The sequence below is a fragment of the Rousettus aegyptiacus genome, unplaced genomic scaffold, assembly GCF_014176215.1.
Source record: "Rousettus aegyptiacus isolate mRouAeg1 unplaced genomic scaffold, mRouAeg1.p scaffold_m13_p_12, whole genome shotgun sequence".
NCBI lineage: Eukaryota > Metazoa > Chordata > Mammalia > Chiroptera > Pteropodidae > Rousettus > Rousettus aegyptiacus.
In genome coordinates, this window is record NW_023416287.1 from 8,075,505 (window position 1) to 8,197,400 (window position 121,896).

General features: G+C 43.4%; 1 protein-coding gene and 2 non-coding genes across 5 annotated transcripts; 1 reads left to right on the top strand and 2 right to left on the bottom strand.

Annotated features, from left to right (window-relative positions):
• Positions 1 to 38,408: 38,408 nt before the first annotated feature.
• Positions 38,409 to 38,527, bottom strand: LOC118610252. Its single transcript, XR_004953854.1, has one exon. It is a non-coding gene; the product is annotated as a 5S ribosomal RNA (ribosomal RNA).
• Positions 38,528 to 40,751: 2,224 nt separating this feature from the next.
• B4GALT5 (beta-1,4-galactosyltransferase 5) lies at positions 40,752 to 108,355 on the top strand. Of its 3 annotated transcripts, none has more exons than XM_016143729.2 (9): positions 40,752 to 40,893; positions 89,455 to 89,589; positions 97,841 to 97,954; positions 99,280 to 99,404; positions 100,273 to 100,389; positions 101,061 to 101,248; positions 101,941 to 102,063; positions 104,175 to 104,276; positions 105,146 to 108,355. In XM_016143729.2, the coding sequence occupies exons 1-9, from the start codon at positions 40,779 to 40,781 to the stop codon at positions 105,291 to 105,293; spliced, it is 1,167 nt and encodes a 388-aa protein (XP_015999215.1). In that variant the 5' UTR covers positions 40,752 to 40,778; the 3' UTR covers positions 105,294 to 108,355. The 3 variants fall into 3 exon arrangements, with proteins under 3 accessions (XP_015999215.1, XP_015999216.1, XP_015999217.1); XM_016143730.2 differs by lacking the exon at positions 40,752 to 40,893 and adding an exon at positions 59,219 to 60,321 and having other exon boundaries at positions 105,146 to 105,293; XM_016143731.2 differs by lacking the exon at positions 40,752 to 40,893 and adding an exon at positions 61,584 to 72,519 and having other exon boundaries at positions 105,146 to 105,293.
• Positions 61,483 to 61,601, bottom strand: LOC118610258. Its single transcript, XR_004953855.1, has one exon. It is a non-coding gene; the product is annotated as a 5S ribosomal RNA (ribosomal RNA).
• Positions 108,356 to 121,896: the final 13,541 nt, after the last annotated feature.

The following is a 121,896-nucleotide window of genomic DNA, read 5'->3' on the forward strand; positions in this document are numbered from 1 at the left end:
TTCTCATATTAACCCTTTGTGGTAGTGTCTATTATGATTCCCATTGTGTAGATGTGGAAACTGAGGTACAGAGTGTCTGAGAAACTTGCTCCTAGTCTGTTGAACCTAACTTATAGGATTGTTGCAAATATATACTAGGTAATACCTGTTAGAGCTTAGAAAAAGGCCTGGCACTGGATAAGTGCTCAGTAAATATTAGCAGTTGTTATCATGTCACTGCCCTACTCAGAGGTCTTCGGTGGCTCACTGTCGCCCTTGGGAGACAGTTTGAACTTCTCAACATGAGCTGCAAGGTCATAGTCTGTTCCTTTCCCACCCCTCTATCTCATTCCCATTTCCCCTTATTCTCTGTTTCCAGTCAATGGACCTTCTCTCAAGTCTTCTAAACTCTCACCTTCCCTGCCACTGGGCCTTTGCACGTGACATGTTCCTTTGCCTGAAATGCTGCTTCCTCCTGCTCTTCTTTTACCTGGTTAGCCTCTAAACACCTTCACAAATCATGTACCATAACATCTCTTACAGGAGGCCCTATTAGAATGAGTTAAGTCCTCCTGATCTATATGTTCTTCTGACTTTCAAAAACTTCCATTAAGTAATGCTATCCCTTCTGAAATTTCTCCTCCTCCTCTCCTCCTCCTTTTCTTCCTTGTCTTCCTCCTCCTCCTTCTCCTCCTCTCCTCTTTTTTCAATAGAGTATAGGAAAAAGTAATCAAACTTACTATGTGCAAACACATGGGAGCTCCATAAAAATATGGGACCTCTGGAATTATTTCGCTAGTATTGGATTTCCCCTCTCAACTGTGAGTTCTTGGAAAGCAGGGAACTTTTCTGACTTCATCATTGCTGTGGGCCTATGTCACGCATTGGAGACCCGCTTACCTTGTCCCAATCCCCTCTTTGTGGTTTCCAGTACTGTAAAGGCTAGAAAGAGAGAGAAAAACAGACAGACAAACAAACAAACAAATATTTCCCAGATTTTCTCACAGCAGGAGTGACTCCTGTGGCTCAGGTGGCCCTGGTAAACCCTGGAGGCAAGAACGAGCTATGGGATGCCAAGTGGTGGCATGTTCTGGCAAGCACATGGTGGAGGTGTGTGGTTCTAGCAGACAGTCCTTAGCTTCTCATGTCCTGAGCAGTAGTGGCGGCAGCAGTGAGGATATTTCTGTTGAAACGGTTTAACAGTGAAGGTGGGCTATTTCTCCCGTCTTTGATGCTCCTCCTGCCCGGTTTGTGATTGTTTAGCAATCTGGAGTACTACCTAAGGCCTGAGCTAGCTCTGGTTGATTCTATTACCTGCAATTTAGAACGCCTTGCCCAAGCACTAAATAAATATTTGCGGAATGAGTGAATGGGTAAATAAATGGTGACCTCTTAGGAACCGTCCTGTTCCCACAGCTTTGATGCCCAAGAAGCAACATCACAAACCCTGGACGGGTGCTGATCTTTCAAATGTCAAGGATAAGAAGATGACTGGAACATCTTATCACTAGAAGGACAGAACACGGAGGCCTTGCAGATGAAAGAGGCCAAGGAAGGAGGTGGAGCTGTCTCCCGGGGCAGGCAGGGGAGCTGGCTGCAGCCTTGGAATGAATGGGTTCAGGGAAAGATTGATGTGTGAGAACAGGGGAGTGGGCGGGGTGGATCACTGAGGCGTGCCAGGGCCAGCCAGGAGGTTTCTCTTACTGGGACTGTTTCTGCTCTGTGCACCAGTAGGTCTGTACATGCACTGCTTGTCAGCCGAAAAAGAGGTTGGGAAAATAATTATGAGGCAAACATTTTCCGAGAGTGCTTGTCAGGAAGCACTGTTGGGAGAAGTTAAAAGCAAGACAGGGAAGGGAAAGAAGCCAATGTAAGGCGAGTTACTGAGCAGGTTATCACTTCGGGCAAGTGAGGCTCAGCCCTACCATGGAACTGTAGGATAGGACACAGAGTAAAACGCACCTGGAATTGTCCATCCAAGGGGCAAGGGAGCAGGGGTATTTAACCACCAGCTCCTGTCAGTAGTCGGTTAAGGGCTGTTCCTCAGGGAGGATGCACCCCCCCCCACACACACACACACCCCCAACAGCATTCTCTAGAGACAGCAGAGCAACAAGGTGGAAGGAGCCTGGGACCCCTCCCTGTGGAGCCATGCCATCCTGGCTCCTCCATCCCTAGAGAGGCGTTATTGTCCTCATGGTCCAGATTGGCTTCCCAACACCATGTCTGTTACTTCAGGCAGCAGGAAGGGAATAGCGAAGGGAAGAGCATTGCCCATTCCTTGCGGAGGGCAGGACCCAGATGTGGAGAGGGGTGAATGTGCTAAAGAAGAGCTTTCCACTTAGTCATGTGGCTCCATATGTGGCTCTAGCTCACAGCAAAGAAGCCTGAGATGTGTGGCAAGCCATGGGTCCAGGTAAAAATCAGGTGTTCTCTTACTAGGAGAGAGGAGGCAGGAACAGATATTAGGGGGATCATTTGTAATCTTTGCCCAAAACATCTGACTCAAAGCAGCTCTTCAAAAGAGAACTGCTATTGTTGTTGCCACTTCTTCGGAAAACACTGTAGACATGCGTATAACTGCTGGGTATTGATACCATCGTGTGTTGGACTTTGGAATCAATGCAGAAGTAGGGTTTAAATCTTTATGTTCATGCCTTCCTAGGTCGTGTGACTTTCTATAAATTGCTTAACTTCTCTGAGTCATCCGTCAGGCAGAGATAAAGGTATATTAGTCATTTATGGCCTGGGAAAATCAAATAAGACAATGAACATAAAGCTCAGGAACAATGTCCAGCCCAAAGACATGCTCAATAAATAATCATTTTATTGATAAGAAATGTGTGTGGTGGGTAAGAACATAAGCCCACAGATCAGACAGACCTGGGTTCAAATATAGAATCTTCTACTTCCTAGCTGGGCAATATAGCCTCTCTGTGCCTCAGTCTCCTCACCTGTGAAATTTGAGCAATAACAGCTCCAATCCACTAAGTGGCTTTGAGACTCCAAGGAATGGCTGGTACACTGAAACCAACCAAGCAAAGTGACTTTGAGCTTGTGGTGGCAGAGGCTGGAAGGGCGCTTTGTGCAAATTTACCAAGCTACCACTTATGTGAGCACTTTTCTGTACATATGTTATACTTCAATAGAAAGTTTCCTCCAAAACTCATCTGTGGTCTATGGGAAGCCAGCAGTGGCGGACGGGCCGAGGGACACAAACGGGGCATCCTTCTTTGCCAAACACTGCAGCTTCTGTTTCAGCTTGGGGTACAGGGGTCAGCTTCCCCTCCAAATGCTGGACTTGGCAGCCACAAAATTTGCCTTCCCCCTGTGGTGTGACCTGATTGCCACATCTGGATCCAGTCTGTTGCCCACAGAGTTTCCCTTCCCCCTATGATGCAGCCCGATTACCACATCTGGGTTCAGTCTGGTGCCAGCCAGCCCGACTGCCGTGTTATCAGCTCCTGGACTATGAAAGAGACTAGTGTAGACAGGGAAATGTCAATAAGTGACCGTGAACAGCAGCCTCACAGCACTGATCTCACAAGTGAGGTTCGTACTGTTCATTCTTTATTTCATTACTTCAAAAACTTTTTCGCACCCACTGTATATGTAGCTCTAGGTGAGGTTCTCGGTTGGTACAAAGATGCTTCATTCATTCATTCATTCATTCACTCACTCACTCGCTCATGCAATAAATATTAATTGAGCACCTACCAGGCACTGTACTAGGTACTAGAGATGCTTCTGTATAGAAAACAGACATGGTTTTCTATACGTGGTTTTCTCTGCTTTCCTGAAGCTGTTCTATTAGAGAAAGGAGATGGACAATCAATAAACCAGTAAATATACAGCATGTCAGATGGTAGTGAGTGCTATGGAGAAAACTTCAGCAGAGATGGGGATTTGGTGTATCAGACACATCTGGAGTTTGCACTCTCTTACGGTGTTCAGGGAATGCCTCTCTGGAAAGGTGACATCTAAGCAAAGACTTGAAGACGAGGAGGTGGACCATGCGAGGACGTGAGGAAAGAGCATTCCAGCCAGCGGAGAGCGGGGAGCTGAGGTCAGGAAGTTGTAGGGAACGGGAGCCCGCAGATGCCTGTGGCCAGGGTGAGCTTGGCTCTCACTCCTAGCAAGACGGAAGCCATCGGAGGGGTTCAGGCGGGGAAGGGATGCGATCTGGTTCTGTCTTAACTTTGGCTGCTGGTTTTGAGAACAAGTTATTGAGAAAAAAGATGGAAGCAAGGAGACTAGCGAGGAGGCTGTAATAATCCAGATGAGAGATGACGGATAGTGTCAGCAAAGTGTCTCTTCTGTATGAACTTTGAAGGTGGCACCAAAAAGATTGACGATGGATTGGATGGGGGCGGGGGGTGAGAGACAGAGAGGAATCCGGGATGGTACTCAGATTTTGAGCCCGAGCCAAGGGGAAGGTGAAGGAGACATTAACTCAGATGGCAAGGACTGCAATGGGGCAGGTTGGATGAGGTCGGGAGTTGGATTTTGGGCATGTTCTTTTGGAGTCAGCTGTTAGATATCTAGTGGAGATGTGGAAGAGGCAAATAGATATCTGATCTCGAAGTTCAGGCCAGAGGTCTAGGCTGGAGACATACATCCATGGATGTCAGTGTTTAGATGGTATTTCAACCCAGGAGACTGAATGGGAGAAGATGTCTGAGAAATGAGCCGCGAGCCGCATCCAACACAGTCAAGGTCAGAGAGATGAGGAAAAACCTGCAAAGGAGACTGAGCAGGAGCGACCATCATTAAAATAATATTGATCTACCACCATTAAAATAATTGCTACCCTTGGAAAATATTGCACCAAGGAAGAATGCACTCCAAGATACATTTTTTTTTCAAGATAAATTTTTATTAAGGAAACAAACTAAACAAATCCAAGGTGCAGAAATGTATACATTTAAGTGAATAAAATATATATATTTTAAAACCATCATAGATTGGTTCTTGCAAAAATCATCAATAAATACTAACTCTAAGGGCTCAAAGAAATTTATGAGGAACAAAATATTTTGTTGGTCTTCAATCTGTCCCCCCAACAGATTGCTTATTACTTTCAAGGGGAACTATGCCTTCACCAGATCAAAATCAACATCACTAAGGCAGGGCAGGTGGGCATCTTTTCTCTCCAAATATCACACCCTGAGAAATATACAACATTGCTTAAGTCATATTTCAGCCAGGGATGCATAAGCTAATCAAATGGGGCAAATGGTATTTTCCTTCCTAAAATGGTCACAGCAATATGTATCCCATTGTAACTGCTTTTCTTCTGAAGTGGCCTTGACGTGCCTCGCCCAGAGGTGGAGTTCTTTGCTCTTGACACTGGGCAGAACATTGTAACTTTCTCAAGGAATAGAATGCAGTGGGAGTATCGGTGCATGACCTCCGAGGCTAGGTTGTAAAAGGTAATATGGCTTCCTCTATCCTCTCTCTCTCTCTCTTTGCTTGGATGCTTGCCCTTCCATCCCAGCTACCATATTGTAAGGATATATAAAGAGGCCTCGATGTGAGCATTTTTACAAACAGCCCCAGCTAAGTTCCAGCCAGCAGCCAGCATCAACTGCCAAATATATATATGCATGAATGAGCCTTTGGATAACTCCAGCCCCAGCCTTTGAATTTCATAGCTAAAACTCCGGATATAAGCAGATATGTCTTCTCCACTATGCCCTTTCTGGGGTAACTTGTTACACAGCAATGTTAGACAGACAAATCCCAAATGAAGAGTACGCTGTGAAATAACCGACCCGTGTTTTACTTAAATATTGATGTCATAAAAGACAAAAGCTGAGTAATCATTCCAGATTAAAGAAAACTAGAGAGGCATAATAACTAAATGAAAAATATGGCCTTTAACTGCATCCTGTGCTAGAGGGAAAACGTATTATAAAGGACAGTATAGCAGCAGTTAACAAACTTAGAACATGTATCCAGGTAAATTTCTTGTATTTGATAACTGTGGTGTAGTTACACAAAATAATATTCTGTTCTTAGGAAATATATGCTGAACTATTAAGGGGCAAATGGGGCATGATGTATGCAATCTACTTTCAAATGAGTCAGAAAAATAAATAGTAATAATAATGAGTAAATATATTCACATGAAAAAGGAGAGAATGATCAAATGAACATGGCAAAATATTAAAACTTCGTGAATCTGCGTAAAGGGTATACTGAAATTCTCTGAATTATTCTTGAAACAGTTCTGTAAATTTGAAACTATTTTGCGATCTGTAATCAGAGTTATACCTGGGGAGGGAAAGTGGGTGAGGAAAGAAACTGGGAGGGAAAGAGACTAATCTTTCACCCTTTTGTACTTTTTGGAAGTATGACCTAGTCAAATAAATAAACGAATAGTGAAAGACAACAAAGGTAAATTTATTAGACATACATTTTAGGCACGGTGTGAAGCCACTTATGTGTTTCAGATGATTCTTCTTTATTTCTATCAACTATGCCCACAGCATGGAGGAGGAAACTGGGGCTTCGAGAAGCGAGGTGATTCACCCAAGGCCGAGCCCAGAACCGGGAATTAACTCAGGTTAGTCTCATTGTACAGCCTTCAAAATCAGTTGGGCAGGCTCTTTCCCTTTAAGGAGAGATTTCTCAAAGACTTTTTCATTATTGAAAGGAAGAGGGAAAAAGCATTGAGCTCTTAGCTATGTAGGTGTGGGTCGTCCATTGTGAAGATTAATCTGGGGTGTAGCTAGCTGACCAAATAGTCACCCTACTCAAGCAACCCCAGGGCTGTCTTTACCCCTTTCCTCCTAGTCACCTCCACAATGTCTTTTGACCAGCGATTGATATTTTTATTACCTGTTTTATTTCTGTCCCCAAAGTGACATGGGTAACTGGCAATGGCTCTATAGGACATGTGTGATAACATAAGGAATGTATATTGTGTGCTAGGCGCCCCTCTATATGCTTTACCAGAGGAATTTCATTTAAGCTTTAGTGTAACCCTGTGAATGACATAATATTATCTTCATTTTACAGGTGAAGACAGTGAGGCATAGAAAGGTTAAGTACCTTGCCAAGGTCACAGAGCTGGCACGTGGAGGAAGCAAGAGTCACACCTGGGTAGTGGTCCATGGTCTCCCAATACTATGTGTATTGTGCATCTGTGACTCGAATCTGCCCAGAGTCCCAATTTTCCTTTGGAGTCCACCTACCCCCACTTTAGATCATTTGGTTTGGGGGCAGAGCTGACCATACTTCCTTCCTGGCCTTAGAGTTACCCAGTCTTGGCCCATCAGAGCCATAAATTGTCCTGGCCACCATGATTAATTCAAAGGTGATTCAGCCAGGTCAATGAGAACCCTCCCTTAAACCTTTAGTAAAACCATGCGGAAGAAAGCACTCCTTAGGGTGGCCAGGATGGTAAGAGCTGCCAAGGCCATCTTTGTCACCTGCTTGAGAAGGAAGGCAATTCTGAGCTGAGAGCTCCTGGATCCAACCACACCTGAAATGCCTGCAGACTTTTCCACTGAGTAAGCTAATATATTCGTTTCCTTCCTCCCCACCCACTTTTTTTTTTTTCCTTTGGCTCAGGCTAGTTAAGAACATACTAGAAGCAGATGTTCAAGCATTGATTGTGGTTTAGATCATGGCCACAGCCCATCTCCTTACTTTTTTTTAAAAAAAAACACTTTTTTCTTTAACAGCTCTATTGAGGTATAATTCACCTACGATATAATTCACCCATTTAAAGTGTTCAATTCATGGTTTTTTATATATTCAGAGTCATGTGGCCATCTCTACAATTAATATTAGCACATTTTCATCGCCCTTAAAAGAAGCCTCGTACACATTATTAGCCACTATTTATTCCCAGTCCTCCCAATCCCCCCTTCTCACAGCACTGGGCACCCCTAGTCTACTTCCTGTCTCTGAAAACTGCCTATTCTGGACACTTCACTTCATAGAAATATGATCATATAACATGAGCTCCTTTGGGTCTTCCTTTCACTTAGCACATTTTCAGGGTTTCTCCATGTTGTAGCTTGTATCACTACTTCATTCCTTTTTATTGCTGAGTAAGATTCCATTGTGTGGTCGGACCACATTTTATTTATCCATTCATCAGTTTTTTAACATTTGGGTTGTCTCTGTGTTTGCTTGTAATTAATAATGCTGCTATAAACCCATCGTGTACATTTTTGTGTGGACACGTGTTTTCCATTTGGGGGTATACACCTGGAAATGGAATTGCTAGGTACCACTGTATTTAACCTTTTGAGAAACAGCCTAACTGTTTTCCAAAGTGGCTGCACAAGTTTACATTCCCACCAGCAGTTTATGAGCCTCCTCCCAACCTTACTTTTTTGTGTATGACTCTGGCAAGTTGTTTCAATTCCCTGGCCTTAATTTCCCCATATCTGCAATGGGATGTACTGTTGTGAGTATTAAGAAGAGATCATGCATGTAATATTTGGGGGAAATCTCTTGAGTTCTTGGCTTCAGTTCTCATCTGTGAAATTGGGATAGCAAAAGCATTTCCCTCATAGGATTCTTCTGAGGATGAAAGAAGGCTCTGCTCCTAGAGACAGGATGCATTCAGTAAGAGGCGGCTATAGATCTACTTAAAATGTGATTCCCCCCTTTCCCATCGAACAAAGCTTGCCTGGACATCTGTGTGCTGTGCATCTGGCTGTATCACAAGTATTAACGCTTGCTTGATTTTCATATTGGAATTCCTTTGCTTTATGAAACTCTGGGAGATTTGTGGTCATATCTGTGATGATCAGCTGACATTTGGGAACCCACAGTGTGGATTGGTAGTGTGACATGATCTGCTGATGAATGACAACATATGCTGAGATAGAGAAACTGTGCCAAGCTTAAAGCAGGAGGGTGTGAGAACCCCATGACTGAGTCACAGTCCTCAGGGAGTGGGATGGGGGTGGGGAAGTAGGGAGAGGACTAGGGGTGGGGCTGGATAAAAGCACAATTGCCTTTCTCTCTGACCTCATCACTTCCTCTCCTTCCTTACAGTACCCATCAGCCGGAGTAAATGAGTAAATCGCTTGCATTTTCTGGAACAAGCAATGCTTTCCAGGCCTGAGTTCATGCTGTTTCCCTCTGCCAGAAGCACCCTTTCGGCACCTTCTCTCCTGGTCAGCTGGCACAGTCCAGTTGGTCCTTGAGTTTTCACCTTAGAGTGCACTTTCTTCAGGAAGCTTTCTGCAATGGGGATCTTTTATCTTGCCTGGGCGACATTAATTTCCTCTGGATAAGAAAACAGCATCACGATTTTCCTTTGGGGAAGCACTCCCTCCCCTAGTAATCTCCACAGGGTTCAAGGTGGGCTCCTGGCCTCCATGGGTGAGCCTGGCCAATCGATGTATTCCATCCTCCTGGCCATTGTGGTTGGTTTCTGGATAGACGTGTCATTCCAGAGAGGCCAATGAGACTCATCCCTGGGACTTTCATTGGACTCGTTGAGAGAGATGATTTCCCTTTCCACGGGACTGACAGTTACACAAACAAAACAAGCTTGGAGTTGCCGCTGGCCACCTTAGCCAACATGTGCAAAGAGCCTGTCTGAAAGTAAATCTAAAACAGAGCAAAGCAGAGCTGCAGGATGAAGAAAGAGAGAGATGAAGGAAAAAAGACACACGGAGAGATTTTTTGACACTATTTGAGCCCCTGGATTCGGTCATGCCTGAAGGCAGTTTTACATTATGCTGTCTCATAAACCAATAATCTCCCTACCCCTCTTTATTTATTTGACTAGTTTGGTGAATATTCTGTCACTTATTAACTAAATACACCTGACTAATAGTCACCGACCCCATACACACTCTGAACTGGGGTGGGTACCCTTTTGGGGCTCTCACACAGCTCCTTTTCCTCTCTTATCATTGCAATTATTAGATTGTATGACAATGATCTCTTTGCGTGTATCTCCTGTTAAACTCAAAAATCAGTAGTACCTTGTTTACTGCTGTATCTCTAGCACCTAGCCATGCCTGGCACATAATAGTACCTCAATAAATTCAATTTTAATTGCTCTTAAGAATTACAAATGAATTCATGATAGCACATATGTGAATGCACACAAAATAATTATATAATGTTTTTATAGGTCCATACAGAAAAGGCCCCCCCAAAAAATTTAGAAAGATATCACCCATGCTTCAGGGTGTAAGTTACCTCACATCATGGTGATTACAAGAAGAATGTGCTTATATATCAGTCACTATTTAAAAATTAGTTTAAAAGAAAGCTTAACAAAAGCAGCTCGTGCTCTCTGTCACAATCAATGTTAACCATTCAAAAGCATATAGTTAAAAGTGCAAGTTCTCTTGTCCTTCCCAATAAATATTTGTTGAATGAATAAATAAAAGTATTAAGTACAAATAGTTGAACGAATGATTGAATAAGAAAACAGTTTCGTCCAGAGAGGCCTCAATTCAAGGTGACCCCTCTCCCTCCCCCACATTGAGCCAGCTGGCTTCTCTGAAAGCCTGGGCCTGGGCCAAGGTTTTATTTCTTTCTGGATGGGTCCCTATCTAGGAGTCTTTCCCTGGAGTCTTAGAGAATGACTCACAGGGTTTGCTTGGCCAGCGAGTCCCCCAGTGACCAGAGTGTCGCCTCTTATTCTTCAAGCAGGTAGGTTCTCTATACACTCCCCAGGGGCTGAGTTGGTGAGGGGTGGGTGGAGGCTTCCTGTCTATGGCCAGTGGCTGATTGCTCTTTTCCAAGAAACAGCCTCCAGCAGACACACAGTCTCCACAGAGAGTCTCCAGGCCTAGATGGGGTGCTCAAGGTCCATTCCTGCCAATTAACTTGCTGTGGGACCTCTCCCGTCTATAAAATGGGGGAGGAATGCAGCAGACGCTGGTGGTTGCCTATCTAATAGCCGCCCTGCCCTTTCTTGCTTGCTTACAGAACCTCAACTGTTGGAAGGGGAGGGGAAGGTGTGCAATGAATGGCTATGCGTTCAAGGGAAAGGCTAGTCCTCTCCCCAACCCCAATGTTTCTGTGTCCAAGTGAGTACACACACACATACATCTGTATCTATTGTACACACACACCTTAGATAGCCTAAGTGAATCACAGGAACTCCGACTGTCAGCAATGTGTTTAGTTATGTAATAACACTCTCACTTTCCATGTGGTTTGGGAAAATCATTTAATCTCTTTGTGCCTCAGTTTATTCTTTAAAATGGGAATGATTCTTACATTCCAGTATTTGCTATGAGGCCTTAAAAATAACCCAAATACAGAGCCCGACATATAGCAGGAGTTAGAATACAATTCGTAGACTAATACTGTTGACTTAATTCTCAGTTTGAGGACATTTTTATTCTTTTCCTAGGCACTCAATGAGTGACAATTTCTTTATTAACTTGATTTGCAAATCCAACTAATCCCATTTGGAAGATGTATGAATTATTACATATAAGGAGAAAAGATATAAGAACAGAGAATGTGGGCTGTGAAATATTGAGAGTTTCTGGGGTCTAGAAAGTAAGTCATCCTGTGGGAAATACAGAACTGCTAGCCTCTGCCTTAAAGGTTCAAACGCAGTGAGTCTGAGATGAGGCTGGGGCCTCTGTTAACAAGGGCCCAGCGAATTTTATCAGATGGAGAATTTGGGAATAGCTGGTTTGAGAGATTAATTCTAATCCCTGATTTTGCCCTTTACCATCTGGGCAAGTCCTCCTACTTCCATAAACCCTGCTTATCTCATTTGCGAAATGATATTACCAACCTCAGTGTTTTGCAGTACGGATTAACGATGATTCCCAATTGGGGGTGATTTTGTCCCCCAGAGGACATGTGGCAATGTCTAGAGACATTTTTGAGTGTTATAACTAAGGGGTGATGGAGAAAGGAGGGTGCTACTGGAATCTAATGTATAGAGGCCAGGGATGCTGTCAAACACCTTACAGTATACAGGATGGCCCCATGACAGAGAATCATCTGGCCCCAGATGGCACTAGTGCCGAGATTGAAAAACTCAGGTTAAAGTGTTAATATGTCATGTGTTCTAAGGAGGGTGGAGGTCAAAGAAACTTTTCTATTTTTTTAGCACAAACAAAGTTGCCCACAACAGAAAGGCCTTCCCCAGTCCAGGAAAATAGAGCTAAATGCGGGGTCGAGGGTATGTGTGGAAAAGGTTGGAGAGCCAGAGAGAGCTCCACTGTTCTGTGTGAGGTAGTGGGGAGAGTGGCAGTGGTACCAGAATCTCTGTGTGTGACTCAGTGGGAGAAGCCAACTGGCTGGCCCTTGCAATCCCATTGGTCAGACCATACTCACATGGTCACCCCTAGTGTCAAGGGAGGCTGGGAAATGTAGTCTTTATTCTAGGTGCCTGTGAAACTTGGGGTTTCTGTTACTCATGAGGAAGAAAGTGAATTGGGGAGCAGTGGGGTCACTAGCAGTGCCTGCCACAGTCAGCTCCCTTTCATGGAGTTCCTGCTGTATACCAGATGCTTTATACCCTTTGTCCATTTAATCCTCACAACACCCATGGCAGATGAGAGTTATGATCCCCATTTTACAGATGCGGTAATCAAAGCTTGAAGGGAGCAAGGGATTAGCACAAAGTTACAAAGCTAGGAATATCCGCTCAAGATTCCAACTCAGGTCTCTCTATGCTACTCTGCCAATGCTTGGTCGATGGACTCGGAGATTGAGTGGGCCAACCATTTGGCTCCTTAGATGAGCATCTGTTTGTTTGTTTGGTCTGCCTAACATCAGTGCCTTCTTCCGATTACAGCGACCAGTTTTCCTTTGGAGAACGTAGCAGGTGCTACCAGTGTCCAGACTGTTGTCCTAACCCTCAATACACGCTGACCTAACCTTTATCTCTTTGTCTGAGGACTTTCTTAGGTTACCAGGGACTGACCAGTTTGCTCTTGAATGCTGTAAGTTCTAGGCAATTAATAATTCTAGGAGATGTTCTCAGATAACAACCGACAGGAGCTGGTAGATAAATCCCTCAGTGTCCCCAACCTTAAGATGGGGTAACTCTAAGGTGCGCATTCTACACTGGCTCCCAGAATTCCCCGATGGGATTAAGTTCCAATTGCCCGCAGCTATAACTCGCTCAATTACAGATCCTCTATTAACTGCCTTCCCTCCCCTGTCTCATTCCCTCAGTCCACTAATGGTGCTGCCTGAGATCACCTCCCAAATAATCTACTTGCACCTCAAGTTCTTATCTCAGGGGTCTGCTTCCAGGGGAATCCAAGCTAAGGACTAAAACTATCTTCCCCATTATTGAGTCTCTTTCTATATGGTTAAAATGGGACCGACTCCTTCCTCCCAACTCCAGGGATGGGTACATGACTCAGGTCTGACCAATCACACCACAATACTTCTTTAGCTACAGTGATTGGTTCAGGGACTGCCATGGGACCCCGAGCCAGGCCAATGAGAGCTTCTTCCTGGATTTCTGCTGGAACAATTGAGAAAGAGCATCTTTTTCTGCTGTGGTTCGTAAGCTGTTAGGATATCGGCTTGGGGGCCCACATTCACTGAGAATGAAGCCACCTGAGAGGACAGCAGTGCTATGAAAAAGAGAAATCAGATCCTGATGGCTTTGTGCGCATCTCTGGTTCGAGGCAGTGTATAAACATTTTTAAATGTCATTTGTTAGGCTGGGACATGCCGAGCTCACCTGTTCCCCATAGACAGAACAATGCCCTATTTCCTCCCTACCCAACTCTGGAAGACAGCAGGGTTTACAATCTCTGGGTTTGGCTGGGAAACAGAGTCTTGCTTGAGCGTTCTAAGTGGCTTTAGCAACACTGTAGATCAAGGAGTCACCAAAGTTTAACGTGGAGGAATAACCCGATTGAGAAATAGACTGCTTTCATTTCCTCAACTCCAGAGTCATTAAGAAAAAATGAAAGGTATTTCCCCTACTCTTTACCAAGCAGGTAGCCAGGATTTTGTGGTGGAAAGGTCTGGGTTTCTCTTACCTGCAGGCGGAATTAACAGGCACTCCTCTCCCAAGCTTAGATGCTCAGATTGGGGACTGGGAGACTACCTACATGGAGGCACATGGCCGAACCAGTTCCTGGAGGAGCCTAGGCGACTGGCTCAGTCACAGTCTTTGGGGACCAGACCTGGGAATTCGCCTTTCAAACACAGTTTCTCCAAAGGTTGAGAAGCGAGACTCTTTTATTGGCAGATGACAGAAATCCCATTTGAAATTGGCTTATGCAAAAAAAAAAAAAAAAAAAAAAAAAAGGCAATTGCAGACTTAAGAAACATCCAAACCTATGGAGAATTTTAATGAGTTTGTTTGAGCCAAACTGACAACAATTGCCGAGAAGCAAAATCTCAACGGATGAAGGAAATGCTCCGGAGAATGGCAGTTTTGCAGTTTATTTTACACATTAGAATCAAGAGAGATGTAGGGAGGGTTCCTTGGTGGTAGATTAAGGGAGCGGGAGAAAACAAAGCAGAGAAATCTCTGGGACTGGATGAAAAGTAAAACGAAGGGACACATACTTCTTTTACATTGGTGAGTACCGGAGAATTAATAATTAACATTTGTAACACAGAGATGGTGTGCCGGGGGCAGAACAACCAGGAGGGGTTCCGTGGTTTCTAGGCTCATGCCCTGGTGCCCTGGGTTGTGCCCTGAGGGGTCTGGAAAAGGAGGAAGATGCTGACATTCCAAAAGTATGTTATCTTAGATGCAAAAAGACGATAAGCAGGCTTACCGAAGGTAAAGGTTGACCTTTGTCTAGAAAGGTACAGGCCCAGAATGTGAGTACCCACCATGACCTGCTTCGAGTTAGAAATTTTTATGTTAGACCATCCCACGTGGTTACTTTCGGTCTCTGAGTTTGTAGGGACCGTCATGCCGGCTTTCCCTGAGCTCGTCAGGTTTAGTATGTGGCCTTTTTTCTTTTTTCTTTTTTTGTCCTCACAATTTATTGGCTTAAGTAACTGGATGGGGAAAAAACTGACTTAAAATAACTGAAGGGTTCTGGCTTTAGGCCCAGCAAGATCCATAAACTCAAATGAGATTGCCAGTCTCTTGCCATCTCTTGGCTTTGCTCTTCAATGAGTTGGCTTCATTCTCAATCTCTACTTGACAAGATGGCAACCAACAGCTCCACGCCTATGTCCTGCCAGGTATAGTAGACCCCTTATCCATGGAGGATGTATTTCAAGACCCCTAGTGCATGCCTGAAACCTCAAATAGTACCAAACCCTATACATACTACGTTTTTCCCTATACATACATAGCATTTCATTTAGAGGAAGCACTTTACAGATGGCACAAAATTTTATCATGATACTCAGAACAGTACACAGTTTAAAACTTACGAATTGTTTATTTCTAGAATTTTCCATTTAATGTTTTCAGACCACGGTGGACCGCAGGGAATTGAAACCAAAGAAAGCAAAACTTCAGATCAGGGGGAACTACGGTACAAGTCTGTTGGGAGTTTCAGCATCTCTTCTGACTGAACTAACTTAGGTCATGGCCCATCTCTGAACCAATTACTGTCACTCGAGGAAGTCAGTCCTCTGATTGTCCAGGTCTGGCCCCATGCCTGTTGGGGTAGAGAAAGTTTCACCTGCACTAAAGGAAGTGGAAGTGAGGGAGGGGAAGTTCCCTGAATAAATACCAGGTACTGTGACCAAATATGGGGGAATGAATGATGGACAGGCAAAGAAAATTGGTGTCCGGCACAGAGATCCTGGTCCAGGCTATAAATCTTCTGGGGCTCTGTGTTCCTTGGCACTCTTGTGAGTCCAAGTTGTTCTTTGGATCATAAAAGGAGAGACAGGGCACCCATTCAGGAGACCACCAAAGCCACGAAGCAGACTCATGGTGACTGCTTCATTCCCCTTCCTTCTTGCCAACAAAACTCAATTTTTTTTTTGGTGTGGGAGAGGGGTCGGGAGCAACATGCCAACCCCAGGGAATGAATGCTGGTTGGTGTAAGCCAGCCATGGCAATCCTGTCTCCCTTTGTCTTCGTCTTGAGGTAAGACTGGGACCCAGTCCTGGCCAACCAGACAGCAGGGGCCGTCTGCTGAGGGCTTCTGGGAAGGATTCTCCTCATTCGGAGAGAAAGACGTTTTCTCCTCTAACCCCTTTTCTTTCACACACACACCTTCTTCCATCCTTTGGATGTTGTTTTGCTAGGATGTGACGTTTAGACCTGCAGCAGTGATTTTAAGATCATGAGGGAAAGGCCAAGGGAATTCTTGAGAAGCTGACATTTGGCCCTAATACTGAAATGCTGAAATAGTCAATCCGGGAAAAACCTACCTATTGGTTTATAGTTACTTGAAGTAATATGTATCCTAGTCATTTAAGGCCCTCTAACTGAGTTCTCAGTTACCCGCAGCCCGAAGTACCCTAATGGATCCACTCTAGACTGTAAAAGTTTAAGGCAGGGAGGGCAGAGCAAAAAAGGCTTCTACTTCCCAGAGGTTATTCTGGTTCTAAAGCCGGTCAGGCCTCCTCTATTTTGCTCTCTGAATGTTCTGTTATGAAGCTCTTGAACATTAATAATTCATCAGGACCCTACCAGTGTAGACTGTTTTATAAACTTCCTTGTAAGTTTGAAAGTTGCCCGAAGCTCTATGCAAGCATTTACAACTCAGAAGGTAAGAGAGGGCTGGTCTAGGAGTCTGGCCTCTAACATTTTTATTTTTGTTTTTAAATTTTTTATTTGTTAATATTAAAACTTCAGAAAAGCTGCACAAATAAAAATAGGACAAGAGGAGATGTAACATATACCCTTTACCAGATGCACCTATTGTTAGTTCTTGACTTTATGTTATCACTCTCTCTCTCTGTATGTGTGTTTCCATAATTTTTTAAACTATTTGAGCATAAATTTCATATATCATGGCCCCTTACCATTAAATACTTCAGTTGTGTATTTGCTAAGAATGAGGATATTACTTTATATAACCCCCGTACAGTTATCAACCTCAGTATTTTTAGTGTTGATGAAATTCTTTAATCTATCATTTCTACTGTTTGCATTCCAATTTTGTTAATTGACCCAATAATGATCTGAAGTTTTTTTTCTTCTCCAGCACAGGATCCAGTTTAGGGTCAGACATTACATTTAATTGTCACATTTCTTTAGTCTCCTTTAATCTAGAATATTTCACAGCCTTTCCCCTTGTCCTTCATGACATTGACATTTTTGAATAATACCCTCCCCCAGCCCTTGTTTTTTCTTTTTTTAAACAATGTTTCTCAGTTTGGATTTGTCTGTTTTTTCTTTATGATCGGATTCAGAGTAGGCATTCTCAACCTGGCCTCTAATCTCGATTCTAATAGAACCTGGCCATATAATCCTGAGCAAGTTATACTTCCTCTTTGAGCCTCAGTTTCCCTATCTGTAACAAAAAAAGTGTTGAATTAAATTATTAAGATTTTCATATGACACCAACCTTCTAAATTCTTTCCTTTTTTTCTTCTAAAAGAAAAAAAATAAATAAAAGGAAATAATAATAGAAGTAAATAGCATTTGACAATTTGGGATCTACTTATTCATTCAACAGATATTTACTGTTCACCCATAGTAGCCAGGATACTTTCAACTGGAAGATACAGAAACCCAACTCATCCTGACTTGAGCTACCGAAAGAAAAAGTCCAGAGACAGGTTTAGCTTCAAGACAAGCTGGAAGCAGATGCTCAAATGATATCACATGGAATCCATCCCTCTCCTTTTCTTCACCCTTTCTTCTCTGTTGGCTTTTTCCTCAGACAAGCCCATCCTACTTTGTGGCAAGATGATAGGCAGCAGCTCCAGGCTTCCAAATAAGCAGCTCGACAGCACTATGGAAAGATTGCTTCTCCTTTCCAATTGTTCCAGCAAAAATCTGGGGCAGGTTCTTATTGGCTAGGACTGGGCCACATACCCATGCTTGAACCAATCACTGTGGACATGGGGGTGGAATTCTATCTCTACTGCCAAAGCTAGACATGGTGTCTGCCCTTAGACTGTGTTTCAGTCAAGGGGGCGGCGTCACTATGAGTGACTATCCTCTAGGGTAAGGGATTTATAATAGGAGGTAGACCCCTCCACAATTATGGAAAGGCTTGGAAGAGGACTTGGAGAATCAAAGAAGAATCACCAGTCAAATTGAGAAACCAAGCATGTTTAGCTGCAGAAGCAGAACTGCAAAAGAGGGTTCTATAGGAAGCAGTTGCTCCTGGGAGTCTACAAAGCATCTAGTCAGAAGCCCAAGGCCAAATTTGGTCAGCACTTGGCCAGCGGTTAAAAAGCAAGAGCTAGAAGTGGAACGGGGGAGAGCAAGGACAAGTTCACCAGTTGTGAAAACCAGATAATCGTAATCTAGTTTGATAAGTGGTTTAATAGAGGCGAGCTTGAGGTGCAATGGGAGTCCTAAGGGTTTACCGAATCCTATCCAGAAGTCAAGAAGTTTCTTGGAAGACAGACATTTGAGCTGAGACCTGAAGAATGAAGAGAAAGCCAGATGAAATGGGGAGAGAGGGGAGGAATTAGCATATGCAAAGTCTAGAGGTGAGATAGGATTCTGGAGAACTAAGAGTCTTCAGCCTGCCTCAGGTCTAAGTAAGTAAGGAGGGTCAGGGTTGATCCCATGAGGCCAGATTGCAGGTCTTTATAACTAGGAATTTGAATTCTGTCCTAAGAGCAATGGGGAGCCATGGAAGGATATGAAGCAAGGGAGAGGTTAAGTGTCATATTTAGGTTGTTGGCAGTGTGGGGAGGGGAGGATTTCCTAAATGTCTCCCTTCTGGGAAAAGTCCAAATATTGCAACCGGAGCAACAAAAAGCCTGAAAGTTGGCAGCTCCAAAGTCATTGTAGTCGGTTTGACGGCATTCTCAAGGACCCAGGGTCTTCTCACCTTTCTGCTCTGCATCTCCAGCAGTTCGCTTTGGGCCTCAGATTCATCCCTTGCGACAGCTGCTGCAGTGCCCCGCATCACATGATCACAGGACCTTGATCAAAGCAGGAAGGAAGGGGGAAAAGGCAAAAGGCTTTCACTTCATGAAGCCCTGTCTTATTAATAAAGTGAACCTGCTGATTTCCCCCCTTTCATTGGCTAAGAGCTGGATCACGTGCCCATCCTGGGCCAACTATTGCTGAAGGGGAATGGAATTACTGTTCCTACTTAAATGGATCATGATTTAACTGCTGGGGCTGGAGAGCAACCCATCCTCCAAAGATCAAGGGATTTCTACCCCTTAGCTGAGCGTCAAGGTTCTTTGGGCCAGGAAGATGTGGAGATGGGGTGAGACTGGCTGTGGGGTAGCGAAGGGCAGTGTGTTCATTCAGGTCCTCTGGAAGCAGAAGATAAAATGGAGTTAGGAGTGTAGAGGTGTCAGGGGGTAGAAGGAGTGTTATGCTTGCTAAAAATATGGAAGAAAGTCAAATTGATCAAGGGAGCCTCGGGCTGGAGTGCAGATCTGACACAGTCTTGATCGACTTAATGGGGAGCTCGAGAGCAAAGACTGTTGGTGAGAGGAGCCCCATGTTGGGCAGAAATAGCCGCCCCAGATCCCACTGGACTCCGGGATAGGCTGGGGACTACTCAGGAAGGCCCGGCCTTGGCTTGAAAGTTGAGATGGATCCTAAAGATGCTGTAACTGAAGGCCTGTCTCTAACTTCACTTTTCACAAGAGAATGGCTGTGCCCCCCAGGCCTGCCTAGTGCCTAGCCTGGCTGTGTCCAGGGAAGTCAACATTCTATTGAAGAAGAAACAGAGGCTCAGAGTCATTATGTGCTTTGCCCAGAGCCAGCTAGCTTGGAGTTGGAAGAGGGATGTGAACTGATTCCAGTGCTTCTACTTGGGAGGAAATTTTTTCAAAAATAATTTCTTTTATTGCGGGACTTTCCAGAGCCTTTAATCAGCTAATATGCTCTGTAAATCTCCCAGAGGGGGTTATAATGTGCAGTAACCCCCTCCCCAGACTTACAAACTGCAGATGTCAAAGTCTTTTTTTCATAGATCTCCCAATGCTAACCCTGAGGACGAGGGTGGGGCGGGGTTGGGGGGTACGTTGGAGGAGTTGAGGAACCCTGGGCAGACCTGGAGTACGAAGAGGCCAAACTAAGTGCACACAGGCAGACAGGGCACTCTTTGGCGACTCCCACCCTGTCATCGATTGACTTTGTATGACCTTGAAAGAAAAAGTCCCACCTCCTGACTTGTAAAATGAATGTTAAAACCGCGTTTGAGGTCCCTTGGCTCGCCAGCAGCAGCATTTTCTCTACTGACTTTGAAGAAGAGCAGGCGGCTAACACATTTGAAGCAGACAGTCTGAAGAACTTCAAGGGCGTGCAGCTGGTGCCAGGTTCCCGGAAATCCTGTGAAACGTCAGGCTGGGCTGAGGTGGCAGGAAGGCAGGCAGGAAAAATTCTGGATGTCCCTCAAGTTTCCCGACGCTGAGTCCCAGGTCACTTTCCAAGCCCTTAGTAACAAAACTTGTCAACAGTGTTTCTTTATTGCTGTCCCAAAAACCTCTCAGACTATGTCAGCAAGGGCTGGGTTTGTCAGATGAAATTTATTTATTTCATGCACCTAAAAGAAATGTAAAACTCAATTGTTCCACTGACTTTTGAAGTTCTGCTTTCTAGTTTTTGAAATGGTGAAAGCCGATCCAAGGTAAACAAAATTCAAGCAAAATAGAAATACCCAGAAAAGTCGAGTCTCCCCCTCATCCCTTTTCCACTGACTTCTTTCTCCCTCCCCAGAGGCATTCTCCTCCCTCACCAGATTTGCATATCTCCTTCCAGGTGAATTTAAACATAGTATATAAGCATCTGCTGTTGTATGTAGTGAGATGTTTTTGGCTGCAAGTAAAAAACAATACCCAACCTACAAATATATGATTTACTTATAAGATGTCTGCACGTAGAAGGATTTCAAAGTTGGTTCATTTAAGGGAATGATAATATCATCAAGGATCCAGACTCCTTCCCTCTTTCTGCTCTGGCCTCCGTGGTGGCCTGACATCTGGCCCCTGTGGTGGCCTGACATCTGGCCCTGCAATCTGGTGTCTCAATACTTGGATGAGTCAGGATGCGAGGCAGGAGGAGTGTCCCGGAAGCCACTGCCGCGCCAGGCCAGCAGGCAGCACCTTCATTGTGCATCGAAGCAACGTGACTGCCATGATTCTATTCATTGAAATTAAACTGGATGGATTCCCCAAGGCGGCTTCTCCTTAGCTGTCCCCCCTCCCCCCAAAAATGCCCCTGGCTCCCCAATGCCATCTGATGCCAGGGAAGGGAGTTTGGGGGAGTTGATGGTCTTGGTGGTGAGTTAAAATACTATATCACATGATTCTGTGGACACAGCGAAAGGGCTGGGCAACTGAGCGGTCCAAACTCTTGCATCATTCTCTTTGCAATAGTGTTACTTCTAGATTTAAAGAAAGCAGGACAGGAGTGGGTGATGAAATGAATGTAAAAAGTGAGTTTAAAAGAGAAATTGCTTGTGATTCTGCCGAGCTTTTGGACTCTGGCAACCGAGTGTTCAATAAGGGAGAGATAAGTTCTCGGTGGTGAAAATTCAGAAGTTTGATTTTAACTATGTTAAGTTTGAGATATCTATCTGACATCAATAAATAAGTTGGACACATGAGACAGGCATTTATGACCTCTGGACCTCTCGATAAGTAAATCATACATTTGCAGGTTGGGTTTTGTTTTTGTTTTTGGTATTTGTAGCCAAAGTATCCCAACAGATACAATAAATGAATACAATATATCTATTTATTTTATAATTATCAACCAACTATCTATCTATCTATCTATCTATCTACCTACCTACCTACCTACCTACCTATCATCTATCTAATCTATGGTGCACGTATTCCAGGGGTGGGATGCTGAGAGCAGAGTTACGGGGGATGGGAAAGAACTTGAGAGACTTTTTCTGTATATTTTTATTCTGCTTGAACAAGGAAATCAGGCTCGAATGTAACTTGCCTAAGGTCACACAGCAAGTGGGTGACAGAGCCGCCATTTGAAATAAGGTTGTCCCGGCCTCAGACTCGAAGATCTTTCTATTCTAACAGACTTGCTCATAATGGAGCTGGAAAGGGAAATGAGTTCTTCCAGAGTAAGCGCGGGTCTTTTTACCTGCCTCTCCCTGGGCTGGCTCCTCCTCGTCTCAGTGTGGCTTCTCCTGTGGCTGAGCACTGATAACTGCCTGAAGGGATTCCTGTCTGTGGCTGGGAGAGGCTGTGTGCATTCTTCTTCCCTCTATTAGGGAAACCACCAAGCCTACAGCTGCAGCTGCAAATGAAAGTAGTCCTGGAATGCCCCCCCCCATACATCTGCCCCCGATGGTTGAATTTTCCTTCTTTTCTTAAGAATTAGAGCTGCCCGAGATTCCGGTCAGAGTAGCCTGGGTTCTAACCCCAGTTCTACCACCACTGGTGGAGCTGTGTGTCCCTGGGCAAGTTACTCACCTTCTCTGTGACTTGGTTTCCTCATCTGCAAAATGATGTTTAAAACAGTAGCTGTCTCACAGGGTTGTCATAAAGGCTCGGTGAGTCAACAGATGTAAATTTCTGGGTTCTCTACCTGGCTCTTCATTAATCTACTTGCTTCGCTATTAGTCTACCTGCATTGCTCCTGCTTCGCACACTCCCTCCCTTTATAGGGCCTTGGCACATGCCGTTCCCTCTGCCTGGAATACTTTCCCTTTCCCTTTTGGAATACCTAATGGCTGTTTATCCTTCGGATTCTTCAACATGTAACTGTAATCTGCACGAGGGCAGGACCGTTTTTGTTCACTGTGATCTCAACGCCCAGCACACACGTGTGTGGTATACAATTGGTGTTCATTAAACATTTGCTCAGAGAGTGAGTGAATGGATAAATGAGGTAAATGATCATTCAACAAATGTTCTATAAATGAGGATAATAAGTACCTATCTCATTGTATCATTGTGAGGGTTTAAAAACATTATGCATTTAAAATATCTAAGTGATGCCTGGTAGTAGCACTGAGTAAGAGTTACTATTAGCATTATTTTATATTATTATCATGATTAGTTTTTTCCTGTAGGTGCTCTTTTGACTTTCAGGAGAGAAGGTCCCACTGTGAATGGATGCTCCTCCTGGTCCTGGCTGAGGGCCAGCTGGCCAGCTGGGTTCCCTTGTCCATCCAAGCAGCCTCAGACCTTCCCGAGGGGCAAGGATTGGCCCTGTCCTCAGAAAACAAATTCTTGGCTTCCAGCACAGCTTCTGCGACTTGGCTTCGGTCTCTTTGTAGATAAGCGTTGGGGATACTTATGTGGTGTCTGCCTGGTCTATAGTGACTCCTCTCTTTGAAATAGGTATGGGTGCCCCAGTTAGTCATACTTACGACTACATGACCCTGCCCTCCAGCCAGAGTTGACTGGATAAAGATGAGAACCTGATTAAACGAGCCAATCAGATCCTCTCTGCTGAGAATTTGGGATTCAGACCTGATAATGTTTGTGGGCTACTGCTTAAAGGAATGGGTTGTGCACTCAGGTGCTACGAGGCGGTCATGTTTCGTCAGGGTTTGGGGAAGTGGGTGGGGGAGAGGAGAGGAGAGGAGAGAAGGGAAGCAGAGACGAAGGAATCCGTGAGCAGAATGAAAAAGGGACACAGAATATGGATTCCACAATTCCAGGTGCGAGTTCCAGAACTGTCTGAAGCCACTGCACTCCCTGCCCTCATGTTCGATATAACAGTGTTTCTCACATAAAGACAGCTGAGTGCAATAGTAGATACTTGTTGTCTTTGCTTTTCAGGTTTTGATTTCCCCTTTCTTTCAGAAACAGCAGCTGGATTTTCTAGAGGAACTGCTTCTCCCCTGATTCCATCTCTACCTGGTTCTATGCTGGCCCAATCACAGCATTTTATCCCCTGAGGGTGATTGGTTCAGCAATGGACACATGACCCAGTTAGAACCAATGGGACTCCATTCTGGGACATTTTGTTGACAGCAGTGAGAAGAATTTCTTGGCGCTGTAGTTGCTTTGAAGGCTGGAGCCCCTGGTGCCATTTCATCCCCAGGAGAGGCTAACTGTTGAGATGGAGGGAATGTACCTTGGGCATCATTTTAGCCCTTGTATGCAGCTAGGCTTGAAGCTGAGATTTGAAACTGGTCTTTTCAATTAAGTGAGGCGATTGACTTCTTTTTGTGCTTACACGGATTTTCCTTGGGTTTCTGTCACTTACCCTCCTCACTAATACTCCTTGTAGGGGCATCCTCCTGTTCACGTGAGCTAGTCTGAACGGGTTCTGTCACTTGTGACCTAAACATCTTGGACTAGGATTGAGGGTTGAGCCTCTGTTCTGATGACCATGTTCAGTTCCCGATGATCTGTAGGTTCCAGGTTTTGGGCTTTATTTCCTTTTCCTGACTTTCTCTATTGAGAGCATGCCTGGGAAAAAGAGAAGTGGGACCCCCCACTCATTGAGTGATTGTGATTTTTCATCATCGCTGCTGTCCTATGAGGAAGGTATTATAATCAGTCAGAAGAGAGAGAGGATCCATGAAGGCAGGGGGGTACAGACGAGGAAACTGAGGCCCAAACTGGTGAAGTGGCTTGCCCCAAATTATCCACCTAGTAAATGGCTGAGCTGGGATTTGAAGTCTGATCTATATAACTTCAAAGCCTCGCCTTGAAACTCCACTTGCACTGCTTAGCAACAAGAGCACACCCATGTACAACCACTTGCCCAAACGATATGCATCAAAAGTCCTCAAGTTTATGCTCTTTGACCTGTGAATTCCAGGTCTAGGTGTTTATCTTAAGTAACCGGAGATGTGCTTTGCAACATGGAGAGCGAAAAACTGGAGACAATGTAAATGCTCCTGAATGGGGATTAGATAAAGTGTGATATGATAAATTGTGCTAGGAAAAGCTCTATGTATCTTACAGGGTAAGGGTGAAGGTCATAGGCTCTGGACTCAGACTATGTTGAGTTTTTTTTTTTCCCTAATATTTTTTAGTGTGTTGAGTTTTAATCCTGTCTCTGACATTTACTAACGATATGATCTTACTCAACTTACTCGGCTGCTATGAGCTTCCTCACTTTCCTCTTCTGTAAAATGAGTATAATACTAGTCCCCACCATAACGGGTTTTGGAGAAGACTGAATGAGTTAAAACATGCGGTTCTTAGAAATATCGCATGAGCGATGGTAAATGTGGGCTCCAGAACCCCACAATGGGTGAGGGTCCTGGCCCTGCTGTTGACCTAACCTCAATCTGCCTGTTCTTTCCTCATCTATAAAATGGGCTTAAGAAAAGGATTATTGTGATCAATTAACATTTACATACAAATAAAGTGCTTAGGATGCAGCCCGGCATGTAGCAAGGACTTAATAAATGTTAGCTATTATTTTTTTACCTGCTCAAGTCTTGTAGAGTCACCCGTTTCTACCTTTTACAAATTTGAGAATCCCCTTCAATATAATAATTGCTGATGTTTCAGAGCTCATATAGGTACCAGGTAGATTTGTTTTTGTTGTTGTTGTTGTTTTTAGGTGGGAGACTCATATTTTATTTCTCCAGTGACATATTTATAGTCAAATATAATTTAAAGGCCTACTTGTATAGCAGAGTCAGGTCCTTTGTGTGCACACTATCTTTTTTTTTTTTTTTTTGGATAGCCCTTGAGCTAAGACTGCTTTTTATTTTGTAGATGGTTTTTTAAAAATTGAAGAATAACGTTTTGTGACACTTGAAAATTACATGAAATTCAGATTTCAGTGTACAAAAATATAGTTTTTACGGGCACACAGCCACATCCATTTATTTTCTTATTGCCTATGGCTGCTTTGGCCTACGACAGCAAAGTTAAGTCAAATGTGACAGAGACCATACCGCCCGCGAAGCCTAGGATGTTTAACTAGGTGGCTCTTTACCTAAAAGGTTTGTGGACTCCTATCTTATTTGATTCTTATAACGTTTCTATCCTCTTTTGCTAATTCCACTTTTATCTAATATCCCATTTTTATTTTCTTTCTGCTAGTGAAAAGACGAAGAGGTTATGTCGTGCTCAGGGTCTCACGGGAAAGGCTTGTGTGGAAAGCCAGTATCTTGTCTTCTGAGTTCAGGGCCTGACCTCTGAGCTAAAGCCCTCCTCGCTGGCTGTCTCTGTGCCCGCGAATCCCCCAGCCTGTGGCCCGTCCGCCCTATCGCAGCAGAGGCCGGTCCCGCGTGAGAGACTGCAGTGTCTCCTCAGATGGCCTCACAGGGCGCTTGGCCAGACCCTTTTCTCCTCTGGAGTCCAGCCTACCTCACACAGGCCACTCTGTGAGGCTGTGGGCAGGAGGCCTCTTTCGCCAGCAGTGTTTGGTTACCCCAGTGACATTTCATTGTTCCTAAGAGACATTCCATTGTTCCTGAGAGAGGAGGCCCATTTTCGGCAAGTCCTAGACCTGGATTCCAGGAAGCCCTGCCTGACTCTGTTTCTATTTGTTTCTAATCAGTGGATCCGCCTGTATCACTTTCCACTGGGTTCCATCAGTCCTCCTGCCACTCCAGGCTCCCTCCCTAGCTGTCGTCTCCACGGCACTCGGAGTCCCCGCCAGCCAGGGAGCAGGACACAGGGGCAAGACAGAAGACACGTCGGCAGGAGTTTCCTGCTGCCCCCCAGACCCAAATGGCAGCTTGGCCCAGCCCCAAATTTCCAGAGAAATATCCTAGACCAAGACACCCAGGGTCTCGGGCCTGAAAAGAGATCCCAAGGGTGGCAATTCAGCCTTGTCATCGAAGACCCATGTCTGTGTGTACACTGGCACAATATCTCGACCCTCTGCAGGGTAGTTGGACAGGAGCTGGGAAAACTGAAAATGGACACGCAACTCTGGAGGCAAACTGCCTGAGTTCAAATCCTGGCTCTGCTACTTACTGGCTGCGTGACTTTGGGCAAATTACTGAATCTTTCTGTGCCTCAGTTTCTGCATCTGCACTATACAGATAATAACAAAACCTCCCTTATGAGGCTCTAATCAGAATTAAATAATTTAATACATGTCGATGGCTTAGTATAATGTCCGGCACGTAATAAAGGCTCAATAGGTGACAGTGATTATAATTATAATAATTAACTATTATTATTGATATTCACCAGAGAGAAAGGGTCATATAAGTGCCTAAGGGGACATGAACAGTAATATTCATTGGAGCACGATTTTTAATCGTAGCAGTGGCGGGTTGAAAAACATCTAAATATCTCTCAATAGAGAATGGCTAAACAAATTTGGTGTACACACACTACGGAATTCTGCACAATAGTTATAGAGAACAAAGCGAATCTATCTGGCCTGATATAAAAAAAAAAAATTTTTTTCCAAAACATAGTTTTCAGTGAAAAAAAAAAAAAGCAAAAAGCAGAAATATACAGAGAGCATGAAAATTTATGTAAAACACAAAAATGTAAAACAGTCTATGTGTAAGGTACATATGTAAATGCACAGGGAAAAAGTCTAGAACAGCACCATCTGATACAGTTTTTCCTAGCCACATTTAAATGTAAATTAATTCAAATGAAATCAAATTTAAAATTCAGCTCCTCAGTGGCATCAGCCACACTTCAAGTGTCCTAGCGGCTAGTGGATTGAACAATGCAGACATAGAATCCTCTGTCACCGCGGAACTTTCTATTGGATGGTGCCGGCCCAAATGAGTAAAGAAGCTATTACCTTGGTATAGAGGGGGCAAGAATTGCAGGAAATCATTTATTCTTTTCACAGGTATTGGTTGAATGCTTACTCTGTCCCAGGCACTGCCCTCACATTGGGACCACAACTGACATAAATCCCTGCCCTCCTGGACCTCTCTTCCCCAGGGGGTGGTGTGTCAAGTGCAAATGGTGCACAAGGTGACCATTAAAAACAGTTTTTACACTTACTCGAATTTTTTTTTTTTTTTTAATGAGGAGAACACTTTACTTGTGTAATTAAAAATTTAGAGAAGGAAACAAAAGTACTTCGGCCCTGGAGAGAGGAAACCTGGATTCCTGCCCTGGCCTGTCCCTAACTCGTGTGCCCTGGGCTTTAATCTTTCTGGTCCCCCATTTCTTTATCTCCACGTGCATTAGACAAGGGCTCTGAGGCCTTGATCGAATGCTTCCATGAGTCTTTCCACCTGTCCAGGAAGCCCAGGGATCATTGGAGCCCTTTGGAGGTGTTAACATGTAAAGAATTTGAAGAAACCTGTGATGAAAATCACATCGAGAGGGGAGGGGGGAGGGGAGGTGGGGAACCCTCCCACAGTCAGCAGGGGCTTGCATTCCCCCAAACTTTGCCTGAGGGCTCCCTGTGCACCCAGGTTAACCCAACAAAGAATTTCTGAGGAATTCCTGTTACAGTAGTACAGTCAGACACTTTGTAACAATAGCTAACCCTTTACATGGATTAACTCTTTTAATCCTTATGACAGTTCTCTGGAGTTCAGTACAATTCATCAATCCCATTTTACAGATAAAAAAACCCCTGAGGATCCAACAAATGGAATAACACCAGATTATTAGGTTGGAGGGGCTAGACTTTTCAATCCAGAGGCCAGCCTGCCGAGTCCTTCTGGAAAAGGCCAAAGGTCTTACCACCATACTTCAGTGCCTGCTGTTAAGGGTCAACTAGAACATAAACGGAAGATATAAAGGCGTTCGCTTGTTTAAAGCCATCCATGCATGTGTTTTGGGGTGCATAGACCAAGTGGGGATTAATTCTGATAGAGGGTGTTGAATCTCCTTGCTTCTGCCTTAGCCAGCCAGGAGCCAAAAGAATCCTTGGTCAAGCCCCAAACCTCCCATGGCCCCAGAGCATTCATTGTAAAAGCCTTACTATGATCCATGAGGCCTTCTGTGATGGCCACCACTCACTTTACCTCTGATCTCCTTCCTCCGGCTCCCTCTCACTCCCATCAGCTGCAGTCCTCCCAGCTGCTCCACCTCACTACCAGTACCTCCCCGTGGGGCTTAAATTAGCTGTAACCTCTGCGATTGCAGCTTCCTGGTGGAGGTGAGGTCAGAGCTGAGTCTGGCGGGGTGTATAGGTGTGTGTTAGCCTCAGAGAGTGGGAAAGGGAGGGGAGTGTTTCAGGGAAAAGGGTTTCAGGGAAAAGGTGAGGTGCGGAGTGAGGGGGGGGGGTGGGCGAGGAGGGAATGGCTAGGTCAGGGACATGAAGAAAAGCATTGAGGTGTTCCTGAGGAAAGATATGGCGTGGGAAATGGTGAGGAGGAGTAAGGCAGGTGGGCAGAGACCAGCTCATACAGGACCTGGCACGTGTGTAAGGGTGTTTGGATGTTCTCTTGAGGGCAGTAGGGAGCTATGAAAGAGTTCTGAGCAAAGGAAGGGACACGTTTGGACTTGCTTTTCCCCGGCCCACTCGAGCTCTCAGGGGGGCACTTTGCTGGTCATGGCTTGCCATCTCGTTTGGCTAGAGGTGACCATCAGTCTAATGCAGCCAATAATTTTTTTAAAAATCACTTCTCCTTTCCTCCTGAAGTGTGTGAGTGTTTAGAGAAAGTTTAGGTTTACAAAAAACAGAGAGGGAGGTATACACATTTCCCTCCTATTTCTCGGCCCCACACACGCAGTTTCCCTCCTTATCAACATCACTCACCAAAATGGAACATTTTACCAAGGATGACTCTATACTGATACATCTTTATCACCTGGAGTCTATAGTTCACCTTAGAGTTGTATGCTCACTCTTGGTGTTGTACATTCTGTGGGTCTGGACAAAAGCATAACGACATACGCCCCTCATTATGATATATTACTGAGTGTTTCACGAAAACTCCTCTGAGCTCTGCCTGGTCATCTTTCCTTCTACCCTCACCCCTGCCAACCACCGACCATTACATTGGCTCCACGGTTTTGCCTTTTCAAGAATGTTGTATAAATCGTACAGTATGCAGCCGTTTCAGACTGGCTTCTTCCCCTCGATAATATGTTTGGCTCTCATGACTGATGCTGCTATGAATTCCTGTGTATGGTCTTTTGTGTAGGCACATATTTTCAATTCTCTTGCGCATCTACCTAGGAACGAAACTTTTGGGTCATATAGTACCTCTATATTTAACTGTTTGAGGAACTGCCAGACTGTTTTCTAGAGGTACTGCATCATTTGATAATCCTGCCAGCAGTGAATGAGGGTTCCAGTTTTTGGATCTTTTAATGTCTTTGTTTCTCTGAGTCACACAACTCCGTGAGCATATACATGTAAAGAAAGGTGAGGACAGTATAACAAGATGGATTTGGAGAGGAAGGTGATACCTGATCATGCTGGGCTTTAGTCCTCAGTAAGGTATTGTGTTTTATTGTGATTTCAGGGCGTGGTTCTCGAAGGCTTTTATGGCAGAAAGAAGCATGAAATGATTAGCATGTGTGTGCGTGTTTGTGTGCGTTTTCATTGTTTTTACATTTAATCCCTAAATGAATAATAATTCATATGGGTCCCTCCCCATGTAACAAGTAACTACTGTTTTATTTTCGTATGTGTTCATTTAGAGTTTCTTTTTGCATACATAAGCAAATACAAACACACATTCTTGTTCTCTGTTTTTATACAAGGTAGATACTAACTACCACACTTGCTTTTTCACATAGCAATGTGTCTTGGAGACTTTTCCATGTCAGTATATAGAGAGCCTCACCATTCTTTTTCACTGCTGCATAGTATTCTGCTATTCGATGGATCATAATTTATTTCCCTAGTCTCTTCTTAATAAACAAGGGGCTCGTTTAAGTTTTTTTCTTTACTATTATGACCCATGCTTTCAATAAATAATTTCGTACAATGTCTTCTCACACATATGCAGAATTGTATGTAGGACAAATTCCTAAAAATGGATCAAAAGGTATATGTATTTATCATTTTGATAGATTTTGCCAAATTACCTCCAGTGAGATTGGGGAAATTGATACCCCTCCAAGAATCATCAAGGGGCCTATTGCCTCAAACTCTTATCACCCAGTATGTTAGCAAGCTTCCAGAACTTTGTCAATGTGATAGATGGATGAAACATGTTGGTTCCAGTAGTTTTCGTTTGTATTTCTTAGGATGAGAAAGGCCGAGCAGCTTTTTCTATGTTTAACAGCCATTCGAATTTCCATATTTATGAACTATTTACACCCTTTGTTCATTTTTCTATTGAGTGGTTGTCCATTTTTCTTGTCTGTCTCTGAGAGCTCTTTTGACATGACAGAGAAGAGCTCTTGGTGGTATGAGTTACAAGAATTTTCCCCTGGTTCGTCATTTACGTTTTGACTTTGCATATGGTAGTTTTCTCTCACACACTCCCTCTCTCCTTTTCTTTTTACCATAACGTGTTTTTTTTTTTTTTTTTTTTACGTAGTTAAATTTAGCTGTCTTTTCTTTTATGGTTTCTGGACTTTGATTCATAATTAGAAAGTCCTCTTACAGATTTTCTTATAGCTTCATTGTATGTGTCATGATACAGCCAAATGTTATCCAACTGTGCGTCTCATTCTGTACCCGTTTTCTCACATTATTGTTGATATAAAAAAAGCTATAATTCATTCATTTTAATTGCTGCATAGTATGCCGTCATGTGACTGATGAAACCACACCGTATTAGCTTTTCCCCCTAATAATGAAATTTAGGTCGTTTGTAATTTTTCAATCTTACATTCAATGCTGCACTGAATGCCCTTGTGAATAATTCCTTATGTTTGCTTGCCAGAATTTCTTTGGAGAACATATCTAGAAGTAGAATTTCTGTCGATTTCTGGATGTAAAACAGTATCTGATTCTGGTCTTAATTTGTGTTTCCCTGATCAATCCTGAGACTGGTCGTATTTTCACATGTGTTTTGGGTTTTCTCTTCTCACAAAAATGCCTTTTCAAATCCTTTAGTCCTTTTTCATAGGGGTGATTGTCATTTTTTTTTTTTTATTATTGATCTGTATGAATTCGTTATAAATTCTGGATATAATTCTTTTGTTATATTGGTTATGAATATCTTTTCCTGACCGGTCACTTGTTTTTCCTTTAGTAGGGTCTTTTGTCAAACAGGAATATTTAGTTTTGATGAAGTTCAATATGTTAATCTTTTCTTTTGTAGTTTGTGCTTCTTGTGCCTGGTCAGGGAAATCGCTTTCTCTCCAAGGTCATAAAGATATTCTTCTATATGTTCCTTTAATCATTTTTGATGGTGCCAAAGGAGACGCATATGCTTTAATGTTTATCGAAATGGGGTATAGGTTTAGAAAATTGAGAAGCATGGCTATAACCTCTGCCTTCCTGTGGCCTCTAGCTCAGGGCAATATTACATTTACTGTCATGTGGGTTGATTGATTATGGCTGGGCTCTGGGATGTTAAGACCCTAGACTCAGATTTTCTCTCACTGCCTTTGATCAAGACTCCTCATTCCTGCTCGTGGCTCTGAGGCTTAGCTGTGGCCACAGCATCTCTCTCTGGCCCCCATTACTCTCCTCAAAGTTACACTGCTGGCTCAAAGCCCTCCCCTGGGACTCAGGGGATGCAGAGAGGGAGAGAGGGGGAGAAGCAGAAACAGCTGTTTTTGCTTCCTGAGACCATGACAATATCTGATTCCTCTAGACATCTGCCACAACATAATGTGCTTGGCTAATTGGCTTTCCCTGTAGCCAACATGGGCAGCCTTCCCTCCAATCTGTGGGTGACATTTGGAGCCCTGTCCATCTTTTGGCAGTTGAGATATTTTCTCACCCAGCAGTGAATGTTCAGGAGCTGAGCTGGACAGGACAGCAGGTGGCTTGGCTGAATTCTCTGATCTCCCAACGGGAACTTTCCAGCAACTTCCCCACTTAGGGCCATTTTAGGATCTTCCTGGGCCTCTGGCATTGCAACTTTTTAAGGCCCCATCTACATCCTATTATGCATAACAAAATCCACCACCCTCCATAGCCTAATAGATACAATTAGATATAATCATGTGATTTCAGAGGCAGTTGACTAGTTGACCTAATATTATATTTGTAGACATTTTAATTAAAAATTGATTAATTTCAGGTTTTTACTGCATTTGTTTTATATTTTAGAGTCAGTATTATTTATTCAGGTCTCAAACATCTTTATGTGCACTTAAAATATTTGGAGAGTCCATTGGTAAAACTGCTGCTCAGTCCCCAACTTTTCTTCATAAGACCAGGTTTGCCAAGACCCATATAGCCCGCATAACCTCCAAGCACTTGTCGAGCACCGTTCTAGATATTAAATCATGATGTGCTTCCAAATCTTTCTCTCGTATGTACGATTGAGCGACATTTGCAGAGATTCTTTGTCCTTTTGGCAGAATTAAGGAGTATTTGCTGGACCCCTTTATCTGTGTAAAACTGTGTACTGAATCCTCTCCTACATATTAACTCATGAGATATTTGTGGAATATCATCTTGTGTGTAAGGTGTTGATCTGTTTGCACTGCTCCCTGCTCTGTGTAAATCAGGGAACATTTACAGAACACCCTATCTGTGGCATCATTAACTGCATGCACAGTTTCCTGTGTCTTGTACCATAGAATCTTGATAGAGCACTCTGTTTTAGATGGAATCAGGGGAATGAACACCTTCCTTCGAGCAGAATCATTAGTTTTTTTGCAGAATCCTCTCCAGGATTACCAACAATTTGCACAGCACATTGGAAAATCAAGGAAGAGCTACACAGTGCTTTTCTATCTATAAAATCATGTGATATTTGTAAAGCCTCCTCCTAGCTATAAAATCATAAAATGTTTACAGGGCATGCCCTGCATATAAAATTTCAGGGTGTTTGAGCAACTTTTCTTTCCTGTCTACAAAACTATGAACTGTTTTTGAGGAATACCCTCATGTATACAGAATCATGGAATGCTTGCAGAGGCCCTTCTCATGGCTTGAATCTTGTACTGTTTGCCAACACTTGTATATAAAATCATTAAATTTTTGCAAAGCTTCTTTGCTTATCATTATGGAACGTCTGCAGAGCTTCCTCATCTGTACAGATTCAGGAATGTTAGCTGAACCTTCTTTTGTGCAGAATCATGGAATGTTGACTGAGCCCCCTTTGGTATAGACTCATGGAATGTTGGCTGTATAGACTTATGGGATGTCGGCCATATAGACTCATGTAATGTTGGCTGAAGCCTCTCAGGTATAGAATCATGGTCGTTACTAATCACATTCCTCACTACGTAACTTGAAATGTTTACTGTGCATGCCTACTTACATGTTGGAGAGAAGAGATGCAAAGGGTCGTGATCAGGTCTTAAAGATCAAATGAAGATTAAGCTTTGTTCTGTAGGCTGCAGGGAACCACCAAAATCGTAGAAGAGTAACAGGATGAACATTATATTCTAGTAAGCTTAATATAATAAAGTAAGTAAATAGAATAAAGTGAAGAGCGGTGAATTATAAAAATATTTTTTCCAAACAAAGCAAAATTTAAGGTACTGATTGATTTTACTAAGCTCAGTAATCTCTAGTAAATACTTTAATGAAATAAAGACTCAATCTTTCATGTAGGGTTAGCAAACTACAACCCATGGGCCAAGTCTAGCTCTTTCATACTAGTTTCTCTCATCTCACTCTCTCTTCAGAGGCTGAGGGCCAGGGCCCTGGAAAAGCCTGATTGCAGCACCTGTGGGAGAGGCGAGAAGACCTGGGAACCCTCATTCACTGCTTGCAGGGAGCATAAATTGACACGCTCACTTTGGAGAAAAATTTAAAAATAGTTAAGCAGGAGATGTGCATACCCTACCACTCATCAAATCCGTTCGTTCTTACGTATATGTGGTATATGTGGTTGGGAGAAACTCTTTCCATGATGCATAAGATACACACAGAAGGGCGCTGTTACAATGTAACAGCTATCACTGTGTAACCAACTTGGAGGTGTAAACAGTAACTATTTTATTATGCTTATGGATTCAGAAAGGGCGCAGTGGGGACAGCTTTTCAGGAGCTTCGGCTGGGAAGACTCAAAGGTCGAGGGTGACCTGACAGCTAGGGGCTGGAGTATCTAAAGATTCGTTGTCTCATGCATCTGGTGATCGATGCTGAACGTTGGCTGGGTCCTCCATTGCGGCCCCTGACCCGAGCACGTGGGCTTCCTCATGAGTCGGAAGCTGCATCAGCTCAGACGTTGTATAGTGCCCTTTCCACTTCTTTTTTATTGGCTGTGAGTGATTCACAGTCCCACCCAGATTTAAAGGGATGTTCTGGAATTAAAGAAAGTTTCAGAAGAGCATGAAAATGGGAATTATTGTTGAAGTCATCTTAAGAAAATAAATCCTTCCACAGATATTCATTGCAGCTCTGTTTGTCCTGGGCTATCATCACTTATACAAACCCCTTGGGGCTAGATGTGTTTTGAAATTTAGAAAGTCTCAGAATTTTGAAAGGTGATATGCTGCATACACTAAATATTTATATATCACTCCTTGAGAGGGATGAGTCATACTATAAGCAAAAATCTAAGTATTTCCTTAGTGTAGTATATGCATAGTCACACTAAGTACAATACAGATTATACATATCTTACTACCTACTGAGATCTGGTTTTGCCACTAAAAAAGTTCAGATCAGATCAGGTCAGGTCTTGTTTTCAAATAAATTTAGACTTTGAATTGTGGCTAAGGACCCGTGGTTCAAGAATAGTAAAATATTGACTGCAACCTAAATAGACATCATCAGGAAAAAGGACTTTAAAAAGTGTGGCCTAATTATATGATGAAATACTGTACAGCAATGAAAATGAATAAACTCAAGCTACATATTTCATTATGAATGTGTGTCTTACAAAAATAATGTCAAGAAAAAGCAAGTTGCAGAAGAGTATATTCATGATCAGTCAGGATAAACAAGGTTCTGCTGTAGTAACAAATAGCCCCTGTATAACAGAGTTTTACTTCTTGCTCATGCTACACGGTCATCACTGGCCAGATGGGGTTGGAGGAATTTCCTCCTCACTCTGGAACCCAGCAGGTGGGGCAGCTGCTCTGTGGAAATTAATGGTAATTGTGGTAGAGGGAAAAGAGTGGTGATTAATGTACTGGCTTTTAAAGCTGCTGGCAGAAAGTGATACCTGTCCCTCCTGCTTCGAGCCTCAGTTTCTTCTGAAATGAGGCTGATTAACCAACCACTGCCTGGCACCAGGGTGAACCTCACAGTCATTGCTCAGTCGGCTGGCATTCCTGGCACTGGAAGCTCTCAATGCCAAGGCCTATGGGACCTGGAGAGCAGTTATGCAGATGCCAACGATCTTTATCTATTCACTGCCTCTGGGAGTTTAGACTGAAATTGTCATTGCTTTTGATGTTATCACTCTGCTGGTGATTAGTATTTATGGATTGTGCAATGGCTTCCTCAGGGCGGGTGCCTGAGGAAGCCATTCTCCAGTGGTTTGAGAGGGTGGAGAGGGCATAGTGTCACTTGTGACTTTTTACTTTGAGGTGTGGATTCTTTATGTGCCTGACTTGGGCAAGCCTGTAGTTGGGTGTTAACAAACATACAAGGCCCAACTTCCGCACCCTTGGCATTTCTCTAGTGACTGTCCTTTCTTTAGACTACTCCCCTCTTCTAAAACCTTTAAGGGCTCCCTAGTCACCAGATCTTTCTGGCTCTAGAGCCCCTGCTGAACTGCAGGGTCACACCCCTCCAGTTTCACTCCTCTCCTTTTCCTTTTCCTTGGAGGGACCTGCTGCTTTAGCCTGGCTGCCCCCTCTCACTGCCCTTACAGGCATGTCTCACCTCGCCCTCAAAGACCGTCTAGAATCTCACTGCCTGCCACATTGTATCAGTTACTCACTTTCCGGTCAATCCTGTCACTGGGCTGTGAAAACCTCCACTTAGTCACCTCCGAAACCACCATGCCTCTCAGATGCTCATTGCACGCCTGCTATTCTTCTGGCATTCCTTCAACAAATATTGAGCACCTGCTGGGTACCAGGCACTGTGCTACTTGCAAAGATACAGCAGAGAAGGAAACAAAATCCCTGACCTCATAGACTTACGTTCCGATTAGAGAAACAGAAAATAGACAAAGAAATACATATATGTGTATAATATAATGTCAGGATGAAGAGTGCTCTGAAGATAAATAAAGCTGGGTAAGGGGATAGAGAGTTCTAAGGTGGGGAGAAAGAAGGTATTTTAGAGGAAAGGTCTCTTACAGGAGATACCTTTTGAGCAGAGATCAGAGTATGGTGAGCTTGCACTGAGGGACTGAGTAGTAAATGAATGAACAAGTGAGTGCAGGCTTGAGTGAGCTGGAAACCTGACTTGGAGATGAAAAGGAAGTGTGGTGGGAGGAATTTGATGTATGGACCCCCTGACATCATTTTTTTTCTCGTTTCACTTAAAAAATCCAGTCTTTTTCAATGCCTTATTTCCGATGGGACATGAGTAGAGATTGGTAATCAGGATATAGCCCAGGTGTGGAAAGGCCTCCTCATCTCTTTTGACAGGGGAACGGAGAAACTCCTTGCCTGCCTAGGGTCAGGGTACAGGTGGACAGTGAAGGATTCCAACTGTAGAGGACATTTGTTGTTTTGAGCTGGCTAGATTGCCACCATCCCTTGGAGCCCATTTTGTGTCAACCGAAGAGGCCAGATCTTTTTTCCTGTCCCAACATGGTCAGACACGTACAAGTCCCTGGGATCTTTCCACTTCTCAGCATACTGAGGAAGTCAGTTCAGTTAGTGCCACTCTACAGATGTGGAAGTGATGGAGTGAAGGCTTCCAAAAGATGCATCCCAAAGCCAGTTAGGAGCCACCTTTGGCCAATTCACAAGGGCAGAGGCTCCTCTTCCTGTGGTTTCTAGAGCACCCAGCTTTGCCTCCTACCTCTCGGTCTCCCTGGTAGAGTCACACTCCCTACCCTTGCCATTCAAAGTTGTATGTACTTCCTCAAGGCTTGGTCTTAAGCGCTTCCTCTCTTCCTCAATACCAGCAGCCCACAGGTGGTTTTGAGGTTTTCATTTGAATTTGTCAAAAGCTGTAAGCATCTTTACGTATGCTTATTGGCCATTTGGATATCTTCTTTTATGAGATGACAAGTCAGGCGTTATCCTTTTCTCCCCCTTCTTTTCCTTATGGAATTGTTGGTCTTGTCTTTATAACTCCCATGTTTTTTAAAAACAATATTTTGAATACGAATTGTTTATCAGCTGCATATTTTTCTATTTTTTCCTCCTACTGTGCAGCCTTCTCACCTCTCCACCCCCATGGTATCTTTTGATGAAGAGAAATTCTTATTTGAATGTAGCCCAGTCTATGAAACTTTTTCCTTTTGGCTGGTGTTTGCGTCCTCTGATAAATCTTTGCCTACTTCAAGGACATGAAGATATTCCTCTAAGTTTTTGTCTACAACCTTTTTTTGTTGTATTGTTTACATTTAGAGTTATAATCAATCTTGAATTGATTTTGTGGAAAGTATGAGGTAGGAGTGATGTCTTTATTTTTTATTTATTTATTTTTTTAATGCCTACAGCGCCTGGTCTTCCTAGGTGGTCTCCCATCCAAGTACTAACCAGGACCGACCCTGCTTAGCTTCTAAGATCAGATGAGATCGGGTACATTCAGGGTGGCATGGCTGTAGACAAGAGTGATGTCTTTTTTTTTTTTTTTCCCATGTGGAAGTCCAATTGGCATAGTACTAGTTTAATTAAACAGAACAAAACATTGCATGGTGGTAAATGGGTACTCATTGTAACATTCTCGCAACGTCCCTGTGGGTTTAAAAATATTGGAGGGAAATAATGAAAAAAAAAGTTAGAGGGAGTGTTGCAGATAAATGCTAGAAATAATTCCAAATATGATATGTAAATCTTGATTTGATACTATTGGGGGAAAAAACAGCTATAAAAGACATTCTTTAAACAAATGATGGAAATTTGAGAATGAACTGAATATTATAGGATATTATAGTATAATTGTTCTTAGATGTGATGATATTATTGTGGTTATCCAGGAGAATGCATTTTTTTTCTTAAGATTTTTGCTTAAATATTGAGACAAGCTCAGAGGGGCAAGTGATTTGCTCAAGGTCACACAGCCGGTTGAGGCCAAGCCAAGATTTGTATCCACATCTATCTGAGTTAAAATTCTCCGCTTTTTCTTTTCTGTTGTTTAAGCCTCTTCTCTCCCATCTCCTTTCCCAGAGGTGTTGCGCCATTTTTGTATTGTACCTCACAACAATCTGATGCGGTTGTTACTAACAACTTTCCCCATTCTACTGAGAGGCACAGAGAGGTTAAGTAACTTGCCTAAGGTCACTCAGGTAAGAATGGAAGAGCTAGGAGTCAGAGATCCTGGGAGTTCTCCATTAAGGATCAAAGAACACTATAAAAAATATAAATCACTTTAGGAATATAAAGTGGGATTATTGTTGTTTCTTACAGAATCCCTGTAAAATCCTCTCTCTGCCTGACTGCTTCTGGCATTCCAAGACAGTGCTCAGGTTCAGATGTGTTCACACTGGAGACACTCACCTCCCCACTTCAGCTGGCAGCCTCTTGGAGCTGGGGCTGTTTTTACTGGCCTGGCCATGCATGAGTCTCATGGCCTTTGAAGATCTTCTGGCCCAGGGCTGATCTTAAAGCAGTATTTTGAATATGGTCTCATGTGATCCTATGGGATAGGATACCAATTTGCCTGCAGGATTTGAATTAGGGGCCCGATGGAAAGCCAAGGTGGTTACGATTTAGTGTTTTAGGGTCTGCCTTGGGAGACAGGTCAGTTTTGATTTGAGCCCTTCCTGCAAGGCTTGGGTGAATTGCTTCTCACTATAGGAGCCTGTTTCCTCGTTTACCATAGGGATAATAAGAGCACATATCTCAGGGATGTTGGGGGAATTTAATATGATAAATAAAGCCCAGTATCTAACAGGTCTTCACATTGATAACTGTTGTCATTACACTCCTCATGATTCTGTGGGATGTGGACCTGCCCAGAGGTCCCTGTCTCGCTCTCCATATTACTGGATTTTTTGGTCTGTGCTGGACTGGGACCTCAGGCCTTTGCATCACTGTTCACCCTTTTATGTCTCAGTTCATGTCACCTGCTCAGTGAGGCCTTTCTTGATCCCACTAGCTTGCCCTCCAACACGTTTCCCTAGTTTGTGTTCATATCACTTAATGAGTATATGAATCGATCTGTTTTTCTCTTCCCATTTGAATGTAAGTTCCAAGAAGACACAGATTTTGTGTTTTGTTCTTTGTAGCCTCCCCAGCATCAAGAACGGTGTCTGCTGTATGTCTGGCGTTCCATAAATGCTGAATTGAATGAATGAATGAATGAATGCAGATGTATACCGAGCCCCCATAACAACATTCCCAGACCTTGTGCCGCACTGGGCGACCAGCCACTTCAGACATTGCAGACGGCCCCTGGGCTCTCAGGTTGGGGGCGTCCAAGCGCGCAGCCGACATGCACTTGAGTGACGCTCCCGGAAAGCCTGGGCGGTGGCCGCGCCGGGAGAGGGGCTGTCGCCATTTGGCTGCGTTCCCTGTGGGCCGCCGCGCCGCGGAGGGGACCGGACCGCAAGCGGGCGCGCGCGCGGTTCTTTGACGACGGTGCCCGGCGGCGCTGGCCCCGCCCCCGCCTCGCCCCGCCCCCGGCCCGCCCCGCCCCCGCCGCTGCGCTCGCTCTGGGCCGCTCCGGCCCCCGCCCGCTTCATGTGGCCCCGCCCGCGGCGGCCGGCGGCTGGGAGCGGCGAGGCGGCGGCCAGCGGCGGCCGGCGAGGCCCGGGAGGTGGTGGCCGAGGCCCAGGCAGCGGCGGAGGCCCAGGCGGCGGACGGGGAGCGGTGGGAGCAGGCCCGGCCCGGCCCTCGCGCGGTCGCCCGGCTGCAGCATGCGCGTCCGCCGGGGGCTGCTGCGGCTGCCGCGCCGCTCGCTGCTCGCCGCGCTCTTCTTCTTCTCGCTCTCGTCCTCGCTGCTCTACTTCGTCTATGTGGCGCCTGGCATAGGTAGGAAGGAGGCCCGGGACCCCGCGGGGAGGATGCGTGCCACTCTGGCCACGAGAGGACTCCGGGGAACCCCCGGCCCGCCATGGGGGGACCGGCCCTCTGGATCCCTGGCTCAGAGGGACCCTGAGCCTGGCCCTCGGAAGACTACGGGGACTCCAGCATGACCCTCGGGAGACGCCAGGACATTCCCGCCCTGTGCACTCGGACGGGGTCGGAGCACCCCTCCCCGGCAGCCCGCCCTCTCCCCTCCGAACCCCGTCTCCTCGCGACCCCGGCGTGCCTTCACACACCCCTCCGTGCGGGGACGGCCTCTTTCCCGCCCTTGCCTCCCTAGCACCCCCGCTTCCCGCTTCTCCGCTCGAGAATTCCCGCGCCTCCCTCGGGGTCTCCTCGAGCCCCAGTTCCCGGCATTCCACGCAGCCCGACCCCCCCACTCCATCCCTCCCCACCTTCCCGGTTGCCATCCATCCTCCCCCTCCCACCTCCCCGGTGACTCCGCCGTTTCCTGCTCATCATCCCTATCCGTTCTTCCCCTCCACTGTCCCCTGTTCATCCACCTCCAGGTCCTCCTCTCTAACACACACGGCCCCCTCCTCCCAGTGGCCAGATCTCCGTCCTCGCCGGGTGGCACCCCTCCCTTCCCCGTAAGGCGGTCCACCCTCCATTCAATCGACTAACCCTCGAGCGTCCCACGCCTTCTGCCTATCTCCGTCCCACCCCCGTCCGGCCTACCCCCAAGGGCACACTCTTGTCACCTCCCGCCTTACCTCTCCTTCCACAACCCCCGCCCCCCTCTCCGGTCCTCTGCCACAGTTTCCTTCTGAATGAAGACTTGGGGGTGCTGTCAGGGCTCTTCCTTTCTTTTTCTTTCACTTCTGTCCTCCTCTCCTTGAGGGTAGAAGGTGGTGCTTTTGTATTCTAAGGTGACTGCTCTGGGGTAAGAGGGGACATTAAATTGGCCCTAGAGGAGGAGATATGATGAAGGCCTTGGGGGAATGGTGTCAGGTGGGCAGGAAGAGCGGGGACAGTGGGTGCTCATTCTTCTCAAAGACATGTCCTTTGAAGGAAAGACAGCCTCTGAAGAAACTGAACCCTGCCTGAGACTTTATAAGACCATAGAGCAGACATCTAGTCCATGAAGAAAGAGTAGAAGGAACTACAGCACTGGGTTAAAGTCAGAGGACATTGAGCTCAGATTTGAATTTGAATTCCAGGGGGCGCATGACCTTCTGCAAATTATTAAGCCTCAGCTTTTCTCTTCTGTAAAATGGGGTACTACTAATCCTGACCTCATAGGGGTTTAAAGATGGAAGTAGGGAGATTCTCTTCTAAAGCACTTATCAATGTACCTGATGCGTAGTTTTCATTAAAAAACAACTTAGAGAAAAGGGAGTAGATGGTAGGTTTCAGACTGTGTTTGCCTGACTTGGCATCACAGTGGGGCTCTAGAGAAAACTTCCGATGTAGGGTGAAAAATGATCCGGGGATGCTTTGGGGGGTGGGGCAAGGAAAGTAAATTCTGCTAGAAACAGTCTGGATTATTTGGATGTTAGGGAAAGGGTGATGGTTTAACTATTGGGAGATGCCCTGAGGTCTGTAGGAGTGACTAGTGCCATTCATTCTCTGTTGACCTGTCAACACTGAACTAGCTGAATAGAGAAGTTTCCAGACAGAGTGGGGGATTCTCTCCTGATTTTTTTTTTTAGGGCATACTTCACTTGATCGTTAATATCGATGATTTGTACCATATGCTAAAGCTAGGAAAATGGACTAGGCAACATCAGGTTACCCCAACAGTTTATGAGGTGTCTTAGGGAACACATCCCTCTATGAAGCCACCGTATTTGGCCTGATGGATCAGATGAGTAGATAGGAATTTGGGCAGAACCAGAGCAGGTTGATTCATTAGTGGAATTAATAGAGAAAACTGTTTATTAGCATACTGGATATTAGACTGATAAAAATGGGTGTGAAGTGATGGGTTCGGACCTAGAGGCGGTCTTGGAACCATAACACCCCTTTTGTGAAAGTGGCAGGTTCTTTCTCGTGTGGGTGCAGACATTAGCCATCTCTAAATGGGAAAATATGCCCCAATGGGATGGTAATAACCCTTTCGATTAGAAAGATTAGAAGCCAGATTCTCCAGCTGAAATGGAACTTACCAACTTAACCAAAAATTCCTCACCTAGATTTTTAGGTCCGTGGGAACCCCAGTGTAAAGTGATGGTCTACTGCTGTGCTTAGGTTCCTATATCACTGATTCCTGAGAAGGGTGCAAAGTGCTTGAATTGTTCGCTTTATCCTTAAATGTAAGTCTTCTAAAAGGCACATCTGCTTAGGATTCAAATTCTGTTAGTGGGGAAGGAGAGCAGTAAAAAGGATGTGGAGTGGCTTTAGGGTTCACAAAAGCACGAGTACATCCAGCAGTTTGGTGGTTTTACTTATCTTGGCTTTCCTGTTGATGAACTTACTTTTTCAAATGACCAGGTTTGGACAAGGATGTGATAAATCTTTTCAAAAGGTTAAGGCAATCTAGAATAGAAAACTGTAAGGTTTTATGTGCTTTGGGATAGGAAAACCTTCTTTGAGATAAGTATTAAAATGAGCGTAGAAAATAATATTAGGGCAAACCATATGAAATTTCTGTTTTTGCAGGTCAGAGACAGTTGTATATATCGGCAGTTTAGTATGGCTCAAACTAATACATTTCCAAGTAATGACAATTCTGTTTTCTGGCATGATGGAAAGTGTCAGACTTGTATTTCCTTCCAGGTTTAATTTTTTCCAGTCCTTGCTTTGATGTCTTTGAATACCCTGTGGCCACATTTTGCTCTAGGGCTAAAAAGAAATCATCATTCCAAGAGGGTGTTACAGCTATATTCAGAAATAGGTAGATTTGAATTTGAGATGAGAAAAATCGTGTTGGTTATAAAAGTTTTAAAGTTGTCTGTGTAAAATGTAGCCCAGCCACAATTTCGGCCTAGCTATTAGTTTAGTACTTTTGGGATCTAATGCCAGCTCTTAATATACATCAGTGACTCCTAGTTTCAGAGAAAAAGGAAATTTTTCTGGAATTCAGGTTCATATGAAATGGGGGTGAATGTACCATTTGACCTAGGAAATCAGATGTGAGGAAACTTCCTAAATAAGACTAGTATATTTGTAACAACTACAAAATGCTCTTTAACTTCTTTAACAAAGTAAGACTAGTGGGTTTGTAACAACTACAAAGTCCTCTTAGCTACTTTAATGAAACAAGACTAGTGTGTTCGTAACAACTACAAAGTACTCTTAGCTACTTTAATATCTGCATCCCTATCCAATTAGTATTTTTTCCTTTTTTTTCAATTAGTATTTTTTTTTAACATGGGTACATTGGATGCTATGTTTTTGTTGTTAATTCAAAAGTAGTGTTTTATATCAGCAGTTTAAAAAGTGGAAATCAAAAGAATGGGGCAGAAAGTGTGATGGAGGTAGTAGATTTGAAAAAGGAAGAGGAAGGTGATATGGTGATAAAAATGCCTCTTCTCTAGTCCTCTCTGCCCCACAGCCTGAGTGGTTCTTGTTTATTTAATCACTTGTTTTGCCTGCACTATTGAAATGTCCCTATTTTCAGGGTTCTGGAGAAAACTTTGAACTCACTTATGATCCTTTACCGTAAAAAAAGATCTAAGAGCTCAGAGTACTTCCATATTCCAGTCTGACCAGGTCTTTTGGAAGATAAGATAAGTGAACTATTTATAGATGTACATATGAAGTTCTGATTTCAAAACATCTTAAGTATAATGATACCATCATATGGGAAGGCTGCATAGAGATTACTGACCTTTTCAAATTGTTCAGGGTTACTGATTTTGACAGAGGTGCCTGTGCATGATTGATTAGAAGTAATAGTCTGCATCGATGAAATTTTATTAAAGTTCTTCTGTTGAAATTAATGTTTCTTTGTCCTTTGATTATCGTGGAAAGGAAATGGGGATTTTTTTTTTCTTTTGGCTTGCTTAGTTCCAAGAAAATTTTGATTTATGGCTAGCTTTTGGAAGGCAGGTACCAGTAATTCTAATCCCAACTTTACTTGACCAGATGACCTTGAGCACAGCACTTGAGTCTCTTGGCACAAAAATCAAAGCTGTTTGAAAAACTAGAACTGCATCTTAAACTTTTAATGAGATGTTTTTATGTATAGAAAGTTGAGAATTCATTCACATTCTATACAACTGTTGGAACTAGGATTTTAGATAAGATACATGTTTTATATAATCAAATGCAACTTTTTCAGGACAATTTCAGATTCCCCCCAGTTACGTATTGTATGAAAATAGCCTTTAGCTGTTGTTTCTTACATGAAATTGCCCTCAAATACCTCAGTGCACTTAGTTCTCGAGCTTTTCTAGAGTAAAATAAATATGGTGAAATACGGGTTATTTCATTTTATAAAATTAAGAAGCTGCACCCTGTGCGAGACACCCACCTCTCTCCGGATGTGCCTGCTCACGCACACTCACATTTTCCTTGAGTGTTGCATCGTCATTCTTAGAAGGAGACCTTATTTTTTGAAAATGGGTTGAAGTTACAAATCTGAATATCACCCTTTTGACCAGGACTTTGGTCGGGTTTTATGTCCTCTCTGCAGAATTTTGCCGTGTTGGAAACAAGGACTTGGGTTTGGCGTTGAAATGTCTTTTAACAGTGAAGATCTGCTAGGCTTGGACAGTCATGGAATCAGCCGATCAGACGGTATCAGTTACTGTTCCAGGCCTTTGGTGCCCTAGCCAGTAGATGATTCCACTCCCATCCAGTCATTTCCCCGCCTGAGCTTGACAGACCAGTGGGAGCGACCTGAAATAAATCACCAGGAAGGGAAGGAAGGTCTCTCTTACTCTCTCTTACTGTGTTGCCAAGACTCTTCAGAGCTCTTCAAAAGAGTAGGGATTTCCAAAGCCATAGAAGCCAAAGCGTGACTGGCCACTTCCCCTCATTTTACAGCTTTTTAGAAAAACGGAAGAGATGTTGGGCATATCAAACCATATAACACAAACAAAACTTGAGCAGGTGCAAAGTAAGGTATGTGATGCCGCTGAGGCCTGTCAGAGAAATAGAGAACACTGGAGGTTAACACTAGTCAGGATAAAATATAATCAGAAGCACGCAGATTGGGCGTTGCCTAAAAAGAAGTTAATGGCACCCATCGTGAGAAGAGGCAGGCTTGTGTGCATGATTAGTGAAAGGGTAGTTACTCTTCAGTTTCTAACACTAGCCAGATAAAGGAATGCGTTTCTTTGCACACTAGGTGTAATTTTTATAGAAAGTTGTGAGAATATTAAAGGAATTTAAGATCTATGAGTCAATAATCAGCATTTGAGTGTCTGCCTCTCATGTTACCAGGTATGGGAGATATTTAAATTCTAGTCTTTGCTTCTTTCATTTTATAGATGATCATATGTGATCATATAAGCTCAATATGAGTCATTAACTTGCCCAGAGCAGAAAGTTATAAGGTCTCCCTGAGGCATATACAGTATGCTTGCAAAGACAAGATTAATTACAAGAAACACTAGAGAAAAATAGAAGATAGTTGGTCATCAATTGGTAAATCGTTTGATACTGTCCTTTAATAAGATGGAGGTTCAGACACAGGCATTCAACAAATTGTTCTTTCGAGTGCCTCCTCTTGTCAGATACTCTTCTGAGTGTTGGGCAGTCTAGAAGTGAATAAAGTGGAAAGCGCTTTCATTGTAGTGGGAAGTTTTTGTCCATGTGGTGCTTTTATTTTGTAGGAGACAGCCAAAATATAAGACAATTTTAGATAATGGCGGGAGTGACTGAGTGTCTGTTTTAGATAATGTGGTGACGGAAACCCTCTTGAGGAGGTAATATTTGACGTGAAGGGGTGGAAGCAGTCACAGGTCTGGGGGTTGTGTTGTGACTGGAATGGGTTTGGGAGGGGGGTGCTCAGCACATGTTAAGGCCCTGAGGCAGGGCTGAGCTTGAGTGAAGGTTGACTGGATTCTTGTGAATGATGGGACAGTAGTAGATGAGTTTGGAAAGGTAGGAGGGTTTGGGACCCAGTAGGCCAGTCTTCCCCAACTTTTTTGGCACCAGGGACCAGTGCTCCATCGAGATTCTAATGCCTGATGATCCGAGATGGAGCTGTGGCAGTGATGCTGGCGCTGGGGAGTGGCCACCTAGACAGGAAGCTTTGCTTGCTCACTTGCTGTGTGGTCTGGTTTCTAACAGACCACTGACTGGTACTGGTCTCCAGCCTGGGGGTTGGGATCCCCTTCTGTAGGCCATGGCAAAGATTGTAGAATAGAAGTGAACTTTAGCTTAGAAATCAGCCAGACCTAGGTTTGAATCAGCCCTGATTGAGTGGGCAAATCAGTTTTCTTATCTGCCAAATAGAGATACTATCTTTGAGGGTTGTTGTGAGAATTAAATGGAATATGTATATAAAACAGCTTAGCACAGCACTTGACACAAAGCTCCATATGTTTGTAACTATTACTTATAACCACAGGAGATGCCCCGTTAGTCTAATGCTAGTGCTAAACTGGGAGTTTGGAGGATTGGTTTCCAGTCTGACTTTGCCAATAACTAAGATTAAAAACTTCCATTTTCTCATCTGTAAACTGAAGTAATTGGACAGATTCTAGGGTCCTTATGAGAGCATAAGGTACTATGATTCTGAACAAGTGTGAGTTGAATCAGTAAGTCTAAAAAGGAATAATGACTTCTGTCAGTATTAAAAGGTACCCTATTTGAAAAATTCAGATTTCCCATTTACTCAGTCTCCCGCCTTTAACGAAACACTGAGCCACAGATTCTGTGCAGCTGCTGGAATGAAGTGTTTGTAATCACCAGACTTCACAGTTTCACCCTTAGAGTAAATGGAGAAGTTCACACTATGCAATGCTATTGTTTTAGGACATATGCCCTAAAAAAGAAGACTTAGAACTTCCATGGCGAAGTCTATCTTTGAAATCACTGAGGCAAAGAAAGGAAAAAAGAAAAAAAAAAAAGAAACTTGTGTTGTTTGGGTCAAAGGAAAAAAACTAAAAGAATTTTATGGAACTATCTTTGGGATGCTCAGACCACGCCCCCTCCTTTTGTCTTCTGAGTCATCCTTTTAAGTTTTAACCTGCTAAATCAGTCTTTTCCTCTAGCTTCACACTTTGCCTTTAAACATGAAGTAGCCCTGGACTCATTAGCTCCTGAACCATCCTCAGTCCTCTAGGTAATTGGATGTTAAATGAAAATGAATATTGCATTTCGACCCAGTAATTCGTTTTATATTGTGGCTTTTATGCGGAAGAACATTCATACCTCCTGCCGATCCCGTGAATTCAGTGTTTTCCCAAGCACAGGAGTCACATTGAATAATTTAAAGTGCTGTCTCTTCTCAAATTCCCCCCCTTTCCGTCCCTCCTTTTGTTAGTTTGAGGAAGCAATTATTAGACTCTAGGTATTGTTCTCCTCCCTCCCAGGTTACAGAGATATGCAGGTACTTTGCGGCTACCAGAAGGGAACCCGGTCATTGTTCCTGAGGTACCTTGGTTACTGTCATCAATTATGAACTGTTCTCTGAGGCAATTAAGTGGCCTAATTATGAAGATGAAGAATGCTGTGGACTATCAGGTACAGGAAAGTGTACATTGCAGGAAAGCTCGGTGTTGTTTTAAAACTTAAATTAACCTAGGGTGTACAAGTGAGCACAACTGCTTATTGTTTTTATTAAAGAGGTGTCAAACATTTAAATATCAGGAAAGAGGGAACTGGTTTTTTTCACCCCCCAGGTGGTTCTCAAAGTATGATTAATAGACATTTAAACTTTTGCTTTATTCTCATGTGTTGAACAACCATAAACTTGGAAAATGGAAAAACAGGGGTAATTTTCTCCCTCATAGAATTGCTCATTATCCCATTTTGAGGAGTTCTGCTTTTAGGCACCAAGACTAAATTAAATTCATGATTGTGATGTATATATTTTCTGATCAGTAGACCATTGGCTTGTGAAGGTCAGAAGATAATATTTTCCTAAATGTTGTGTCGTGGTCATGTTTGTATAGTTAAAAAATAAAAATCTTTTATTACAGTTCAGAAAAATGACAAAATTGCCAATTTAAGGAAATTAGATAGAACAAAGATGATAGTAAACTGGCTTTAGGATTCTTGATGTACTTACTTTGAATCTGTGGATTTTAAAAGCATTTAATCTTTTAACTTTTTAAGAAAAGCTCATTTTACCCATAATCTCATAATCTAAAATAATAGGGAAATTTTCTGGATCATAATTTCCTTGTGGCTAGGATAGTGCCTGCTACATTGTATGCACTTAAATATTTAATGAAATGTGTGAAGAAACTGTTCTGTGGGCAAGCCAGCCTCTCCATTGTTGGATTGCATTTACAGTGGGGGATGGAATGCTTCTTGTATTAATCCCGATTTTGAAGTGACTTGGAATTTACTTTGCCCAAAACTGCTTTGTACCTTTTTTCCCCATTGGCTAAATATTTTCTTGTTTAGTAGCAAAATCTTTGTAACATAAAATTTGTCATGTTGTTGATTTAAGTGTGCAATTCAGTGACATTATTACATTCACAATGAAATGCAACCATCACCAGTTTCCAAAGATTTTCATCACCCCAAAGAGAAGCTCTGTTGCCATTAAGCAGTAACTTAATCTGCTTTCTGTGTCTATGAATTTGCCTTTTCTAGGTGCTTTACTTAAGTGAATCACTTAGCACGATGTTTTCAAGGTTCATTCATGTGGTAGCATGTGTCAGAATTGCATTCTTTTTATGGTTGAAAAATATTCCATCTATCCAGTCATCTGTTGATGAGCACTGGAAATGTTTTCACCTTTTGGCTATTGTGAATAATGTCGCTATGAATTTTGGTGTACAAGTATGTGTGAATCTCTGTTGTCAATTCTCTTGGCTATGTATCAAGAAGTAGAATTGCTGGGTTATATGGTAATTGTATTAAAATTTTTTTAAATTAAATTGTATTTAATTTTTTGCAGAACAATGGTGGCACCATTTTACAATCCCACCAGCAAAGTATGAGGGTCTAGGTTGTCCACATCCTGGCCAACATTTGTTATTTTCTGTCCCTCCCTCCCTCCCTCCCTTCCTTCCTTCCTTCCTTCCATCCATCTTTCTTAGTAGAGGTATCCTAGTAGGTGTGAAATGACAGCTCATTGTGGTTTTGCTTTGCATTTCCTTAATGACTGATAATGTTGAGCATCTTTTTATATGTTTATTGGCCATTTGTATATCTTGTTTGGAGAAATGTCTATTAGGGTCCTTTGCTCATCTTTTAATTGGATTGTCTGTTGTTGAGTTGTTAAGAGTTCTTATATATTCTGAATATTAAACCATTGTGAGATACGTGATTTGTAAATATTTTCTCCCATTCTGTGGGTCGTCTTTTCACTCTCTTGATAGTGTTCATTGATATAAGAAAGTTTTTAATTTTAATGAGGTCCAGTTTATCTAGTTTCTCTTTGTTTGTACTTTTAAAAATATACTACTTGATGAGAATGATCACTTAACTTTTGCTCCCTACAGTGTGCCCATGATTTTTTCTGTCTGAAGATCTGATAGGCATTTCTAATGCCTAAGTTACTGGTAGGCATTTTTTACCCAAACTACTAATGATCTGTTTCTCAGAAATCAGGAGTCAGGGTTTTGGTTTTCCTTACTCTTACTTGTTCAAGTTTGATGGTGGTTTCCTGATTTCTGGTTCTTCGTCTTTCAAATAGTTATTCTATTTGCCAATTTTGACATGCTCTATAGAGTCTGTCGAATATTAAAAGGTTTGAAGAGTCCTACGATCTTTTATGATGAAAGAGAGACTTACTGCTCGTATCTCCTTATTTGATGTTTTTTGTTTGCTGCCTATTATTTTCAATAAGACTGAAACGTAACTTAAAATGAAATGTTTTCTGCTTCTAATTGCAGTTCTGTGAAAGTCCATGTAAGCCAGGGCTAGATGTTGGGAAACAAAATTTTTGGTATTGGGGACAATACAGTTTACTGAGTAAACATGATATAGAGGAGACATTTGGAAAAATTACGGATTGACGAACATAGTGAAACACTGGGTTTATTTTTTCCATAAAAAACGATGATTTTGAAGATAAAGAAAAGAAAATTTTACTTGGCATTTTGTTGGCCTCAAATCGCCATTAACCGGCACCTTTTATATTTTGCTGTTTATATTTAATAGATCGTGAGAATGAAGACCTGACTTTGAGTTCGGCACTAAGTGTGGTTTGTTTGTTTGTTTTTGGTCTTCTGATCCTTTGACTGTTGATAATTCTTTATGCGCCAGAGCGTTTTATTTCCCCCGTGCCTCTTCAGCGTATGGCACAGACACGGGGTGGCAGGTGGTGATGAGAAGTGGCTGCCAAGGACGGTCCCTGGATGACCGTGAGATGTGTGATGTGAGCACAGGACTACTTTTTTTTCCCCGTCTCCTTCAAAACATCAGAAAATGAGGAGATTGCTAAAGAATGAGGACCTAGAAAATTCTAACACGTAAAACCTGCTGGATTCCTACAACTCTGACGTGACAAAATTTGGCAATTTGATTTTTTTTCCCCCTGATACCATCTGAACTTCAAATGTGTTTATCTGAATGTGAGTGATAATGGTAGTGATTAAAGACAGGTGGGTACTTAGAAAATATTTGTATTTAGGGGCCTGTATTAAAAGAAGAAAAAAATTGTAACTTGTCTTTGCATTTGCCTTTTGGCCATTTCCTTAGAGCTAACTTCATTATTTACTCTCTACATGTTACACCCCTACAGGGCTTCTTGGGGGTACAGTGATCAGTGAAGCCAACATCATATCTCTGTTCCTTTTTAAGTCTTCAGCCAGGGAGCATGGCTTTTAGTTTAGTAAAGAATTTTCAATTTTGAATGGTTTTGTACTTCTGGGTGATGTATTCAGTTGAGAGTCAGTTCAACTAGTATTCAATTGGTGTTAACATTTCTTAATTGTCGGGAATAATGGTGAATTATATTTTAATTATAGACATTTAAGACAGCACAGAATTTTGAAGAAATTCTTGAAAAGACATTAATATCTTACCTGATTGGCCTATTGGTTGGTTGTGCCTGTTCTTGGCGAGGTGTTCATATTTGCTGGGACTTTCTGTGGTTTATCTCCCGAACAGGGTCGTGGTGATGGTGATGAGCAGTGACCTGAAGTTTATTAATAACACAGATGCTCGGGGGGGGGGGCACCAATGGAGGAGAAGGGGTATATTTACGTACTGAGGCCTCTTCCCTTCTGCCTCGAAGGGTGTCAGGCTCAGAAGTCTGGCACCGAGTAGGTTCTCAGGAAGCGTCCATCAGATAGGATAAATCTGCCTCCTACCTTTCAGTGGCTCTCATTATCTTAGGCTAAAGTTCAAACTCCTATTTGTAACTTATAATGCCTTTGGTGATCTGGCCTCTGCCTCCCTTTCCAGCCTCATTGTGCCACTCTTCCCTCCCTCCAGCAACAGGGGCCTCCACCTGGTTTCCAGCAGAGACTAGGCTTTCATTAGTCTTTCTGTAGCTCACTTCTAAACTCCTGCCCATCCTCACACCTCTAGTTCAGGGTTAAATGCATGAGCCTCATTTCTCTTGTTCATTGTTACATCTGTAGTATCTAGAACATTGTTTTGGCACATAGCAGGTGCTCAATAAATATTTACTTGTTAAGTTAGTAAAGTTGAGGTAGAAAATCTGAGATCCTAAAAAGTACAGCTAGCCAGTTCCCTGCTCATTTGGGTAAGTTAAAGGTTGACATACTAACTGTTAAGACTTCAAGATTAGGCACTAAAAGGATCAAATAAAAACATGATGAATTTGTAAAAATGTTAATTATAATTGAAGATGTGATTCATAGTATAGTTTCAGATTAATTATACCTAATGCTATCAGATGTTTGATTATGTGGGACCTGGTTTGTAGACAGATAACAAGTAGGAATTTTAAGTTTTACCCATTTAAGATTCAATATGGATTTTAAGCCTTTTAAGTGCTTTGTATCTTATATAGTATGTTTATGATAATGCTTTGAAATTGCAAATCACAAACAAAGGTATTAATGCTTTGTCTTGTACCTAAGTTTGAAATTTAGGTGAAAAAAAAATGATAAATGTAGGAAAACAGTCTGTCCTGATTTAGGATGGAGCAGATACAATAAAATTCTCGTATATTGCTAGGTATATAGTTTCTGATTTTTAATTAGAAAAATATTTGGTTTAATAGTTTTGGTGTTTTCAAATTTTTGATAGAAGCTATACCTTTATGTCTTGACTGTGCTTGCCTATCTTTAATCTGAGAGGTAAGTTTTTGCCTAAGAAATGAGAAATTGTTTTATATTTTACTTTTATCAAGGATAGTTGAGGAAGAAGCTTTCTGAAATTGGAAGCCCATATGGATGGTATGGAACGTAAGTCTGTCATTCTTAAATAGCTAGTCTCTTGCTCCGTGTGATTAGATGGAAGATGAAATAACCTTGCCTTTTTTGCTAAAATGATTTTTCAGTAAAAGCTTGAGCTGACTAATGCCAGGTTGGCATTCATCAGTTGCTTTATCTAGAAAGGACTACTGGAATCCTTCATTGTGCTGTGTGTGTGTGTGTGTGTGTGTGTGTGTGTGTGTGTGTGTGAACGTGGGAGGAAGTGAAATGTTTTGGTTTTAGTGTTGGCTTGATTTTCTGTTTTATTGTTGACTGGATGTACCTGGCTTTTTCATTCTGGTTGTAATTATCCAGAGATCTTAAGATTTGGGTAAATTAAAAGATTTGAATGTCATTTAGCACTAGAGGTAAGAGCTACTTCTTTGTTTGGCTTTATGTTTAAAATAATGTTTTTCCTTAATTATTTTATTCTGGAAATTTTCAAACATATACGAAAGTAGAGTGAATAATATAATTCACTCTATTTACAAAGGTAATATTTTATTTTTTTCAAATATAAAGATGAAAGGACCCCCAAATCACCTCCCTCCCCCCTCCCCAAAATGGAACAAAACATAAATTTGGCTTATTAATAACCCAGAGTTTTTGGCTTATTAATAACCCAGAGTTTTAAAGCTTTTGGATAATTGGATTTCATTTTTGGATGTCTTGTCGATCCAATTATCTAAATATTTCTTCATATGTGAACAGGGAAGACAAACAGTCTATAAACAGGATTACTGTGAGGATTAGAGAGAATGTTTGCCAGATGTTTGCAAGTCTTGGTAGTAGTTAAATATTCGACAGATAAATGTCTCCTTCCCTCGCAATCTCTTAATCACAGCGCTTAGCTGGAATAGAGAAAGGGAAGGACGGAAGCTTCTGCTAGCGCTAGCAGCTCAGGTAAACTGGTACACGGTAGAGCGGGCTTGAAGCAGTAATTACAGCAGAGGTTCCAGAGGATTTAAGTGTTTCTATTACCCTGGCCTTCACTGAACCCTTGAAATTTAGATTTGGGGGAAGCAGGGGTCGTCGGCATGTTTGCGGAGGATGCGCCTTCCCTGGCCGTGGAGTTTCCACCGAGCTTCTGCCGAGCCGGAGGCGCAGGTGCTGTGGCGGAGGATGCCCCAGGTTCACAGGTGCCGTGGGAGCAGCCTACTCCTGCTGGCGCGCGTACCACCTGTGTTCTTGGGTTCCCTTGGCCTTTCTTTTTTTTTTTTCCTGAGAATATATTGCTACTTTCCATAGCCGTTTTACATCAGCTTTGACCAAAGCCAAGTGCAAAGCTTGCAACACAAAGAATGGCAAAAATACGTCTTTTAGGACTTATTTTTGGCATAGATTTTGTGATGTATGTTTATTAACATTCCCAAGTAGCCACAAATTAAACACCGCCACTACTAATTTAATTTTTGTATTTTTAGTTTTATTAATTTAACAGTTCTAATATTAAAACGGTAAAACAGTCTGCATAGATCGAAGCTATAGTTTCGGGTTGTACTTCTGAAAAACTCTTTTCATCGTGGTATTTGAATAAACACAGATAATTTATGTAAACTTTTTTTATCAGAAACATCCCAGAATCATGTGTAATTAGGATCTAACAAATGTTATCACCCTTGCTCTGTCGAACTATATTTTAAACTATTAAATCAGTTTTAAGAATAATAAAAGGAATTCCAATAATTTGTATAATTTTTTCATCACAAGCATTTTCACTTTTTTGTTTCTGTCTCATCTTTATGTTTGAAAATTGGCATGTTAGGAATTGCTATGCCGAGAGAATTGCTTTTAGAAGGGTGGCAGCAATTTAGTAAATGCTATGTTTGTGCCAAAATAACCTTTTACAATCTCTGTGCTATCACGTCTTTTTCTGGTTCTGTGTTTGCTCACTATAACTCGACATAGTGTCTCGATACAAGATTTTTTTTTTTTTTTGGCAAGGGGTTCTTGAAAGGGAAGCTAGACAGAAAACATACTTGCTGTGTTTACCAATATGTAGAAAACTTGATGGGAAAATTCCAGCCTCATTTGGTATAAAGTTGACTTAATCTCATCCCTAAATATTATAAATAAAATTAAATAGACTTTAAATTTCATGAAATGTTCTATGGCTAATTTAATATGGAAACGTAATATTTGATCTATTGCCTCTTTTGATTGGATTTTACAAAGTAGAAATAAAGGCTTTCTTAGATGCCTATTTGTACTTAGCGATTATTTTTCTCCAGTGTGGTATTTTTTTTCTTCTTCTATAGTTTGTCAAGAGTAACTAAACTTTGAATGATTGAGAAGCTATTCAAAGATATATCAGATCAATTGAGCAGAAACCAAAGGTCGGGCTACCCTGGCCACATTTAAAAACATGTACGTTGCTGCCATTATTTCCTTTGTTTTTGGAAATGTCACTGTAAGACACAGCTTGCCCTCTTAATCTGTAGTTAAAAGAATTAAATCTATAATTAATGTTCATTTATGTAGCCTTTTCTGGGCTAACCTGGGCTTTCCTAACCCTTGGAAGACCCCACCTGTGAAAACTCAAGAGTTTGCTTATGAGTAGTTGGAAATGATTGGGTTGAAAGTAGATGTGATATATTTTTTCCATCCTCTTTTTTTCACACTGTATGTACAGAATGGAGACACTGTTGATGTCATGCAATTTATTCTTTTGTGTAAACATAATTTTATTAAATGCAATTAGTTCCTCATAATGTGACTTAAGCATTTCTAAAAATCACCGTGCAAAATTGTGGATTAAAAATGATAGTGCTCGTGGGGAAAGTGGGGTTAGGCACACAACACTCAGAGCTTCATAGGTGACACGTTAACGAAAAAGGACCCTAGTGAAAACAGTAGCACAGTTTTACGCATGTTAAATTGTTAAGAAACCATAAATAGGGCCTGGAAAAGGTGACGTTTGCTCGTGGAAGTGGGCATCAGAAGGACTGTGACTTGTGAGTTGTTGCGAAGTCGTGGACAGAGGGTTATCTGAAGTGGTGCTGGGAGCTGTAACGTCAGATGTGTCTTATACCCACTTGGTGCACTGAGGTCCCTGGTAGATGTTTGAGGTAGAGAGGTGAGAGTCTGTTCAGCCTGCTGTAGTTTTCTGGATGTTCTTCATGGGCAAAATTGTACATGAGCAAATGAGAAATTCCATTTATGCTCCCAGATATATCAATTGTGTTGGAACAAATGTGCATTTTCAAAATAAGCATTGTAGCAGAGATGTCTATAAGACAAAATGTGATGTAATTAGTATAAATATGTGAAACTTTTCAGAATGATTTTTAAAAAGCTTCGAAATCTCAAACCTACAGAAAAGTTGCAAGTATAGTACAGCGTCTTTTTCTTGAACCGTTAGGTGGCATGATGCCCCATCACCCTCAAATACTAGCATGTTTTAAAACAAACCAAGGGTATTCCAACAAAGGGCAATCCAACCATTAAAGTTAAGAAATTAACATTGATGCTTTATGGCCATCTAGTCCTCCATCCCCTGTTAAAGTTTTGCCTGTTGCCCTAATCATGTCCTTTATATCAAATGGATCCAGTTCAGAATCATCCACTGTGTTTAGTCTTCAAGTTTCTTTAGTCTCCTTCAGGAAAATCTGGAAAAGTTCCTCAGTCTCTCCTTGACGTTCATGACCTCGACACTTTTGAGGATGAAAAACCAGCTGTTTTGTAGCCTGTGTCTCTCACTTTGGGTGTGACCGATGTTGCCTCATGGTAGGATTCAGATTATGCAACTTTGGCAGCACGATCAGAGAAGTATTCTGTATTTATCCTCCCAATGCATCCTGGCAGATGACACAGAACTGTGATTTGTCTCATTGCTGATGATGTTCACTTGGATCACTTGATTGAGGAGATATCTGCCCAGTTTTTCCATTATGAAGTAACTCTTTTCCCTTTTGTAATCAGTATTTTGTGGGAAGTACTTTATAGAAATATCTCGTTCTTCATCAGAGTTTTCAATTTATTTCTCTATCGATTTATTGCCCAATTAGTACGGACCCATGCTTTAAAATTTACTTCTTTTTATGAGCTTGAACTTGTGGTTTTAGTGGTACTGTCGTTATTTATGTTCATGCTCAAGTGTCCTGAGTGGGCCAAGGGGAACCCCTGTGCGCTGGCATCCGCCCTTTCGACGTGGGCTCGTCACCCTCGAACACTTCCTTCCTGGCATAACAAGGAGTCCTAGGCGCATTTTGTGCTTTCCTTATCCCAGACCTGGAATCACGTGTTTCTCCAAAGAACTGGTTCTTTTTAGTGAAGAATGGGTATTTAGAAGCCAAGACCTGGGTGCTGAGTATACTCATTACTGTTGGATGTTAGGGTTTCTAGGCCTTCTCAATGTATTGCGCTGTGCAATATATGTATGCATACACATACACACACGGGCATCTATATTTAGTTCTGCGTGTGTGTGTGTGTGTGTGTGTGTGTGTGTGTGTAAAATTAAAGAGTTCACACCAATATCTACAATTTAATTCCAACACCTCAGGGTTCATTCTAGTTTTCTCTCTTTCCATATTTGTAACTCCTTACTCTGACAGTGAGAATCCTAGCTCCCACTTTCCTTAATACGTTTACTTATTTGATCAATCCCTTGTATGTAACCATGCTACTCGGTCCCCTGTCCCTTTTTGGAATCCTTCTCACCCTCAAATTCTCTTTGCTGGGCCGTTCTCCCACCTCACCCCCACTTGAGCTCCCACAGCCTACACCGGGCCCTCTACCTTACCCACTTGGGCTCTGATACCCTGCACCAGCCTGCCCCCTCCTCGCCGTGCGTACCCCACACTCTCACCCTTGTTGGATTCTGGTATCCCACCCTGGCATCCCCCTTGTCCCTGCTGGATGCCCTTCTCGCTCGCCCTGGCTCAGGGAGCCCTCCTCATCCTGCTGTGCCCAGACATCCCTCAGTGGCCCACTGAGTCTCCACTGCCCCTGGTAATGGACACCCGTCTAGCCTGAGCCCACCTAATGGCTTTAGGACTGAATCGTTTTGGGAAGCAAAAGGGAAAGGGCCATATAAAATTTTGGTAAATAAATTCACATTTAGGGGGTGGGGTGATAATTTCCCCCTGATCATGTCACTTAGTTTTACATTCTGAAAATATAGTCACCATGCTTTTCTGAAATTCTTTTTGCACCGTTTTCTTTATCTCTCGATGCGCAGCATATGCTTGATTTCTTCCTATAGGTTGCATATTTTTAGCTAACCAGAGGGTGACAAAGTGAAATATTTAGCTCACAGCATTATGGTGAGTCTTCTTTTTCCCTGTTGAGTCTTTCCTATGACTTAGGTAGGGACCGTGGCGTTTGAGAAAGCCTGTTTCTCAGAAGTGACTATCCTGACCAATAATTTGCATTTCTGTCTGTCCCTTCTTCTGGCTCAGTAGTCCATCTTTCAGCCTCCCGACATGACAGTGACAGCAGGTGCTACTTCCATTGTATTATCCTATTAATTAACGTTCTAGCCTTGAGATGTAGTGTTTTACAGATGAGGAAACCAAGGCTTGGAGAGGAGAGGTTAAATAGTTTGTTCAAGGTCACAGAACTTTTAAGGGGTAGAGGTGTAATTTGAGCCCAAGTCTGCTTTTTTTCCTAGAGCCTATGCTCTTGAATAAGTCTCTGCTGCCTCTGTAGGATTCGGATACATTTGATTAGGTCACGTTGTTCACTCACTTTTTTATTCCTTTTGATTTAGGAAGAAGTGTAACCTCTTGAAAGTTATAGTTAGAAGAAGACAAATAGATGCTATTAGCTGTCTGGAAACATTGACACTTAATTGACTATATTTCTGGAAGAGGCCCAGAGGAATGGTAGGTGTGAAGCCCAGATAAGTCCATTTCTTTTCCGATCTGGGCACAATTTCTCTATATAGGAAGAGGACTTTGAAGTATGAAGATCAAAACTTTTAAAATTTTTCTTTGGAAACTAATGTGAAAATTAAGATCTTAAAAAAAAGTATACTTAAGCCGTCTGATGCTTTTTAAGGAAGAGCAGCTTAGACTTCTGCTGAGCTTACTCATTTTATCAGCCCATCTCAGTTCTGGTATTTTTTGTGAATGGAATGATGTGGCTACTTGCTCTGTTGAAAGTGGGTGTCGATCATGTGGTTTTGAGTAATTTTCTACGTACAGAGATTGTTTTGCGTCTTCATCCCCCGTCACATCAGCTCTCCCTTGTGACTGGTGTTAGGCATTTGTGAGGTCGCCTTCCGGGATTGGGGAACTTCCCCCAGGCTACACATAATGCAAAAAGTTGTTCTTTATGCAAAGCTACAGGCCTGTTCTGGAGTCCGACTAGCGCGGTGAGCAAAGTAAGCTTGTTTCTTGATGATGCGTAACTATGAGAATAGGGAGGATATTTATACTTAAATCCCAGACTCCGAGGTATCAGAGGGGTAGAAGTCCCCCTAACTTGCTCTCTGTCAGTTATCTAGTTTACATAGCTTTGGGAACACTTACGTGGAAGTTACGTGGCACCGTGTTGTGCTCCGTTTAGGACAAAGGGAATTTGCCTGCACCTGGGAGATACAAACCTCAGTGAAATCTGGAGCTACCTCTTCTGAGCTCATGTCCCAGCTCTGCAGTGTGTGACTCTGGGCAAGTTACTGAACCGTTCCGTCCCTACTTCCGTTTCCTCATGGGATGATACTAGTTCCCACGTCATAGGGAAGTGCTTAGCAGTGGGGAGCATATCTTTTTAAAAGATGTTAGCTAGTCCCGTGATTGATATTCTGCCTATTAGGGGACTGTAATCGTAGGTTCGTTTTCAGGACTAATTCACATGTATAGGATATAACAGGATCTGAAGAACTACAACGTGAAAGAGTGGGAGAGGACAGTCGCTATTCGTGGGAGAACTTCCGTATTTTACAGACGGGGAAATGGCATCTTAGAGATGGTAAAGGATTCACTCATTCCCCCGGCGACACCAGGACTGGAACCGATTGTGTCTGGTTAGTAACCAAGGATGTTCGTAAAGTTGGCATCGGGCGGCGATGATGATACAATGACACCAGGATTTTTTTTTTTTTTTTTTGGTTGGGGGTGAGGCAGAGAGAGGCTTGTGTATAAATAGAAAAAGCACACTCAACATACCTATTGTTTTTATAATGCAGACTACAGTGAATAAGTAAAAAAAAAAAACTTGGCAGATGGGTATACACTAAAGATAGTCAGAAAGCATGACTGTAGGGGACCTTGGTTTAAAACAGTCGAATCACTGTCTACTGTCTTTACAAACATGTGGTAAGTGGAATATCGAGTTGTTTTGTTGCTGGGAAAAAAGCGGGTGATAGGCATCTTTGGGGTGAGCAGCAAGGATTACACAGGTACAAAGGGCGTTGTTCCCTGGTCAGTGTATGTTGATGGGTCAGGTGCTGCTAGGGTCCCCCCCACCCCCCGCCCCTGTAGTCGTTATTTATTTTGGATTATAAAAGTAATATAGTTAATGTATGAAATTTGGAAAATACAGCAAAACATAAAGATAATAATTAATTCACCATTAACATTTTGGTGCTGTTTCTTCTTTTGGTATGTATGTAATTTTTCAAAAACATAATTGAGCTCACATCATATGTACAGTTTTCTATACTAACTTAAAATGTCAAAATATATTCTAGAGGCCAAGTGACCGTCAGGTTTTCGGTCCTGTAAGAAAACGTAAGCTTTATCATATACCATAGAACTTTCTTTGGTGAGGATTTTATTGGTAGTAACATCTAAGCAGGCTGATTGTGCTACACTTTCCTTTTTATCAGAATGATTCATATTTTCTTATCTATAGGTAGTCTCAAAAATGAAATAATAAATTACTTGATCCTTAAAGAAGTTTTGCCTAGTTAAGCGAGCACCTTTTTGATCACTTAAAGGTTTTATCTGCTGTCCTTTAAGTAGTATTCTAGGGCCAGAATACAGGGAAGATCTGCTCAGTTATGTTAAATTAATGGGTTGCCAGATAAAACCAGGTAACCACAGTTCACAGCAGAGAGAGCAATCCATTCTTTTTTCCTTTTTTTTTTTTTCCTTTTAGGTGAGGCAACCCTTGGTTGGCCTCACGAATTTTAAGGACCTTGTCAGCTTACAATCCCTTCCTTTTAATTTTTAAAATTTTTTTATGCCTACAGCACCTGGTCTTCCTAGGTGGTCTCCCATCCAAGTACTAACCAGGCCCGACCCTGCTTAGCTTTCGAGATCAGATGGGATCGGGCTTGTTCAGGGTGGCATGGCTGTAAACAAGAGCAATCCATTCTTGCCAAGAAAGATTTGGTTTGGTCATATGCAGAAAGGAAAGCCAAATATTCAAGGAATATAAATTATAGATGAAATCGAAACCCGAGGATGAGGATACTTCCCTAGAATATTTCGTACTTCCATGAATTAATAAAAATAGAATTTCAGGAAACAAAAATAGTTGTTAAATAAAGGCACTTATGTTGGGCAGTTGGACATTCTAATCAGTGTGGCTTTTTGGGCACTAGATATTATCACATTGAAAGGTACTGGCAGTCAACTAGCTGTTAGGTTAATATCACTTACAGTGGTTTATAAGAATTTAAAATAGACTTTTTCTACTTTACATATATAAGCTTAAATTTAACTTCAAGAATATGCTTTAATATTTTATAATAAAAATGATTGTCTTTTTATACATTACTTTTCTAAGATTGACACTTCACACCAGAGACCTAAAGATTGTTTAAAATGCAGTTCTGAAAAATAGTGGATTAAAAATAACACTTGTTTCTGGGAGTGGTAAATGAATGTGAGGATTGATTGGGAAGAGACTTGAGGAAACTTTCAGGGGTGACGGTAATGTTTCTTTTCTTGATAGGGATTTGTATGCATGTGCCGAAACTCAGCAAAAGTACACTTATTTTAAGAAAATTTACACCAAAAAGTGAAATATTTATGCACATTTCTCTCTCTTAATGATGATATATTACACTGAAATATTTAGAGGGCAGTATACTGATCTCTGCAATTTACCTGGAAATGCATGAGAAAATAAGATGAGTTGATGGGTAGATGGATATATTTGTGATGAGACAGTTGAGTAGAATCAAGGTGGTGAGTATATGGGTGTTCACTGTCTTTTCAACTTTGCTATATGTTTGAAATTTTTTCTAATAAAATGTTGGCTAAAGAACATTATGAATTAGTACGTTTAAGGCTCTAGTTAACAATTATCGGGCAGAAACGGAGCCATTTAAATCTCTCCACTGCCTTGATCATTTTAACTTTGAGAGTGAGCTAAGAATTGTTTGATTCTGTATCTTTGCAATGTTAAAGGTCCCTCAGTGCCTTTTTCATTGATCCAAAGATTTTTTTTTTCCAGTTATTGTGCTATCCTGGAAATGACCAAGTGGCATAAACCCTGTCTTATTGTCAGAGAGGTAGCACCTGTATTCATTTCTCCATAAGCAATACAATGGATACATAAACACTATTTTGTCAAGACCCTTTCCAAGGCTACTACTCAGTATAAATCTATACTTCCCTATTTACCTTCCCTACTCTCCACACGTCAGCCTGGGTGTTTTCTATTGTGTTGACTCTAGTTCACAAATCTTCCTTTTTTGTTGTATCTAACCCAATATTAAACCCATCTATTAAATTAATTTCGGTTACTGTATTTTTCAGCGCTAGAATTTTTATTTGATACTTTTTTTATATATAGTTCAATTTTATGGTGAAATTCTCCATTTTCTCCCCATCTTTTCTCTTTATTTTCTGCTTCATTTTCTTGAACGTAGTTATTTTTCTTGAACGTAGTTATTTTTAAAGCACATGAGTGATCACTCTAACATCTGCGGATCTTTTCCTATCGTCAGGTTCTTCTTTTGACACACAGTTATTTGGTCCTGTCTCTTGTCACGCCTGGTAATGTTGATTGAAAACTGGATATTGTCTGTAAAAAATTGCGGCTCTAGATTGTTTTGTCCTCCTAGAGAGGGCTCACTTCATTTGCTAGGCAAATAGCATGGGGACTGATCCCCATTTATCTTATAAGGGATTGAGCTGTCCAGAGGTAGGGTGTGGTTTTGGTAAGGATCCCTTTATTTCCCGTCAGCCTGCCATCGTAGGGCACAGCCCTGCAGGAATTCCAGCTGAGAACTTAAGGCTTTTATCAAGACTCTTTCCCCATAGTATGTACTAAACTTTAATCTTTGTCTCCTCAGCACTTGGGATGGATGAAAACTCTCCTGTGTTCTTCAGAGCCTTTCTGTTTGGTCTCTTAGCATCCTGACCTATGCAGCTTTGGGATTTATTAGTCTCTTAAGGGAAAACTCACTCAATTCTTTTCACCAGGATCCTGGCCCATTAAGACTCTATTTTTGCTTCTTCAGACCTGAGATACTGCCAAAAGTTCTGCTGGCTTCTTGCCTCTTAGTGGTGGCTCTCTAGCCTTGTGCCTAGAGTGTTCGCCTGCTTCCTCAGTCTTGTTCTTGGTACCCACAATTGGCAAATGCCCTGAGGGACAACCAACTGCAGTTTGTTGGCTTACTCCGAAGGGGTTCATCCTTCTCCAGGATTTTGTCCCCTCAAATCTTAGTTGCCCCAGCAGCTCTCCACAGTCTTGAGACTTTTTTTTTTTTTTTTTTTTTTTAAATTCTATCTGGCTTTTCTAGTTGTTCACCTGAGGGATCCCTTATTTACAGCAAGGTACTCAGTCATAGTCAAAAGCAGAAGCTGCTTTATATAAATCTTGCTTGTGTGTTTTATTCCTTAAGTTGTAAAAAAAGATGATGTTAGTCTGTGCTCCATACATCAAGGAAGACATGTCCAATTTAAAGGGAATTAAAAAGAAATATCTGTTTATTAATCTAAAAGCGAATCAGCCAGTACAAACTTATATATACATCACTACTGTGCCTTTTGTCTAACAATATCAATGGTTAATTTAAAAGTAAGTCTAAGCATAAAGGAGTTAAGTGATCTGTCTGAGGCAGAGTTTCTCAGTCCCAGCACCAGTGATGTTTTCGGCTGGGTAATTCTTTGTTGCTGGGGGCTGTGCTGTGCATGGCAGAATATTAGCAGCATCCCTGGTTTTTTACCCACTAGATCCAATAATAGCACACCTCTCCCCCAGCTTATGACAACTGAAAATGTCTCTAGATATTGTCAAATGTCCCCGGGGGAGCAGAATCACCCCTAGTTGAGAGCCATAGGTCTAAGGAGGGATCAGTTTTCCTAATTTGATACACATTACCAAAGACGTGGGGTTGAATTTTGAGTTCCTCAAGTCATTGCCTTCCACCATCAGGCCATGTTTTGCAGCTTCGTTCTTTCCCGATCATTTGATGACAGGCGCGGGGACCCTATAATGGTTATCAGAGTAAATGAATTCGTTCACCGTTATCTTGCCTGCTATGAATTGGGAGCTTAGGCCGTGTGTTCACTTGTTGTAGGATTGAGAAGACGGACTCTTGATTTCTAGGTGACACCAACTCTTCCATCCTGCGTGTGGCGTCTCCTGGGGCTTCTGCAGAGTGGTACTGCTGCAATCTGTTTCGTCGTGGCCTAAGGATTCGCGTTTAGATTAAAAAACAGATATTTCTTTTTTAATTCCCTTTAAGCTGATAGGAGCACATTAACACAGAGAAATCCACTCAGAGACTGTAAATAACCACTTGAAATTTGGTTAGGACATAAAGAGACCAGAATTAGGGTGAAAACTGAGGGATAAAAGAGGAAAAGACCACTTAGAAGAAAAACAACTCAGAGTGGACGTTTCTGAATGGTAGGACGCTGCCCAAAATGATTTAAGCGGGTTGCGACTCTTTCTCTTACTCTGCAGACATTTTCCTGTTTTCCCAATCATTCTGGTTTGATGCCAAGGCTCTAATTAATCATGCATGGCCTTTTTATGGTATTCCCTTGTCATTGTGCCTTTTAGGTGCTGAGTCAGGATTGCGACCGCAGCAGCTCAGCACCAGTGAAGAGAAATCCCTCTGCATTGTTCCTGCTGCCGTTTTTCCTGCACATGCGTTTCGTAGCAAGCTTCTCACTCTCATTACCGTCAAGCTTTAATTCCAAGGATGCTAAGGAATAAGGCTTCAGAAACTATCCAGAAATGTCTATGACATGATATTTTCAAGAGCTCTTAAAAGCAGGTCTAAAGGGGGAAAAAAAAAAGTTGTTCTGAGCATTAGTGTCACTTGAATTCATTCTGGGACAATAGCCATCGTTTTCCCAGTTTTGTAGCTGTTGTCTGGATGTGTCTGTTCCGAGTACCCAATTTCTATTCTGTAAAATTTAAACCGGTATCTTCACGTTACCTTTATGACAGGCAGCTGCTCGGCGTCAAACAGGTACGAGGGAGTGTGGGACATGTGATTGTTGGGTGAGCACTGGGATCCAGGCTCGGAGCCAGCATCTCTCTCCCCTCCCTCTGCCAGCCCGCAGCTCAGAGTCTGCCCTGCGGGGAGCTCAGCGGCTGCTCTCCGTGCTGCTTTCAGATGCAGGGCTGCCCGGGCCACCTTTTCTACTTGGTTAGGAAATACTGCGTCGTGATGGGCCCTGGGGAAGAAAAAGAAATTGTCGAAGACATTGGGTTTGTGTTATGAGTTGGAGGAGTACCCACCACACCACACCACACCTGCCGAAGCTCCTGTCGGAGATGGTAACGTGGAGACGGTGTTGCTAGGTCTGTGATGAGCTCTTAGCTTCTTACTCAGGTCTGCCTTTAAAATGACACACCTTAACGAATTTGTTAAATCAGTTCACTGACGTATGGTGTGTTAAAATGCTTAAATTAAGAATTTCCTAGCGTTAACAGTCTTCCTTGTCATGTGTTTTAAAGGGAGCTTAGCAATTATTTGCCTTCCTTCACAATCCGAATAACAATATGGATAAAAATAATAATCGTATGGGGGCTCTTTGTAATAGCTTCACAGTTTTTCTATAAATCTAAAATTATTCTAAAATGAAAGGCTTATAAAAATAATAACCATGACTTACTGAAGGCCCACCGTGTTCTAATCACTAACTTAGAGGTCTGACATTTGTTATTTCAAACCCTCATAAGACTGTAAGAAGTCCAATCATGAGCTTAAGACCATGCAGCTAAGCAGGGGCCAGACTCAGACCTCGGTCTGGGCCGAAGGAAACACTAATCCTACGCAACTTCGCTTCCTCTGTGGTCACTGAGGAGTGAGGATAGAGTTATTTGAACAAGTGGCTCTTCATGTAAGTGTCATTTGAGTGCCATTTAAGTCTACACATCTGCCTTCCTCTATTTCTGTTATATATAGCCCCAGTAATGTTGTGTGACATTTACTGATTTGCACACTTGTCTCCTTGGTTTATGGCCTCTTTTAGTTCAGGGACCAACTTTTTCTTTTAAAGTTAAAATAAATGCTAAACTAACATGCAACTGCTAACTATATACAAGGCCCTGGTTTTAGAGATTTGCATGTGTTGCTTATCTTCCTCACCCAGGGACATGGGTGCTGTTCTCCTTATTTTATAGGTGAGGAAGGTGAGGTGCAGAGAGTCCATAACTTGACCGAGATTGTATAGTTAATACTGTGCGAGAAAGCCAACACTCAGGTCCAGGTAGTCTTATCCGGGAGGCCAGGCTCTTCACCACTGTGCTGTAGTCCTATTGTAATGTCCTGGATCCCCACTGCTTCCTAATAGATACTCAAATGTTAGGGTCAACCGAAAAGATTGTATTCTGCTAAAAGGAGGCAGCCACCAGGCGACTCAGCACCTGATAACTGCTTCAAGGTGGGAATTGTATGCGGACTTTTGCTAGATCTTCCAATATTTCCAGAACATTTAGAAATCTGGGTTTTAATGTAAATAATAATAGCGAACATTCGAAGAAATATAGTGCTAATTATGTTCCAGGCTTTATTCTTAGTGTTTTATAAATATTAACTCATATAATCCTAATGAGGTAGGGATACTGTTATCCGCATTTTTCAGATGAAGATCTGAGACACAGAGTGGTTAAGTAATTTGCGTAAGTCATTCAGACTCTAGTATTTACTATACTAAGTAGTTTTCCAAAGTTGATACTTGTAACCACAAACTATCCTACTTGGCAATTAATTCACAGTTTAAAGATAAAAGGAAGACCAGAAGACACCTGATAAGCCAAAACAAAACACATTTGTCTGTAAATAGTTTTTCAGCTTCTCATCTGAAGATTAACTATTTGCGAGATCAAAGCAATTTATTTCCATCGTAGGTGCTTCATTAGTCATGCTTAGTTGAGAATTTTTATCCATGATATACAAGCTTCTTTCACTCTTCTATATCATTTCTCTGTATCTTTATTTTTCTCTTACAAAGGAGTATAAAGTTATATGACATTCAAACATAGTAATATATAATCTGAAAAAGTCAAAATCCTTTGTAATCTCAACTGTTCCAAGTAACGGCTATTAAACAGCCTGGTGCGCATTCCTCTTCGCTTTTTAATAGACATTAGCTGATGCGTTATTCGTTTTTGAGTTTATTGGAGGCGTATTAGTGATATCGAAAGGCTGGTTTATTACTTTATTTGGTAAATTAAAAACCTGGGGTTTGAATTTACAGATTGGCTCTTCATATTTCCTTGATGTTCCCATGGTGGGGCAGAGTATTTACTCTCTTCCGTCTTTGACTTCGCTTGCAATGATACTTTTTCTTCTTCTGAATATTGTTTATAAAAATCAGAGTTGCCGATTTTATTAGCACAGTGTTGGTTTGTTTTTCGTTGACATACCATTTCTTTAACCTACTTCACCAAACAGGTTTTTACCTCTAGTGCTGGTCATTTCAGCTAAGAAGGTGAAATGAAAAGCAATATTAATAGGATATGGGGCTAGAATAATAGGATACGTGTAAATTAAGATACCGACTTCTGAAGATTAAAAATAAAGTTCAGCAGGATATAAATAAATCAGAGAGCTATAGTTCGAAACGGATTTCAAACTGAGCACACATGGTGTTTATTAATTGAAACTCTTGACTGGAGTTTGATTTTTTTAATTGAGAAACTTATCATTAACTTTGGAGGTATTTGTCTGTATTTGGAATGTGTTATAAGCCAAGATTTGTTTTCAGGTTCTTTTTAAGAATGGATCTTAATTTTTCCCATCTCTTCTGTTAATCATTTGATTTTTTTTTTTTTTTACCTCCTGCAATTAGAATAAAAATCTTGAGTTTTTGCCTTAGGCCCACTAACTATACCACCCATACTCTTTCAGCTATATTTGACAAATATTTATTTGGCTGCTGCTATATGCTAAACACTGCTCTAGGCCCGGGATGCATGACTAAAACATACAAAAAGCTGTGCCCTCACAGAGCTAATATTCTGGCATACAGGGTTCAAGTCAGACAAAAAGAAAATTCTGTATCATTAGGCAATTAGTGCTGTGGAGAAAGATGAGCAGAGAAGGGTTCGCTATCTCTCTGAAGAGGCAGCTGAATAAAGGCTTCGAGTCGTGCAAGCGAGCCTTGCAGTTGCCGGGTATGGGAGAAGCAGTCCTGCGGGGAGAGCAGCAGGGGCAGTGGCCTTGACCTGGGAGCTTGCATGAGGCGTCTCCGGGGCAGCAAGGAGGCTGTCGTGACTGGTGAGATGAAGAGTAGAAAGAGGGGTGAGAACAAGGTGCCAGTCAGTTGGAGCAGGGGTGGGCAGATCGACTCTCTAAAGGGCCAGATGTAAATGTTTTAGGCTTTGCAGTCTATGCAGCAAGTGCTCGACTCTGCCTTGTAGCTCGCAGTGCTGAAGCAGCCATCCACAGCCATACTGCACAGAAACGGATGGGTATGGCAGTGTTCCAGTAATATTTTGTTTACAAAAACAGGCAGTGGGCGGGATTTCGTCAGCAAAGTTTGCTCACTTCTGATTTAGAGTCTTGTAGGCCATTGCCCAGAGGTTGGTTTTTACTGGGTGAGATGAGAATTCATGGGAAGTTTTTGAAAAGAGAGGAGTGAGATCATTTGACTTCTATTTTAAAAGGATGCCCGCTGGCTGCCCAGTTGAGAAGACTGGCTAGGGGAAAGGGTGAAAGGGTAGAGGTACCACTAACCAGGCCAGGCCAGGAAGACTACGGGTGGAGCAGGTTTGGGTTCTAGCAAGCGAAGTCTCAGAGAATCGTAAGACATGCAGGCGGAGGCGTGGAGGGTGCAGTTGGTATACAGACTGGGTTTTCAGGGTAGAAGTTCAAGTCTGGACTTAAAATTCTGGGAGTCTTCAGCATACGTATGGTATTTAAAGTCATGAGCCTGGATGAGAGCAGAATGCCAGTGACTAACTTTGTCTTGACTGTTGACACTTTGGGAGTGTTGATTTTTTTTTGACTCTTAAATGTACTTGAAGTTCAGAACCTTGGGTTTGGTTTATTATTTACCACCCAGAATCTTATTAAGTTATTATTGTAGGTTTTGCATATAGAGTTTTTTATTGTGGTAAAATACGCATAGCAAAAACTTTACCACTGTAACCATTTTAAGTGTACTTTCTAGTACAATCTAAGTTTATTCACAATACTGTGTAATCATCACCGGTTGTCCATTTCCAGAAACTTTTCACTATCCCAGATGGAAACTCTGCACCCATTAAAGAACAATCCCGAGGTCCCCTTTCCCCTGGCCCTTGGTAATCACATTTCTGCTGTCTCTATGCACATGACTGTGCTAGGTACCTCGCAGACGGGGAATCATAGAATGTTTGTGATTTTGTGTTTGGCTTATTTAGCACAATGTTTTCAAGGTTCAGCCATGTTATAGCACATCAGTGCTTTTATTATTTTTTAAAGCTTCTTTAAATAATTAATATGAACCTATGGTATTGAGTCTTATTTGCAAGAGGGATTCTTTGGTACAGAGAAGTCTCAATAACTTAGCCTTGTACTCAAGGTCTGTGTGTCCAGAAGGCTTTAAGAGTTTGTGGAACTACCTCTTCATCCTGTGCAGCCGTCTTTCTTATTTGTGCTACTAGTAAAATAATGACAGCGATATCACATAACTGGATGATTTACTCTCTGGCTAACCTGATCTGATGGTTTTTTTTATGTTGTTTTTTGATATTCAGCATTTTTCATAAAAGGATAAGCATGTCTTATTTGAAATAGAAAACCTGAAAAAGTGACAGCTTAAAAGTAGCAATCAAGTCAGAATAGATTCCTTCTGGAAATGGGATGAGAGGGGTTTTGGAAGGCATGATTTTATAGCTTGCTCATTTGACAAGTTGCTGAGCTTGGGAGCAAGTCCTGTAGTATTTGCTAAGGCTGTTATAGTGTTTTTTGCAGTATCTACTAAATAACCTCTTCATTCTTTGCTTGATAACAGCAGTGTTTATGGCAGTGAGTATATTAAAGGAGAATCTGGCTGTCCTTTGGAGTCAGGAGTTAAGTCCACCGAAAGCTCAGTTGACATGTGAACAAGGCGTTGTTTGTTTTATCAACGTTCAGGCTCAGAGACAAGTCTCAGTAAGGTTCTTGACTCTGGTGGCAGAGAATGATGATGAAGGGTGGAATGAAAATTAATTTTTAGCTTAACTTCAGGGTCGGCAATTGCAAGGAAAAAAAAAACGTTGTTAAAAAATAAATTGAGGAGAAGAAAATTAGAGGCAAGAGGTTATTTTCAAGTTGCCTTTAGTTATTTCCAATAGACCTTTCAGGTCATTTCCCATAATGCATTGAGTCATCCCAGCAGTGCTGAAAACAATCAGCTGTAACGATGAGGTTGAGAAGGAAAACCAAAATACCCATTATGCTCTCCCTTTGAATTACAGTTAGCTTTGGGTCTTGGGTTTTTAAATTTTTCTCTTTTTTTTCTGTGTCACTATCTAGTGGGCAAAGGATTGAATTAATATGTTAGGGAAGTTGGAGGGCATTTTGTTTTGGGTTCCAGGAACCCTGAGAACGTTTCGCTTTTTCCCGTTAGCAATAACAGCAACAGTGTCTGTATCGAAATACAAATGGAGGCCAGGGGTCTCCAAGGTCTTGGTAGTAAGCTTAGCGAGTGCTTTTCAGCCAGATCAAAGCGATGATTGACTCTCAGCTTGTTTTGCTATAAAATGGATATAATACTCCCACCAAAATTAAATGAAACCCCTTACTCCTAATTTTTTTTCTTGAATAAGGCTTGCGCAAGGAGGAAGTCTGAGAAGAGAATGTCCTTGTTATCTGTCTTGTCTCACTTTGTCCTCCCAAAGACCCAGAGAGCCCCTGGATGCCATCCAGGGCTTGGTGATTATTTATCTTATCAAGCATGCATTGGTGGGCTTTTTGCAAGACCTCATGGCCAGCTGATTGTAAGTCTTGCTCTTCGCAGGCAGCGCCCATGCCAGTGCTGTATCCACTTCAGGACTCACGGCCTAGCTTGTGGTTACAGTGCAAGGCATCTGCATTCTTTGAACAGTAAGTGAGTAAACTCAGGAGAGGGTCTACACTCTTGTCAAGCCAAATTATTATCCACCTGTCCTAGACTATAATGCTGTCACGTGCATTCAGTCCTATTTGAGTTCCAGGATTGATTCTGTTTTTCTATCTTGATTTCTTTGTGCTGTCTCTGGGAAATTACTAACCAAATTGACCTTCAACTTTTAATTTAGCCCAGCAGCCCTAGGCTGTATCTGATTTGGCATATCAGGAGGGGTGAGGTGTAGGCTGACTTCCAATGTCATTGCCATTTTTCCGACCTTGCCATTTTCCTCTGCTCTGAAGAAATAAACTTTGCTCTGTGTCCTCAGGTGGAAAATATCTTTTAGAGTATGTGCTAACATATTACATAAAAGACATTTTACCTATTACATTAGCCAAATCCATATGTAACTTTGGAGGGTGTGGCTTTGGAAGTTGTAAATTTAATTGGATTCTGGTTATATTTAATTTTTCTTTTTTCCATTTGGTTACATAATTTTAAAAAATCAATTTCTACTCTTACCTCATGCAGACAGTTCCACCTCAGAAATCAGAAATAGATCCAATAGAATCAGAGAAGCCATGCTTGAACCTGCTCACCAGCAAGTGTCTGCGCCCAGCATTTGGGATCAGAGATCAGTATGTTTATGGTCTAAATGGTATGGAAGGGATAAAAAGAAATGGAAATAATAGTACAATTTAGCCAATATTGAAGTTGTCCATGGATTAAAGAATGATGCTGTCCCGGAAATGCCGCTTTGGGGAAACTGGAGTGGAGGCATGATGGTGAGTGGGGACCAACGTATGGCAGGAGATCATGGCCGTCTTCCCAGAATCGGTATCTGTGGTATTATCTTAGGGCCAGATTTTGGGAGGGAGATTACTTTAAGACTTCTCACACTCAAGATGAACTTGTGCCGAGGTTGCATGTGGCTTATCTTCACATGACAGGTGGTGTCATTATGGCTATCTTAACCTTTGTTGTCCTGTGGTTGATTACCTTTCTAACATGTGCTACCCAGATGACATTGGGAAGTTGCAGTGCTCTCTGGGTAATACTCTAAGGTTTTTCTGAAAAGGCCACAGAAATACCCCAGAGAAGAAAGAAGTCAGCAAAACTCTAACGCCTTTAAAAAAAAAAAATAGGCACATACATCTCATAGGGTGACATTGGAATGCCCCGGTCCCGTGATTTTGGAATGATTATGCCTTTCTCTGGGTGGAAGTAATGCTCTGCTTCTCGAGATGACTCCCCTTCGTTACTCACTAGAAAGCAGCAAGTACTAGTCACCTTAAGCACAGAGTGCGAATGCTACCTAACCCGTGCTTTTAAACAGTGAAAATTATTGCCGCGTAGTTTTTCCCCCTCTCCTATCCCCAAGGTGAGCCAAGACAGGCGATTCACTGTCCTCCATCTGGGTGTGCCGTCTCCTCCCTTCAGTTGGCTTCTTAGTAGTTTTGTATGTGCCTCCTCTAGCCCGGGTACCATGAGGCCTTCACAGATCTCACCGACGCTACACAACTGCCAAGTACAAAAAGTGTTCCCCATAAGAGCAAAAGGACTTTTTAAGGAAGGAAGAGATCAGTTGGCAGGTACTTTTGCGCTGAATCTTGAAGATACTTACTCATTCCTCCTTTTTTTAATTTAATTTTAATTTTATTTTTTGGACAAGGTTAGTACAGTCATGAATCAATAGCTTAACTTCATCTCTGCTTTTATTCTTACCTCTCCCAGCATAAATTATTTAGCACAAATCCAGACATAATCTCATAAAATTACTCAGTATTAGTGTCCTGCTGTGAGCATCACTTTCTTGAGTGTGGTGTGCTCGAACCACAAATTAGCACAAGATACTTCAAGAAAAATCTGTGGGTTCATTTAGGGGAGTCATTTGGGTGGAAAGTTATAGTTGGGGCTACCTGATCATTTTTTTCTTCTAGGCATATTTTCTTTTTATCCTTATGTAGTTTATAGCTTTCTTAGAACAATATTTTTTAAAATTCATGTTTTACCTGATAATATTTAATTCCTTAAACATTTATCGGTTACCTCGTGAGCGGACTGAGTCATTTTATGAGCTTTGTTTGGGGGTGGGATTGGGTTGTGGGGAGAGGAAGTAATAAAACTAACCTGAAAGCTCAGGGCCTACAGTTGTTCAAGAATTAGTTTTGTTTTAGGCCGGCCTCATAGTACAGTGACTGTGTTCTATAGATGAAGTCACTCACTCACCTCTTTAATGATTTGCCAGATTGTTGAAGTAAAGTCTAGAGCTCAACATTTTGCTCCCTTTTAAGAGTGATCTAATTGTGAAAAGCACAGATGGCGACCGACAGTTTATGAATGTTAGGGATTTGCTGATTTTAAAAATAACTGTGAGAATGGAAAACCAAGGTGAGAAGAGACACTTAAAACAAATGGCCACCTTAGGTGTGCGATCTTCAGACAGCAAAAGAAACAAAACAAAATACTGGGCTTATTAAATTTGCTCAGGTGGTTACAATGGTTCAGCCTCCGCCTCCCTGTACACGGAACTCCTAGTGCATTGACTGTAATAGGTTATTGGGGAGAGGCCTCTGCTGACAAACCCGCAGGATCATAAGCAACCTTGAACCCTAGAGAGTCTAGTTGTTGTGTGTGGTGGGAAATGTTAATTGGCCTCCGAGTGAACTAGGAGTGCTGTTAGGATTCTTATCCCTTGATAAACTTATTCCCTCTGGCAGTCTTGTTAATATTTAAAAACAAAGTGCTAAATCTATTACAAAGCACCATAATTTAATTTTTATGGCATTTTAGTGCTGTGTGTTTGCCAGCAGAGAGGGTCAGTATCTGAATGTCTCTGGGTATACTGAGTTTTGACTTTTAATCCCCGCAGTTTTTTTTTTTTTGATTGTGGAGTGTATAGGCCTAGGGGTTGATTTTAGTCTGAGAATAAGGCCGATCTCAAGAATAAGTCATTTTTCTTTTGATGAACCTACAAATGTAATTGAAGGTCCATAACAAGCCTGCCATATTGAATGCCGCATGTGAGAGGAACAGGAAGCACAGCGGAGTTTGGGCTTTGCTGGAATCTGGTCGCCTCCCTTCCCTTTTCATCCTGAGCTCATGCTTTGTTATGATAGTTGATTTTCCCTGGGACTTTTTCCCTGTCTTCATCTTGGGTTTTACGTCTTTAAATTACAGACAACAGGAGCAGCATTGTCTGAGATCTTGGCTGCTTCCAGAGAATTTCTGGATGTCCATTATTGCTGGAACTGGGGAGTGGCAAGATTTGAGACTGGGGTCAGGTTTTATGGACTCTTCTAAAAAAGTCATGCTAAGCGTGAGGAATTTGAACTTGACCTTGAAGGCAATAGAAGGCCATTGAAAGATTAAGTGTGAGACCGATAGGAAGATGTATTTATAACTTCAGCTCTCCTATGAAATTATAGCTGAAGAGTAATGCAATTCTTGGTTTTAAAAACAAAGAACTGGGCGGGGCATAGAATAGCTGCTGAATACTTTAACTTCAGCTGTTAACATTTCCAAGGTATTATTTGCTCCTCGTATTATAATTTTTGACCCATTTACAGGATTCTTAGTATTAGTATAGATTTAGTATACTTTGTAGATTTAGTTGGCAACTGAGACGTATAAAATCAAACTTCTCCCTCAACTTTTTATTATTAGAAAATTCGAACATACAAACAAGGCAAAAGAAAAACACAGTGAACACAACACATTACCCTCCATTTAGAGTCAACAGTTATTACTATTTTGCTTTATTTTAACTCTGGGTTTCTACCCTCCTCCCCTCCCGTAGCCACGTCAAGTTAAATTGTAGATAGATATCAAGATATTTAACCTCTAAATATATCAGCATGCATCTCTTTGAAAAAATGAGGATATTCTTCTGTATAAACACAATACTATAACAACTAAAAAATTTAACGGTACTTTACTAATACCTTATAATACCCAGTCCATATCCAAATTTCCCTGGTGGTGCTCAAAATGTTATTTATAGCCTCCTTCCCCCCAAATCGTATATTATATTTGATTATGTCTCTTTGGTCTTTTAGTTCATAGCCACCTTCCCACCCCTCTTGCTCCCCATTATAGCAACTTTTTGAAGAGTCCAGGCTAGTTGTTTTATTGACTGTCCTATATTCTGGAATTGCCTGGTGTCAGTTTGATGTGTTTCTTAGTCCCCCGTGTTTTTATAAACAGGAAGATAAGTCTAAAAGTTTGGTTAGGTTCAGGTTAAAAGTTTTTGGCAAGAATACTCTGAAGTAACGATGGCTCATTTGAATGTGAGTGATGCTCAGTTTGATCCCTTGGTCAAATGGCCTGTCCGATCATAGTAAATGCGCATTTTCCCTTTTGCAATCAAGTAATCTACAGAACGAATTTGTTTTTCATGTGCCAGAGTAGTCTTACAAGTTTCGACTGCACGTTATGCTTCCCAGCATTCCCTCGTAGAGTAGAGTGACCCCGCAGTGTCTGTGGACTTGGTGAGTCTTGGATTGCTCTATAGGGTGAGCATCATTTAGCTGAAGAAAAAAATTAACATCTGATCATTCTGGATGAAGGAAAAGACAGCGATGTCTAGATGACAGAAAATGAGCCAATTGTTCTGCATAGCTCAGAGGATCCCTTTCTCGGATTATAATCTGATGTTTGCAAAAGCCAAGCCATGCGGTCTGGAGGAACGATTTTATACCCACAGGAGAGACCTTGTTTTGCTAAGTGTGTATGCCTTAGAATCAAGAAAATTTCAAGTGCTTTCTCTGGTAATTTTTGCTTTTCTGTGGAAATCATGGCTCTGATTTCGTGTGTTTGACAGTTTAGGTGTTAATATCAGTTGGAATGATGCTTTTTGCAAACACTTAAATTCCCAAGGAGTAGATAACCCTGTTAGTCTGTTATAATCTTCCAGGCTAATGATAATATGATTATAATACATTATCCCCATAGGATGGGGAGAATAATCCTCCTTTCCGAAAGAGGATCAGGAGGGAGACCAAAGAACTATCTGGAAGAATGCTTTGAGGTTGTAGGCGAGAGAGAGGAAACTTGCTTGGTGAAGTTATAACGAGAAGCACCGGAAGTTTTAAGATAATTATGAACCATTTCGGGGTAGGTGAAGGTGTAATAAGGGTTAGGTGTTGGGGAAATTTTTTTGTGTTATTAAAAAACAAAATTTAACCGAATAAATCTGAAGATCTAACCGGCTTCCTTAAGCAGTTCATGAACGGGGCAGCATTGACCAGAAGGGTTCTCCGAAGGGCTGGACAAATGGAAGGTGTTTATAGGGAGAAGGTTGGGGCGAGGGAGCTACCACCAGAGGAAAAGCAAAGACATCTTTCTCCGGTGAGAGAACTGGAAGGAGTGTTATGCAGATCACCTTTTTCTGTGGGGATGCAGAGGGCCCAGGTGACAGATTACCTCATTGGCGGTGACCAGGAAATTCCAGACTGGTTGATTAAGAATTTGTTTCTGGGGGCTGTCGGAACTGCAGTTAACAGCATCACGTGTTAAATCTAGGTTTGGTGTTCAAGGGCTTTTAGCACGAGCGGTGCCTGCGTTTTCTCTTTAATAGTCTGGAGCAGTAAAGAAGGGGGGAAACTTCATTTGTGCTCCCCTCAATGTAAAAAATGTATGATCAGTGTTTAAAAAAAAAATTGAAAGAGAAAGGCCATATTCTCAGGCATCATTCCTGGAGTGCGCTCGTAGGTTATTAAATAGGTGCCGTGTGAAAAAGGCATTCTCCGTAACTCCAGAAACTTTGAAATTTGGGGGTCAGTTCATACAGATTTTGTTAACTGCAAGAATTTTCACTGTTGGAAGAGAGAACCTCTTTATCATACGAGCGAGCGCTTTTCTAACAGTCATGGAAATTCTGGATGGTAACGAAGGAAAGAAAGTGCAGGCCACCCGTAATCCTCCTAAGCGGAGATGATGCTGTGAACAGCTGGATGCACAACTTCTAAAATTGTTTTATGCGTATGTTTTCTGTGTCTTTCTCTAATGCAGATGCGATGTCCTATGTACATTGTTACACAATATGATTTTTAAAATGAAATGATGGTTGCTCAGTTTATGACTTCGACATAATTCCCACCCCCCAGTCTCTTTTGTTGCGCATATAGGTAGCTTTGTGGTTTTGCTTCTACTAATAATGCTGCGATAAACATCCTTGAACATACTTCTTATTTGTCCAGGATGAATTTCTTTAGGACGAATATCTGAAAGTGGGAACTGTTGGGTTCAAGGGTATGTCTATTGCCAGGTTCCCCTCTATGGCTTACACCAATTTCTGTTCCCTTTCACAGGTTCCCCACATCCTCATCAACATTCATTATTTTCAGTTTTGAATCATTTAGACAAGCAACTTGTAGCTCCATCCTAAAATCTTATGCTACATATTTGAAAACGGGTAGAAGAAACCTAGGTCGAGAACATTTCAGAGTTGAAGAAATTCAACTCATTGTCGTAGAATTAAATTCTTTTAAATCACTAAAATACAATTTTTCAGCATGGTAAAAGAGGAAGAAAGGAAATATAAAGAATTAGAGGCCCCTTTATGACTCATGTCCACTCTAGGGAGCGCCAGTATAATTTCCTGACCAGTGAGTGTAGAGGAGGTTGTGGCTCCGGGAATGTGGGTTTTTTTGCATGTAATTCAGGCACCACTCCCCAACATTATCATGAAGATGGCTAATACTCCATTCTTCTGGAAAGGAAGGCCAACAATGTAGGTCCCACCCTAATCCCCTATGGAAAAGTAGAGGCAGGAAGACAGACAAATGTAAATCTGAGGGGTGTGTAAGCCAGTTTTTCCAAAATGAAGAGAGGAAAAAACAAAGTATAGTGTAGTTTAATTATACAAGATTATCGTCATTTAAGATGTGCAGCATAGTGATTCAACACTTTTATACCTTACAAAGTGGTGCGCACAAGCCTGGTAACCATCTGTCACCATACATAGTTGTTATGATACGATTGACTCCATTCCCTATGTTGAACATTACCTCTAATTGTGGGATTTTGAGTAGAGAGTTTGCAATGTAGTGATTGTCGAGGTCCAAAGAGAAAGGAGAAGTTTCAATTTATGGGGGTTCGTGTAATTTGTGAAAGCACATTCAATATTACACCATTTTATATTTTGAAAACAGTCAGTGTAAATATAAGCTAAGGTTTTTATTTCCAGCCTCCCGTGATGGGGATTGGGGCGTGGTTGAAAAGACTGAGAAAACCACATCCAGCTTAATGCCATCTTCCAGACGGGGCAGCCGAGGTCTGGACAGGACCACAGAGCCAGCCAGGGACAGGACTCGAATCAATGTTATTGGCCTCCGCAGTCCAGGAATGTCTCCTCCACCTCTTTTCCTTGGAAGGAAGGTTTTTATAAGGGATTAAGAGTGACAGTCTTTCCTAGGCTTTCTACATTTGTTCTATTTATAAGGTTTCATAGCTTTTACATTTAATGTTATACAAGATTCTATCAAGTGTATGTTATCACAGTTAACTTACCTGTTACTTTGTTTTGCTTTTGAGTTGCTTTCCAAGTTTTCTGCTTTTAGAAATAATTTAATAAAAAACTGCACACCGAATGACCTCATATTTGAGATAATTTATTTGAAACAGCTAGATCAGTGGGTATAGGCATTTTAAAGGCTCCTTGTTGAATTTGCAAATAGTTTTCTCAAAGGATTACACCAATTTACACTTACGCCAGCAAAGTTAGTCAAGCATCAGTTTCACTCCGCCCTTTCCTGGCTTATAGAATCTTCTAATTTTGTGTGGTTGCAGAAAAACCAGCCTCCTTCCAGCTCGAGAAGACAAGGCACCTCCACCAAGCGGCCACAGCATGCTGCATGCTAAGTTGTGGTTTGTTAACTTAATTAGCAGCTAAGTGTGTACTGTTTATGAGACCCTGTAGGTGAAGAAAAGGATAAGGCAGTCTGTACGCTTCAGGAACTTACAGCCTGACTGACAGCGGAGACATGCTCAGACTGCTAGGGGTCTTGGTTAGGAATTGGCAGAGAGCCAAGGCAGTTCTAATCTTGGCTCTTAGGGGTGGGGTGCTTTCAGGGAAAGCTATGAAAAGAGCCATTAAAGCTTAGCATGAGCAGATATCACCAGAGGAGGTGTATCAGCAGTGGCAGGAGGCATGGTCCTGCCCGGTCAGTGGGACAGGAACGGGGAGAGATCAGGCCCAAAAGGTGGGCAGAGCCTTTGTCTAGAGTCAGCTCGGGAGAGCAGTGTTGCTCTGCCGGCCTGTGTCTCTAGCACATGCCCGTCAGTGACATCTGTACTCACTCTGAGACTTTACCCCCAGGGCTGGCCAGGGTAGATGCAGGCATTCAATGCAAACAGGGCCAGAGAGGTAATTTATAGTGTTGCTGACCCAGGGTTCCATTCAGATTGTACCATACTAGGTTCCGACGTCCTTGTTTGCTGAGTCCCTCTGGTGGATGTGTGCTCCTACAGGTTGGTAATTGATGATGTCATTTAGACTTTTGGGAGAAACAAAGCTGAATCAGTTAAGTGATTACCGTAGGGCTACTCAGCTAGTTAAAATCTGTTTAGACAGCATTTTCATGTCTAATCTAGTGTACAGTTTAATAATTTAACAGATAATACACTAACAGGTCAGTGGAAATGTTTATAAGGTATGTCATAGCTGTTAATTTTTACCACATGGGTTTGTTTTTTTTTTTAATAGCCGGGAATAAAAACTAGAGAGGTTCAAAATATAATCTATAATCAATTTGGTGATTTTCTGCCTCAAATGGGAAGGACAAGGAAAGCAAAAGATTCATCAAATGAACATTTTTACCCCCAAAATAATCGTTAGGATTTCTTACTCTCTTAATTAATGTCTCTCTTCCCTCACCCCTGATGCACAGTTTTCTTTAAAAACTTTTTGTGTGAAAATTGTCACACAGTTTCTCCAGAACATTAAAATAGATGTGCCAAAAGGTGTAAATTTATTGTCAAAAGATCCCTTGCATCTTAAAAAAAACAGCAACAGCTTTATTTTCTTTTTTAAATGTGTCGCTGCGCACTCAGAATCTTGCATCTTAATATCTCTCAGCGTATAGTATGAGTATGGTTGGATATCATTTTAAGTGGATCTGAAATGTAAAAATTCCGGGTTTCACATTAGAGCTGCAAACTTGCAAAATTTACATAAAACTCAATAAAATTTTAGAAACGCACCATACTCTATCACGAGCATTGGCACTGTTGCCGCAGTGGAATACCGGAAGCCAATCATGTGTAAGATGTTGACAGATAAAAGGAGCTAGTAAGCGACGTGCGGGAATGACAGCTGTGGATTCAGGGGATTCCTCGGCATTGGGGGACCTGGGAGACCGTGGAGCGTATTTGTTAAAAGCTTGGACTCTGGAGACAAAGACATGTTGTGAGATCTTGGCTCCACATAGTCAAGCTACTTAATCTAAACCTAGGTCTTGTCATCTGTAAGACAAGGGTAGCCACCTACCTCTCTTTTTATTGTGAGGATGAAATGAAATTAATACATACACAGAGGCACTGGTATGTAGCAACTCAATATATGTATTTCCCTTCATAGGACTCTACCTCTTTATAAGCAGAAAAAGTGGATTCATTGGTTATACGGAAACCTGTTGTGCCAAGAAGTGAACACTAACTAATAACCTCTGATATGGGGGACAGAGATCACTTATTGTTCAGGTTCTGGTTTTTCTCAGAAAATATTGGCCAAAAAAGGTAGTGCAGGGTTTGCAGATATTCTAGCATGGCAAAATCAAACTTCAACCTTCCTATGACATTTCTGTTCTTTGTTTCCCCTAATTTTTTTGTATCATATATATCTATCTTATATATGGGGAAAGGAGAGAGAATGAGGACCTTCCTGTTTTCTATTTATCCCTTTTCTGCTTCTGTTCCCTTTATATTCCCTCCCTTCCCCCTGTCCTTTATTTTATTTTGAAAGCATGGACCTATGAATGGGGTATAACCCCTTGTCCATTTGATCCAGTGTTTTCCTGGAATGTACTTGACCCTGTTATAAATCACACATTGTAAGGGATTTTCAGAACAAAGCTGCGTGATGTGAGTAAATCCAGGGAGAGAACACCCACTCTGAACACTAAGCAGCTCATTGCTGACTGTCAAACGCCTGCCCTCGACCCCATCTCTCCCTGGCTGTGGTTAGTGTTCGTGGTACCCGGCTTTGTATCTTGACAGCTTCACTCTGTTCCATCTGCTTGCTCCAAGATTTGGCAAACAGGATATTCCTTCTGCTGCTTCACGTAGAGTGAAAATATAGCCTCTGGTAAAATTTGGACACCCAGCTTTTAGTGACCAAATGGGATTCTACATACAGAATCTATTCGGTTCATCCAAAGAAGTTCCTCCCTTTAAGGCAGCAGTCCCCGACCCTTTGGGCACCGGGGACCGGTGCTCATATGAGAATCTAGTGTCTGATGATCTGGGATGGAGCCGAGGCGGTGATGCTGGTGCTAGGGAGCGATTGCAAATACAGATGAGGCTTCACTCACTCGCCGGCCACTCACCTCCTGCTGTGCAGCCCGGTTCCTAACAGGCCATGGGGTCCACCGCCTGGGGGTTGGGGACCCCTGCTTTAAGCAACTTAGGTCTGGATACTAAAATGCCCAGTCCTTTATCTAGAATTCGAACACGGGTGGATTTTCTTGTTTTGATTGATGCCTCCTAGTCGGCCCGCCTGAAAGCTGACCCTGGCCCATTTCTTCAAGGTCAGGCCCCTCAGAATAGCACATAAAAGCCCTTGTGATCTTGCTGCCCTGTGTTCCTGGCCCCCCGTCATTTTCGCCGTACCTACCCTTCATCCCAGCCGTGCCGGGCTGCTTTTCGTTCCGCGAGTGTGTCCTCTTCGTTCACGCCCTTGGCTTCATTTCTGCTCTTCCCCTCCCTTCCGATTTCAGAGCCTTTCTTTCAAGGCCGTATCCTAGAGTCGCCTCTTCTTGAGTGTTTTCCTGACCCCGCGCCCACACTGTGGGTTGAGTGCCCACTCTCCAGTGCTTCCTTACAAAGACGACGAGGTGTGGGTTCTCTTGTCTGGCTCCTGCATAAAGATAATGGCAAGGACTGTACCCTAATTACCTTTTTATCCGTAGAGTAGAGGGCAGTCTCTGGCACAGAATAGGTTTTATAATGAATGTTTTGCCTGGTTTGTCTTTCCTGTGTTTCTTTTTATAAAAATATGTGTGCGTAAAAAATTTCACCTTATTTCTTAAAACAGTAATAATATACAACACACACACACACATGCGCATTATTGCTCTTTGCCTTTTTAAGGCAAATTTCATTGAAGGATAGCATTGTAAAATGTGTACAAATAAGTGAATGCCTTGCTGAATTTTTACAAAATGAATATACCTATGTAACTAGTACCCAGATCAAGAAATAAAAGATTGCCAGAAGCCCCCTACCAACCGTCCCCTCTCCCCCAAGGACACCTATTTTCCTGACTTCCTTTGCTGCAGATTAGTCGTGCCTGTTCTTGGAGTTTACACGTGTGGAATTATACCTGCGTGCTCCTTGGCATCTTTGTTTCACGTGATGTATGAGAGATTTGTCCCTGTGGTTGCCTGTAGTTGTTGTTTGTTTATTCTGGCCACTGTATAGTGTGCCAAGATTCAGACAGGCTACAGATTTTTAATCTGCCCTACTGCGGATGGATTTCTGCGTTCTTTTTAGTTTGGGCTATCTTGAATGAGTCCTCATTTTACCAATAACATTGCACAAGATTTTGAATGAACTTATGCATTATTTTAAGGAGCATTAAAAAAACCAAACAACTTTATGAGGAGTGAGAGTACCAGAGAACATTTTTGGGGAGGAAAGTGATCTATTTGGCAGCTCCGCTCAACTGGTGAAAAGGACTTACTGAACTCTTAGGAACAAGTTCGTGCAGTGAAGCTGGTTAACTCACAACATTTTGGGCTCCTCCCAGAAAGGACTAGGAAGCTAATAGAAGGGGAAAGCTTGAGATCCCATCTCCTTCTTAGGCACAGCTGAATTCAGAAGACTCAATTGTTTTGTTGTCCTGGCTTAGATATTCATTTAGTCAAATATTTATTATGCATCCTGTACTCCAGACTCACTGTTCTGGCCACCAGGGAGGGGCAAAGCTTCTTACACTCATGGAGCTCATGTTCTAGTGAGAGAGCTAACAGTAGACAAGACAAATAAGAAAGGGTGTAGTACGTTAAATAGAAAAATAAAGTAGGGAAGACAGATTGGTGTGTGTGTGTGTGTGTGTGTGTGTGTGTGTGTGTGTGTGTGTGTTGGGGTGTTAGGGCATTGGGTTAAGACACAGATTTTAATGAGTGGTCAGGAAGGAATGGCTTTCTTTTGCTACTTCTCTTTTAGCTTATGGAGCCAGATGTAAAAAAATCAAATCACTAACTCAAGTATATAGAGTCTTGTGATTCTGTGTTTACCTCCTAGGTTCATTTTGTCAGATTATTTTGCTCCTAATCTGGAATGTCAGATTTTATAGTCTTGTGAGGAATTTTTATGAGTCAGAGTCATTTATTAGTGTGTGAAAGTCACGTTACCTTATTCATAAGCATATGGTGGCTGACTGGAATTCTAGTGGAGAGAGGAAATGTGTCTTTCTTCCTGTAGGGCGCCCAGTGCTTTGCTCCCGGAAACTCTCCAGTTATAGCCATGGCCCAAGGCTGCTTATGTTGGCATCTGGCTGGAAATTAATTTCTCATCAAAGTATAAAAAAGTTATTGATAAGCCCGATTTTATAGCAAATGTTATTTTAGCATATATCATACTGCATTATAATTTCTTGTTTAATCGTGTCTGCGCCTTATTCTGTGTTGTCTTCCTCACCCTTGGCCCCCAGTGTGTAAAAAGCACTCAGAGAAGTAGGCTTTCAATAGATGCTTCTTGACACAAGGGAGGGTTTCCACTGTGATTCAGCCACTGTTGATTAGGACCACATATTATTGGAAAGTACCATTTTTCAAAGTAAAGCTCATCAAAATGTTGTGGAACCTCACTTCTGTTTTTGACTTCACTATCTCTATGGCCTTGGGTGAATGACTTCTGGAGGACTTACCTAAAATAAAAAATCAAGATGATATCTCTTTCACAAAGGCATGGATTTTCAATGGGATAATTTAGATTGAAAGCAGCGTGTGTGTGCATGCACACTTCCTAGTTTAGGCCAGAGGCATGGGCTAAATTTGGTAATGAGACTTTTCATAGGGACACTTGTAAGGTCTTACAGCTGGATCTATAATAACCAGCTGCATGAGCACAAAACAGAAGGGCAGCTTAGCAGGAATGTATCTAAAAAAGATTGAGTATTTTGCCTCCAACAAGCTTAATATGAATCAATAATACGATGTGACTGTTGTTCAACGGCATTCATTATCGCTTAATTAATTATCGTTAATTACCTCCCATGTAATGGAAGTTTCAAATTCTCACAGAAATATCCCAAACAGAATTTCCCAAAGTGATTTCTACAGAGAATCACTTGATGTTTGTAGTTATTACGTTGGGGCAAGGGGAGGGCTGAGGGGTTAGATAATTGAGCATCTCTGTTGGAAAATTCCTTTAGCCTTGAGTTATTGTGAATTGTGGCTCTCCAAGAGGGGGCTCGTCAGCGCCTTGGCGACCGATGGAACAGGACTGCTGGTAGTTCAGCATGTTTCTGGGCCCAGACTGTCCCCGGACCACTCGGCACGGGTACCACCCTTTGTCACATGTAGACTACAGAGCCAGTATCCAGAGGTGAGCAGCCGGGACAGGGAGGGACTTTGTGGACGTACCATGGCTGGGACACTGTCGAGCAAGGATGCTGCCAAAGTAACATCCTCGGATGCAGTTGTGTCTTGCCACAAGGCCAGGTTCGTTGAGTGGGACCTTCTCAGATTAACCAGTCGGGTGTCCGCGCATGCATGCAGGTTAACCCACGGAGAGGGGAGGGTGCCGAGGCTCACCCACAGAGCGAAAGCGCGACAGTCCTCTGCGTTCCTGAAGCGAGCTCTGGCACCGGAGCTGCCCTCCTCCGGTTCCCTTGTCAGTCCTAAGCCAGGGGCTGTGACACGCAGAAGAGGGTCGGGGTCTTTGGCTCTAGCAGCACCGGTGTGATGTGTTCTGGTCAGACTTGAGCGTCCTGTGTCTGACTGAAGTGCTCAGCTTATGTAGCCCTCAGTGGGCAGAGTTCTTCAGTTATCAGTCATGGGAGCCGTGACATTTGGCTGTGACATTTCCGTGGTTTTGGGTGGTCCAGTCACACCCTTAGGGCGCTCCCTTCAAGTGACTTGATTGTTTACCAGTTGACCGTACTGTCATGGCTCCCAGTGGAGTCCATTTTGTAAATTCCAAAAAAAGCTCTCATTCTTTACGCTCTGTACAGGCATACAGAGGAAGTGGGGCTGTCTAGCTTGCGGTGTGGGGGACAGTCACTTAGGGTCGGGGTGAGGGTGTGTGCGAGGGAGACCGAAATTGCCTGTGTTTGAATATCTGAAGTGTAAGAAAGGGATTGACTGTTCTGTCAAAAGGCAGAATGAGAACCAGTGGGTAAAAGTGACTTGGAAACGCTTTTGGACCCCACCTGAAGTAGAATCTTTGAAGATAGCTGCATTTTACATCCGGTTCTATAGTCTTGGAAGGCATAGTTTTTGGGTGGTGCCAGAGTATTAGATGGTTTTGAAACGTGTCCTTTAAAATCTCATTTAATTCCCAGTCTATAAATTTGTGATTATTTTCTTTTTTGGGCAAAATTTATTTCCTCAGCCTTTTATTTTTTCAGTATTGTGCAAATAATTCCTATGCATAATTAGAAAAGGCATTAATAATAATGTGGTTTGTGTCAATTTGTTAGTTGAATGACACACGGGACAGTTGTTAACAAACTAAGACAAAATCTAAACAAAAGGCTCATCCTTGATCATCGGTAACAGTGCCGCAGAGATGTGCAGAGATGTGAGGAGGGTCGGCTGGGGAGGCGTGGAGATTGGGCTTAAAGGATTAATAAGGTTTGCGTGGCAGAAAGAACAGACTCACGGGAGGGTCAGCAGAGGCCCGGAGATAAAGGCAAGAGACATAGAAGACTTGTGAGCAAGCGCACTGCAGATGAAACTGTAATTAAGAGGTAAAGATTTGAGAGCTGTCTCCTTAAGAGTCATCGTTTAAGCTATTGGGGGTCCTTGAAATCTTTGAGGGGGAGATTGTGGCTAGGGATGAGCGAGATCGTAAAGCTTAGTGGTTAGAGCATCGTGCACCTGGTTCCGATTCCTCCTCTGTTGACTTTGGTGAAGCTGCGAGGAGAAACTGAAGCCTGGAAGTTGATTATAAATTGAATGATATAACTTGCCTCCGAAGATAATCGTGAGGATTGAGATGAAGAATTATGTGATCAGGTGCTCAGTAAATGTTACTTACTGTCTTATTCGTTATATAGCTGTAGTTGCCTAAAGCAGTGGTTCCGGAAATGTGGTCCTCACGCCAGCCGCCCTGGTATCATCGGTAAACTTGTTACAGGTGCACATTCTCCCCCCTCTCTTAGGTAGACAGCGTCATCTCTGAGAGTGGGGCCTGGGAAGCAGCAGGCTTTAAAAGCTCTCCAGGACATAGATAGGCAAGGTAAAATTTGAGAGCCGACCTAGAGGAATCCTGCAGTTGGGATTCAGAACTAAGAAAGGGAGAGAATTTAAAAGAGGAGCTTAACAGTAGTGTCCTTTGCAGTGTGGAAGGTAAAAGGCACAGAGATGATCTTTAAATTTGTGGGGAACAGCTTTACACACAATGTTCAATAAAGACTTGGTTTTGTAATATTGAAGACAACTGGTTTAGTGGTGTGTTAGGGATGGAAGGAAGACTTGAAGACAGTTATATATAACATATATAACATACAAATTATGTAGCCCAAATGATATAAAAAATGCCACAGAACCACTTTAGAAGGTTCATATTAGATAATGTTTAAATCTTATGTTTAACAGGTAATTATTTATGCACTGCCTACCGACTGGGCATTGTGCTATCTGCTGTATATAGATATGAGATATAACTTTTGTTCTCAGAGGCTTCACAGAATTACACTTTTTTGAAGGATTTAAAGCTATCTTTTTTTCCTCATAACTTTCCCCAGCTACAGAGGACGGGCATTTATCTGACCTGTTCTCTGAGGATGCAGAATTAAGCGTGCGTTGGTCTTGTAGTCAGTGCCCGGCCTGATTTGAAACTGCTGCCTCATCTCTGAAAGCATTCTGAACACGGACTTCTTTTATTATTTTATGGCTTGGGGATATACCTTAGAGGTGATTTTAAAACTTTTGAAAGATTTTCCGTCCCTGTTTAACGTGGGCCGCTGGGGATTTTCGATGTTCAGAGTTGTGCCCGTTGGTTTATGTCCATCCCCATCCCCATCACCACTACAAGCACCAAACACAATGGTCCGAAGTAAAGTAAATTGACTTCTAAGCTTCATCTAGTTAGTTCTTATTTACTGCGCATTATGTGCTGGACACCGTGATAACAATAATGAAATAGAGTCAACAAAATCTGTCTTGTCTCAAGCCAGGGCAGCAGGAGGCCATGTATATTGAGTCTGGAGGAGAAGCTCGCATTCAGGGCCTGCCTGGGGCCTGGCTGCAGGTCAGCCAAGAGTCTGGAGGATCGCAGACACACACCAGAGTCAGATTTGTAAATGTCTTACCAGCCCTGGAAGATGCCCCCCTTTCACTGTGGCGAGGGAAACGTGAATAAATTAGAATGGCCGGTTGAAACGCTGTTTTTAAACCTTACAATGTTTGGAAAGTAGATGGCATGGTATTTGAGATTGCAAGTTCGATACAGGAATTACATTTATTTGTGTCTGTGAGCTCCCAGTTTCGTGTCATAGAGAGACTCGAAGAAAACCTGGCGGAGATCACTCTCCAAAATGACGATGATTGGGAGGCTAATCTGAATAATCATTTGTTAAGAATACGTTTTCTATTTTGTTCTGTTCTTATTACTCTGTAACTGACGTGTAACATCAGTTTTCGTTGTCGAACGATATGATTCGATATTTGTATGTATTGCAAAGGGAACTGTGTTTTGGTACTTGCCTCAAGCCCCTGTTTTTTCCCCATGGCTTTGGACTTTGGGGCTGAGGTGGGTGGGTAGTGAGTATTGCTGATATTCTTTCATGATCTTCTTTTTCTCTCTAAATACCCAAAAGAAAAGTAGCTAGACTCTTAGTCCACCACTTTTAAAAGATCGCCAAGACCAGCTCCAGACGAAGTGTTTCCCGTAGGAAGACCCAGCCAGTGGTTTGTTTCCATTCTCTGCGGATAGCCCTTGCGTGTTGAGTGGGCAAATTAAAGAGAGCAGAGATCTTCTTTAAAACATCGTAATTGATTTATAAAGGTCTTTCCGACTGCAGTGCTGGAGTACAGATTAGGTATTTGAAGACCTAGTAGAATATAATTTCTTAAAAATATGGTTTCTCTAAAACTCCTGAATATTAACAGAAATGCCCCTAAGTCCTGCTTGCTACCCGAGGAATGCTGGTGTCCTGAAAACACTGAGCCCAGTATGGAAATGAGAGTCACACCGTTGCTTGGGTTTTAGAGCTGAAGGAGATTTAAAAAGAAAGAAGGAAACCTAAGGTGATGCGAGGATTTTCGTTGTGTTTTAATGGCTGCTTTCGAATTCACTTCTTTTTTTCCCCTCCCTTCTGTTTTCTGCAGTGAACACCTACCTCTTCATGATGCAAGCCCAAGGCATTCTGATCCGGGACAACATGAGAACAATAGGCGCTCAGGTTTACGAGCAGGTGGTTCGGAGCGCGTATGCCAAGAGGAACAGCAGCGTAAATGACTCAGGTACACTTTTAGTGAAGACGTGTTCTGTTTAGAACGTCTCCTCCCAGGAGAGGGAACATTGGTTCAAATAATTGTTTTTGATGGAACAAAGTACATTGTGAAAGAGGGGAAGGTTTGGCTGAATTTGACCTTATTGCTGAAAAAGAAGCCCTTGCAAAATGAACCCTTCCTTGCTTGTTTCGCTCACACTATATTAAGGGTGACTTTTTGCTCCCAGTGCTCTCCCAGGAGGAGGAGGAGGGACGATTACCTTTCCAGACCCCTCCCTTTCAGTGTGGTTGCCCCCAGTAGGCAGATTAAGCATACATTTAGGGCACCAGCAAAACAAGCATCAAAAGCTCTTTCTGGAAATAATTTCAAAAAAACGTGTTCAGACAGCCAATGAGGAAAAACAGAACTCAATGGGACTTCCTTACACTTACTTTATGGCTTCACATTGTGGAGTTTGTTTTGTTTTGTCTTTCGAGTTATATGCGGTGGCATAAGGATGGTCCCTCTTGTTTTCAAAGCGAATCTGGCCCTGGTTCCCACACAGGCAGAGCTGCCCCGATCCTGTTCTTCCTCCTGCATGCTACTTGAATTCCTTTCCACCCAGGGGGACTCGTCATTTATGAATGCTTTCGTTGAAACTAACAAGTTTCCATTTCAGAATAATCATGTAATCTGGGACAGTTTCTACAAATTAAAAGAGCAACTTGTGGAAGAAAAGGTTAATAGGTCACCTAGTTTAACTTCCTCAGTCAGGTGCGGTTTTCGCCCAGTGGTTTCTTTCCAGCTCCGTGGCTGAGTCTGGTGGTCAGATTCCTTCAGCTTTGAAAAAAAAGCTTTTCAGACCGGTCAGCTGCACATCGCAGTGATGGACACAAGAGTGAACATTTCTGCCTCGGTCTTTGGAACATTTACCTGTGGTTTTTATTATCTTAAAAGCACTAGACCTATATAAAGAGGAAAAAAGAACACAGAGGTTAGACGGCTTGCCTAACATCATATTGTAAGAACTTGTTCCTAAATCATAGCTTTTACTATTTTTATTAAAGACCAAATACGTAGGAAGTTCTTTACTTTTGAGAGAAAGCTGTCTTTTTTTGGTCTCCCTTTTTAATTCTTCCAAAAATCGAACACAGGAAGTATTTCCAGATGGTTAGGTGGGACAGTTGTGAGGCTTGTCCAGTCTAGCCAGGGATAGTTTAAAAAATCGGTCCTGTGATTTCATTTTGCTAAACGTTCATGATTCGTTCTTTATCTCTTTAACCACGGGCTAATGTGCACTCTCTGGCTTCTAATTTCTCTGGCTTACTGATTTCACTCAAGTCTACTGTTAAATGTATATTTTAAACAATATTCTTTCTTCCAAATCAGTCCTCTTCTTCTGTAGTAAGTCCAAGGTAGTCCACAGCTCACTGTGGAATGTGCAGTTTCTTTGCAAACATTGCAAGTGAGAGATTTTTTGTAATGCTCAGGCTCTCAAGAGAAAGCATTACCTCTCAAAGGGAAGTTCAGTTTTTAAAAGAATTGACCACATCCTAATTTATCCGTATGTCCTCATGGCCTCAAGGCTGGCTTACCAGCAAAAAAGGACTATAGTTAGCAAACAGATAAGCTTTGGTACTTCCTTCTTGTTTGCAAAGAGCAAGTACTGGACTTCTCAGAGCTTTTTAGCCAAACTGTGATCTCCGACAAATTGCCTGAGCTGTGCGCCACACCCTGAAGAGGAACCCCTGTAGATCTGGAAGTCAAGAGAGAAGGCTGAGCACATTTTTGTTCCCTAATTCACTGTGCGTGGCATTAGGTTTTGCAAATGATCCCCACATACTTCCTCTCACTTGACTCGAATATGGCTCGGTCAGATGGCCAGGATATTATGTCGCTTCCATTGCTCACATGTAGTACAGATCATCTTGGGGGTGTCGGAGTGCCATGGTCATGTGACTTTCCCTAAACCCTGCCCCAAACCTGCTTCAGGACTGTGCGGTGAAACTAGGGAGTCCTTTGACTGCCATTCCATAGCTCTTTGTGCTCTCTGTCACTCTGGTTAAAGGAACATTTGTGCTGTCATTACGTTTATTTAGTCTGGGTGTTCATGCCTCTGCAAGGTTAGATGATGCTGGGACTTCTGTCTGGGCATTTGGCCAGGTCGTCTGTTCTCTCCCAGAAGTAAGAAGGCTTCATAGCAGGACTCCATCTCTGCACGACTGCTGCCGATCTGGCAACACAGGGTCTCACGAATTCCCTGAGGCGTTGTTGTCTTTGAAAACTGAGTGCAGAAGTGACTTGCATCCTTGGAAGGCACACCCAGGGACCAATTATTTATTTGACTCTACTTGCATTTATTTATTCTCAAATTATCATATGCCAAAATAATTCTTCCCAACATCCTTCTGGTTGGAATAGTTAATCATTTTTATTTTTAATGTGCCTATTTCCCTTATAAATTGGAAGTCTTTGCTGTTGGGGGCTTTGTCATGCTAGACACTGTATCATCTCATGGAATTCTCACAAGAACTCGGTGAGGTAACTAACATGTGTCCCCCTGTCCCCCATTTTGGGGATGAAGGGTCGAAGCACTCAGGGATGACGGGGCTTGGTGCAGCAGTAGGGCTGGAGTTTGCTGGCCTCCGAGTCCCAGCGGTGCCCTCACGGGGCCTCTGCCATCTCTGTATCCCCAGCACCTTGCACATTGCCTAGCACATAGGAGGCTCTCAGTAAATGAATTTTGAGTGCGTGAGTGAATAGATTTAACAAGAAAACACATTTTGAGTGTCGTAACCTAATTCTGAGATTACCGTCTTGATCAGCTTCTGTTATTGGCACATCCTTAGCTAGTTAATAAAGAGGAAATATAATGTCACTGGAAGTATATTCAGAGAAAACCGACCATTTTAAGCTATTTCAAAGCAGTTCTTTGCCTCGCACAATCAGAAGAGGGCATTCTGGGCCTAAAACTGCTAAGGTAGCTGGATGACTGACCCCAGTGAACTGGCCACTCTCACCAGGAGCGCTGTGGACTGATGAAGGTAGCCTGGACTGAAGTGGTCCACCAGCCCAACTGCCCCGCCCTGACCTAGTGCGATGACACATACCCACCTTCAAAGGCCTTCATTAAGTGTGGCTAAAAAGCTGAATGTGACATTTAAGTAACGGTAGCCTTCTTTATCTTTGAAAGCTAAAGTGCTTGTCTAACAAGAATGTTCTTTGGGGAATCAAGACTATGAGCTTGGAAATAAGTCTGAAGTAATGACCTGGAGAAGCTGCTTCTTGTCACTGAAAGCCATTGGTATGTGACATCGTGAGTCCTGCAAAACTTATGAGTAGTAGGAGTAGAGGGACCTGCAAAAGAATATTGACATTCCCTGGGTTCTTTCGATCTAGCCATTTAGTTCTATAGGTGAGGTGAGGAGTTGGATGGTCTGGCATTTCTCATTATTAAATATGAATTTCCAGGTGCCATTCTGTCTAGTAGCTTTTAACCAGAGGGAGATTTCTTACTTCTGTACAAACACGCGCACACATGTATGCGCAAGGCTCCCACACTTACGGTCCCACTCCCGTCTTAGTCAGAAAAATGTTCTGTTACCCACATTTCTCAAAACAGGTCTGCTGCCATAGGCAAACAAAATAAAGAAAGCCCTTTGCCAGTGTACTTTGCAATGTGTTCAGTGAGACAGATATTCATAACCTTTTACCTCTGGTTCTTAGATGCTCAGTCCATAGTCTCCTCTGTCTGCTCTCCTGCAGGCAGGCAGACATCCTCAAACGTGCTCACTCTTGAAGAATGCTAATTCTTTATATTTTGCAGACACTTGTTCCCATGACATCTTTTCTAGTATATGTAAATGTCCACGTTTTTCCTAAGCAGAGAGGCAAGCGTTTCATTTTTCCTCAAATGGGAAAGAAAAGTGGTGGTTTTTTCTAGAATCTGTTGGCCAGCAATTTCCAGACCGTGCTTAACTCAGTTTGGTAATACAAGGGAGACAGCAGAGTTTTGCTGCCACCAAGCAGCCATGTCAATTGTGACTGTGTATTGGAATCCCTCGGGATTGGGGCGGGTTTAAAAAAATACTGATGCCTACATCACAGCCCCAGAGGTTCTTTAACTAGTCTGGGGCATAGCCTGACATTAGGGGTTTTTAAAAGCTTCCTGGATGATTCTAACGTGCAACCCAAGCTGCTGAACAACTAACTGGTGTCGAGCGAAGTTAAATAAGCAGGCCGTTCGCACTAGAGGCAGGAAGGATGTCTGGAGGTTTCCCATTTTATAAATGTAAAAACAGCTGCTTTCTGTACCCTCCTACCTCCCTTGCTGGAAGAACATGTCCTAATTTGAAAGAGATGAGACTTAAATAAATGAAAAGTAAAACCGAGGCCACAGACAAACGCCAAGAGGCTCGTTCGTCCCTTTTGGCGGTTCCCTCGTTCAGTGGATACCTGCTTCAGCAGAGTAAGGAATTGCCGAGCGGCTCCCCTGGGGACCATCTGCAGTGCGATCCGCCCCTTTCCAGGCGGCCGGAGAGGAGAGCTAGGGCCGCACGACAAGCCAGCAGTTTTACCAGGTCACGAGCAATGAATTTGCTTCGCCTCGTCCCTTTCTTTGAAAGGTTTCTGCTGCTGACGAGAAAGCAGATTTGAAATGTTTTTCTAAAGAACTTGAAATTAGAAATGAGGAAATTAGAGTTTTTGCAGGGATTTCCCCCCCAAGATGTAGGGCAAGATTATTGTCCTTTTGATTCCACTTGGGAGTTATATGTGAGGGTTGTTTTTTTTTTTTAATGACATTATTAATTTAGTAATCAGAGGAAAATAATAGGTGCTTTGTTTTGTCCTGTTTCAGTCCATTCTAGTTGCTTCCAGGCTTATTCTATCAGTGTGTGAGGGAAGTAGAAAAGAAATTATCTGTGTCTTCAAACAGACCCCAAAGGTAGGATCATTAAGGTTAGGAAGTGTAGGAAGTGTCTTGTTTCCTCTCCCGCATGTTTCTTTTTACTTCTTATTTCCTGTTTAGATTGTAGCTCTAAGGCTTTGTTCTGTCATTGCCTAGAATTATTATTCTTTTCTGTTTTTGTTGATTTGCTTCTAAAAATGCTTATTATAATACCTCTGAGAATCTTTTTGCCTTCTAGGCAAATGTAATTACTGTGATACTATTCCTAACCGGCTTCTCCCTCCACACATGTGCACATCACAAACATACATTTTCTAGTACAAATAGAAACTAATTTTTTTTCTTAGAGAATTGCATGCGGGGAGGGGTATGTGTATATAACAAGCCAAATCAGAATCATGCAGAGCAATGTTTAGTACTGGAAGTTGAGAAAAGACTCGGTTTAGGACGGATTTGCACGTTGAACTGAGAGGACTTTGAGCTGATTTCTTTGTAAATGTAATTTTGCCTTTAGGGTTCATGCTGACTTGGTTTCTGTCTTTATGTAAAAATGCAGGCTCAGGGTTTTTCAGGAAAGCTACACCTAAAAAGGACAGAGAGTCGTATTCTGTTTATTTCCTCCCTTTTAAGAGACTGTTAACATTCTCTTCAAGTTGCCTCTCATCACGTTTTGTTCTGCATATCCACAGAATAAGCAGCCATGTGCCTGTATAAAAGGATTCACTGTATTAGCTGTTTGAGTCTTAGAAACACTCCCATAGTGCTTTTTAAAAAATATCTGAATTCCAGATTGCAAAGTGAATTTGAATAGGAAGTTTTAATTCATAGAATCAGCATGAATCCGAAAGGACTGTGAGGTTTTAATCCTGCGGAAAAATAGTGTAGTGTCATAGAAAGATCACTAAGCCAGAGCTTAGTCGGATATTTGTCGCATATAGGCAAGCCTTCTTGTACAGGTCGTATATATGATGCCTCAGTTTCCTTGTCTATGAAAAAATAGGAGGTTGGAGGGGCCCCTTCCTACTGTCCCCCAGGAAAAAAGCATCTGCTTCACACTCTTAAAACCCCTTTAAATGACAGTAAAGAGGTACGTATGTGTGTGTGTGTGCACGTGTGTGCATGTGTGTGTACACATGCATGTAATGGCCTAAACCCTTAAGAATGAGGACAGCAAGAAGCTGACCACAGCAAAAATTTTTGGAAGTTGCAAAGCAGAAGGACCAGCCATGAAGGGCTTAACAGTCTGCTAACATGGCAGCATGCAAAACCATCCACCACCCCGATGTATACCCTAGACTCTCCCAGAAGCGCAGGAATTAGCAGTATCAGGTTCTTTAGGGGATAAGAATAAAGGTAGCAACTAATACAAAGGTTGGTTCGGATACCCAGATCCCTTTCCCCGTCTTGGCAAAGCACTGGAGACTTGATAAGCTCCCGAGAGAGTAAAACAGAGGGTCCCTCACCTTGGGGATACCTGACATGTTTTAGGATGTTTGTGGCCAGATCTGTACCATCCTGGCAGGAGATCAGAATAGACTTCTCTGGGGGAATCTGACCGGACCCAGAGGAAGGACCCAATGGTACTGATGCTGGAACCAAACTTCTGGCCATAACACCCTGGGATGAAGAACCTCAGTCCAGACCTTCCCGGTTAACCAGTTAGTGCCCTGCTTTTAAATATTAGCAGATGACCAAGGATCACTGTGCTCGAGGTCAAAACAAACAAGCAGCAGCAAATTGGAAGAAGCAGACTATGCTGGGAGAATATTAAAACAACAGTAATATATGCTCTCAAGGGTAAGGGGAAAAGGATAGCGAACATGAAACCATAGACTGTAAGAAATGAACATTCGGAAAGTGGAAAAGACTTTTTGAAATTAAAACTGCAGTAGAAGAAATGATCATTAAAAGAAGGACCAGGTAAAATTGATGAAATCGGTAGAGCACGAAAATGGCAAGATAGAAAGTCAGAAAAGACAAGAAAGTTAGAGGACGAGGAGGTCCAACCTCCAAGCCATGTTTTCTGGTCTCCATAAAGAGCACAGAATATGTAGGGGAGGAACCCACAGTAATAATACCTCCTTCCTGCTGCCAAATTCAAGAATCGGAAGGCATGACTTGCTGGGCTTTAAAAGGCCCACCAGTGGGTCCACACAGTGGGTGAAATAGAACCCCTAGCAAGGCACAGCAACGTGGACTTTCCTGGACAAAAGAGAACGTTCTTTACACTTCCAAGAAGAAGTTACTGGTTACCGTTGACAAGGACCAGGAGTTGGAATGGCTGCAGACTTAACAGGCACAGTGGAATCGAGAAGGCGGTGGGGCAGCATCCTCACAGTTCTCAGGAAAGCCATGTCCAGTGTCAGATTGGATAAACCCAACCAACCTGTAAGTCACACGAGGAAGAGTAAAAACAGATACATGGGATTTCAAAATCACTTCCCATTCCCCCTTCTCAGGAAGATACTAGGAGGATGTGCTCCATCAAGCGTTAGAAAGGGAGAAATTAAACTTGGGGAAGATGAAGTTCAATGCTGTAGAGAAATGCAAGGACTCTCCAGGGCAGGGAGGAGGGGAGATCCGAGGGCGGCATCTCACCTCAGACGCAAGGGAAAGCCAGTCTAGTTTCGGGTGGGTCCGAAGATGCTGGGCCTTCTTTGGGAGGACGAAGTTGAGATCATACTGATGCCTGTGAATGTCTTACGTGGAGATGCAGTGGTAAAGGGCATGGTGTTGAGGTCGTCATTATTCCGTATAAAACTTGGCAAACAGAAAAACAGGAGTCACCGCATGAAAAAATTATGCAGGAAGTGAAAAGTAATCATAACTTTCCACATTTCTCAGCTATGAATAGTATCGATAGAATCATCAGAATATAAATGCCAAAGCCTGTCCTAACCACAGTGTTCCTGTGACTGTCGGGAGATCGGATGGTGGAAAGGATATGTGGTATGGGGGGGAATCTTGTCCCCATAGTGGGAAGTCGGTAAGTAAGACCTAAAATGAAGTATCAGGAGTAACTGTGTAGGCAAATGGAGGTAAATACTAAATAAAGTAGTTGGCTAAAGGAAGCGGGAGTTGTTCCCTTAGAGAGTAATGTGTGGGGCGGGGAGTTACATTGCAGTTATTTAACTGTATCTGAGTGCATGTAACACTGTAATACTAATAAGAATAGTAACGCTGGTTAACATAGTATCATCCAATTAACATTTTTATTACTAGGTCTAAATTTTTAACTGCGGTGGAAGAGCTAGTCCTGAGTCCTTCACAAAAGATGATACCTAAGAAGAAAAGTTCTTCGGTAGGCATCTAAGAACTGCAGAGATGGTCACGTGTATCAGTCTGAGTCGCCTTTTTCTCTTACCTCTCTAGATTATCCTCTCGACTTGAACCACAGCGAAACCTTCCTGCAAACCACAACTTTTCTTCCCGAAGACTTCACCTACTTTGCAAACCACACCTGCCCCGAAAGGCTCCCTTCCATGAGTGAGTAGAGCTCTCACTGATCTTCTGCCCTGAAAACTGATGTGTCTTTTTATTTGATTAAAGTACAAGGGAACATGTCCTTCCCCAGAAAGTCTGGCTGCACAGAGAACATAGGTGCCTCCCGGCCATCGGAAACAGGGGCTGTTACGTGTCCTGACTCTTCTCTAGCACCTCTGCAAGGCCACTTGTGTTCTTGGTGCCATTTTCTACATTTTTCCTTCTTTCCTTTGCTCACACACCCTTCTTTGTAACTTGGGGTCTGTTGGGATGTCCTAGAGAAAGTATAGGCAACCAACTTTATCTTTTAGTATAAATCTTACACTGATTATAACTTGTTTACTATGAGGAAAGTTATTTCTTCAAAAGATATTTGCACACCGATGTTCATAGCAGCATTATTCACGAAGGCCAGAACATGGAGGCAACCAAAGTGTCTTAACAATAGATGATTTGGTAAAGAAGTTGTGGTACTTATACACAATGGAATATTACTCAGCCGTAAGAAGAGATGAAATACTCCCATTTGCGACACCACGGATGGACTTCAAAGATAATCATGCTAAGTGAAATAGGCCAGAGAAAAGGTTGAAAAGCGCATGATATCACTTCTATGTGGGATACAAGCCTAAAAGCAACAAATGAACAGGACAAACAAACAGAGACTCATGCACATGGACTATATATACTAGTGGTCACCAGAGGGTAGGAAGGTGGAGGAGGGGGTCGGTAGACAGTTAAAGGGGGCTCAAATATAGGGGAGTAGGTGGAGGGCGAAGTGGGTAAAGGGAATCAGATATGTGGTCGCTAGTTAAAATTTTTGAGTCTTCTTTCCTTCTTTCTTAGACTCCCATGTGTACTCTAAAGCGGTGACAAGTATTGTGCCTTTTCTATGTCTTAGACGGCTTCGCCTTTTAACGTACATTAGAGATGGAGTGTTCTGAGTTTGAACATGACCTGTCAGGGTCACTGATAAATTAATTGGGACAGTGTGTCTATATTTGTCTCAGGAGCACACAAGAGATGGCTCCAAGCTCAGCCACTTTTGAGAAGCTCAGCTGCTGTTGTATTTGGTCTTGACGTCTTTCTGTACCACCCCCCGCCCCCACCTGGCAGAGGCAGAGCTCTAAAGTCTTGATTTCTCAATTCGCTGCTTTACCCAGTCACAGTGATGAACCGAAATGCAGTGAGTTGGACAGCAGAGGAAGGGACTGCCAGCCCTGACAAAAACACAACGAGCCGAAAAGGTGTTGACATTCCCCGAAGAGTGAAAGACTCTGTCGTGTTCTGGCCTCTTCATTCCCTCTTTTTCCCTCCTCTCCCTTCAGAGGGCCCAATAGACATCAACATGAGTGAAATCGGAATGGACGCCATTCATGAACTCTTCTCCAAAGACCCAGCCATCAAGCTCGGAGGTCACTGGACGCCTTCTGATTGTGTGCCTCGGTGGAAGGTAGGGCGTGAGGTCAGACCTGAGGCCCTGGGTAGCCCCCACACACACACTTGCCATCGCTTTGGGTCACCACGGGGTTTGCTGACGATGACATTTCGTAATTCGTGCCCCGCTACCCGATGGAAAAGTATTTTCATTGGATGGAGATATTTGGGAGGGATGGGTTTCCCTAAGTAGCCATAGAGATTTGCATCATCCCGGCGACTGAGCGTGACCCTTTTTTCTTCCCCGCAGGAAGCCATTTTCGCAAATTCAGTGCTTCATGCCTTAACCGTATTCGCTGTTGTTCCTATGAGTTTAGTGGAATAGAAAGCCGAGTTAGATAGCCTGACGCTAAGGGGTCTTTTAGTGTGTTCCTGCGTGACCGTAGGCAGGGAACATCAGTGCTGCGGCCCACGCTTCTGATGCAGGCCGAAGTCCATGCCGTCTGCAAGTGTTCATTGCGGTGCTTGCTCCCCGCCGGCCCCGTAGGACGCTGCGGCGCCCCGATAATCAAAGCAGGTCAGGAACAGATCCGTGTTTCCAGCCCGTTGCTGGAACGGAAAGTCACCTTAATGGCCATCGTTAAAAAATAAACGCGTCTGTGTTCGGGCGCATTGCACGTTGTAAAGGGAAGTCGTGGTTTGCGAAGCCTCCCTTAGGTGGGCGCTTCTCGGTCTGCGGCTGCACCTGCGCCCGCGCACCGTGGGAGTGGACGTCGTCCTCTGGGCCGCGGGCGGGAACGCGTTCGTTCGGCAGGCCCGCTGTGCGCCTGGCGTAAGGACCGGGTCTGCTCCCCAGGAGCCGGCCCCCAGTTGTGCAGGGGCGTCCTGCCGCGAAGCGGGCGTCGAGAGGACTAACGGGCGCCCCCCACTTCCCCCCGCTGCAGGTGGCGATCCTCGTTCCCTTCCGGAACCGCCACGAGCACCTCCCCGTGCTGCTCAGACACCTGATCCCCATGCTGCAGCGCCAGCGGCTGCGCTTCGCGTTCTACGTGGTGGAGCAAGTGAGTGGCCTCTCCCCTCCCCTCCCCTCCCCTCTCCCCCCCAACGGCGGTCGGCGGTCTGGGCTCTGGGCGCTGCAGGCCCAGTCGAACCGAACCGAAGGCTTCCGACTGAGCCACCTCAGGTGGGCGGGGCACAGAGAGCCGTCTGGTGCTCCTCGTAGACGTGGTGCTCCTCGTAGACGTGGTGCTCCTCGTAGACGTGGTGCTCCATCCCCACAGATTCGAGTCCCAGAGGGAGCCTCGTTTGCCCCTGAGTGAAGGCCTCCCGTGTGGTGGTTTCGCAGGAGCAGCTTTGGGCAGTGCCTTTAGGCTCCAGACCCAGGAGATCGCCCTCAAGTTAAGGAGCCACAAGTAGAAATGGCACGCTGTCCTTTCTTCCCCTTATGGGGCCGAGTAATGTCCTCGAGGCTGTGTACGGCCGCATGCCTGCCTCTGCAGCGGCCTCGGGAGAGGGGAGCTTAGGTTCATCACTGTCACGCCTTGTATTTCTGAGGAAATCGAGGCCAGAGGTCAGGTGGCCTGCGAGTCGGTGATGAGTGGCCCTGGACCTGCCTCGTTTCTGGCCTCGCGACTTTCCCAGTCGGTTTCGGTCAGCTTTCTTTCAGGCAGGGCTCGGGGCAATGGCAATTTTGCTTCAGGGGTCCTCAAAAATGAAGTTCTGCTTCTTCTAGGCTGGCACCCAGCCCTTTAACCGAGCCATGCTTTTCAACGTCGGTTTTCAAGAAGCAATGAAGGACTTGGACTGGGATTGTCTTATTTTTCATGATGTGGATCATATACCAGAAAGTGACCGTAACTATTATGGATGTGGACTGATGCCAAGGCACTTCGCAACTAAATTGGATAAGTACATGTATCTGTGAGTATCTTTTTTTTTTTTTTTTTTAATTAAAGAAGTTAAATCTAAAAGGTAGAGAAACGAAGATGGCAAATCCAATTAACTCTAGCCCAGATGCCCATCTGCTGGTGAACAGATCAGCGGAATGTAGCGTATTCATACAGCGGATGGCTATTTGGCGATGTAAAGGAATGAAATGCTGGTGTGTGTGACGGCACGGATGAACCTCAAAAGCATTGTGCTAAGTGGAAGGAACGAGTCGAAAAAGACCACATCTTATATGACTCCATTTATACAAAATGTCTAGCATGGGCGAATCTACAGAGGAAGGAGAATAGTGGTTGCGTAGCATTGAGGAAAATAGGGGGCAATGGGGAGTGATGGCTAATGGGTATAAGGCTTCTTTTGGGGATAATTTATTTAAATGTATTAAAATTGGCTGTGGTCACGGTCACACGGCTGTGAATGTACTAAAAAATATCATCAAATTATGCACTGGAAACGGGCGAAGAATTACACGGTGTGTCCGTTGCGTCGCGATGAAGCTGTTGTTGGAAGTTGGGTGAGCTGCCCCGGGCGTTGCATCTCAGCAGGGGGAAGCCGCTCCGGCCGGCCCGGGCAGCAGCGCAGAGCGCGTTGCTTCGCTTAAGACGGTTGGTTCTCCGGTGAGCCGGCCCGTGCGCAGGTGACCGATGCCGTGCATCTCCTTTTAGGCTCCCTTACACCGAGTTCTTTGGCGGAGTGAGCGGCCTGACGGTGGAACAGTTTCGGAAAATCAATGGCTTCCCTAATGCTTTCTGGGGTTGGGGTGGAGAAGACGACGACCTGTGGAACAGGTACTGCGCACCTCCCCCCCTCCTCCCTCCCCCCACCCCCACCCCCACCCCCACCCCCACCCCCACCCCCGCCATGTCCCGAGCCGCTGCTCTAGGTTCTGCAGGCCAGCGCTGCCCAGTGGCGTGACGTGTGTGCCACCCAAAACATTCCGGCAGCCACATTTATTAAAAAGGGTGAAAAGAAAAAGAGGCAAAATATGTGTGACCGTATATCCAAAATGACTTTGTTTTAACATGCAACCAATATAAAATGATAATGGGGTGTTTTACATCCATTTTTTCCTTACTCAGTCTTCGAAGTCTGGTGAGTATTTTCACACTCACAGCAGATTTCACCGACACCTCGGACCAGAGGGCGAATGTTAGTGTTAAGGTGCACACAGATTCCTCCAGGCCATCAGGGAAGGCCTGCGCATTCCGAGGTTGTGTGAACAGTCTGTGAGTGGTGTGAGCTAATATTTTTTCCAAAGTGAGTAAAGAGTAACTAAGTAAGGAATGAATTAAGCAAAAGAATTTCCACTTCGTAATTATTTAATTTCTAGCTTGGCTTTAAAAAAGAAAGTGTGTGTTGTTGGTTGTTAATTACAAAGTAATTTTTGCTGGTAAAAATTTATATGATACAAAAGTGTATAAACCAGAGCATATAATAAGTAAGTCTTCATCCCCATTACCATCCTATTTTATTCCCAAGAAGTAACTGTTTTAATGAGCTGTTTTCTTTCTGTATCTCTTTCTATCCATACATAAGCAACTCAGACACATCCCTTCTCGTGTTCTAAACATGTTACTGTAGAGAGAGCCAGCTTCTTTATTTTTAACAACTGCGTGGTATTCCTTTATGTCCATACACAGTAATTTGTTAATCCTCTCCTATTGTTTACAATTTTGAACATCCTTTGTTCACGTGTACAAATATTTCTTTAGACGAAAGACTAGTTATGGAACTACAGAGTCAAGAAATAAACGCACTTTCAATTTCGATAGTTACTGCCAACTTTTCCTCCAACAAAGATTGCAAAAAGATTCCAGCAGGGGCGCGTTAGCATGCCCCGTTTTCTTACACCGCTGCCAACGCTGGAAATAAACAGCCTTTCACATTAGACTTTCAGTAGCCACGCGTGGCTCATGGCTACTACGTGGAACAGAGAGGCTCCAGACAATTCTGTCTCAACCTGATAAGTAAAAATGACATCTCGTATTTTAAATTTGGGTTTCTTAGGAGCCTAGGCAGGTGGAAGAGCTTTTGCGTACACGTGACTGGTGTGACTGACCCTTGAATTTAGTCGACCTGCCCCGGGACAGTTCATCTGTCACAGTTCTCGTCCTGTTCTCTGCAGCTCAGCGCTGGTGCAGAGGGCTGGCTCCCCCCAGCACACAGTAGGTGTTCCATTTATCAAATGAGTGTAACATGGAGTCAGGAGGATGTTGAAATAATATGAAAATGACCGTAGATTTCACATAGAAACACCCAAAGTCTACCCTCATATATTAATGATTTCTTAGAGCGCAGTCGAGTTTCTCGTAAACCCAACTTGGGAAATCTTATCCTTGTCATATTAGGTAAATATCCTGTATACTTCCTCTAAATTCTGCTTCCCTCCTAGTGACTGGTCCTAAATTGTGAAATTTTACATCTAGAGTGAAGGATGTAATGTAAATAAGCTCATCTCCATGGAGACACAGCTCTGCCTAAGTAGGGAAAATGTGCAGCAACTCTGACTTTGCTGACTCGGCTTTATGCTGGATTGTGGAAGGGAAGTGTGCTGTCCACCCCTGAAAAAAATGTTTGCGACGGGACCCAGCTGAGCGGGCAGCGAGGGCGTGTGTGCACTCATCTGCCGAGGCCACTCACTGTTGGGCCTGTCACTGAGAACCAACATTAAACCTTACTCTCAAGAATTTTGAATTTCTTTCTGAATTTATAATTTTTTTTCCAAAACTTTTTTGTATTGTAGACTTCTTTTCTAAAACCATGAACTTATCCGGAGGGTGCAGGCAGTTTGAATATTTGGAGGAAGTTCAGCTTGGGGTTACTCTGGCTCGGCATAGGTTTGGTCACCGATAGGGCTCGATCATTCCATCTAAAAGCCCATTTTCTTTGTCTTGGACAGAGTACAGAATGCAGGCTATTCTGTGAGCCGGCCAGAAGGGGACACGGGGAAGTACAAGTCCATCCCTCATCACCATCGAGGAGAAGTCCAGTTTCTTGGAAGGTTGGTGCAATGTTTTTATTCCTCTTCCAAACATCCGCTATACTGTTCATTTCTAACCGTCCCAGAGCATATCTCAACCCCTGGTCTTACTCCCCAGCCCCTCTCCAAGGTCCTGCTCTGACAGCTGTTTTATAGTTCCTGTATATATTTCAACTGTGAGGCAGACGTTTGGGGGTGAAATCAGACGATTGTTGAAAAATTGGATCGTAAGATCGTTTAAGGAAATCACTCATTTGCCACCTTAAGCTTTGTAGTCTCCTCTGTGGCCTTACAGGAGTTGGAAGGAAAACAAGTCCTCTCGGGTAAAAAGGTCTCCGTGACTCACACCGACGTGACCAAACAGAGTTGGCACCGTTTTTGCAAACTCCAGTTCTGGGACAGTGTCCCTGAGCCCCTGTTTGTGTCGTTCCAGTTGATTTAATGCCCTCTGCTTTTAATAAGGAAATTCCAGATTAGACTAATTGGGGCATGTAGACAGAGTGACATCTACATCTTCAAGAGTGGCTCTTTGTCTTTTGTCACTCGGGGGAGGATGGTTCTCTGGAGAGCCCATTCCGAGCGCTCGAATTGTCTTCATGGAGTTAAGAGGGCACTGAACACAGACTCGACTTTCCCATCTGATGTAACCGTAGTATCTTCCCACCCACTTCCCTTCTCTGTGACCTCAGGCAAGTCGTTGAACGGCATGAGCCTTGGTTTTTTCATCTGCTTAAGGGACAGGTGCATTAAATAATGTCTGAGTAAAACGCCTGGCATGAAGGAGGAGGTATTTCGGGTTATGTCTCCTCCCGTGTTCTGCCCTGCTCCATCCTCTGTCGGGAGGAGACCGGACCCTTGCTCAGAGCCGGCTCTGTTCTCTGCGTCGACAGGTATGCGCTGCTGAGGAAGTCCAAGGAGCGGCAAGGGGTGGACGGCCTCAACAACTTGAACTACTTTGCAAACATCACATACGACGCCTTGTATAAAAACATTACTGTCAATTTGACACCCGAGCTGGCTCAGGTGACGGAATACTGACATGAGGAGAGAAGACACGTTTCTTTACCCAGCGCCACCGAGAAAGCAGCCCGATGAGACATCTGGGGCTCCACGCAGGACCGCAGGACGAGACTCACAAGTACAGGGTCTCGTGGAGGATCACAGGGTTCCAGCGGAAAACGTGAACAGAGCCCACGCACAAGACGCCTCCACTGTTGGGAGCCGCTGGGATCGTGGGGTTCGGCTCCAGACCTCCTCTCATCAGGACTGGCTTCCTGTGTTCACGAGACAGATGTCTGTCCTGCTGCTCTTCTCCCCCTGTCTCCGTCCCATCTTATCCACAACCTCCAGAACCGTGATCCGCCACGGTCCCGCCCAGCATCTGTTCCTGCGAACGGCCTTTGGCGCCTCCTGGCCTTCGGGGCAAAGATGCAAACCCACCACAGGGCAGCTGTGTCTGAGGAAGAGCAGTGAAACTCCACACACCATTCTTCATCTCTGGTGTTCTCTTTGGTTTCGTTTAAAAACACACACACACAAAACAAAACAAAAAAACAACTTACCTGCTTTGGGTGGGGATCGAGGGTGGAGTGGGAGGGATTGGGGAAGATAAATAGACATGTAACAATCACTTCTTGAAGAAGTATAATTGTAAATAAGCCATGTAAAATGCCTTTTTAAAATTTAATTTTATAGCTGGCTTCATTTCAAACTGAGGATTTATAGATTAGATCACTTATTTGGTTGGCAAATGTAGGAACTGAGTTAAAATGCAGTGGAAGAGTGTATCTCCCAAATTGCTGTCATTTTGGAAAGGAGTGGATTTAGGGCATGTCACAAAAGAACAAAATAGTCCCATCTTTGTCACTGGTAGCTAACTTCTGCCCCGCCCATCCCCTTCTTCCAAAGTCTCGCTCTTGACCTCTGCTCTGAGTTCTGTCACCCCTGTGGGCAGTAAGCACTGTTCCAAGTCTCTTGCTAAACTGGAGGCTGTTTTTTTTTTTTTACAGCAGGCTCCTCTCCCTGCTCCACGCAGACCGGCAGGGGGGGAGGGCTGGGCAGGCTCACCTCCTGGGTCTCTGGACTTTGTCTTGTCCTTTCATCATCAGAGAGAGGATGGATTGTGTTTTCTTTTTTGTTTCTCTCTCTCTCTACGTTTTTTGTTTGTTTGTTTGTTTGTTTTGCTCTTGTGGAACATGGTCACAATCTCTGAAATCTGTGCCTAAATTAACTGGCTGCGGTGATTCTTCTATTTCCCTTTTTTGGTTTCTGGACAGATTTTTTGTCCACATTTTTATTGACCTTACATAGAACTAATGAACTATTGAATGATGAACTTAGCCAGGGAGCAGGTGACACTTGTGTGCTCCGGGTCCACTGGGATCCAGGTTAGAGTAAACCAGAGCTTTGAACTTAGAGGAACAGAGCTCCCCGGATGTAGGAGCCCAGGTGTTCCAGTCACATCCCCATGTGCTTCCTGAAGTCAGATTCTAAATCGCATTTGACTTTGTGCCTCTGTTTTTCCCTGAGCCAAATCCCTCAATCCTTAGTCCCCGTTGGCTTCGGCAGAATTCTGAAAAAATGCCAGTTTTTCCCTTTCCTTCTCCATAAAACATATTTATATATCGTGATTGAGAGTACTTTCTGAAGAGTACTTCATATTTTTTTTAATTGCCTTGTTTGCCTTCAACTTCCTTAATTTTCATGGTTTACATGGATGTGTGTGTAGGGGTATATATGTGTATACACGTGTGGGTTGGATTTTTTTTTTTTTTCGTTGCATGTGTTGGTTACATGGACATATGATCCCCACAAGCTGTGGGAGTGATTGGCCAGGCTTAGTTTTTTGTTCTTGTTTTTGTTCTTTTGAAAAGAGTGGTGTTTAGAAAATAAATTGCATTGCAAAGCTCTTATCGGCTCGTATGAGAGAGCAGGCCGCTGCCCTTGAAAACGCTGGTAAGTTGTATCATATGTTTTAAAAGAATTCGAGAATTTCATGCTTTACAAGACCTTCACGAGGGAACATTACACACAGACGTTCATCTGGATTTTCTTTGATATATGGTGCGTAGAGCAATAAAGATTTCTTTCCCCTTTCCTCCACCCCCGCCCTCCCCCGGGCACTCCCAGATCTCTGTGCTGGACTTGGTGCATCTCCTCCCTTCTCATTTCCCCCCCTTCTTTCATCATGGAAAGCTATAAGCTGCTTGCAGGGTGACAAAGCTATGATGTCATTTGGAAGAATTTGCCGGGACAGACTGATGGATTCTTGGCAGTGTTATGAAATGGTCTTGTTGGACGCTTGTTTTATCAACTTATTTACCACCGAGAACCACACGTTGGCAGAAGGCTAACACCTGATTTAAAAAAGGAAAGGTCCCTTTTCACAGGGTCACTTCAATTATCTTGGCGATCATGTGTAAGTTTGTTTTATTAGTATGAAATCTCTTACTGTGCACTGTTAGTTACTTATCCACCAGGCCGAGTATTGTGTGGGAGACTAAACTGTTAAGAACCTACAGACAGGCCTGCGTGCTGTCAGTGGTGTGAAATTCTCATGTTAAAAAAAAAAAGAAGAAGAAGAGTAAGAACCAAATGTGACCTTGTGTATATTTTGGCAGCTGAGATTCTTTAAAGGCTACTGATAGACAACTCCTTAAATCATTCTTGTCTTTGATTACTGTGTACGGGGAAAGGTTTTTCCTTTCACTCTGTGTTTTTTTTTGGGGGGGGAGGGGATTTATTTGTAAAAAAAAATATTAATTTTGCCATTACAGGGACTCTTTTGGAGTTCCTCTACCACAGACATTAAAAGCTGAGCAACAGCCACATGTATTGATTGTATCCACTCACCATTGACGATGACATTGAACGTAGCTAGCTCATTGACATCGCTATGTTTTTTTTTTGAGCTTGTTCTTATGTTTTAAGAGGTGCCAGGGGTACATTTTTGCACTGAAATCTAAAGATGTTTTAAAAAAAACACTTTTCACAGAAATAGTCCTTTGTCATTACATTATTTACTCATGTGTTTGTACATTTTTGTATGTTAATTTATGAATGATTTTTTCAGTAAAAAAAATACATATTCAAGAACTCAACCTTGGTGGTCGTCTCTATTTGTCTAGGACAGTTTGGCTGCTTGGGGCTTTTCCTTTCTGTTCTCATGGGCATTCGGCCGCTTTGTTTGCTCCTTCAAGCACTTGTCCACCTTGCCCAGCTGACCACTGGGTGTTCCTGGAGAAATACTGCCCGCCCGACCTCTGCGACCAGACCAGCTGACTGAAAAACTCAGCCGATGGAGCGAAAGCACTGAACCCCCCACTGCACTGTCCAGGCCTCCTCCTTCACCTGGATTTTCTTTCAAGGATTGGCTCAGGTGACACCCAAGTCAAATAAGACCCCTGGGTGAGGGGACGCTGTGGGTTGATGGACTTTGGGTCTCGAAGGCCCCCTGGGGCCAGGCTAGAGTTCGCCAACTGCCCGAACCTGCCTGTGATCATAGCTTCTATTTATTGCGTGTTTAACACTCACTAACATTTATTGAGCATGAAGTTCTGTGTCCAGGTGCTCAGGGTAGAAGACAGGGTTAGTGGCCTCATAAGCAAGCTTACTACTTTCCCCCCACACCCCGTCCTCTCAGGGGGAGGGGATAATTAAAATTCCAACCATGGTAAGTGCTATGAAGACAATACCAGTGGGCCGTGAGCGCCCAGCAGGGCAGGCATCCCTGGGGTGGGGTGGGTGAGCTGAGGGGAGATGAGCAGGGCGCCCAACAAGCTGCAGGACCCGGAAGCTGGTGAGGCTGGAGAGAGATCAGAGGGGCACACCTGGCACAGTTTGGCTGGGGAGGTGACAGGGCCAGACTGCAGTGCAGGCCCTTGTGGGCCAAGGTAAGGAGTTTGGGTTGTGTCCTGGGAGCAGTGGGTCCATGAGTTTCCCACAGGTAGGACTGGGTGTGATGTGAATAGATTAATTTTTAATAGATGGCGCAAGTTGCAGGGGAAATGGGGGATTGCAGAGAAGTAGGGGGCTTATTGGGGGAGCCCGGGTGTGGGGGCAGCAGGGAGGAGAGGAGATGTAGGGATGCTGATGTAATACCTGGACACATTGCCCTTGGGATGGAGCCGCCGGCTCCCCCTTTGCATGAATGGCAAGGCCGTTCCCTGAGACGAGGGCACTGGAATTGGACCAGGAGCACAGGGAAGATCGTGAGGTCAATTGTGAGTGTACTGAGTTCAGGTGGCTTCGAGACAACCGAGCGGAAATGACCAGTAGGCCGTGGTACATATTCTGGTTTGGGGACTCAGAGAAACAATCGGGATCAGGGGTGGATTTGAGTCTGGTGTTGGAGATCAGTGAAGATCCAGGAGAAGATGAGATTGCTCAGAGACGGAGTAGAGCAGGAGGCATAGAGGGAGAGCAGAAGGGCACCTTGGCCCAAGGCTCTCGGGTCTTCGTTTAATAGCTGTCGAGGGTGAGTGAGTGGGGCAGACAGGAAGCGTGAGGAGAGGGAAAAGCGAATGGGGCAGGAGCCCGAGGAAGAGATGCTCGAGGGAGGGGTCCACAGCGGATGCAGCAAGAAGGTGATGCGAGATGCGTGGAAACTAATGATCAGCAGCTGGTCACGCGGCAAGAGCCATTTTGCTGGACGTCGGGGTGGGAGCAGGGGACGCTGACTGGGCTGAGAAAGGAGGAGACGAAGCGGCGGTGAGTGCGGGCATCTCTTGGATTTCATGCCAAGCGGTAAAAAAGAGAAGGCTGGTAGCAGGAGCCAGTGTGTGAGGCTAAGGATTTTTTTTTTTTTTTAATTTATCGGGGTGACAGGTTAATAAAATTATATAGGTTTCAAGCGTACGGTTCAATAATATGTCATCTGTATATTGCATTGTGTGTTCACAGCCCAAAGTCAGATCTCCTTCCGCCACCATATATTTGACCCCCTTTACCCTTCCTCATCTGCCTTCCCCTCGCCCCCTTCCCTCTGGGAAAGTAACCACGAAACTGTTGTCTGTGTCTGTAGGTTTTTATTGTTTGTTCGTTGCTTTCAGTGAAATCATATGGCTCTCAACTTTGTCTGACTTATTTCACTTGGCATGATGATCTCAAGATCTACCCACGTTGTCACAAGTGGCAGGATTTCTTTCATCTTTTCTTATGGCCGAGTCATATTCCATTGAATAAATGTACCACATCTTTACGCAGTCATCTATCGAAGCACACTTTTATTGTTTCCATGCCTTGGCCACTATGACGCATGCTGCCGTGAACATCGGGGTGCATATATCTTTACAGATAAATGTTTTCAAGTTTTGGGGGGTAGCTAGCCAGAAGAGAAATCGCTGGGTCATATGGTCAACCTGAATGTTTGGAGGCACCTCCATACTGTCTTCCGTAGTGGCCGTACCAGTTTACATTCCCACCCAGCAGTGTAAGAAGGTTTCGGGGAGGCTTTTGATTTTGATTTCCCAGCAAGGGGAACCCGAGTGTGTTCTTGGGAGATGGCTGCCAGAGAAAGATAGCTGAATATACGAGAAACTGGGGACAATCCGGCAGGAATGTTCCTGAACTAGTGACAGGGAAGGAGACAAAAAAAAAAAAAAAGAAAAGAAAAAGAAAGAAAGAAAACAAAACCAGGGGGAACGAGGAGCTTCACACACCATCTCTAACTAGCAGACATGAGCACCCTATGGAGACCAGAGTTGCTATTAAAAAGAGCAGGGATCCCCCCGGGCTCCCCCTGCCCCGCCCCCCCGGAAGTCCCTAGAATTAGATTCTGACAGAGGTGATTCCTGCTACTTACTGCTTTCTCCCCGCTCAAAATTTTTTTAATTTAGGGGAAGTCCGGTCATAAAAATAGTAGTTCCCGTTTATCGAGGGCTTGTTCCATGCCAGGGGCTGTGATAATGAAGCTCATTGTACTCAATTAGTCCTCACCCTACCAGGTAGGCATTGGCCACTGCTCTAAATAAAGCAGGTTCCTCAACCTCAACTCTCAATATTTAGGGCTGGGGAATTCTTTCTTTGTATGGGGAACGGGAGGGTTGCCGCCCTCCGCATACTGTAGGACATTTAGCGGCACCCTTAAATTTCCCCTCTAGATGCCAGTAAGAGCATCCCCTCCTTCCCAGTCGTGACAACCAGAAATGTCACCAGACATCATCAGATGACCCTGGAACAGAAGCCACAAAGCTGCTCCTTACCTGAGGTCACAAAACCAGCACACGGAGCCACCCTGGATTTGAACACCAGGCCGTTTTTATCCCAAAGTCAGTGTTCTGAGCCCCTTGAGCTGCCTCCGATCCGACTTCTTTCTCACATAGGTGCTCCTGAAGAGATTTCGTTCACAGACACGGTTCACAAAGATGTTTATGATAAAATAATATGTGAGTACATGCTCGCTGAAAAAAGCCTTCTAATTGCCTCCAGTGCTAGCAGTTTGGCAGGTGCCTGTACCTGTCCCTATATACCTATGTGTGTATATAGGGAGACCAAGACATGTAGACTTACACATACACTGTCTTGTCATTACTCTTGTATTTTTATCTTACTATTTCTTGGAGACCTCTCCTTCGTGATTGAAGGACTTCTTCAAATAAAGCCCAGATGTCACCCCTGAGAGGCACTGCGTAAGCACTCAGTATAAAATGCCAGCCATAACCCTCACCTTTATTCTGTTTCACAAGATTCCTTCCTCGGAATTCTACTGTATATTTATTGGTTCTTTGTTCACCGACTGTCAACCCTGCTAAAATGTAATCCCCATGAAGGTCCATACTGTTTCGTTCTCTGCTCTATCTCCAGTGCCAAGAACTGGCCCTGGCACATAGTAGGTGCTCAGTAAATACTTATTGACTGAATGAACGACTGGACCTATCCTATTCCTTTGCATGGCCGCATGTAGTAGCCCGTTATGTGGACGGGGGAATGAATTTATTTAGCTATTCCCCTCCGGTGGGCGTGGAGTTTGTTTTCAATTTTCCACTATCACATTATATGCACCACAGGGAACAGAACTGCACGTAAATCCATGTGCGCAGATCGAAGTAGGTCAACTGGAGAGAGTCCAAGAACCGAAATTGCTGGGGCAAAGGATTCACACATTTTGAATGTTGATGGAACTTACCAAATTGTCCCACAAAAAGGCAGTGTGGAAGAGAGACTTCCAGGATGTGAACAGCGCCAAACCCTCCAGCTAGATCCGGGCCAGTACAGAGATGGCTCCCCGTAAACCCCCTCAGAGACTCTCTGATGGACCCCTCCCCTATGCTCCAAGGCATGCTGGTTCCTGGAGCAGGCCTTAGCCGCCCTGGCAAGCATGTAAGACATTTTCCCACACCAGCACCCCATCCATCCCGCCCTGTTCTATACAATTCTTTAGTGTCTTCCCAGGAAGGACATCCACATCCTCTTACCTCCATCTAAGATGCACCTTGTATGTAAGTCCCTTGATAAACTGCGAATGCAGTGATGAGGTTGTCAGCTTCTTTCTCCGATTTCTTGGCCCCAGGAAATTTTATGACCAGGCAGGGTGAGTTGACCTCTCTCCCATCTGTGAATGACCATGCCCTTTATATCCTTAACTGCCTGGAATTGATTTTGTGTATGGTGTGAGATAGGGGGAGGGCCCACACTTATTTTTTTCTTGCTGAACTACTAATTGTCCTAACAGTATTTATTATATAGTTTCGTTTATTTGCAATACTATATCCGAGACATTCGGTTCTGTAGCAAGAGTCTTCTATTCCACTGAGCTATTTGTCTCATTCTACCTTATGTGGTTTAAATTCACATTACATTATTTTTATAGTATGTTTTTATTAGGCAAGTGTCTCTCATCTTCCAGATCCTCCTCCAGCTTTTAAATGTAAGCTTTTCTAGTGAAATATGCATACAGAAGGGTCTATAAATCACAAGTGAATAAATAGCTCTTTGAATTGTCAGAGTGAGCATACCTGTCTAACCTCATCATTGTTATCAAAAATTTCTTGGTTATTTTTATGTATTTTCTTAATTCAGTGAAATTTAGATTTGTTTTCTCAACTTCTATGAAAAAAAAATCCATGTAGGATTAAGATGGGCATGGCTTTGGGTTATTAATTTGGGAAGAGAGTATCTTTACAATATTAAGTCTTATCTCCAGAATTAGCATTTTTTTTTTTTTCTGGATTGTCTACTTCAGCCACCACCGACTTATTACCCTGCAACTACGTTTTTATTAGTCGGTGGGTTTATGACCAAAAATAGTGTGAAAAAAGGAAGAACCCCTAAGAATGGGCAAACGAATCTTACGGCATCTTTCTGCATTGTGATATTATTTTGTATTTAGTTCCATTAAGACTATTCTTCCAACAGAAACGTCCGTGATCTTGCCACCAACTAGAAACGCTGGCTCCAATTTCCTTCCCCTCTGGGGGCTGGGTCTGAAGAATCAGGCTTGTATAGTAAAGGTGCCTTGTAGTTTTATGCGGTGTTATATGATGAAGCTGTCATGATGAAAGAGCCTCCATTGATTGACCACCTACAATGTGCCAAGCGTTGCACTAGGGAACTCAAATACGTTGTGGCCTTTATTCTTCATGGTGACCTTACGAGGAAAAGTCTCGTCGCCTCCCTTTTCCAAAGGAGAATATAGGACCTGGGAAACGTGACTTCACCAAGGGCACCAGCTCCTGCGTGGAATTCAGAGTGGGGTGTGTTTGGCTCTTTCTGTATCCATTATCGTCTTCCATCTGGTTCTCTGTCTAATTAACATTTATTCTTTCATTTATTTAGCAAATGTTTGCGCACCTACACTGTACCTTAGGTCATACCTTATTCTAATCCTGGATTAGATGCAGGGATTGAACGGTGAGCAAAATAAGGTCTTTGTTCTCTATTCTAATTAGGAAGAAAGAAAAACAAAATATTATGATCTCAGGAAGTGGCAGAGTACAGCCAAGATTTCAGTCCTAAATGGTCTTGCCTCCAATAAGTGTTGATAAGGACGTGTAGAAATTGGAACCCTTATGAACTGTTGGCAGCACTGTAAAATGGTGCAAATGCTACGGAAAACCATATTTCTTCAAAAAAAAAAAAAACTAAAAACAGAATTACCATGTGATCCAGCAATTCCACTTCTGGGTACATATCCAAAAGAACTGGAAGCAGAGTCTCAAAGACATTTGCACACCCGTGTGTTCACGGCGGCATTATTCACAACAGTCAAAGAGGAGAAGCAACCTAAGTATCCCCCGGATAAATCAATGGATAGATAAAATGGGGTGCATATAATGGAATATTATTTAGCCTTAAAAAGGAAGGACATTCTGCCACATGCCGCAAGGTGGATGAACCTTGAGGATATTACGCGAAGTGAAATAAGCCAGTCACAAAAAAGACAAAAACTCCATGATTCTACTTATCTGAGGCTTGTAGAGCCATTAAACATAGAAACATAATGTAGAATGGTGGTTGCTAGAGACTGAGAGAAGTTGTTTAATAAATGTAGTTTCATTCTTGCAGGATGAAAAGGTCCTGGAGATTGGTTGCACAATGTGAATACACTCGATGCTGAACTGTACACGTAAAAATCGCTAAGATGATAAATTTTATGTTATACATATGTTCCTGTAATTAAAAATAAAAAAGACAGAATCCTACTTATCAACACCCCCTTCCAGTCGGAACTCCCATTCACCCCTACTTTCAGTCTTGGTAACCCCTAATACAATAGACCCTTATTGGATATTGTTGGATTAATTCGTAACTTAAAAAAAAAAAATTGTGTTGCCTCTATTCTGTTTTCGATCATCTGTTCAGGTAAAATGACAAACACAAAAATGCCACGCGACCCCCGTCACCCTAAATCTCCAGTTCGCACTCTCTTTAGCCACGTCCTCAGATCAAAGAAGGTATCGTTCGTGTAAGGTCATAATCAGCACGTCCTTCCTGTGCGGTGAGGCCTTTCTCCACCTGGCAGGCCTGCTTTTCCATGTCTCTGTGTAATCTGTCGCTCGCCAGTGTCACTTCCTGTTCCCGTGTGTTGACAGAGCCTCGCTTCTTTGTCTGTTCTTCTCTCGTGGGGCAGTTCGATTTCCTCTCACACTGGGGCCATTATGTGTCACACGGTGATAAACGAGCCAGGACACATGTTGGCTTACGCTTCCTGGATCTCCGTTCTTGTTCTGCGATCCTCCTTCTCCATTCACGTTTCTATTCATTTTCAGCCTCACTCAGGGCTTGGCAAACTCTGGCCAGCCAGCTGCCTCGTTTTATAAATAAAGTTTTATTGGAACACAGCCATGTCCATTTGTTTACGTATTATCTATGGCCACTTCGAGTTACAGTGGCAGAATTGAGTAGTTGCTATGGAGACTACGCATGGCCCCGAAAGTATAAAATATGTATTATCTGGCCCTTTATAGGAAACTTTGCCAGTCTCTTGCCTAAACTAATTCAGTTTAAAGTGCAAAAGGTTAAATTTTGTATCTGAGCCTGGCACTTCTTATGTAGGGTGGTGTGTAAACAGAGCATTCGAAGCCCACCTTGGTGTCTTAACCTCCAGGGTTTTCCCCTTGCTCCACCCCCTGCTGGGAGCCTCCTTGATTGCAGACTTTAGCTGTCTGCCCTGCACGCCCATCTGAGTGGTGAACATCCCAGTCTTGTGTAATTATTTTTCACCTCACATCATTAGGTTGATCTGCTTGTCCCTTTATCTGTTCTCTGGTTTATGATCTATTCTTCCCCCTCTATCCTGTAACCTTTTTGAGGGCAAGAATCTCAGTTCTCCTCACCATCCGGAGCAATGTCTGGCAATAGATGGTGTTAAAATATCTGTTGTATGAGAGAGACAGAGACAGAGAGAAGTGCCTTTCTAGACTTCTTTGCTTACAGTTTGTCCTTACAAAAATATGGACCAGCCCAGGTTTTATCTAATTCCCTTCATCTGACTGCTCAAGAAATGGAGTCCTAGAGAAGTGGAATGACTTTCCCAGGCTTTGGGGTTCCGGTCATGTAATCCAGCTACAGATAGATCATCTTTCCTGGTCCCTGTTCTTTCTAGAATTAAGAGCAGCCTTACACCTCACACCATTCTATTCCTTGGCTCCAGCCTCCCCACAAAGCGGGGACCTCTTCCTTATTTGGGTGTTTCACCAAGCCACCTTCATTGTCCTAGAAACAAAACAAGCAGCATCCGTGAGGGCCAGGACCTGAGGGGCATGGGGAGAGGAGGCCGGGAGGAGAGGCTTGGCTGGCGGTGAGAGGAAGCAGGGCCATGCTTCCTCAAGGAGCTACAGGGCCCTTGACCTCGTGGGGAAGTTTTCTGCCAGCCACGAGCAGAATTCATTCCATGAGTGGCATAAATTACCCTTCACAGTTTGTCCTTGCAGCTAATCCGCAAGTGATAGTAAATATGAACATTCCTCAGCTCTACTGTGGCACTCGTTATGGGGACCCGGTTAGGAGCGAGCATGTGCTTCATGTCAGGCCTGGGGTGTCATCATGATGATTAATGGCAGCATCAAGGGTGGCTCAGGGCCCAGTAGGTACCTGTGTTTCAATATCCCCAAAGCCGCCTGGATAAACATACAACATAAGATGGTGAGTTGCTCAGCAATGGCAGCTTCAGGACAAGTGGCCTGACCCCGATGGCCACAGGTCTCTCTTACATAGAAACCGTTTGTTGTGCTCACTTCACAGATGGGGGAGGGGGGCAGGCTCGGAGAAGCAAAGCCACTTGGTCTAGTCAGAGTTGGTAAGTGGCAAAGTCAAGAGCAATAAGGAGAGATTTTTGCAAGCCACCGTTTCATTTCATAATCCAATATAACGAAGAGTAAATCCTCAGCGGAGACCTCAAATTCTTAACTTCTTGAAACATAAGAGCCATTCTTCTAAATAACCCCGGAATCAGAGGAAAATCACAACCAAAATGGCAAATTATCTAGACTAGACTCCAGAGTAATAAAATGTAGATACTGTTTATACCAAAGCATAAGAGATGCAGCCAATGCAGCCCACAGAGGAAGTTTGGAGCCTTAGAAACTCAATATTAAAACAACTAAAAACAAGCGAATTGAGCATTCAAGTTAAGAAAATAAAAAATGTAATTTAAAAAAAGTAGGAGTAAGACATTAAAGGTTAACCCTGCAATAAATGAAGTAAAAATGAATCAGTAGAAATGATAAATAAAATAGATTTTTTTAAAAAAAGATTCTTTGGGAGAAAAGTACTATGAAACAGATAAATCTTGGCAAATCGAATTCAGGCAAAAAGTTAAGAGAGCAAGATTAGAAATAAATAAGGAGACATGACGCGGAGTTGGGAAACATTTACAAACCCATTCAAAAACAAGTTGCACAACATCTTCCTCCGCCCGCCTCGCTGCCCTCAGGCCCTCACAGGTGATGTTCTCCCCATAAACCGCTGGCAAAGCTCCGTCTGAGTCTGTCCCCCAGTGAACCCAGCCAAAGATGGGGACCGATTGGAATAGCCATAGCAATTGAATATGCCACTCCAGAGATGATGACTCAGAGGAGGGTCTCGCCCAAGGTCACGTGGCCACTTCTGCATCACACCCACTTCCTAAGGGTCCAGGATGAGTAATTTGTTTATGTTCTGAGGATGCAGTGAGCATCCCATTCAGGACCACTTCAAAATGCTTTGGTTGCACAAAGAAGAGTTTGCTGCCTTTTCTATAGGCAATGGGGAGCCAAGGAAGGTTCTTGAGAGGGAGCATGGTACAATTAAAGGTGAGATTTAAGCTTGTTTATCTGGTTGCACATTCATGCATGCATGCATGCATGCATGCATCCAACAAATATTTATTGAGCATCTACTATGCGCCAGTCACTGTTCTCAAACCCGGTCTTCGTCCACAGCACTGAACAAGACAGATGTAAGTCCTTGCCTTTAGGTGAGAACTTGGCTTGTTGGAGAAAGTGAAAGGAAGCCAGTGTGGCTGAAGGGGATGCGAGGAGGCAAAGACCGGGCCTTTGCAGGCCACCGTGGGAACTCCGGAGTTTTGGGAAGGGCAGCCCGACGCCTCTGGAAGGTTTCAGCTGGCAGGTGACATGTTTCGAGGTACGTTTCTAAAGGTTTTCTCTGGCTTCTGTGAGAAGCATATGTAACAGCAGAGAAACCAGCAAGGAGGCCATAGATGAGAATGGCAGTGGCTTGAACCAGCCTGGTGGCAGTGGAGTTGGACAGGAGTGGACAATTGGGGACACATTTTGGAGATGGTGGTGAGGAAAACGGAGGAATTCAAGAGCGATGCCCAACTTTGGAGTTTGAGCTACTGGGTGGTGTCATGAGGAGCAAAGACTGAATGTCGCACGGGGGCCAGGGGAGGAATAAGTGTTTCGGGAAATCAAAATGTCTTTTTAGGGTGTTTCGAGTAGGCAATTAGCTATTTTGGTCCAGGGCCCAGGAGATAGGTCAGGATGCTGATTAGAATGTTAGGTTCACTGTGCATGTGTTTCTCTACAGCAGCAGAGTGGGGGAGGTCCCCAAGGACGTGGCCAGGGACGGCAGTGGGGGTCTAAAGACGGATGACCACGAGCACAGAGGTGCCATGACGGGACCCGGCGGTGACGGCTGTGACACCGAGAGCCAGGGGGTGGCACACAGGGTGGCACCCTGGCTGGGGGGCACTGGGGAGAGATGGCGTGAGAACTGGGTCAGGGAGGGCGGACGAGGCTCACCAGACGTGGGACAGAGTGGAGGGATGGGGCCCTCGGAGCGAGATGGCCGGCCAAGGGCGGCATTTTGTGTTTTTTTAACACGAGAGGTCCTGAGAGGCAGACACTGAGGCTCCACCAAGAGGGGATTGTTGGAAAAATAGGTTCTGGAGGGGGGAAGCGAGCCAGGCCTGCTGTCTGCTCTCTCCCTGAGTGCCCTTGGAAAGTTACAGGGACGTTCTGGGGCTCTGTTTTCATATCTCCAAAATGAGACCCCCAGGCCCTCAATGACAGCATGTTGCCCTGGGCTTCCGCCCCGCCCTGGGTGGGGTAGGTCTCTGGACAGAGCAGGTTCCAACCGGGAGGCAGTTTTGATGGCCTGATGGTCCTGGACTGTCCCCAGGGAGGCCACCAGGCTCCCCTGGGCCTACCTCGCTCCAAGTTTCACACCCAGGCCTGGCTGTCCCCTGGAGGCTTAGTCCAGACTGCTATATGTTTTTGAGGGAAAAATCAAAGTTTAGAATCTGAGGGGTTGTCTTGGCCCTGTCAAAGGACTCTAGCATGAGACGGGCTTGGATTTGATCCTGGCTTTGCTGCTTCCTGGCTTGAGGACTTTGAGCCAGGACTTTTCCTCTCTGGGTCTTTGTTTTCTCATCTGCAAAATGGGTACCATCATCATCATTGGTTGTTATGAGGATTAAATGAGATGATAGCTATAGAATCCCTTCGTTCCTCCCTCCTCCCTCCTTTTCTTTCTTTCTCTTAGAGGAGCCACATTGTAGTGCTGGAGTCTCCCTCTTCTAGGGTCCTGTTATCTGGGTGGGGCCTGGGCCCCTGGGGCTCTGATAAGGCAGGCTTAGCCTCTGCCCCAACCACAGTAGTCTGGGCTCCTGGGGCCCATGGCCTGCGTTTATCTGTCTAGCCCTTCTGCTCTCCCTCCTGAGCCCAGTATCAGCAATAGACCAGGACGCCACACAGTACGAAGGGAGGAGCACTGTGAACTTGGCAGATGGGCCAGAAAACAGGCACACAGTGGGTCCAGAGAGAGCAAGGGACTCACCTGAAGCCATAAGGCAAAGGAAAGATCTGGTGGCAGCTTGTCACGCAGTCTCCTGGGGGGCATTCAGCCCAGGTGGCAGTGGCCATTGCTGCCTGGGTTATAGAAAGGGTGTGGATGCACTTAGCAGCCTCTGAAACAGAATGCCAAGGTCAGACCCTGTGAAGGTCTGCCCGTTCCTGGGTTATTTTTCCCTCCAGGGGATTGCTTGGCCATTTCTGAAGCCAGTTTTGGTTGTCACACTGGTGGGTCCAGTGAGTGGAGTCCAGAGGTGATGCTCAACGACCAACAATGCACAAGACAGCCAGGCCCACAGAGAATAATCGTTTCCAAACACGGTTAGTTGAGATTCTGGCCTGGTGGCCTGTGTCGCCCGCGAGTCTGCCCGCTGTGCGCTGGCGCCACCTGGTGGCTTTAAGAGACACTGCAGCAGCAGCCGGAGGGACCAGAAATGATCCCTCCAACGTTCCTGTGGTAATACCAACGGCAGCCGCAGCAGCGATCGCCTGCTCACGTGCCGGGTGGAGAGACGTCTTATCGGATAATTCCAAACGCCACGTCCACACGAACTGGCTACTCGGAATGGATGCATCTGACACTGAACTCCCGATCTTGCGCTCAGCCTTCTCCAACTCAAAGGCAGTTTCACATTCCCCAGACGCCCAGGACGTCGCTCAGACTCCCCTCTGCCTGTCGCCCCCTTGTTCCTCCCCTGCTCAGAATCCCCCATGGCCCCCACCTCATTCACAGTGAAAACCAAAGTCCTCACATGGCCTCAAGGCCCTCACCTCAGTTTTTAAAATGGGAACACACTCTAGCTTTACCCCTCCTGCACTCGTTTTTGTATACAGCAAGAATCGCCCAGTAAGTATATTCTACTCGTGTATCTTGCTCATTTCCTCCATGTGAACAGCTCCCTGGGGACAGGGGCTGTGTGTCCATAGTTACTGCTCTCTCCTCAGCATCCAGCGCTGTGCCTGGCACATAGTAGGTGCTCCACAAATATTTGTTGAATAAACGGATGGATGATCTGCACAACACACCATACCCAGCCTCACTCGAGAACTTTATAGGTTCTCGTCCCACCTCCCGCTGCCAAGGCTGTGTGACATTAGACAAGCCAGTTAACCTCTCTGGGCCTCCGCTTCCAGACAGGAACAAAAATAGTACCCACCTCACTGTGTTCTGAGAGCATTGATCTACAAGTGTTTAGAACAGTATATGGGATCAATAGGTTCTCAATGGGGACAATGTCTTACTTCGGCCACCTTTCCCACCTTCCTCCTCCTCTCTCCACACCCTCGGCCCTGAAGGGAAGGGCTCGTTTCCCAGTCATCTTCATTAGCTCTTTGCACACAGTAGGTGCTTGTTAAATGCTGGTGTTTGGGGAAGGAAAGTGATGTTTGAGGGATGTTTCTCCTGTTTGCCATGCGCTATGAGGCAGTCTCTCCTATTCCAGCTTACGTGAAGAAAACGAGTTTTCCACAGGGGCAGAGGCAGACCTGAGCTTCTTAAGCTGGTCAGGTGCTCTACTTCTGGTCATCTGTGGCTGGGGGTGAGGGCCAGAAACGGGGCGAGCAGAGGGAGGGGAGGGGTTGTCATTCTGCAGAATGACCAGCAGAGGGCAGCAGAGACCTGGGACGCCTCTGTCTGCCGCAGGACCCCGAGGGTGAGTGCATCCTTAAATTTTGCCCGCTAGACACCTCCTTTGCCTCACCCTAGCCCCCACCCCGCCCCCACTCTGGCCTGAGAGGCTCTGTGCTACCAAAAGATGCCTTTCTCCTGCCCTACCTCGAGCATTTTGCTCTCCCGGGCTTTGTGCTAAGTAAGGGCTTCCCACGTTAGCCTTTGCAACAACCCTAGTGGTGCTGTTATTGCCCCGTTATGCAGAGGCGGTAACTGAGGCTGCATTGCATGTTGGGTGTAC

What these genes read in the sequence shown, in the direction of transcription:
- B4GALT5 (XM_016143729.2), top strand. Translation starts at nt 40,779, where the DNA reads ATGCGCGTCCGCCGGGGGCTGCTGCGGCTGCCGCGCCGCTCGCTGCTC. An exon ending in CTATGTGGCGCCTGGCATAG is followed by an intron (nt 40,894 to 89,454) that starts GTAGGAAGGAGG and finishes TGTTTTCTGCAG; the next exon opens with TGAACACCTACCTCTTCATG. An exon ending in CAGCAGCGTAAATGACTCAG is followed by an intron (nt 89,590 to 97,840) that starts GTACACTTTTAG and finishes TTACCTCTCTAG; the next exon opens with ATTATCCTCTCGACTTGAAC.